At 36.9% G+C, this 144179-nt stretch overlaps 10 protein-coding genes across 10 annotated transcripts; 3 read left to right on the top strand and 7 right to left on the bottom strand.

Annotated features, from left to right (window-relative positions):
- Nucleotides 1-8190: 8190 nt before the first annotated feature.
- LOC113078293 (uncharacterized) lies at nt 8191-10091 on the bottom strand. The gene is made up of 6 exons (XM_026250618.1): nt 10002-10091; nt 9325-9648; nt 8912-9220; nt 8553-8588; nt 8363-8443; nt 8191-8274 (listed from the first exon to the last, which is right to left on the bottom strand). Exons 1-6 carry the CDS (start codon nt 10060-10062, stop codon nt 8219-8221), a joined length of 867 nt encoding a protein of 288 aa, XP_026106403.1. The 5' UTR covers nt 10063-10091; the 3' UTR covers nt 8191-8218.
- A 12974-nt stretch (nt 10092-23065) lies between these two features.
- Nucleotides 23066-24397, bottom strand: LOC113078294 (uncharacterized). The gene is made up of 3 exons (XM_026250619.1): nt 24169-24397; nt 23508-23831; nt 23066-23404 (listed from the first exon to the last, which is right to left on the bottom strand). The coding sequence occupies exons 1-3, from the start codon at nt 24227-24229 to the stop codon at nt 23088-23090; spliced, it is 702 nt and encodes a 233-aa protein (XP_026106404.1). The 5' UTR covers nt 24230-24397; the 3' UTR covers nt 23066-23087.
- Nucleotides 24398-27531: 3134 nt separating this feature from the next.
- LOC113078290 (uncharacterized) lies at nt 27532-41809 on the top strand. Its single transcript, XM_026250615.1, has 3 exons — nt 27532-27584; nt 37996-38111; nt 39075-41809. Exons 2-3 carry the CDS (start codon nt 38004-38006, stop codon nt 41010-41012), a joined length of 2046 nt encoding a protein of 681 aa, XP_026106400.1. The 5' UTR covers nt 27532-27584; nt 37996-38003; the 3' UTR covers nt 41013-41809.
- Nucleotides 41810-42282: 473 nt separating this feature from the next.
- Nucleotides 42283-44572, bottom strand: LOC113078292 (uncharacterized). Its single transcript, XM_026250617.1, has 2 exons — nt 43677-44572; nt 42283-42981 (listed from the first exon to the last, which is right to left on the bottom strand). Exons 1-2 carry the CDS (start codon nt 44514-44516, stop codon nt 42655-42657), a joined length of 1167 nt encoding a protein of 388 aa, XP_026106402.1. The 5' UTR covers nt 44517-44572; the 3' UTR covers nt 42283-42654.
- Nucleotides 44573-44965: 393 nt separating this feature from the next.
- Nucleotides 44966-50950, top strand: LOC113078288 (gastrula zinc finger protein XlCGF8.2DB-like). Its single transcript, XM_026250613.1, has 3 exons — nt 44966-44972; nt 45340-46399; nt 50908-50950. Exons 1-3 carry the CDS (start codon nt 44966-44968, stop codon nt 50948-50950), a joined length of 1110 nt encoding a protein of 369 aa, XP_026106398.1.
- A 7524-nt stretch (nt 50951-58474) lies between these two features.
- LOC113078301 (gastrula zinc finger protein XlCGF8.2DB-like) lies at nt 58475-62271 on the top strand. The gene is made up of 2 exons (XM_026250624.1): nt 58475-59152; nt 60658-62271. Exons 1-2 carry the CDS (start codon nt 58984-58986, stop codon nt 61638-61640), a joined length of 1152 nt encoding a protein of 383 aa, XP_026106409.1. The 5' UTR covers nt 58475-58983; the 3' UTR covers nt 61641-62271.
- A 2583-nt stretch (nt 62272-64854) lies between these two features.
- On the bottom strand, nt 64855-73541 carry LOC113078300 (gastrula zinc finger protein XlCGF57.1-like). The gene is made up of 2 exons (XM_026250622.1): nt 73205-73541; nt 64855-67407 (listed from the first exon to the last, which is right to left on the bottom strand). Exons 1-2 carry the CDS (start codon nt 73332-73334, stop codon nt 66311-66313), a joined length of 1227 nt encoding a protein of 408 aa, XP_026106407.1. The 5' UTR covers nt 73335-73541; the 3' UTR covers nt 64855-66310.
- A 3090-nt stretch (nt 73542-76631) lies between these two features.
- On the bottom strand, nt 76632-86298 carry LOC113078302 (gastrula zinc finger protein XlCGF17.1-like). Its single transcript, XM_026250625.1, has 2 exons — nt 85923-86298; nt 76632-79357 (listed from the first exon to the last, which is right to left on the bottom strand). Exons 1-2 carry the CDS (start codon nt 86137-86139, stop codon nt 78468-78470), a joined length of 1107 nt encoding a protein of 368 aa, XP_026106410.1. The 5' UTR covers nt 86140-86298; the 3' UTR covers nt 76632-78467.
- Nucleotides 86299-89453: 3155 nt separating this feature from the next.
- Nucleotides 89454-112271, bottom strand: LOC113078287 (gastrula zinc finger protein XlCGF57.1-like). Its single transcript, XM_026250612.1, has 3 exons — nt 112229-112271; nt 105883-105930; nt 89454-91436 (listed from the first exon to the last, which is right to left on the bottom strand). The coding sequence occupies exons 1-3, from the start codon at nt 112269-112271 to the stop codon at nt 90154-90156; spliced, it is 1374 nt and encodes a 457-aa protein (XP_026106397.1). The 3' UTR covers nt 89454-90153.
- Nucleotides 112272-124267: 11996 nt separating this feature from the next.
- LOC113078299 (gastrula zinc finger protein XlCGF57.1-like) lies at nt 124268-138822 on the bottom strand. Its single transcript, XM_026250621.1, has 2 exons — nt 138447-138822; nt 124268-127314 (listed from the first exon to the last, which is right to left on the bottom strand). Exons 1-2 carry the CDS (start codon nt 138643-138645, stop codon nt 126080-126082), a joined length of 1434 nt encoding a protein of 477 aa, XP_026106406.1. The 5' UTR covers nt 138646-138822; the 3' UTR covers nt 124268-126079.
- Between the last annotated feature and the right edge of the window lie 5357 nt (nt 138823-144179).

The following is a 144179-nucleotide window of genomic DNA, read 5'->3' as shown; positions in this document are numbered from 1 at the left end:
ACACTTCCATTCTCCTCATGTCAGTTTTGATAACTGGCCAGCTCTCTGAACCGTACAGCAGAACAGACTTTACAGTTATATAGGATCATCTTCGTTTTAAGGCTGTATTGTTTTGATCTCCATATAGAATGGAGTTGGGAGAAGGCACCCTGAGCCTTTCCCAGCCTTGCTTTAATATCTTTAGATGCCCCACTGTCCTTACTGATGAGACTGCCCAGATAGGTGACATTTTCCACAAACTCAAGTGGTTCCTCATAATATGTAAATGTTTAAACTTAAAAAAAAAAACTTAAACATACAGTAGGTTAGTCTTAATTTGTTATGAGAAACTAAAAAAATAAACATACTTAAGTGCCAAATAGACTAAACCTTGCATGAGAGATACATTTTTTTTAATTAAAAACAGAGCACAAAAAACACCCCAGATGAGCTGAACACTGATATACTGGGAAATGGGGCCCTGTCTTTATACTCCCATTCCTCTTAAAGATTTGCACCTACTAACTCTTGTAGTTTAATGTGCTGGTGTACCTAAACAACAAAACAGAATGGACAAGTTTCTTATTGTTTTTAGCCACTAATGGGGGTGGTATTGGACACTGTTTTTAGGATAGAAAACAAATTCCAAATATAACAAAGTAAATAAAGAATCAGTAAATTTGCTCAACTTTGAGAACTAGAACTTCTGAATTTTCCCTCAAGTTAGAATGGTGTAGTTTTTGCTATGGCGATGTTTCATAACGGGAAAGCAGTGTTTTGAGAACTTGTCCTTTGTTGGATAGTTTGTTTCCATCCAATTCCATAATGATCTTCTGAAAAACCTCGAAAGTGTACTTGAGTTCCTGGGGGTAGCTCAGGTTTAGTGCATAGACAAGACCCAGCAACATCACCAAAAGCTACATTGCCCAACTCACTCATCACTTCCACCCCCTCCAGGACAATCCCAACATCCGCAGGGTCATCACCAGGGTCTGCACCTTTTTGTCAAATGACAAAGATTCCAAAGATTCTCCGCAATGGCCATTTGACTGCTTTCATCAACATCCTGAGGAAAAAACAAAAACAAAAAAAAAGGACAAAGATTTTTTTTACTGATGTGCATTACATGCAGCATTTTTATAGCACACAATCTTTACAGTATTGCTGTAAAACAGCTATCTCTTAATCCAACCCTTAATAACTTAATCCAGATTCATAATAAATGCAATTGTAATCAAATAACCAATTGACATTAATATTGTTGGCTGAGTCTGTGAAATACTTCAACAACTAAGCCATACCAAGGGCCTTTCTGTTGTAATCATGAGTTCAGTGTTAGTTATTCCAATCGAATAAGGTATATTGTCTTATTAAAGGAAAAATAAGGAGTTAAAGTATGGCGAGTGTGTGTATGTATTATTGTCTGAGAGAAAGATTAGGAGAGAGGCTCCCAAACCACCCCGGTTATTGCCAAAAAGAATCAGTGACGAGTTACTTTTCCTCAAACAGACATTTGATATGCTGTTTTTGTTCGTGTATAGAAGAACTATATGATAAAAAAAAGTTGGGAAACTTTTTATGTGGAAGTGAGTTTTTCAGTCACCTTATCATTCTCATTTCACAAACTCTGACTTCAATAGTGTCAGTCTTAATATAAAGATCAGAGGGGAAAAAACACCCTTATGAACACCATTTCAAAAAAACAGCAGTGTAGTTTACATACTTAAGAACTTTAAATTCACAGGAAGTCACAACATATACGTGTTTGTTAGTATTGTATACAGCTTGGATGCATGTTAATCCCTTTGGGATAGTCTGTTTAAAAGTTAAGACAAATCTTTTTTATTTTAGTATCATTTACTATTTTATGTTTTCCTTTAATCATATCAAGCTTCAAATTAATGCATCTTTTAACCCAGGTAACCTACCTGAAGATAGACATAATTTTGCCTGAAATGTGTGAAAAACAGACCATTCCACTTTATATCCGTTAAAGAGATACTCCAATTTTTTTGAAAAAATAAACTCCCCCAGAGTTAAACAGTTTCACAGATTCCGAATACATTCAGCCTAACTCCGGGTCTTTAAGTACCACTTTTAGCATAGCTGAGCATAGATCATTGATTCTTATGAGCTCATTAGCATTTCTTTCAAAATGACCAAAGAGTTTCGATATTTTTCCTATTTAAAACTCAACTCTTCTGTATTTACATCGTGTACTAAGACCAATGGAAAATGAAAAGTTGCTATTTTTTTGTCAGATATGGCTAGGAACTATACTCTCATTCCTGCGTAATAATCAAGGAACTGTGTGGCCATACCATGAGTGTAGCAGGCACAATTGATATTACGCAGCGCCCAAAAATAGTCCCCAGCTAGATGGGTAGACTTACAAAGTCACTGGCACTACGATTGTGTTTTTTCACTGCATAATATCAATTGCACCTGCTGCACCCATGTACAGCAGCACAGATCCTTGATTATTACACAGGAATGTTAGATCTTGTGATTCAAAATGATACATTTGTGTCTCAGTTGTCAGTATTTGATTTTGGGCTATCTGATCACTTAGCTATACTATTCAATTTGGAGCTACCTAACATACCTACTTCTACTTCCCGTACTACCGCATGTGGAGATCTATCGCGCCCACTGACTTCTTAGAATTTATTGATTCTTGTACTAGCTGTATTTTACCATCTAATGAATTTGATGACAAAGTAAATAGACTGTACAAAATTCTTTCATCCGGCTGAAGTCACGTGCTGTCTCTTTTAAACGATCTGCCCCGTGGTATAACGATGATCTGCATGCAATGAAAACTCAGTGTTGCAAAATGGAGCGCAGATGGCTCTCTACTAGTTTAACTGTGTATCATCAGGCCTGGAAAGACAGCTAAGGAAATATAGGACTGAAATTATATCGGCAAGGTCTACTCACTTTTCCCAGATTATTTCAAGTAATCAAGATAACCCTAAAAAATTGTTTAATTCAATCAACAATCTTTTAAACAGAAATAATATTTCCAATTTTTCTGCTTCTGATCAATTATGTAACAGGTTTCTTGTGTTTTTTGGTAGTAAGATTTAGGGGATAAGAGATCAGATTAATACTACAAATACATGTGTTACTCCAAAATTAAATAATATAGAATTCTCTGTTTATCTTTCAGAATTCTTCACATTAGATGCTCAATCCCTGTGTAGTGTGGTTTTAAAAATGAAAGCTACCACCTCAAATGTTGATCCCATACCATCTAGGTTGTTTCAGTCATGCTTTTCTTCATTGTGTCCGACTTTTTTGAGTATTATAAATGACTCTCTGTCTTCTGGTGTTGTGCCATCAGCACTTAAAATTGCCACTGTAACCTCTATTCCAAAAACAAATAGCCGTGACTTTGAGAATCTAACAAATTTTCGTCCCATCTCTAATCTCCCTTTTATGGCTAAAATCTTAGAACGTATTGTTACATCACAATCGCTCTCTCATCTTTCTGTAAATAACCTCTATGAACCTCTACAATCTGGCTTCAGTAAAATGCATAGCACTAAGAAAGCATTAGTTAAAGTCAGAAATGACTTATTGATGGCTTCAGGATGCTTATCAATACTGATTTTACGTGATCTCAGTGCCGCTTTTGAAACTATTGACCATTGTACCTTACTTTCTTGCCTAAAGTCTGTCTTTGGTGTATCGGACTCTGCTCTGAGTTGGTTTAAGTCTTATCTCTCAGATCGAAAACAATTAGTTGTGCTGGGTGGCGTGGGAGGTTGGCGCGGTAAAATATGGTGTACCTCAGGGTTCAATTTTAGGTCCTTTACTTTTTAGTCTTTATATTTTTCCTCTTGGCCAACTTTGGAGGTCTCTTAGTCTTGATTTTCATTTTTATGCTGATGACACCCAGATATATATTCACTCAAAATCTGATGTAAATGTGGCTACTTCACATCTTTCTAACTGTATCACAGTTATCAAAAATTGGATGTCTGTTAATTTTCTATGTCTAAATAGTGATAAGACAGAAGTGTTGCTTATCGTTTCGCCTCAGCAGTTACGCAGAGTAAATCCGTAGCCTTGCATGTGGATGGCTCTGTTACACAGTTTCAATCTAAATAAAAAAAAAACCTGGGTGTAATTTTCAATTCTAATGTAACATTTGATCTTCATGAACGTAATACTGTTAACAGTTCTTTTTTTCATCTCAGAAATATATCCAGATTACGGTCCATGCTGCCTTTTTCTGTTGCTGAAAAATTAATTATTTGATTGTTTGAATTGATTATTGCAATGCCTTGTTAGCAGGAGCATCAAATTTTATTTTGAACAAACTTCAGTGGGTACAAAACTCTGCTGCACGTATTCTGACTAGAACAAGACATGGAGATCATATAAAACCTATTTTAGAGACCTTAGATTGGCTACCTGTCAAATTTTGTGTTGATTTTAAGATTATTATGTTGACCTACAAGGCATTAAATGGACTTGCTCCTCAATATCTTTCTGAGCTTTTAATACCCTACATTCCGACACGTAATCTTCGCTCGGCCGATGCTGGTTTTTTAGTTGGTCCGGCAACTCACAAAAAAACAATGAGTGATAGGGCGTTCTCTTCAGTTGCCCCAGAGTTATAGAATTCTCTGCCTTCCGAAATTAGAAATGCACCATCCTTGAAATTTTTTTAATCTTTACTTAAAACGTATTATTTTAAGGAAGCATTTGGGCGAAAGATGATTTTTGTGATTGCTTACTTGATGCACTCAAAAAAAATTTACTTTCACCTTTGCTAATTTTACTTAATCCTTTCATGTTAGGATTACTTAAAAAAAAATATTTAACAATGTGAACTTGATTTAATCTAGTTCATTCAACAAAAAAGTGTGTATTGTCAGCTTTACTTAACAATTATTTGTTCAGCCAACATAACATTTTTGCGTAAAGGTAACATATTAGTGAAACCAACACAGACTTGCATCTCATTGGCTGAGGATTTCTGCAGTGTATTATGGGTAATTGTTATTCTGTCACCCTCTTGGAGAAGTGTAGCACCATTAGATAGGTAGATGAGTAATACAATTTATAGCAATTAAGATGTTCTAATAAGTTTTAGAACAAAACAAAGAAACAAACAGTTTGAAATGTTGCTTTGTAATTTAAGTATGTTTGTGATATGCTTGATAAGCTGTAATTATAGAAAGGTTTGAATGAAAAGTAACATTAATCAACTGCTCCTGAGCTGGTGGCATTCCTAAAATGGCATTATTCAAATTTAATGTCATCATTATTTAACATTTTCAGTTACAATTAACTCATTTGTTGTTCGTTGACTCTATTAAGGTTTGTTAAGTTTACTTAACCCTTTCGAGTCGATTAACGCATATATGCGTTTTGAGTCATTTTCACCTGATAACCCTGAAAAAAACTTAAATTACACTCTCAGTTTTAATCGTACAGATAAGAGCAATACATCTATCGAATCTGTAAAGGGTCTAGTTTTTTTTGGATACAGACATAATAAACAAAAAACCTTTGTGCACTTATAAAATAAAGATAACAAACAAGGTGCGCTGTCTACAGTCTTTATCTCCGCTGATCGTCATGTACAAACATTTCATTAAAATGAAGTGTAACTCCGTGAATACTCAACGAAGAAACATGAGAGAGATATCTATAGAAAGCCTGGAATGTCTACTTTTAAACTAAACAAGTGCTGCCGAAAACAAATATTCTGAGATAAAGTAATCCATATGAAAACAACGCAATGTCTGTTTTTCATATCTCCGCTCATTATATCTAATGTGACCACGCCCCCGCGCTTAACGCGCTATTCAGATTCAAACTGAAGCGCGCTGCTTGAATACGCCCACACAGAAGAAAAAGCAGCGAGACTATTCTTCAAGTTTTTTATTTTATTTTACTGTTTGCTTCGCGATGAGAGGAATAAGACATAATTCACCCCAAAAAGATGTGATGTGGTTGAGGATTTGAGAAATGGATTTCCTCAGAAAAAAGAATGAAGCGCTTTATTCAGCAATCATAAACATGAGTAAGTCTCTTTTTATTTATTTGTACTAGTTTTCACATAACGTGTAAACATTTTACTAGTTAGACTTTTTCCAAATACTTTTTCCAAACTATAATTCCTGACTAAATGTATAATCAAGTGAAACATTATGAAGTTTCAATAACAATATACAATACTATACCATTCAAAAGCTTGATGTAAATAATATGAATGTGACAAAGAGAGATAACTCTAACAAATGTAAAAACAATGCAGTTCTTTCGATTTATTCCCCCTAAAAAAACCTGAAAAATATTATCAGCTCTTTTCAACATTAATAATAATAATAATAATGATAATAAATGGGGTTTATTTGGTAGAAAATAAGATTGTTAAAAGGATTTCTGAAGGATTGTGTGACTAGAGAAAGGATGCCAAAAAATTTGCCCTCAGAGTGGCACAGTTGAATGAGAGGCTCATTATGCAGCTCATTATGCAGGCCTTTGTCTTCTCAGGTGTAAATCACAATGATATTCATGATAGTTGACGCCTACTCGCATATGACTTTTACCAACAAAAAGTGTTTTAGAAAATTTAAATCAATATATTGTTTTCTGTGAGTGAGTAAACAAGATGATTTTCACATCATTCAGAAAGAAAAATTCTAGGCTACAAGCTCCAGTTCTCAACTTTTCCGGCAACCAATTTTATGTATGTGTTTTATTGCCTTATTCAAGTGATTTAACATTTTTAGTTTTTCACTAACCATGCATAACATTTTTTTTCTCAAAAATACAATCATGTACATGCATGCATTTCACATATTATTATAGCCCAGTTTGTGCTGATTACAGTGATATTAGACTTTACCCATTTAGATATTTATAAGAAACTGAAAAAAGCACAAATGTCAGGGCATGACAAAACTTCTCAAGGCCCCAAAAATACCCTTAGACTCCAGAGGGTTAAACTTATTTTGTAAAATGAACTTAATTATTAAAAACATTGTCCAAAACATTGCAGATTAGTTGGGCTGACACTATTAAATTAAGCTTTGCCCAACCATAGTAAATAAGTTGAATCAACCTTAATAAATTAAGTTGACCCAATGTAAGTACATTAAATTGGAGTAACAGAGTTGCATAATGCTGAAATAAAGCAAATTAATCATGTGGAAATCCTTTCCATGATTTTTTTATGTTCGTTCAAAGAGTTATTTTTTTGAGTGTGTATGGTATGGGTTTAATATATGTCTTGGATAATTTTTTAATTGTTTTTTGGTTTGTAAAATTGTTTCTAATACTTTCTGTATTGTGTTTATCATGCCAGTTTTATCTGTCTTAATTTTGCTTATGAGAGTGCTCTGAGAATTGAATTTTAAAAGCGCTATACAACAAAATAAAATAATAATAATAATTTATACACATTGTTTTGTTTGCATTTAGATGTATGAAAACAGATTTTATCTTACCTTTTTCCAAATGAACTCCAGGCATGACAGCCAAGTTCTTCACGTGCAATCTCGTTATTTTCCCGGGTTTGTCATCTTATGTGATCTCCTGTGATCTCGGTAGTCCATTTTCTGTGCAAGATCAGTCTGACTACATTGAATCACGTTATCTCAACATGACTGAATTTAACAAATTTTAATTTGATAAATTTCATGCTTATACTACATGATTTTATCACGTTCATCTTTGAAATATGAAATTATTTTGTTAAAATTACACGTTACCCTTTTTTTAATGTAACAACCAGCTAAGCTCCTTTTTTTTTGAGTGTATATGAATGTATATATGTATATATTAAAATGTTCCATCTCTTCCAGCTCTGACACTTTATTGAAGGTTTTAGATTGTAATGATTTGTAAATTAACAGTGCTCTCTGTAAAACATTACTGCTTTCATTGTAATAATCTATGAAAAATCTGTAAAACTGTAAAAAAAAAAAAAAGTATATATATATATATATATATATATATATATATATATATATATATATATACTGCTATAGTAAAATTAATTACAGTAAACTAAATTATCTTAAACCTTTAAAGATTTAAAAAAAAACTCAAGTATACAATTCAAGTATATTATCTTATTTTTTTTTAAAAAAACGAGAAATCCGTAAAATAGCATTGTTTAACTTTTAATGAAAATTTCTGTAAAATTATTGTTTTTGCACATTATTTGAATTTTAAGGTTTTTGTTTTGGTTCTGTTGTTTGTAGAGAGTATTTTATTGTAATACTGTATTCATCACTATTTCCTCTCGGTGCTGTGAGTTCTTCCTCCCTGCAAAATAATTTAATACAAAAGCATTTTCTGAGCTCCCATGATTGCAGATTGTTACAGCTCAAAGTGAATCACTTCAAAAACTCACCAGCTCTTCTTGCACAGATGATCTGAAGAAGAATCACAGTAGGAGCAGCAAACACTGCAAACTCAACGATAATCACAATCACTGCAGGAAAGATGAGAGACACAGTCAAGATAATAAAACAGACTCAATCTGTGAAACAGGAATCAAACCAAAGGTATAAAACAATGAACAATGTAAAGATGTGTGGTACCTCTGAATATTGAACCAGCAGAACTGACTTCAGTTTCTGTTGGATATATGATCATGTCTGTTAGTTCAGCTCAAACATAATAAACATAGAAACCAAACATCAATATCATGAAATACTTGAGCTTCATATCACAGAAATGATGAATGAACCTCCACTGCTTAGTGAGTTAATCATCTATTATTTAGGACCCTTTTATGCTCAAAAATGCACTGGTTACCAAATGACTACATGAAACAATTTATTCCTCATTTATCTGCAACCCTTCAGTTTGTCCTGAACGAATGACATTATTAATCCTCAAGTCATGTTTCTGTATCAGATAGTCTTCTGAAAGTAAGTTATGAAAGTTTGTTGCTCACCTGATATCTTGACAGTGTATGAGACTGAGGTCTTGAGTTGATCTCTGTGAGTAATATTACATCTCCACTCTCTGTTGTGATCTTCATTCAGGATTGTTGTATTCAGAGAGATGATACAGTGATCTGGAGCTGATATCTGATATCTGGAGTCTGAGTTTGTCAGTTTTACACCAGCCTGATTCACCCAGAACAGATCAATTCCCTCAGAACGGATCCAATCATCACAAGAGACTCGAGCATATGATGAATATGAATACAACTGACAGAAGAGAGTCACAGAGCGGCCTGCACTGATCTCAGATGAAGAGACTGAAACACAGAATAACACACACATCACACACTTTACAATCATCCTAGATAGATTAAATGAAGAGTTTGCCCTTTTTAAAATGACCACATAATCATTAAATTACCATGAAGAACATGCAGATAAACACGAGCATCAGTTCCCTGGTGTTGATCATTCACATATTGTTGGCAGATGTAAGATCCCCAATCTTCTTCTGTGACGCTCTTGATGTTCAGAGAGCAGTCAGACCCCAGACTCAGTCTCTCATGTCTCTCTGTGTCTGTCTTCTTTCTCCCTCCAGCGAACAGTTCAACTACTGGTGAATCTCTGAATCTGTTATTATAGTTCCATGTAGTTGATTTACAGTCAGGAAGAGCATTATTACAGGGCAGACGGACATCTTCACCAGAACTGATGAACATATGAACCTCATCCACTCCACTGAGACCTGAAACACCAGAACATCTGAGTGATTATTATACTATTAATTAATAAATGATGATATAAAACAAAGAATGAAAAGCAGAAGATTCAAATCTTTTTCCTCACTTAATGCAAACAACACTCTCTCCAGAATAAACAGTTTGTCTTTATCAGAGAGCTGTTCGAATCACAAACACACTCTTAACATGAAGATAATTCAGCATCAGATGTTTGAGTGTGAAAGCATCTAGTTTCAGTGCGTTCAGGAATAATCCAGTATGTTCTGTTTGTAACACAATAATAAACTCATCATGTTCAGATGAACACTTTCTCAGATTAATTCACTAACTGTCTTGAAGAGAAAACACAGATGTCTACCTGTGAGAAGTGAAGAGAGAAAGATCAGTCCCAGCAGACACAAGTGACACTTATCAGCCATCTTCTCTTTCTGTCAGTCTTCCTCTTCATTATATTCTCTCAACTCTTTCTATAAATACTCTCAGCTCTTCCTGTGGTTTTTAACTTCCTCTGATCTACAGACTGAGTGTTGAAATGTACAAGAGTTGTTAAATAGTGACACAATCCCAGTCATGATGGAGAAGTGTTGCTTCACATTTCTCTTGAAAAAAAATCCATTCACATTCATACTTTCCTACTACACAGCACTAATTCTTCTAGACTCTTTTAGAAACTGATTTGTCATCTTCATTAGAGACAGTTTGATCATAACTGTTCTCATGTCATTATTTTTCAGATGTCAGAAGAGAGACTGATGACTCTGTGGTGAGTTTTGTTGATCTATGAGTTATTAATAACCATAAACTCTGCAGAAGACTGACTCTGAAATATCACACTCTTATTACTCACATTAGATCAGCACAAGTTAGTGTATTTCTACTGTTTCTGCTCTTAAGCACACAGTCAACTCTCTGCCTCTGTGAACAAGAACCATCACAAATCAGACAAATAATTATACAGAAACCACATAAGCAGAGGAGTATGAACCGTGACTCCTGATGGTTTGATTCACTGCCATTATAATAATAGCAGTGTCTTTCACACGTTAAGAAACAAGCTCTGATTTATTTGTAGTTATTGCTGATTCTGGTCAGTTTGGTGTGTTTTGTACAGTAGCAGTCTCCGTGTGCTTATTATAAATTCACGATCTGCAGGTTTGCACAAAGTAATAAAAATAAAAAGGTAGAGATTTTTACTCGCTTAGATAATTCTCATTAAATCATCTATGGTCGGTTGTTCAAAAGTGATCTGGTCAGGTTTCAGGGTATAGCTTTAGATTACAACCAGCCACGCACTGCGTAACTAAACAAAAATTACAACATACATTTTTTATAATTATAGTGTAGCTACCTATTCAGTACTGTCTTGTAGGTATAGGAGAATAATATGATAAGTTTGGGGAATAAAAGCGTAACAATATGTAAATTTACTAATTATTTCTACTGTAAATATTTTGAAACTAAGGGGTTCCTATTGTAATATTACTTTGTATGTATGACCTTGTATTGTTTTTTGTTGTTGAATAAAAGACATCAATACCTCATGTTCACATGCCAGTGTAGCCTTTTATATTATTGCCCCACGACTTTTATTAAATACAGTTTGAATACTGAATTGCTACATTATATTTTCCAGGGACGAGAGGATACAATCATTGTTTTTAAGTAAACTCACTTCTAAAAAGCACAGACGCGAATACACACAACTTCCATTTCTCTCTCTCTCTCTCTCTCTCTCTCTCTCTCTCTCTCTCTCTCGAATAGGCAATATTTGAGAAAACGGTTTAGTAAACTAGTGGAAAAACGACCTGTCCAGTCTGGGCAGTATGGGGAAAGTCACATCTTTGAGTTTTACACTCGGCAAGAGGTCAAACCAGATGGCTTCTCTTTTGAAAAGGTGTCAGAGGCAGCTGTTATTGAGAAACTTAAAATCCTGTATAGCACATTCACCACTGACACCTGTTTATTGTATCTAACTGACCACATCAGGTCATTTTTGTTGTATGGTCATTTTAGACCTACAGAGGGCCTTTGATACCATTGACTATGGTATTTTGGTTTGTAAATTACAAGCCATTGGTTTTAGTGACTTGTAAAATGAGTGAGATATTATCTGAAGGATAGGAAACAGGTGGTGGATATTGGAGGAACAATGTCTCAACCACAGTGTATAGAATGTGGGGTTCCTCAAGTGAGTGTTTTGGGCCCGCTTTTTTTCCTTATATATAATAATGACCTTAAGTCTGCAGGGTCATGTGAACTTTTTTTATATGCAGATGACTCTGCGTTATTGTTTTCACATGAAGATACGAACATAGTTGAAAGAATTCTAATTGTAGAACTATCTCATGTCAGTAGGTGGATGTCAGATAATAAGCTATCACTTCACTTAGGGAAAACAGAAGCCATACTGTTTGGGTCAAAAATAAAATTGAAAAGATCCCCTGGTTTTAAGGTTTTAGTTGGTGATAATGAGATTAATGTAAAGGACTCGGTTAGTTACCTTGGCTGTGTGCTGGACTGCCACTTGTCTGAAGTGGGCCAAGCGCAAAAGGTACTTACGAAGGGAAATCAAAGAGTCCTGAATCTCAAAGTTTTGGGGCAAAAAAAGCTATGCTAATTCTGGCGAATGCTGTAATTCAGCCATATTTTGATTATGCATGTTGCTCTTGGTATAATGGTGACTTAAAGCACCTGAAACCTAGGCTTCAGATGGCTCAAAATAGGGCTATAAGGCTTGTTTTGAACCTCCCCATGAGAACTCATCTTGATATTTCTCATTTTGAGACTATTGGGTGATTAAAAGTAGAGGATCGAGTCTCTCAGATTCACCTGTGCATGGTACATAGGACTGTGGATGAGGCTGTCCCAAAATATTTGAATAATTATTTTAATTGAGTGAGAGATGTACACAGCTACTCTACCAGAGGCAGTTCTACTGATTTTGTACCTCCAACAGTTAAGAGTAATTTAGGTAAAGATTTCTTCTTGTTTGTCACAACAAGCGTTTGGAACAGGTTTCCAGGGAATTTACAGACGACCAGAAGTTTAGGAGCTTGACGGTTTTTATTGTGTGATATATGGGTTTGATGGTTGATGCTTGATTTATTGCCACTTGCTTTGTCTACCTTTACTCAGGACCCCAATGGAAATGTATGATGCAAAGATGTATCGTATTTTAAACAAAATAGTCAAATAAATCAAATCAAAATCACACACACACACACACACACACACACACACAATGACCCTAACTGCCATGATTTTGCCAAATAAGACCTTTTAACCAAATCAGCATATTTTATTGATTCTGTCTCAAAAGATAGTCCTTAACCATTTTCTATGTTGTTAACACTTTGATTTGAATGAAAACAGCATGGATCAGTGGATAGCCTACAAAATAGCACCATACCAGGGTGATGTGGAGGAGACAAATTGTTGAATAAAGTATTTATTTTAATTTTCTTTGCATACAAAAAGTATTCTTGTAGCTTTACAAAATTACAGTTGAACCCCCAATGTCACATGTATTATTTTACTGTTTTACTATTATTTATGTTTTTAGACCTTGATTGTGGTACTATAATCACATAGCCATCTATGGAGGGTCATACAACTCCCAGATTTCATCAAAAATATCTTATTGGTTATGTTTTTCTTCAGTTTTATAGGAATAGTTAAATTCAGAAGGAATATTTCCTGATAATTTAAACCAACAGGTTGGAGTTCCAAATTTCAGTTCCAATGCTGCTTTCAAAGGGCTTAACAAGTTCCTTGTTACCCTTATTGGGATTGTGCAAAGCCCTTTGAAGCTGCATTGATTCTAAAATGTGGGCTTTTATTGAAGACCACTATATGTAGAAAAATCCTCAAAAATGTTCCTCAAATCTGTAATTTATTTTTGAGTGTGTAAAGAAAGACATGAGTATCTTGGATTACATGTGGTGAGTACACTATCTGGAAATATTCATTCTGGAAGTGAATTTGTCCTTTAAGTTGAATATATCTAATTCAACATTTTGATGAAACTGTTCCATGTTCTTCATCAGAACAGTTGTAAAACAGTTCGTTAGATAATGGACAAGGAAGACAGGGGTGGCGAAAAATGCTCTTTATTAAATCAAAATAAAACAGGATAAACAAAAGTAAACTGCGGCTCGGCTCTCTGCCTTTAAACATATATTTTCCGCGCACACACACACTGCTCAGCTCTGCTCTCTCATAGATCCAGCCTCTCCTCGCCGGTCTGCTCGGCGCTTATAAATTCTCTCTCACCAATCACTGGAATTACAAACAGGTGTTAATCATTAATCATTTGACCTCCTTATTACCGCTCGTCCCCACATTCTTTCTTCCGCTGCAGTATTTTCGGCTTCCCACGCCCACCTCGCCACACAGTATTTTACAAACCCGATTTCAAAAACGTTGGGACATTGTACAAATTTTAAATAAAAACAGAATGCAATGATGTGAAAGTTTGTGGATGTGGAAGCAGAATACAACATAGATGAAGTATCAAATGTTTAAAATAAGTTGATTTAAAATTTCATGGCATCAGCACATCTCAAAAAAGTTGGTACAAGGCCATGTTTACCATTGTGTGGCATCCCCTCTTCTTTTTATAACAGTCTGCAAACGTCTGGGGACTGAGGACACAAGTTGTTCAAGTTTAGGAATAGGAATGTTGTCCCATTCTTGTCTAATACAGGCTTCAAGTTGCTCAACTGTCTTAGGTCTAATTTGTCGCACCTTCCTCACACAGGGCAGCGTGATGCTTTCTTTTGGGGGATGTCGTGGCCTAGTGTTTAGTGAGTTTCACTCCTAACCCTAGGATTGTGGGTTCGAGTCTCATGCCAGCAATACCACGACTGAGGTGTCCTTGAGCAAGGCACCGAACCCCCAACTGCTCCCCAGGTGCCGCAATATAAATGGCTGCCCACTGCTCCGGGTGTGTGTGTTCACTACTGTGTGTGTGCACTTTGGATGGGTTAAATGCAGATTACGAGTTCTGAGTATGGGTCACCATACTTGGCTGTATGTCACGCCACTTTCACTTTAATTTTGTCTTTATGATGAGCCAAATGTTTTCTTCAGGTGAAAGATCTGGACTGCAGGCTGGTCATTTCAGTATCCGGATCCTTCTTCTACACAGCCATGATGATGTAATTGATGCAGTATGTGGTATGGCATTGTCATGTTGGAAAATGCAAGTTCTTCCCTGAAAGAGACGATGTCTGGATGGGAGCATATGTTGTTCTAGAACTTGGATATACCTTCCAGCATTGATGGTGTCTTTCCAGATGTGTAAGCTGCCCATGCCACACACACTCATGCAACCCCATACCATCAGAGATGCAGGCTTCTGAACTGAGCGCTGATAACAACTTGGGTTGTCCTTGTTCTCTTTAGTCCGGATGACATGGCATCCCGTTTTCCAAAAAGAACTTCAAATTTTGAATCATCTGACCACAGAACAGTTTTCCACTTTGCCACAGTCCATTTTAAATGAGCTTTGGCCCAGAGAAAACATCTGCGCTTTGGAATAATGTTTATATAGGGCTTCTTTTTTGACCTATAGAGTTTTAGCCGGCAACAGCGAATGACATGGTGGATTGTGTTCACTGACAATGTTTTTTGGAAGTATTCCTGAGCCCATGTTGTGATTTCCATTAAAGTATCAGTCCTGTATGTGATGCAGTGGTGTCTAAGGGCCCGAAGATCACAAGCATCCAGCTGTTCCCTATATGTAAATGTAACTTTTCTGGCCTCTTATTGCGACCTATCCCAACTTTTTTGTAATGTGTAGATCTCATGAAATCCAAAATGAGCCAATATTTGGCATGACATTTCAAAATGTCTCACTTTTAAAATTTGATATGTTATTGTGACGAGTGGGGCGGGGCCGAGAGACATGGGACGAGGCCGGTGGAGTGATTGGAGATGAGCGACACCTGTTCAACCCACCGGTCTCGAGTCCCACAGAGGAGATGGAAGGATATAAAACTGGAGCGACCACAGTGAAGGAAGAGAGAGGACCGCTGTGGTGAATCCTCGGTACCATCGAGCTGGCGAGGAAGTGTGCCGCCATGGACGCTCGAGGCGGTGGGCTGGAGTGAGTTGCCGGGGACGGGCGAGCTCCCTGCCGGCCACCCGTGATGTGGAGGGGCGGTTGCCGTCCGTGAGGGAGCGGAGGAGTCAGCGCCGTTCGCCAGAGAGCCGGAGCCTGCTGCCATCTGCCTGAACGGGGAGGAGAAGGGAACGGGGGACTCCTGCCGGCTGCCCAAAACCGGAGAAGCCGTTGCCGTCCACCGGGCGGCGGAGGAGTTTCGTGCCGTCCGCCGAGGGCCGTCCAGTGCCACCGCCAGGCACCGCGGAGGAGATCACCCAGCTGGTGCACACGCATCAGGACTAGCGAAAATTTACATCTGATATAGGTTTCAGAAGTGGGTGTGGCAAAATGGCTCGATAGCGCCACCTGTTAAATTTCAACGGAGTGCGCCTCGAGCTGTGTTCCACGTACATTCATGAAAATCGGTACACACATGTAACACACCATTACCTACAAAAAAGTCTCTTGGTACAATATCCAAAACCCAACAGGAAGTAAGTTATTTTGAATTTCCTGTATGATTTTTGTGCAGTTTTTTCCATTTCCATGCCTCGTACTTTGACGAACTCCTCCTACAGTTTTAATCGGATTATCTTAAAATTTGGTGAGGGTCATCATAAGACCTTTGTGATGTTAAATTGCGAAGGTTTTGAGTTTTCGTCAAGGGGTGTGTCCCTGGCGGCCTGACAAAGTTTGATGTTTCGCCGTGAAACAGGAAGTTGCTGTAACTCAGGCATGCAATGTCCGATCTTCCCCAAACTTCACACATGTGATAGGTGTTCTGTCCTGAACAAACACCCATGACCAAATTCAGTTATAGTCATAGCGCCACCTGCTGGTAACAGGAAGTGACATGGTTAACACTGTTATGGACTCCTAGGAACATATTAAAAAGCATCAACAAGTGTTAAATAGGCTGGCAACATACTAGATACATACTAATACATGCTAGCAACACTTAGCTAAGTGCTAAAGCATGCTACTAATGTAGTGAAAAAGAAAGTTGCTGTAACTCAGGCAAGCAATGTCCGATCTTCCCCAAACTTCACACGTGTGATAGGTGTTCTGTTCTGAACAAACACCCATGACCAAATTCAGTTATAGTCATAGCGCCACCTGCTGGTAACAGGAAGTGACAAGGTTAACACTGTTATGGACTCATAGGAACATATTAAAAAGCATCAACAAGTGTTTAATAGGCTGGCAACATACTAGATACATGCTAGCAACACTTAGCTAAGTGCTAAAGCATGCTACTAATGTAGTGAAAAAGGAAGTTGCTGTAACTCAGGCAAGCAATGTCCGATCTTCCCTAAACTGCACAGATGTGATAGGTGTTCTGCTCTGAACAAACACCCATGACCAAATTCAGTAATAAGTCATAGCGCCACCTGCTGGTAACAGGAAGTGACAAGGTTAAAAATGTTATGGACTCCTAGGAACAAATTAAAAAGTGTCAAAAAGTGTTAAATAGGCTGGCAACATGCTAGAAACATAATAAATCATGCTAGCAACACTTAGCTAAGTGTTGAAGCATTCTACTAAGGCAGTGAAAAAGGAATTTGCTGTAACTAAGGCAAGCAATGTCCGATCTTCCCCAAACTTCATACGTGTGATAGGTGTTCTGTCCTGAACAAAAACCCATGAAAAAATTCAGTTATAGTCATAGCGCCACCTGCTGGTAACAGGAAGTGACATGGTTAAGACTGTTACAGACTCCTAGGAACATATTAAAATGTGTAAACAAGTGTTAAATAGGCTGGCAACATACTAGATACATACTAATACATGCTAGCAACACTTAGCTTAGTGCTAAAGCATGCTAATAATGTAGTGAAAAAGAAAGTTTCTGTAAAAAAGGCAAGCAATGTCCGATCTTCCCCAAACTTCACACGTGTGATAGGTGTTCTGTCCTGAACAAACAACCATGACCAAATTCAGTCATAGTCATAGCGCCACCTGCTGGTAACAGGAAGTGATAAGGTTAACACTGTTAAAGACTCTTAGGAACATATTAAAAAGTGTAAACAAGTGTTAAATAGGCTGGCACCATACTAGATACATAATAATACATGCTAGCAACACTTAGCTTAGTGCTAAAGCATGCTACTAATGTAGTGAAAAAGGAAGTTGCTGTAACTCAGGCAAGCAATGTCTGATATTCCCCAAACTTCACACGTGTGATAGGTGTTCTGTTCTAAACAAACACTCATGACCAAATTCAGTTATAGTCATAGTGCCACCTGCTGGTAACAGGAAGTGACAAGGTTAACACTGTTATGGACTTCTAAGAACAAATTAAAAAGTGTCAAGTGTTAAATAGGCTGGCAACATGCTAGAAACATAACGAAAGATGCTAGCAACACTTAGCTAAGTGTTAAAGCATTCTACTAAGTCAGTGAAAAAGGAAGTTGCTGTAAAAAAGGCAAGCAATGTCCGATCTTCCCCAAACTTCACACGTGTGATAGGTGTTCTGTCCTGAACAAACAACCATGACCAAATTCAGTTATAGTTATAGCGCCACCTGCTGGTAACAGGAAGTGACATGGTTAACACTATTACTGACTCCTAGGAACATATTAAAAAGTGTAAACAAGTGTTAAATAGGCTGGCAACATACTAGATACATACTAATACATGCTAGCATCATTAGCTAAGTGTTAAAGCATGCTAATAATGTAGTGATAAAGAAAGTTGCTGTAACTAAGGCAAGCAATGTCCGATCTTCCCCAAACTGCACACGTGTGATAGGTGTTCGGCTCTGAACAAACACCCATGACCAAATTCAGTAATAAGGAAGTTGCTGTAACTCAGGCAACCAATGTCCAATCTTCCCCACACTTCACATGTGTGATAGGTGTTCTGTTCCGAACAAACACCCATGACCAAATTCAGTTATAGTCATAGCGCCACCTGCTGGTAACAGGAAGTGACAAGGTTAACACTGTTATGGACTTCTAAGAACAAATTAAAAAGTGTCAATAAGTGTTAAATAGGCTGGTAACATGCTAGAAACATAACGAAAGATGTTAGCAACACTTAGCTAAGTGTTAAAGCATTCTACTAAGGCAGTGAAAAAGGAAGTTGCTGTAAAAAAGGCAAGCAATGTCTGATCTTCCCCAAACTTCACACGTGTGATAGGTGTTCTGTCCTGAACAAACAACCATGACCAAATTCAGTTATAGCGCCACCTGCTGGTAACAGGAAGTGACATGGTTAACACTATTACGGACTCCTAGGAACATATTAAAAAGTGTAAACAAGTGTTAAATAGGCTGGCAACATACTAGATACATACTAATACATGCTAGCATCATTAGCTAAGTGTTAAAGCATGCTAATAATGTAGTGAAAAACAAATGTTGCTGTAACTAAGGCAAGCAATGTCCGATCTTCCCCAAACTGCACACGTGTGATAGGTGTTCGGCTCTGAACAAACACCCATGACCAAATTCAGTAATAGCCATAGCGCCACCTGCTGGTAACAGGAAGTGACAAGGTTAACAATGTTATGGACTCCTAGGAACAAATTAAAAAGTGTCAAAAAGTGTTAAATAGGCTGGCAACATGCTAGAAACATAATAAATCATGCTAGCAACACTTAGCTAAGTGCTGAAGCATTCTACTAAGGCAGTGAAAAAGGAATTTGCTGTAACTAAGGCAAGCAATGTCCGATCTTCCCCAAACTTCATACGTGTGATAGGTGTTCTGTCCTGAACAAAAACCCATGAAGAAATTCAGTTATAGTCATAGCGCCACCTGCTGGTAACAGGAAGTGACATGGTTAACACTGTTACAGACTCCTAGGAACATATTAAAAAGTGTAAACAAGTGTTAAATAGGCTGGAAACATACTAAATACATACTAATACATGCTAGCAACACTTAGCTTAGTGCTAAAGCATGCTAATAATGTAGTGAAAAAGGAAGTTGCTGTAACTCAGGCAAGCAATGTCCAATCTTCCCCAAACTTCACACGTGTGATAGGTGTCCTGTTCCGGACAAACACCCATGAACAAATTCAGTAATAGTCATAGCGCTACCTGCTGGTAACAGGAAGTGACAAGGTTAACACTGTTATGAACTCCTAAGAATAAATTAAAAAAAGTGTCAAAAAGGGTTAAATAGGCTGGCAACATGCTAGAAGCATAATAAAACATGCTAGCAACACTTAGCTAAGTGTTAAAGCATGTAACTATGGCATTGAATAAGGAAGTTGTTGTAACTCAAGCTAGCAACGTCCGATCTGCCCCAAACTTCACACGTTTGACAAGAGTCCCGTACTGAACACATCAGCATGCACGTATTCAGTTATAGTCATAGCGCCACCTGCTGGTAACAGGAAGTGTCATGTTTAACAATTTTATGCACTATTTGCAACAAAATAAAATTTGCCATTGTGTGCTAATCATGCTAGAAATATTTTAAAACATTCTAACAACACTTACTCTGTGCTAAAGGATGCTATTAATACTATGAAATAGGAAGTTGTTGTAACTCATGCATACAATTCCCAATCTGACCCAAACTTCACATGTTTTATAAGAGTCCTGGCCTGAACACAATTTAAGTCCAATATTCAAATATAAGTATAGCGGCGCCTGCTGGCAACAGGAATGACTTATTTCATACTAACTTAAACATGAGATGTCTGATCTGCCTGAAACTTTGCATGTTTGTTAAGAGTCCTGGCCTAAAGACATTTACATGGCGATATTCAGTTATAATCATAACGCCACCTGTTGGCAGCAGGAAATGTGGCAAAAATATTTACTATTTTATAAGCATATGTCCCAACGTTCAGGGTTCCTCCTATGGGCACTGGGTGGTGGTGAGCCCGGGTGCGAGGGCCCGTTCATCGCTGCTTGCAGCTTTAATTTGGAATTGGGTTTGTAAATGTAATTGTGCTGTATTTCTTAAAAAAACATAAAATATTTTTTTTATATTTCAGTGGCATTTGTACAGACTTTGTATTTTGTCTCCCAAATAAAACTGACAAAGATGGAAGATGCAAAATTAACACTTTATTGAAGGATTTAGATTGTAATGATTTGTAAATTAACAGTGTTTCTCTGTAGAACACTTTGTTCTTTCATTGTCATAATCTAGGAAAAATCTGTTAAATAAGGGTTTTACACTGTAGAAAAAAGTCCTGTAAGAAAAGTAAAAAAAAAAAAAAAAATGACTGCCAGCAATCAAAAACAGTAAAATTAAATTATCTATACCTATTTAAAAAATAAAAAAAAGATAAATCCGTAAAATAAAATACCTGTAAAATAATTGTTTTTCACTATATTTTAATTAAGATATTTTCCTTTATTTTTATTTATTTATTTATTTTACAATGTACTCTGGCCTGTTGTTTGTAGAGAGTATTTTATTGTAATACTGTATTCATCACTATTTCCTCTTGGTGCTGTGAGTTCTTCCTCCCTGCAAAATAATTCAACAAAACATTTTTTTGTTGAGCTCTCATGATTGCAGATTTTTCCAGATCATTTCTAAAACTCACCTGCTCTTCTTGCACAGATGATCTGAAGAAGAATCACAGTAGGAGCAGCAAACACTGCAAACTCAACGATAATCACAATCACTGCAGGAAAGATGAGAGACACAATCAAGATTAAACACACACTCAATCTGTGAAACGTGGAATCAAATCAAAGATGTAAAACAATGAACAATATAAAGACGTGTGGTACCTCTGAATATTGAACCAGCAGATCTGACTTCAGTTTCTGTTGGATATATGATCACGTTTGTTAGTTCAGCTCAAACATAATGAACATCGAAGCCAAACATCAACATCACAACATACTTGAGCTTCACATCACAGAAATGAATGAACTTTCACTGCTTCATGAGTTTATCATCTATTATTATTTAGGATTACGCTTAGGACACTTTTATGCTCAGAAAGGCAGGTGGTGTAATGAAATGAAGTAAAAATACTTTGTTACAGTAATTAAATTGAGTTTTTATATTTCAGCCAACTTTTACTCCGATACATTTCCCACAAGTATATTCATTGCTTACTACCAAATAGTCAGAAGAACACAGAGAGTGTAGTTTTTCTTTTCTGTAGATGCATAATCACATTTAATAATTTTGCATCTCTAAGCAATGGACAATGTTTACTTATTGAATGAATCAGCTTTTTGAATGAATCGGTTGAATAAATGATTCAGTGATACACTCATTAACACAGTCAAATGATTTGTTTCTGAATGAATCAGCCGTTTTAATGAATCATTTAAATCTCAAAGACTCATTAACATACACTTATTTGCGGTTTTAATTTCACAATTCGACTATTTTTTTTTCAAGTTTTAAATTATTTCAAATATATTCAACGTTTTATGTTAAAAACAAATCATTAATCCTATTTATGCATCTGTTTCTGCAGTTTAATTGAATCCATGTCCCCTATGAGACAAATAAACTGTGTAAATACATACTATTTCAGATGCAGATTCCAGACATGTTTTCTTATGTTGGAATGAAAGACATGACATGTGCATGCACAACAATGAAGGATTCTTATTCTTTCCCAATAACACAAAATGGAAGAAATACCTACAACTGAACACAATCTTGCTTCTGAAGCTGTGTATTAACATATATATAAATATATATATATATATATATATATATATATATATTTATATATTTATATATATATATATATATATATATGTGTGTGTATATATAAATATATATATATATATATATATATATATGTGTGTGTGTGTGTGAGTATATATATATATATATATATATATATATATATATATATATATATATATATACTTATATGTGTGTGTGTGTGTGTGTGTGTGTGTGTGTGTATATATATATATATATATATATATATATGTGTGTGTGTGTGGGTGTATATATATATATATATATATATATATATATATGTATATATATATATATATATACATATACACATATACATATATATATACATATATATATATATATATATATATATCTTTGCTTCTTTTCCCTTTTGCATTTACTTGTACTTTTACTGTCAATACTTAAGTACGTTTAAGATTTAAAAAATTATTTTCGTACTTTAGTACAATAAATATCACATACTTTTATTCAAGTAATATTCAAAACGGTGACTTCAACTTCTACCAAAGTCATTTACTTTAACTTGAATATGACTTTGAGGTACTTTATACACCACTGAGAAAGGCACTGGTTACCATGTGACTACATGAAGCAATTAATGCCTCATTTATATGCAACCCTTCAGTTTTTCCTGAATGAATGACATTATTAATCCTCAGTCATGTCTCTGTATCAGATGGTTTTCTGAAATTAAGTTAAGAAAGTTTGTTTCTCACCTGAATACCTGACAGTAAATGTAACTGAAGTCTTGACTTGAGTAACTTCACATCTCCACTCTCTGTTTTCATCTTCATTCAGGATTGTTGTATTCAGAGAGGTGATACAGTGATCTGGAGCTGATATCTGATATCTGGAGTCTGAGTTTGTCAGTTTAACACCAGCCTGATTCACCCAGAACAGATCAATTCCCTCAGAACGGATCAAATCATCACAAGAGACTCGAGGATATGAATACAACTGACAGAAGAGAGTCACAGAGCGGCCTGCACTGATCTCAGATGAAGAGACTGAAACACAGAATAACACACAAATCACACACTTTACAATCTTCATGGGAGTTTAAATGTAGAAGTTACCCTTTTTAAAATGAACACATAATCATTAAATTACCACGAAGAACATGCAGATAAACACGAGCATTAGTTCCTTGTTGTTGTCCATTCACTGTCCATTGTTGGCAGATGTAAAGTCCATAATCTTCTTTTGTGACGCTTTTGACGTTCAGAGAGCAGTCAGACCCCAGACTCAGTCTCTCATGTCTCTCTGTGTCTGTCTTCTTTCTCCCTCCAGTGATCAGTTCAACTGCTGGTGAATGACTGAATCTGTTATAGAGCCATGTAGTTGATTTACAGTCATGAAGAGCATTATTACAGGGCAGACGGACATCTTCACCAGAACTGATGAACACATGAGCATCATCCACTCCACTGAGACCTGAAACACAAGAACATATGAGTGATTATTATACTATTTATTAATAAATGAAACATTAAATAGCATACATCATTTTTCTTCACTTAATGCAAACAACACTCTCTCCAGAATAAACAGTTTGTCTTTATCAGAGAGCTGTTCGAATCACAAACACACTCTTAACATGAAGATAATTCAGCATCAGATGTTTGAGTGTGAAAGCGTCTAGTTTCAGTGCGTTCAGGAATAATCCAGTATGTTCTGTTTGTAACACAATAATAAACTGATCATGTTCAGATGAACTCTTTCTCAGATTAATTCACTAACTGTCTTGAAGAGAAAACACAGATGTCTTTACCTGTGAGAAGTGAAGAGAGAAAGATCAGTCCCAGCAGACACAAGTGACACTTATCAGCCATCTTCTCTTTCTGTCAGTCTTCCTCTTCATTATATTCTCTCAACTCTTTCTCTAAATACTCTCAGCTCTTCATGTGTTTGTTCACTTCCTCTGATCTACAGAGTGTTTGAAATGTACAAGAGTTGTTATATAGTGACACAATCCCAGTCATGATGGAGAAGTGTTGCTTCACATTTCTAGATTCATACTTTCCTACTCCACAGCACTAGAAACTGATTGTCATCTGCATTAGAGACGGTTTGATCATAACTGTTCTCATGTCATTATTTTTCAGATGTCAGAAGAGTGACTGATGACTCTGTGGTGAGTTTTGTTGATCTATGAGTTATTAATAACCATAACTCCGCAGAGGACTGACTGACTGAAATTTCAGTTATTATTCAAATTAGATGAGGACAAGTTAGTGTATTTCTGCTATATCTTCTCTAAAGAAACCAATGACACAATCAACATTTCCATTCGTCCTGCTTACAGTGAACAATCTTCCGTAATTCATGTATATTTTCATATCTGTGTATATTTGACAGTTACTGTGCTAATTTTCCATAACTTCATGTTTGTGTGATAGATTTTCACAAAATCTGTAATTTTTGAGCTAAACATTTGCAGTCCAATAATGAGTCTTCTTCACACAGTAGTGATGGATGTGTCTTTAACAGCTTGATCTGATGTATATATAAACAGAGGTACTCAAGAAGAACAAGCAGAACCTGATTTTACCAAGTGAGACATGTTCCTGGGACAACATTGTGATTAACCAATCAGATTTGAAGAACCAGTTTATAGATTTTGTGAAGTTTATGCTTAAAATCACTGTTTGGTGCTTGTACATCAGTGTCATTCATCTATCATTTCCTCTGATTTTAGGGATTACTCATGGTTAAGGTTAAGGTTTAGGTGTAGGGATATGGTCAAGAATACATTTTTGGAGTAAAATGTTGTTCCAGGGTCAACAAAATATGTTGACCTAGGAACACATCTAACTCAGCAAAATCAGGACTTGCGTAGTGCAAAATATGGGTAATTTCCCAGTCTTTACAGTTTGCACAGTTACTTTCTCAGTTGTCTCTTGGGTTGTTATTCTTATTCTCATTACAGAGCATGCATTTGAACACTGTATCTTCAATTTGTGTCGACATATTTGGCCATAATGTCATAATTGTGCTTATTGGCCTTGCAAAACAAACTGCCAGCAAAGCTGATTTCCTTTTTCAATGTCCAGTAGGGTTGAATTGATCTTGGTAGTACAGATCTCTCTTAAGACCAGCCACTTCTGACAGCATTTCTTAATGCTTGCATCTCATCATCCTCTGCTGTGGCTTTGTTGAAAAAAAATGGGAAGTTGTGATGTCACCCAATTAACCTCCAATTCTTCTGCCAACAGATCCTCTTTCTCATCTGTAATTCTTTGCCAGGTTTGTCCATCACATTGTACAAATTCTTTGTCAGGTTTGTACATCACATTGAGATTGTAACCCTACATACATAGAAGTATTCTTTGAAGTCTCAGCGGAGCTTTCTAAAAAAAAAGCTTTCTAATGGTCTGTGGTCGCTTTTAATTGTTTTCATTTCCATAAACATATTGGTGGAATTTCTCACAGCCAAATACCATCACCAGCAGCTCTTTCTCAATTTGTGCATATCTACACTGACAGTCACTCAGGGCTCTAGACCCATAAGCCACTGGCCTTCAATCACTTCAATCAGCTTGCATCCTCCAACAGTGTTACAGGCTTGCTGACATCATAGAACTTCTATGCTCTTCGGTCCTGAGCATCTTCCCAGTGCCATGCTGTGTCCTTCTCCAGCAGTTTTCTCAAAGAAGCACTGATTTACGATAGGTTGGGGATAAATTTATCCAAATATTGAACCATCCCCAGAAACAGATTTTTGTTTATTCTCTGTTGTTGGTCGCTAAGTTACTGCTCTGATCTTTTCCTCATCTGGCTTTTTATTTATTTTTAATTATTTATGCATTTAGCGGACACTTTTATCTAAAATGACTTACAGTGCATTCAGGCTAACATTTTTTAGCTAACATGTTCCCTGTCAGTAAAACCCAAAAACTTTTTTTCTGTGTGTATGTGTGTGTGTAGAAATGTTTCTGTCAATCTGATCAAATAACCTAGTCTTTTAATCTGTGTCTTTCGTTAGATTGAAAATGGAAAGTCAAGCATATTGAATTCTGGGATAAATTATTAAAATAAGATGTTGATTCTTCATCTCTGTGAAACTGATGAAGCTTCTCAAACTGCTGTTTAATGATGCTCTGTGTGCTCAGCTTGAGACTGAAATCAAACCACATTCATTTCACTCCTCTCAATTAACACAATCACATCATTCATATCTGAGATAAACTCAGAGACTGAAATATAATAGATCCAGAATCACATTACTGATTGGATTTACAGAAATAATCATGTGTAATCCATTATACTAAATATATGAGATTATAACTGTATACTGATCTGCAGCTGTAATGGAAATGACTCTGGATTCGGGTTCCTCACCTTGATGTGCTGAACTGTTTTCTAAAACCCTCCTTTCATTTTTTTCATTGTATTGATGTTTCTCTTGTGAGAACTTCAGTGCTGTATTGAGCTCCTCTTTGAAATTAACAAAGTAAAAATACATTAATAAAACAACACCAGATTGCAGTGAGAAGAAAAGAAGAAAATACACTGACATTTTCAGACATATTAGTTCTTGACGGGGATAAAACATGTATTCTATGTTGACTTGGGTTTGCTTTGTTTTATATTTTGTTGGAAGAGTAAAAATATTTGGTATGAGAGACAAAAAACGGGTTACACTCGCTTCACTCTCCAGTCCAGCGGGTGGCGCTAATATCACACACGTCTTTTTGCCAAACAACATTAAATCTCAGAAGAAGAAGATTCGTTTCACCGCGCTCTCTGTTGTTTTGTCGTGATGCTGGTTTAATACAAACGGTTAGAAATATTGTTTCTGTAAATAGAAAAATACAGTTTTAGAAATCAACAAATACCTGTGATATTTTCATCCTCACAGTCTTTAAGATTTGAAGCTGGCAGGAATATTTTGAGGAGTATCATCTGAACTGAGATCTGCTGCTGTGAAGATGGAGTTTAAAGAGGAGAGTGAAGAGAACACGAGTGAACCAGAAACCTGCAGAATAAAACACGAGGAACCAGAAACCTGGAGAATAAAACACGAGGAACCAGAAACCTGGAGAATAAAACAAGAGGAACCAGAAACCTGGAAAATAAAACACGAGGAACCAGAAACCTGGAGAATAAAACACGAGGAACCAGAAACCTGGAGAATAAAACACGAGGAACCAGAAACCTGGAGAATAAAACACGAGGAACAAGGAGGTTGGTCTATAAGCTCATTGTGCTCTCTTTAAGCTCTTCCACACTGAATGTCTATGTAAATACTTCATAAACAGACTTTAAATATTAGCTGATGGTTGTCATTTTAAGTTAAGTTAACTGATTTTCTATAGATTTTGTCAACTCAAATCTGCAGACTGGCCCTGACCTTTGGCAATAGTGTGAACTTTTTCAGCTTGTAAATCATTGGGAAATCAAGGGTAACATTCTTGTTGTTTATTCAGCATTAAGAGACCATAGACAAGCTGACATGAGTCTTATTTTGGCCTCAACTTTCTCTCTGTGTTTCAGCAAATGGAATGATTTTTGGTTACAAATCTTATTTTGACACATATTTTGGGAAAATGCTTTAAAAAAAATTCTGAAACTTAACAATACACTATGGGCAAATTCACTACCCTTTCGTTATGTTCGTGGAATGAAAACATCCACTAAATTAAACTGCTTTAAAAATGTATCAGATAAATATTTTTTTCTATTTTTTTTTTTTTGCATAAATCTATTAATCAACCTCAGTCCTGATCAAAACTACCAAATGTTTTTTTTTAATCCAATATTTTAACTCTTTAATTACCAAGTTCATAAATTGTCACTGATTTGGGGGGAAAAAAACACAAAATGATTTTCAATATAAAAAGTGATTGTGGCCTGGATATTTTTTTTTATCTTGTCTTGGGCATGTCAAAGATTAGTAACAACATTGGCTTTGATGCATTGTTAGTTTTTGTGCAGCATTAGATTTAATTTTTTTCTCCCTCATTTATTGTTCGTGGCTGTTTTTGCCCCATTGACTTACATTATAACAACATTTTTATTATTGCAAAGCCATGACACACTAAAATCATGCATTCTTTATTGCTTTATGTTTGTGGTTTTCCCTTTTGGCAAGTAGTATTTTTACAGTTGATCACTAGGTGGGACCATTAACCCTTTAGATAGGCCTGTGCAAAAAAAAAAAAAGCTTAGTTTCTGGCTTGTATATGGAGTTATATGGAGTATAACAGCAAATTATAGTGTGTGTGAGAGAGAAAGAGAGAGTGTGAGAGAGACCTTTGTGCACTTACCTTGATGTATCTGAAAAAATCCAAATATGCTCCTCATCTCTCAGAACTACATACGATAAACAATAAAAAAAAGTGTTTATGCACCTGCTGTCTTTTGATGGTGAAAAGTATGGATGGCCTATATGTGAAATGCTTGTCTTTTCTTGATGGTAGAGCCAGTTTAAAACCTTAAAATCCTTCAATGATACACTTTTTACTTTGATCACTTATAATGCACACTATGTGGTGATGATGTAGGACTACGTGAGAACAACTATGGATGATAAGTTCACTCCCGGTCCACAGCGATGTATGACTGATACAGCAGTTCAATTCAACTTTACTCCAAATATATCAACTTACCTGTTTTGAATACTTTCTATTTAACATGTTTTTTTGCCCAATATTAGTGTTAAACTGTAAGTGAAATCTACTATTGATTTTCACTGTTGACATTTAGACTGATGACTTGTGTGTGCAGATGCGTCAAATTTTTCAAAGGGTGCGTGATATTAGAGTTGCGTCCATCTTTACTAGCCATTTTAAATACAGTATTTTTATATTTAAGGTTAGTTAGTCAGTATGTTTGAAAGTACATCTTTTTTTCTCACAGGCTGACAATATGATGATCTGAAAAATGACCATATCGCCCAACACTAACACAATTGTCTACTTTTTACTGCAGGGCTCCAGACTGTAACTAAATCCTGCAGCCATTTTTTTTTTTTTTATGCCGGTGTAACCACCCCATTACCCAACTAATAAGAGCTGATGTTTCTGTTGCATATGAGAAACATCAAATGAAACAAAAGCATAAAAATGTGCTAATCGTTTGAGTTGCACTATTTAGCAACTTGGACAAAAAAATTGTGAATTGTATAGAAAAAATTTAGATATGTCGCATTTTAATATAACCCATGATGAGACTGATTTTCCTTTGCTAAAGTAAGGAAACTTTGTTTCCGTTGCTCCTATATACAAACTCACAAAACTAGCATATCTCAGAGGTGTGATCGCTGCATCATCTGCCGGTTAAATCAGTGGTTCCCAGTTCCAGTCCATGTTCTGATGTGAAGTAAACCCCTGCGAACAGGGTGCACAGAGTTATGCAAATACATACGTTGACAGGCAGGTAGGAAAGCTATTTAAAACGCTCGGACGTTTTGATTGGACTTAGATTTCTTGGTCCTACGCCTTCCACATAATATATAAATACATTTAAACCACTTAACTTAATGATTGGCATCGGCATGTGAAGAGAATTTCAACAAGTATTAAAAAACCTTTAATTAGAAACTTATTGGGCTAATACGGTCAAAAACACAAGCTATTTACATAGAAACACAGTTAATATCTAAAGCGAAAGTAAACAGTTGAAAGAAAAACAGATGCGTCCAGTTCTTGAAGGGACCGTACTAAACATTCTGCCGCTTGTCATTAAAGGGGCAGACCGTTCACCCAACAATTTTAATAAATTATAGTCATTTAGGTTCTATAAAGTCATTATTGACCCTTGCTTTGGACAAAAGAATATATTTTGTAGAATGTGGGTAACCAAACAGTTGCAGGAGCCCATTGACTTTTGATAGTAGAAAAAAAAAGAATATGAAAATCACTGGGGACCAGTGTTGGGGTAGTTACTCAAAAAATTTAATTAGTTACTAGTTATGTAAATTGTAATGAGATTACTTTACTAGTTACTGCATTTGAAAAGTAACTTCACTACTTATTACTTTACATTTTTAATTTTTTAGATAATATTTTTTTCCAAATTCCGTTTTCCATTTTAATTTTTCTGGATTCCATTTTTTTCTGTTTAATTTTTTTCTCAGCTCCATTCTTATGGTTAAATGTAACTGTATTAATCAAAAAGCATGTCTAATTAATTTAAATCATAACCACTTATACATTTTCACAGCAATTTATTAAAAGTTTAAAATAAATTACGTTTAGGGCGCTATGGATTTTCTTTTCTTTTTTACCATATTTTTTTTTTTTTTTTTTTTTTTGCATGTGTAATTATTTAAATGCATAAAAACAACATTTATAATTTTTCTTAAAATAACCTTATTAAATGTTTTTTCCCCTCAGAATCCTGCTGTGTATTTACATTTTTCTGGTTATCAAATGAAGGCATAAAACATTCATTTATATTTTCTTTTAAATATTGAAAATTAAGCAAACTTTATTTTTTGGTAAACAAAGGGGATTTACTATTAAAAATAAAACATGGAAGAAATGTTAAGCAGGAGATGCTTTAAAGCGCGAGAAATAGAGGTTTCCCCAATAACAGCTGGAAACAAAGCAGCGCTGAGCTCACACACGCTGCTTTATCAGTCTTCCTTCAGTCATCCTTCAGAAATACAGCAATATAAAAACACCTGTCTCGTTTTGATATTTAAACATATAAATGTTAGGAATTAATATTATTATTAAATGTGCAGTACGTGTTCATGTTTATTCAACAAAGCCTTTTGCAAAATCATTTATTTTTAAAATAGTGTAGATTCTCCAAAAATAAGTATATGTATGGGAAACACATCCCACATCACAACCACCTGAGGCCAACTTCAGTCTACTCATCACCTTAACTTTAAAACAATTTTGGAGTTCCTGCCTAAAGAACAATATCAAAAAGTTTTATTCTTGTATGCCATTTTGCTTCATGATATAAATTATATCATTGTGTTTTCTTATGAGTTTCAAAATATAATTTCAATTGTCTTATAATGCATATTAGATTAGATTCAACTTTATTGTCACTGCACATGTAAGGTACAAGGCAAAGAAATATAGTTAGCATCTAACCAGAAGTGCAATAAGCAGTAAGTACAGAATATACAAGGTCTACAATGTTACAAATGTACAATGACTACAGATAAGTATTATGGACATAGTTTTAGGGCTGCAACTAACGATTATTTTGATAATCGATTAATCTGTCGATTATTTTTACGATTAATCGATTAATCGGTTTATTTACTTATATTTTAGTTTTTTCCATTTTTTCCCCAAGTAAATTATTAATAAAGGGTCTTTATCATTCAGCATAGATTTTTAAGAGATTTTAACCATTTTGCATTGTCATATCCTCATCAAAAATATACCTGGAGTTGTTTTATTATGTTAGTAATCCTTTGTCGAACTCTTCTGCAATCAAAACACTGACCCATACTCTAGCAAAATTCACAAGGAGATTTCAAATATTGTTTTCACCATGGCAGTCCTTAGAGCTCCTAAAGTAGTTTAACATCCCAAACAAAGCTTAAGGAATCTTTGAGAACATATTTTCACGAAGTATAAGGATAAAACAGAATAAAATTGCAGTGCATTGTATTTTATTATTTACTGGGAAAAAGCTTTATAGCTTATGCTGTGAAATTGTAAACAATCCTTCGAAAAAAAAGTGCCAATGGCATGAAACCTGAATGGAACTCACAATTTAAAGTAAAATCCATCAGAAGGTTGTCCAGAAAAAAAAAAATTGGGACACACACAAAAAACCTGCTGTGTGAAAAAGAGCAGTGAATACTTAGAAAAGAAGTGCATTTTAAATATACTCAAACATTTACCTCTCCCATTCAGTCATAATTAGGCTGCAAGTCTGAATTATGAACTGGTAAACGACAAACTGATCACATAACATGTTTGTAAAGCTTTAAATGTTAACTGTTAAAAAGCAATGTTATCAGCTTTTACGACTAAACATTTGCAAACAACCTTGTACTGGAGAATCTGCACAAATAAAATTCTTAGGGGCCGTTCACATATCGCACCTAAAAACGCGTGGAAAACGCTAGTCGCGCCGCTTTCTCCTTCTTTCCAAAGCGCTCGGGCACAAGCGCCCCTGAGGCGTCTGCCTTTGCTAAGCAACCATGACGTGCTTTCTCCATGACGTGCCCTCTCCATGAAGACCCGGAAATTTCAGCAAAGGATAAATGGATGCGGTGTGGACGCGCCTGGAAAAACGGGCGCATCGCACAGCGTGCGTGTCGCGACCGCGTCGCTTCCATTATGAGAGTGCATACTGCGCGCCTACATAGGAAATAACGAACTTGAGCACGCAAAAGACACGATATGTGAACGGCCCATTAAACAGTTCAGTAGTGCAGAGTTTACAGGTTACTCTTCATTTTGAAGGCTCAAAGTAAAGTACTCCCACTTCCCGCTGAATGCTGCAGAGACGCTGTTCGGGAAGCACGTGACATAAAACGAGGCCAGCTATTGGCTATTCGCTACTTCACCTGCTGTACTGGCTGAGTAAAACCTCCGGTGGCTCATTACTGCCACACTTTGGTCACCGCAGATTTGAAATATGCACGAAATGAGCCGCTTATGGCAAATAAAATTTATTTAGCGACGAATCGATTACTAAATTAGTTGACAACTATTTTAATAATCGATTTTAATCGATTAAATCGATTCGTTGTTTCAGCTCTACATAGTTTACAGATTTTAAATACTATCAGCATGATATACAGATAGGTGATCTATGAACATACTATAAAGATGGATTATATAAAAGTGTATGTACACTATAGGCAGAACTATGAACATATGAACATAATTTACACTATTGCAATGGACAGTAAAGTGCAAAGAAAATAATACGGTGTGCAAATGGATTACTCAGTGTTTCTGGATGAACAAACAGTAGTGCAAGTGATAAGTTTTTGTAAATAAATCCATCAGATGTAGTGATGAGGAGGGGTGAGGAGGCGTTTCTCAATGACAAGGAAGGATCCTTGGAAGCCAGTATTTCACATCCATCGGAGGAGTCCTTCGTTCGAAAAATATCCCATACACAGGAAAGGATGCATACGTGTAGCCATCGCGCTCTTCGCAATCTCAAATAACCCACAATCCTCTATGCGCACAGCTTTGCTATCTTGTTCAAAAATTTCAAACGTTAGCGGAGTCTGACCGTTAACGGTTTTTATTTACGTTACAAAACATTTGTTATAACTGTAGGAAATATAAGTAAAGTTTAATGTTAAAATGCCAGTACAAATTACTACCATATTGATATTGTAAATTATACAAATACAAATTACGTTATTGATGGCTAATTTAACCAGACCTGTCATTTAACTATTGTTAGCTTGGATGTGTCACCGGCATTTCTTTTATAAATAACTAGTTAAGTTGTCCAAAGTAATTTAACGTTAATATTATACCATTCACAGCGTTATTCAAAAGGACCTTTTCACTGACGTAATGACGCAATTACGTGCACTTGATAGCCTGTTCCATTAACATGTAGATTTATTTCACTAATTTCATTCAAAAAGTGAAACTATATTATATGCATTCAGTGCCCCTGAGGCGTCTGCCTTTGCTAAGCAACCATGACGTGCTTTCTCCATGACGTGCCCTCTCCATGAAGACCCGGAAATTTCAGCAAAGGATAAATGGATGCGGTGTGGACGCGCCTGGAAAAACGGGCGCATCGCACAGCGTGCGTGTCGCGACCGCGTCGCTTCCATTATGAGAGTGCATACTGCGCGCCTACATAGGAAATAACGAACTTGAGCACGCAAAAGACACGATATGTGAACGGCCCATTAAACAGTTCAGTAGTGCAGAGTTTACAGGTTACTCTTCATTTTGAAGGCTCAAAGTAAAGTACTCCCACTTCCCGCTGAATGCTGCAGAGACGCTGTTCGGGAAGCACGTGACATAAAACGAGGCCAGCTATTGGCTATTCGCTACTTCACCTGCTGTACTGGCTGAGTAAAACCTCCGGTGGCTCATTACTGCCACACTTTGGTCACCGCAGATTTGAAATATGCACGAAATGAGCCGCTTATGGCAAATAAAATTTATTTAGCGACGAATCGATTACTAAATTAGTTGACAACTATTTTAATAATCGATTTTAATCGATTAAATCGATTCGTTGTTTCAGCTCTACATAGTTTACAGATTTTAAATACTATCAGCATGATATACAGATAGGTGATCTATGAACATACTATAAAGATGGATTATATAAAAGTGTATGTACACTATAGGCAGAACTATGAACATATGAACATAATTTACACTATTGCAATGGACAGTAAAGTGCAAAGAAAATAATACGGTGTGCAAATGGATTACTCAGTGTTTCTGGATGAACAAACAGTAGTGCAAGTGATAAGTTTTTGTAAATAAATCCATCAGATGTAGTGATGAGGAGGGGTGAGGAGGCGTTTCTCAATGACAAGGAAGGATCCTTGGAAGCCAGTATTTCACATCCATCGGAGGAGTCCTTCGTTCGAAAAATATCCCATACACAGGAAAGGATGCATACGTGTAGCCATCGCGCTCTTCGCAATCTCAAATAACCCACAATCCTCTATGCGCACAGCTTTGCTATCTTGTTCAAAAATTTCAAACGTTAGCGGAGTCTGACCGTTAACGGTTTTTATTTACGTTACAAAACATTTGTTATAACTGTAGGAAATATAAGTAAAGTTTAATGTTAAAATGCCAGTACAAATTACTACCATATTGATATTGTAAATTATACAAATACAAATTACGTTATTGATGGCTAATTTAACCAGACCTGTCATTTAACTATTGTTAGCTTGGATGTGTCACCGGCATTTCTTTTATAAATAACTAGTTAAGTTGTCCAAAGTAATTTAACGTTAATATTATACCATTCACAGCGTTATTCAAAAGGACCTTTTCACTGACGTAATGACGCAATTACGTGCACTTGATAGCCTGTTCCATTAACATGTAGATTTATTTCACTAATTTCATTCAAAAAGTGAAACTATATTATATGCATTCAGTGCACACAGACTGATACATTTCGAATTTATTTTAATTTGGTTGATTATAACTGACAATTAAGGAAAATCAGAATATTACTTAAGACCAATTCAAAGGAAGGATTTTTAGAAATCTTGGCCAACTGAAAGTATTTAACATGAAAAGTATGAGCATGTACAGCACTCAATACTTAGTTGGGGTTCCTTTTGCCTGAATTACTACAGCAATGCGGTGTGGCATGGAGTGGATCAGTCTGTGGCACTGCTCAGGTGTTATGAGAGACCAGGTTGCTCTGATAGTGGCCTTGTGCTCTTCTGCATTCTTGGGTCTGGCATAATTTCATTTTCCTCTTCCCAATACCCCATAGATTTTCTATGGGGTTAAGGTCAGGCGAGTTTGCTGGCCAATTATGAACAGGGATAAAATTTACTTTCATCAGGGAACGTAACTTTGGGCCACTCAGTAGCAGTCCAGTCCTGTTTGAGGCGAGACGCTTCTGACACTGTCTGTTGTTCAAAAGTGGCTTGACACAAAGGAATGCGAAGCTGAAACCCATGTCTTGCATGCGTCTGTGCCTAGTGGTTCTTGAAGCACTGACTCCAGCTGCAGTCCACTCTTTGTGAATCTCCCCCACATTTTTGAATGTGTTTTGTTTCACAATCTTCTCCAGGGTGTGGTTATCCCTATTGCTTGTACACTTTTTTTCTACCACATCTTTTCCTTTCCTTTGCTTCTCTATTAATGAGCTCTGTGAACAGCCAGCCTCTTTTGGAATGACCTTTTGTGTCTTGCCCTCCTTCTGCAATGTGTCAGTGGTCGTCTTTTGGACAACTGTCAAGTCAGCAGTCTTCCCCATGACTGTGTAGCCTACAGAACTAGACTGAGAGACCATTTAAAGTCATTTGCAGGTGTTTTGAGTTAATTAGCTGATTAGAGTGTGGCACCAGGTGTCTGAAAATATTGAACCTTTTCACAATATTCTAATTTTCTGAGATACAGAATTTGGGATTTTCCTTAGTTGTCAGTTATAATCATCAAAATTAAAAGAAATAAACATTAAAAAATATATACGGAAGCGTATTGCATTCACTTGAGAAAAAAAAATCTACTCTATTTTTCATGAAAATAAAGTTTTTGCTCTGTTTTTCTGAATTAATGAGTTAATTATCCCAGAATTATTTTCTTTAAAAAAATTTTTTTAACTCTGTTTTTATGAATTAATGAGTTAATTATCTCAGAATTATGAGAATAATCTTCATGAATTTTTTTTTTCTGAATTAACGAGATCCCCCAAAATCCTACCAGAAGCTTTCACCTGCACGGAGTAACGTCAGGCCAAAGTTGCTGTTGCAAATCAGCCTGACCCTCCGATAACAACAACAGTGCCAGGCCTACATGTACATGGGTTCAGTGCAGGTAAGATAGCTAAGTTATTATAGTTACATGTTAATGTCAAATTATGTCTGCTAACTGTTCGCTTGACGACATGTACAACGAGGTTAGAATAGCTGTTTATAAACATGTAACGTTAAAGTTACGGGCATATTTTTTTACTAACTACGTTAACTTAAGTTCCACCATCAACTGCAGCTGGTAGGCTAAATTATGTAATGATAAGCTAATATTTGTACCGTTAGTAAGCAAAAGGAACCTTAACTTTTAAGGTCGAGGGGATAATTACGTGTGGTTTCTTTTTATTTTTTTAGAGATATTACGTTAACCACCTTCCTTTCAGGATAAGTAAACCACGCTATTTGCTGTAACTTTAGTGCTTAAGTTGTAAATCGAGAGGTCCTCGAACACAGAGAGGCTGCTGTCAGGGGGAGGGAAAAAGTCACATCAGAAATCCCCAGTACATGCAGCATGTTGAACATCGCGACATTACATAACAGTAAACACATTCAGAACTTTGCCAGTTTCAGAGCCAGCAGGGATACTATTTCGATTAAGTTTTGCATGGACGTTTAGTATAGTGTTCAGTGTGCTACACCAATAATAATGTTGAATATATTCTGACATTGCTTCGGTTTCTTTAGTTGTGCCTTCTCTTTTGGTTTGGTTTTTGTGTGTCCTGTTATTGTTTTATTTGTTGATATTTTGCAAAACTGTTTACTTGATGCATTTAATAATTGGGAAACAAAGCCAGCTTTTTGAAGCTTTCCAAAGCAAGTTATATATTTTTCAGGAACTAGATTCCGGTTGTGCAGTGAATCACATATAAATGAGTACATATAGCCTTTGTCTTAACACTATTGACCTTGAGTTCTTGAGTCTAGCCTTCTCTATGATTTGAGTAATGTTACTGTTAAAGGTGAGCGCATTCAAATGCTAAAGACAGTTTGACTTCCAAGTGATAAGAAAGGCCTATAGTTGCCTATCTATACAGTTGATACATGAAACATACATTTTTAGCAACGTTTTCACACTCTTGGCCTTTATTAATGTTCTCGTAAAAAATGCAGAAATACATTTTTGAGATATTTAAAGATATTACAATTTTGAGGGTACAGTCCTATATCTGTTTATATTTGTGGTGCAACACATATTTACATAAATGCTGACTTTTTCCGACATTTGTTCAGGGCCAGCTATGGCTACATCTTCAAATACCCCCCTCCCACAAGATGATGGTCTGTGGATGTTTCTTCAGAGCCGAGGGATTCCTGAGGAAAATATACAGAAAATGCAGCAAGATCATGTAGGTGACAGCACATTCATTCCTGCAAAAAAATTATTTTAATTGTTTTACATTTTACTGAATCTCAGCAGATTATACAAGTAATCATCATAAATTGTAACCCTATCACATTTAGTGCCAGTGCTTTCTATTTTTTTTTTATGACAAGCACACCTGCCTCTCCCAACAATGCATTCATGTCTTCCCTATTCTAGCCCTGTAAAATAAGGTTTATAGGTATCTTTAGGAGTCAATTCACTCTATATTTTTGTCTCTACCCTACATAAACAAGTAACAGTAGTTAGACTGTAACGTGCAGTAGCATCACCATTATATATTCGGGCAAAGTTCTGATTTGAAATAATAAATGACAAACAAATTGCTGTTTGAAATAAATAAATACACAATATAAAAAATTGTGCCGTAACAATTACTGCTTTCCATTTTGTTTTGATTTGATATCGTTTTAAAAGGATGGAGTAATGTTTAGATGCCAGCACAGGCCTTCGTTGGGAGCTGAAGTATGGAATCAATATGGAATAGCAATATTATGGAGTAAATAATAGCAGTAATATATGAGAGAAGTGCTCTTCTTGTAATTGAGGTAAATGGTTAAATAATTAAAGAGGAATACATAAAAGTAATCAGTCCCCTGCCTAACTTTGATGTCAAGGGTTTTCACTGTTAATACACTGTATTTTCAGCATCATTATGTCACTCAAACTTCATTGTTATGGTTACAAAATTTTTTTAGACAGCTTTTAAAAACTGTTTTTAGACAGTTTTTGTTTTAAATTACTTAATATTTTAGCTCCTTTTTATTCCCATGTGAAAAAAGAAACAAGCAAGTGAAGAAAAATATAAATAAATTACTGATTTGCAGCTACCGCTAAGAAATTAATTTTCACTCATATGGAAATATAGCCATCTCTTAGATTTAAGATAACCAATATGTCTTACTGTATTGTTTTGTTTTCATTACAGATTGACAGCTCGGTAGTTGGAGAAATAGATGATGCCACTATGACTGCTTACATTCCAGCATATGGTGATAGGATTGCTACAAGGCGTTTCTGTATGGAAAAACAGAGAAAAGGTGGAGATGATCTAAAAAGACTGTCCTTATTTGAAAAACTTAGAAGAAAGATGGGCACATTGACAAGCAATAAAGACACAGATCAAGATTTTGAGGAGGAGCATTCTATGCAGCCAACAAAGATGCATCTGAGAAATAACAAAAGGGCCATGAAGATGACAAGGAAAATAGAACTAGGATGGATACACAACAAGAAACAAGTGAGAAAACGCAATGGTGGAGGAACCAGAGTTCTTGATATTTCCAAGAAAGCCACAAAAACAGAGATTCTATCACAAGCTAAAAAGCTATTTTTCCCCAATGAGAAATCGAGAAAGGGAAAGTGGGAAGAGTTCAGTCACAGCATTGTTGACTTTCAGGAAGCATACCTTGATGAGGGTGTTAGTGTGGGAGAGCTCTATGAAACACAAAAATTGGGGATTTTAAGATTTTACTTGTTCACAGAGCACCTGACAAATGGAGATGAAGTATTCACAGAGACGACAGAAGGAACTGATGAACAGACAGATGCAGCGAGTGTAAATGAGCGACAGAAAAACACAACAGAAGATAATAAGCAGATGACACAAAAACCACATGACAGTGAACAGCAGACACACACTGTGGAAGCTTTTGTCTCTACTGCTGTAGAGATTGTTGATCTTACATCTTTGTGTGATACATCGGAGGTCATTTTTGGCCCTTTGCAAGGTGGACCATTTTTAGAAGATCTTGATGACACAATCTTACATGAGCCTATAGAAGAGGCCCAGATAAACATCGACGCCAATAGCTCAACTACTGTCCATTCTGACACCGTGTCTGCTGGCCCATTAAGTCCTCCTTATGAACTGTTGCATGTGACAGTGAAACTCCACAGAGTCAATCTCTTGGAGGAACTGATTATCCAATTCAAGGATGAAGCGATGATGTCCTACACTGTGAAATACAGCTTCATTCATGAAATGGGGGCAGATGCTGATGGCGTGTCCAGGGATGTATATGCTGCCTTCTGGACAGAGTTTTTAGACTGTGCAGCAGAGGGTGCAGATGTGAGGGTGCCATCACTATCCCCAAAATGGCAAGAGGAAGAATGGAAATCTGTTGGTAGGATAATGGTCAAGGGATTAAAGGACCATGGATATTTTCCTTCTCGGCTGGCTCAAGCTTTTACAGCAGCAATCACATTTGGTGAACACACTGTCTCACCTGATTTATTGTTTGACTCACTAATGTTGTATCTTAGTCAGTCTGAGCGCGATCTCTTGTCCACTGCTTTGCAAGACGCCCTTGATGGTGATGATAAAGATGAACTTCTTGATCTTATGGATCGCATGGGAGTAAGAACAGTACCAACACAAGAGAACTTGAAAGCTGTACTTCTCCAAGTTGCCCACAAGCAAATAATCCAGCAACCAAAATATGCACTGGATAACATTGCAGCAGTCGCAGGACCAACTCTCAGGGAATTCTTCCCCAGTGTGCTGGATATGCAGAAGATGTATGAGGATCTTAAACCATCAACCCGAAAGGTATTAAGGTTGATCACGGCCTCTCCAGCTACTCCAGCTGAGAACCAAAGTTTGCGATTTTTACATCAATACATCAGGGGACTGGATGAGATAGGCCTCCGGAAGATGTTGAGATTCGTGACAGGGTCTGATGTCATCTGCGTTAAAGACATTCAAGTCATATTCACCCCTTTGGAAGGGTTATCAAGGCGGCCTATTGCACATACTTGTGGCCCAACTTTAGAGCTGCCATCAACTTACAACAGCTATCCTGACCTCCGAGCTGAAATGGAGGCTATACTGTCCAGCAACTTCTATGCAATGGACATTGCATAGTGTCTCACTCACTCACATGTACAGTACACACTTTTCCCTCTTGCCCAGTTATAGCCTTATCAGTGCCATCTGTTGACCTTTAAATAGTGTGTAAATGTGAGACAGAGCGCATAGGGGAAGTATTTAACTTAGGTGGTGCATTATGAGCGCAGGGTGATTTATTTTTTATTTTATGTTTTTCTTCAGTTTTATCCAGAATGTCATTACCAAACTTACTGTGGAAACATGTTTACTGGCTGAAGAACATTTTGTTGATGGACTCCGAATATATCCAGCCCATAGAAACATTTACACATGGTAACAAGAAACAATAATCAGTTTGATTTAATGATAATGATACAGGACCATTTAGGTTGCCCTGTTTGCAGTGGGCCCAAAGTGTGTCAAATCACATTTGGTCATGCTGAATAGTTCCACCATAAGAAAAAAATTGCCATTTTGACAATGGCAACATGTTTTGCAACGTTTCATATGCAGTTGCTGTTATTACCAGACTTAAACTGTCTGTAGAAACATCGACTGGCTGAACATTTTGTTAATATACTTTTAAGGTCCACTTAACCAAAAAACAATTATAAGCATTTTACACAATGTATGTTATAAATGCATGTGGATACATTTTCATTTTTAAGTGATTTAGATACATGTTCCAATATTTTAAATGTACTTTTATGTAAGCCATCATTTCTGTTAGCAGTTTAGGAGCATACTTTTTGGGACAATTTAAAAGAAATTTTCTTGTAAAGTTGCATTTTCATTGAGAAATTATAATTAACTTGGACCCTGAGGTAATGTCAGCTTATGTTAAATCTTATTATTGGCAGTGTTTGGTAATCTGTTCTAACATACAGCACTGTACATTAGAAGGTGTTCTGCTTTTTACAAATAAAAAGCACAGGTTTCTATCTTGTTTTGTACGGATGTTTTCAAACAAATCAAGTCTTTACTGCAGATAACACACATGGATCTTGTCACACACAGTAGAATTACTGAGTTTTGACAACTGCACTGCAGTTCCTGCATTCACCAGCACTCTTTAGACAACATATTTAAACAGTCATCTCTACATTACCAAATTTACCAAATAGGCCTATTTCCTACATGCACAGTAAATCACACAGGGGGGAAAATGTTGCACTGCACTGGTTTATTTATATGATGCCAAATAATTGTGTAAAAAAAAAAGTGCTTTATGTGCAGCCCAGAGACACATGATTACAAGATACAATCATATGTTTGATTTAAAGGCGATCCAAACATCATGTAGGTTGCCCTGTTTACTATGAGCCCAAAGTGTGTCAGACCACCGAAATAGTTCCACCATAAGGACAAATGTGCCATTTTTGACAATGGCAACATGTGATACTTTTCATTTGCAGGTACAGGATTGTTCCCAGTTCTGTGGTTGAGATGTACTTTTTACATAATGATGAATAAAAAAAGAGATGGTATGGAGCTCAGTTGGGAGATGTCAATTATAAAAGAGTTTATTATTGATTGCTTAAACATAGTACTTCTGTCAAACATTTACAGTGAATGTCATGGTATATAACCTTTTCCGTCCAAACTGCAAATCTGTTTTTTTTCTTTTGGCTATGAGAAGGTGCTCACATTCAGTCATTTGATCCAGTAGAACAACTTTTTAAATTTGGGTACGTATGTAAGCACGTAAGAACATGTAAAGATCAATGGCTTCCTCTGGAGAGGTTGGTGGATGAAGACTGTTTTCTGCCATGGCAAGGCAACAAATGTCAAACACTATATTATCACAAGGATATGGTCCTCTCTCCCGACATTCCTCCCTACAAGCCTGTATCTTCTGTTGGGAAGCCTCTTTAAGGTACTCCCTACCACCAAAAAGTTGGGGTAGGGTGTACATCATCACTGGACGTCCACCTGGAGACACAGCATTTCTGGATGGGCGAATTCTGTGAGTGTTCCAGAGGTGAACAACATCCTGCAGTTCTCTCTAAATATAAAGGAAAAGAGTGGGAAAGTAAGAAAATTAGTCCACAATACCACCTGCAGGCAAAATAAATGCATATGGTCCAGTATGATACAGTAGAGCCATTTCTCAGTTTCATGCATATTAAATTCTATATTTGAAAACAATAAATCTCTGTATGTTAAGATCTGTGTTATATGATCAGGGTTATATGTGTCCCATTAATGCAGAGAAACAATTTTCTTTCACCAAAATGAACATACAAGTACCAGAATGATATAAACAAAAATGGGCTACTCGTATAACGGTAAATATTCCTTGTCAGTGTTTTACTATTATGATGTTTTTAAGTTGATTTTAGATAGCAGTTTGTGCAACATCCATATAACAGGATTAATATTATAGCTGAATTAATGTTTGTGTTGCACTTTATTGTTGTAGATGTAGGCTGCTGCTAATTCTAACTACTTACACTGAGATCCACTTATCTCTTTAAAATTCAACTATATGTAGGAAAAATCTACATATAATTTGTAATCTACAAATTAATTTAATAATATAATTAAATAACTAATGGTTATCGCCCATTTGCTTCTGTTATGAAACAGTTGTTAGACCTATGAAATTAGATAATTATGCTCCAAAACATTTTGGTGTATTGACAAAATCTATAGCTGACTAGCATATCACAATTTACATGTCTAAAGCACATTTCTTACCTCTATTATTTCAAGACATGTGAACTGTATTAGACTTTTGTCTAGGAAGTCACCGGAGAAGTCGTCTGAATCTTTTAGATCTTGAAATAGGTTGATCCAGAACTGTGCATGCTGCTTCCTCAAAAATCCCCACCAATGCTCTATCCGTTGGTTATGATTGCTTGAGCCATACAAATAGCAATTTCTTGAATAGTCCGTATGATCATGTCTCAAGAACATCTGCATCTGTTCCATGTAACAATTCTCTGTCCCTAAGTCTGAGCGAATTCGAGTGGCTGTCCCATTCCTTGATGACACCGCATCAATAAAGTATCCAGCGATGACCTTGGGATCACTACTTGTAGAGTATGCATGTAGCCATATCATCATTCTTGAAAACCCGTCGATTGCACCATTGATGCAGATCCCATATGGTTTGAGTTTATCATATGAATCAACATGCCATAAAAAGTTCGGGCCTGGATTATGATATAAACGTCGCCGAAGACGTTTCCGGCGCCTCAGTTGCACTCCATGGGGATCCAGTATTTTCAACAATTGCCTGATTGTCTCTTGTGTCACCACGTAGCCAGCCTGAATGCATTTCAGATGCATCATCTTATATCCGTGAAGCATACCATATCGGTTCAACTGGTCCTGGAGAAACACAGCAATGTCAAGCAGATCAGAATGTTCTTTTCGTCTGAACAGGCGCAAAGTCTTGAGGTGCCTGCGCAAAGTTGATGCACTAATAACAATACCATTTATATTGCTTAAAGACAGCAGTATCTCCCAATGTCTCAAACCCAAAGTAAAATAAAACCGTATTAAACTTGAAAGGCGGGACATGTTTACTTCCATGCAATCCAGCTAAAATAGAGCCCCTGGCAGGTTTTTAAGGGATCTCATTAATTCAGAAAAACAGATCAAAATATATATTTTTAATGAAAAATGTATCTCATAATTCTGAGATAATTAACTCATTAATTCAGAAAAACAGAGCAAAAACTTTTTTTTCCATGAAAAATTATTTTGTAATTCTGAGATAATTAACTCGTTAATTCAGAAAAACAGAGCAAAAACTTTTTTTTTCATGAAAAATTATCTCGTAATTCTGAGATAATTAACTCGTTAATTCAGAAAAACAGAGTAGATTTTTTTTTCTCAAGTGAATGCAATACGCTTCCGTAAATATATGAGTCTGTGTCTAATGAATGAATATGATATACAAGTTTCACTTTTTGAATGGAATTATTGAAATCAACGTTTTGATGATATTCTAATTATATGACCAGCACCTGTATATAAAGATGAATTGTAATTGTAAATGTGCAAGATTAACAATAAAGAATTAAAGAATATTGTTTGTTCTGGGTCGTTATTATGAACTGAATGCGAATGACAAACAGGGACATTTAAATGAAGATTAACCTTAAAGAAATGTTCTTGGTTTAGATGTATGCGTGTGCAAGAGCATGTGGCTACATATAGATGTGTGTGGCAAGCGAATGATGCATTCAGATTACCACTCTTGTGTGTCAAAACCACTTGGGCCGTCACAGTCATAAATAGAATGCAACAGCAGTTTACTGTCGGGAATTTGTCGTGGTGCGGTTCACTTTTTTCACATTTCTCCTTTTTTTTTTTTTTACTTACAAATAAACTGTTGTTGCTTTTATTTCAGATTTTATTGAAGAAATTGAAGCGAACAAAGAATTGAGTGAAGTTGAAAAGAAAAATCATGTCAAAACTGGAGGAGAATCTTTCAGTTGTTCTAAATCCAAACAGAATGCTTTAAAGTCAAGAGGAGCCAAGAAATCTTTCACCTGCCATCAGTGTGGAAAGAGTTTCACAAGCAAATATAATCTTGATGTTCATATGAGAATTCACACGGGAGAGAAACCATTCGCTTGTGATAAATGTGGGAAGAGTTTCACACAATTGCTAAGCCTTAAGGTACACATAAACATCCACACTGGAGAGAAACCACACACATGTGGTCAGTGCGGGAGGAGTTTCACACGAAAAGAAAGCCTTATAACCCATATGAGAATTCATACAGGAGAGAAACCGTTCTCATGTAATCAGTGTGGAAAAAGTTTTGCATATTTAGCGAACCTTAAGGTACACATGAAAATCCACACTGGAGATAAACCTTTTAAGTGTTCACACTGTGACAAGAGATTCAGTCAGTCAACAACTCTGAAAATACACGAGAGGATCCACACTGGAGAGAAACCGTACACATGTGATCAGTGCGGGAAGAGTTTTGCAGGTAAAGGAAGACTTATGGCACATATGAGAGTTCATACAGGAGAGAAACTGTACACATGTAATCAATGTGGAAAGAGTTTGAAAAGCATATATAGTCTTGATGTTCACATGAGAGTTCATACTGGAGAGAAACCATACACTTGTGAACAGTGCGGGAAGTGTTTCACACAATTAGCAAGCCTTAGGAAACATATGAACATCCACACTGGAGAGAAACTGTACTCATGTGATCAGTGCGATAAAACATTTTTAAGGGATTCAGTCCTGAAGAAACACCTGACGGTTCATACAAAAGGGAAGATGTATTCATGTAATTTGTGTGGAAAGAGGTTTTCATATTTTTCCATTTTAAAAGAACATCAGAAAACACATACTGGTGTGAGAGAGCACATGTGCTTTGAGTGTGAAAAGACTTTTACTACAGCAAAGTGTTTAAAACTGCACCAGAGGATCCATACTGGAGAGAATCTGTATGACTGCACTGCATGTGGGAAATGTTTCAATCGTTCATCTTCTCTACACAGACATACAAAAAACAATCACAGTAAGTATTCAAGATTCAGCTGAAATTATAATTAAATCAAAGATGGAGTTCCTCCCCCAATTACTGTCAAAACATTTTATTATTGTGCTTTCTTTTTTTTTTTTTTCAATGTTGTTTTCAAAATCACTAATTATTGTTCCACTTAAGATGTATTTAGAAAATGCTGATTCAAGATATACTGTCATGTAGCTTTGCAACTGATCCTTATTTGTTTCTCTTGTAAGACAAGTTGGGTAACAGAACACAGTATTTAATGGGCTATTTTGTTCATGGAAAAAAAAAACAGTACCTTTAAAGAACTGAACTTATCATAAGAATAGTAATACTGAGATACCTTAACGAGAGATCTATCATAAGTTTTGACTTTTAATTTAAGTAATGATCACTTTTGCTTTGAGTACTTGAATGTTCGCAAAGACCCACCTTCCATAGTTACTGTTGCTAACTCTGACAAATAATTCTGCTCTCACACTACACATCATGTTCTCACGCAGTGAAAAATTCATCGCAGACCAAAGAGGAAACTGACAGCGTGCCAACAGACAACACACAGCAGGTTACTTCTGGTATGTAAAAATATCTCAGGACACTCAGCTTTTAAATTTTGCAATTTTAAAAGAAAATAAAATCATTTTGTGTCCTGACAGATCGCTGTAGCGCCAAAGTTCACAGTATTTTGTCCGCAGAATAAGAGCACACTTTTTTTTTTTTTTTTACATATAATTTTTTTATTTCACATTATTATTTTAACTTGAGCAGTGCAAGCCATGCATATAGCGGACAGCTTAAATCATGGACAGATTTTCTGGTATGCAAAGCAAGTACTTTAAAGGATTTCCTTTAGCTTATTGCCATTACTGTGACAGCCTTAAACAGCAGAGCTTAGCCCTGCATGCTTTTTTATATATATAAAGTTTCAATTTAATGTATCTTTTTTGACACTGTTTTAACATTGATGTGTATGAAGAGCGGACATAGCTGTCGAGTAATATGGTGGATAGCAACAGTGGCACATAATCTCTAACTTCTGAATGGTCTGATCACCTGTCAATCAAGCTCCTGGTTAATTTTGTTGTTGATCAAACATATTTGTTGTTTTCCCTAAAAAAAAAAACATGTGGTTTGTGTCTATAATATCTAAAAACAAATAATAATAATAAATAGTTGAATTGTAAAGAAAAATGTTGATAAATATGGTTTTGATATAAGCCACGAGGAGTATGGACATTTTTTTCCTTTGCTCCTATAAACAAACTCGTGAGACTAGCATATCCTACGCCTTACACAGCAAATACATTTAAACCACTTAACTTGATTGCTATCAGCACGTGAAGAGAATTTCTACAAGTATAAAAAGAAAATGTTTCTGAAGACAAACACCTATTCCATCTTTAATCAGAAACTTATTGAGCTAATAGTCAAAAAAACACAATATTTACATAGAAACACAGTTAATATCAAAAGTGAAAGTTAACAGTTGAGCGAAAAACAGATGTGTCCAGCTCTTAAAGGGACCATACTAAACATTCTGCTGCTTGTCATTAAAGGGACAGTTCACCCAACAATTTTAATAAATTTTAATAGTTATTAGGTTCTATAAAGTCATTACTTACCCTTGTGTTGGACAAAAGAAGATATTTTGTAGAATGTGAGTAACCAAACAGTTGCAGGAGCCCATTGACTTTGATAGTAGGAAAAAAAAATGAAAGTCACTGGGGACCAGCAACTTTTTAGTTTTCCACATTCTTCAAAATAACTTTTTATGTTAAACAGGAGAAAAAAACTCATTCAGGTTTATAACAAATTGAGTTTGAAAAAAAGCGCTACCAAATCTGCTTCTGGTGCCACCATCTGTAGAACTTAGTGGCACTGCTCTCAAATGCTAGTCTGGAGTCCTGCACTTTTACATTAGGGTTCACTTTTATGTTCAAGTAATTTGTTAATAATTTAATAGCCATTTTTACAAATATTTCAGAGTTGATTGAAGAACCAAGTGATGTTGAAGAGAAAAATGTCAAAACTGAGGAAAAACCTTTGAGTTGCCCTCAAACCAAACTGAAAAATTTAAAGAAAAGAAGAGCAAATAAATCTTTCACCTGTTTAAAAGGCAAAACAAGTCTTGAGTGTCTCATGAGAGTTCATACTGGGGAGAAATCATTAACTTGTGTTCGGTGTGGGAAGATTTTCTCACAATCAGCACATCTTAATGATCATATGAACATTCACTCTGGAGAAAAGCTGCACACATGTAATCGGTTTGGTAAAAAGATTTTATTGGCTTCAGTTCTGAAGAAACACTTGAAAGTGCACTCAGAGAAGACACATTCATGTAATTTGAATTTTTCTAATTTAAAGGTGTATCAAAAACATACTACTGTAGGAGAGTACATGTGCTTTGAGTGTGAAAAGACTTTCACATCAGCGACCTGTACAAAACTGCATGAAAGCATCCACACTGGAGAAAAACGTCACAAGTGTTCACACTGTGACAAAAGATTTAATCATTCAGCACATTTGAAAAGACATGAGAGGATCCACACTGGAGAGAAACCTTACAAGTGTTCACACTGCAACAAGAGATTCAGGGATTCATCAAGTCTGAAAAAACATGAGAAAATTCACACTGGGGAGAAACCTTACAAGTGTTCACACTGCAACAAGAGATTCAATAGGTTCGGAGACCTGAAAACACATGAGAGGATCCACACTGGAGAGAAACCTTACAAGTGTTCACACTGCAACAAGAGATTCAATAGGTTCGGAGACCTGAAAACACATGAGAGGATCCACACTGGAGAGAAACCTTATAAGTGTTCACACTGTGAGGATATTCAATAAGTCAGGAGACCTAGAAACACATGAGGGGATCCAAACTTCAGAGAGACTATCATTGCAACATGACGAAACATTATCTAAAGTTATCACAATGAATAAATGTCATCTTCATCTTCAAAACCAGGGAATTCAACTGTGAGATTCAGATAAACACAATTTTGGAGTTCCTGACTAAAGAACAATGTCAAAAAGTTTTATTCTTGTATGCCATTTTGCTTCATGATAAAAAATATATCATTGTGTTTTCTTATTTGTCTTCTAATGCATATTAGATTAGATTCAACTGTATTGTCACTGGACATGTAAGGTACAAGTAAACAAAATGCAGTAAGCATCTAAACAGAAGTGCAATAAGCAGTAAGTACACAATATACAAGGTCTACAATGTTACAAATGTAAAATAACTACAGATATAATTTACATAATTTACAGATTTGAAATACTATCAGCATGATATACAGATAGGTGTACTATGAACATACTATACAGATGGATTATATAGAATGTAGTGGTGAAGAGGGGGAGGAGTCTGTGTGTATGGTGTGGGGAGGTGTCAGAGGCCAGAGTTCAGCAAGGAGACAGCTTTAGGGAAAAAGCTGTTCCTGAATCTTGAGCACCTTGTCCGGAGGCTCTTGAAGCGCCTCTCGGAGGGCAAGAGGTTAAACAGTCCGTGGCCAGGGTGAGAGGAGTCCTTGAGAATGCTGCGAGCTCGTCGTAGACAGCGTTTCCTCTGGATGTCCTCAATAGCAGGAAGGGGTGTCACTGTGATGCGTTGGGTAGTTTTCACCACCCTCTGCAGTGAATTGCAGTCAGCAGCTGAGCAGTTACCATACCAGACTGTGATGCAACTGGTCAGGATACTCTCTATCGCACACCGGTAAAGGTTCACCAGGATGGCTGAAGACTGCTGGTTCTTCTTCAGTGTCTTGAGGAAGAGGAGGCGCTGGGGAGCCTTCTTGACCAGGCTGGAGGTGTTTGTGGTCCAGGACAATTCCTCCGAGATGGTGGTTCCCAGAAACTTGAAGCTGGAGACACGTTCAACAACTATCCCGTCAATGTGGATGGGCTAATGCGTGCTGCTTCTTCCTGAAGTCCACAATGAGCTCCTTTGTCTTACTGGTGTTAAGGAGCAGGTTATTGTCAGTGCACCATGTGGCCAGGTGCTGTACCTCTTCCTTGTAGGCAGTCTCATTGTTTTTACTGATGAGGTCAATCACTGTGGTGTCGCCTGCAAACTTAATGATGAAGTTCGATCCATACACAGGCTTGCAGTCGTGGGTGTAAAGGGAGTAAAGGAATGGGCTCAGCATACAGCCCTGTGGTACGCCGCTATTGAGTGTGATGTTGGTGGAGCAGGTGTAGCCTGACCTAACATGCTGAGGTCTGTTGGTCAGAAAGTCCATAATTCAGTTGCAGAGAGAGTTGTTAATGTCCAGGTCTCCAAGTTTTGTGGTCAGCTTGGAGGGAATGACGGTGTGAAATGTTGAACTAGAGTCAAAAAACAACATCCGTACGTATGTGTTGTTATGGTCAAGGTGTGTGAGTGCAGAGTGCAGCACTGTGCATACTGCATTCTCTGTGCTCCTATTTTTACTGTAGGCAAATTGGTGTGGCTCCAGTGTGGATGGGAGGCAATCTTTGAGGTGTGCTAGGACCAATCGCTCAAAGCAATTCATAATAGCCTTGTTTCCACTGTCGGGCCAGTGTGAGCTAGGGCTTAAAATGGGCCAGGCAGGGCTAATAGCCTCGAGCCAGTAGCACCGAGGCCAGAACAGCGCAGCGTTTCCACAGTGGGTCCTGAAGCTCTGATGCGCTTCACTAAAACCCGCCCTTTACACGCCTCTCAGGAACAATGTCACACAACCTTATAATTTCTCCAACAAAGAGAAGTTATCAGAAAACTAAGAATTAAGTCACTGGAACTAGCATGATCACAAAATGAGCATGATAAAAGTAACGTTTTTAGCATGCTTTGTTAAATTTTTTAATTCAAAAGCTATACGTTTTATGTTTTACTATAGAATAAGTTATCCATTGATCATAATTCATTAATTTATCAGGACTCAAAATTAGTCACACAAGAATAAATGTATTTCTATGTTATTTATTTTTAATGCTTAAGCGTTATGAAAATAGCCTGCTTATTCAGTCAAAACTGTTTCGGTTTATTTGTAGCCACAGTAGCCTATAAATCAAATTTAGAAAGAATTATAACATCTCTATTTTTATAAAAGCGCCCGAACAAAAAACATTATTATATTTTTATGATAGGCTAAGTGTAACTAAACTCTCGAGACGAGACTTATGACAGTCAATATAAGTTACTAAATAAATACATGATTGTGATAGAGAATAAGAAGCTGATGTCTGATTTCTTCAAGTGGTCATATTTACTGTGGTAATGTTAAGGTTTAGCATGCACTGTCTTTTGCATCGTTTATAAATATTTCTGCCTTGTTTAGTGATTATAATCCACATCGAATCAAGTTATTTTCAAACACTCGCTGCAGACTGAAAGTGAGTTTTGAGCTCAACTTATTTAAAAAAGTTTTTAATTTAAATTTTTAATGCTGGTGTTATAGCTGTTAGCTTTCTGAAATGATCTGCGGCTCTGACGCTGATTTTTATTAAAAGCTCCCCAACAAAAACCATTATTATATTTTTATGACAGGCTATGCGGTGCTAAATTCTCGAGATGAGACTTATGACAGATAAAATATGTTACTGAATAAGATAGAGAATAAGAAGCTGACGTCTTGATTTCTCCAAGTGGTTGCATTTTCCATGTCTACTATGGTAACGTTAATGTTTATCGTGGATAGTCTTGGATCAATATTTCTGCCTAGTTTAGTGATTATTATCCACATCGGATCAAGTTATTTCAAACATTCTCTGATGACTTAAAGTGAGTTTTGAGATCGACTTATTTTAAAAAGTCTTTAATACTGGTGTTAAAGCTGTTATCTTTCTGAAATGATCTGCAGCACTGAGCTCTCCAGACGCGGAGAAACTCCGCTTTTCTTCACAACCCTTCCTCTAGCCCCATCTGGCCCATTTTGGCCCCAATTTTTAGTCTGGCCAATAACCCTGGCCGTTGACCTCAAGGAACCCCTGACGAGCCATGATCAAGCCCCGGAAGTGACAGTGCAAATGCGACTGGCCCTGGCACGCACTAGCATGCCCCCTATTAGCCCGACAGTGGAAATGTGGCTAATGATGGGTGTGAGTGCTATGGGGCGATAGTCATTAAGGCACATTGGAGAGGAGTGTTTTGGTACTGGCACAATAGACGTGGACCTAAAACATGTTGGCATAGTTGCTTGGGTGAGGGAAAGGTTGAAAATTTCTGTGAAGACCCCTGCAAGTTGTTCTGCACATGCCCTAAGCACACCTCCAGGAATGCCGTCCGGGCCAGCAGCCTTGCGTGTGTTGATCTGGCTCAGTGCAGTGTGGACATCTGTGGAGGTGAGTTTTAGGGGTTGGTGGTCTGCTCAGGGTGTGATTTTCGTGGCCGTCTTCTTGCTGTCGCTGTTGAAGCAAGCATAAAGTTATTTAGCTCATTAATTAATTAAATCATAGTCATCATTGATGGCATGGTGAGAGACAAAGAAAGGTGATCAGACTGTCCGATGTGGGGGAGGTTGTCGCGGTGTAAGCTCCATCAATGTTTGTGTAAACATGATCCAAAGTCTCCTCTGGTGTGGCAGGAAAAATGCTGGTGGAATTTGGGGAGGACTGACTTTAATTTGTAGTGATTAAAATCACCCGCGACAATAAAAGCAGCCTCTGGGTGAGCAGTCTGTTGTTTACTAATGGCTGCATGAAGATCGTTAAAAGCAAGCTTGGCATTAGCATCCAGTGGAATATAGACTGCGGTTATTATGGTGGAAGTGAACTCCCGCGGCAGATAAAAAGGTCTACATTTAACCAACTCTAGGTTGGCTGAGCAGTGTCTCCCAACAATGACAGTGTTGTACCCCAAGCTTTGTTGACATAAATGCACAATCCACCGCCTCTTGTCTTGCCGGAGTCCAAAAGTCTCTTACTTTGGGTGTTGCGAAGAGGAACTTGTCCATTTTGTTCGCCAGTGACCTCTCATTGGCGAGGAAAATGCTGGGTAAAGAGAGCCTTATCACTTGTTCTTTGCTTTGTGATTCACATTTTAAATTTTGTTCTTCACTGTTGTTGGAAAAATGAGTTCTTCCATTGAAGATGTATTTAGGACATGTATATGAAAGATAAACAGTCATGTAGCTACTGTCATGTAACTGATTCTTCTGTGCTTCTTTTTAAATAGTAATGAATACCTGAACTCGGTATTAAACAAGCTCTGGGGGCCAATTACAAAAGACTGTAGTATCCAAAAGTGAACTGCACTTCTACTTGTATCTTGCATAGCCGGAGCTTGTGTAAGGCTTGTGTAAGGTTTTATGGCAAAAATGACCCTGCACAAACAATTAAATCTATACCTTCTGTTGCTAACAATGTGCAAATGATTAGAAAGTGTCGATTGAGCCATTATTTTAAGATCTGCTCGTGTTGCACCAAATTTTAATTTATTAAGCATTTTTACAGTTTTGCACATTATAACAAATCCCACGTTTTTGTTGAGCTTAGGAATACAATGGCCAATCAGAGGTTATCAGATGAATCATTGGTTAAACTCATCAGCTTTGTTGAGTGCATGCATGTTGCTGACTGAAATCTGGATTCTTGTGAACTCTCTTATCCAAACAGCAAAACGCAGATGTACATTAATACATTAATTTTGCAGTGTAGACAGCTTCAGTGATTGAACAATAGTTTATTTTTTTTTTATTTTTTGAGAGTGCTTAAACTTGCAATAGATAAAACTTAGTGATAATGTCACTTTATGTAGGCTATGTAATTCTGAATAACCGTACAAATGAAACATTAGATAATTGTCAGTTTCTAATGTATTAATTAAATTGTTATGTTAAATACAAATTCAGTCCCATGAAACAGAATGTCCTCTGAAGGTTCCCAGAATGTTCTCCTAACCTTTTTACTCCAATACTACAGCTGTACATTAGTAGCTTAATCATCCAGCATCCGGTAGAGTAAGCAACATGGTAGACGGGTGAATGTATAGCTCAATAATCAGTACTAAACCATGTCAAGTCGAGTCACCTTTATTTATATAACATTTTAAACTAAATAGTTTTAGCAACTGAACAACATTAATTAAGAAAACAGTGTGTCAATAATGCAAAATGATAGTTAAAGGCAGTTCATCATTGAATTCAGTGATGTCATCATTCAGCTCAGTTCAGTTTAAATAGTGTCTGTGCAATCATTTGCAATCAAGTCAACGATATCTCTGTAGATGAAGTGACCCCAACTAAGCAAGCCAGAGGCGACAGCGGCAAGGAACCGAAACTCCATCGGTGAAAGAATGGAGAAAAAAACCTTGGGAGAAACCAGGCTCAGTTGGGGGTCAGTTCTCCTCTGACCAGACGAAACCAGAAGTTCAATTCCAGGCTGCAGCAAAGTCAGATTGAGCAGAAGAATCATCTGTTTCCTGTGGTCTTGTCCTGGTGCTCCTCTGAGACAAGGTCTTTACAGGGGATCTGTATCTGGGGCTCTAGTTGTCCTGGTCTCCGCTGTCTTTCAGGGCAGTAGAGGTCCTTTCTAGGTGCTGATCCACCATCTGGTCTGGATACGTACTGGATCCGGGCGACTGCAGTGACCCTCTGATCTGGACACAGACTGGATCTGGTGGATACGGTGACCTCGGAATAAGAGAGAAACAGACAAATATTAGCATAGATGCCATTCTTCTAATAATGTAGCAAGTACATCGGGTGTCATGGGAGGTGTTCCCAGGTTCTGGTTTACCTAATTAATGCAGCCTAAAAATACTTTAACGGATTTGGATATTAGAAGCATATTTGTGTGTTATGTATAAACCAGGTTATAGAGATGGATCTTTAATCTAGATTTAAACTGCAAGAGTGTCTGCCTCTGTAACTCTGTAATAACTGGGTCATGATTTCTGGAAAAACATTGCTGTAGAGTCATGATTTTTCTGACTATGATACTAATGATGTACTCATTTCATTTAAAGGATCTAAATTTAGACAGAAATGTTGCCCCACTGCCTGAAGTCAACATAAACGATTCAGACCTGCTATTTTTAATCATTTAATCTATATATATTTTTATCTTTAAGCAGCATGTTTTATTTCTTGAACTTGCAAATTTGGTGTTTTCTTACTGTAACGGAGGCCAGCTAGTAGTGCTGCGCAGGTAAACCTCACTCCCTAATCTCAAGAGACGCACTAGCGACAGACCCTAGTGGCTGCAGTGATTTAGCCTCCTTTTTAGTGCGTCCGCCTCCCATGCATTGGAAAAATAAGGTGGATTCCAATTATTTTCTTTTAAAAGTAGTCATCTAAAACTCAGTAGTTAGAGTATGCCACCACTCTACTCTTTTCACTCCAATTTCTTAAATAAGTAAATAAATCTTGATTTATTTTCCTGAACAGTAGGTAACAGTATATTTGTTTTAGGTGACACAAAGAAGTCGAGGGGCATGGATGCTGACATTGGAGGGACAAGCTGATTTCATCACTGGTCTGGCTGCCATTTTTGCCATTTCAATTTGAATTTTATCAAAGGTAATTTCTACATAATATTGTACTTGAGGGTTTTTTTATATTTGGTGGGTTAAACAAAGAATGTTTGGATGTTTTGGATTTTGAGAGCCGTGCTGGATCACAGCAGCCAAGCGATGATGACCCCCGTTTCTTCCCCTCAAACAAGTATGTGTGTTGCAGCTTTAACATTTGTGTCTTTGCTGGAGACCAGAGAGGAAGCTTTTTTAAAAGGATTGCGATCCTTCTTCCTCTGCAAACAGTACATATAAAATTATGAACACTGTTGAGTGCAAATGCTGCCTGGATAAATCACACACCTTTACTTTGTTGCAGTCTGTTCTTGACTGTGTGTTTGTGATGGAAATATTTTTTAAGCTGCTGTTATTTAAATGGTTAGGGTTAATATTACCTTGTTCTGTCACTTTTTTTAGTATGTACTGCAACAGCAGTGACCCACTGAAGGTGGTTACTGGGACCAGGATGTCAATCTAGTGTGTAAACAATGTTCCAACACCAGAATGGACAAACCAAACTCTGGCTTTGTGATAAGTAATTTGGAAGTAGTAATGTAGTAAGAAGATCCCTGAATATGTTCTAAAGTGTGTCCTGATTCAATGGAGAGACGCACGATCATCCGAACCTCTTTGCTGGAAAGTTTAGACTGGATTTATTTAACTGAAAAATAAATGTGTAAAATTGATTGTTTTGTGTCTATCTGAATTGAACATATCTTTCCAATGTTATAGGTTATTGATGGGTTAAAAAATTACAGTATTTTATAATAAATTAACAATACATTTTAAATTATTTTTTTAAATTAACAATACTATTTGTTGTTAATTAAAAGCACATTGTGAAAGTAAAAATACTTTCTTTGGCCTTCAAAAAGAGCACAATATCCACTTTAGCTGGTCCATGCTGGTTGCTGAGGAAATACATCAACTTTGCGCTGTGGATCGTCGGATTGGCTTTCACTGTGGATGAAGTGGACTCCAGCCTGAGGTCATCATTGTGTTTGCCGCAACCCCCCAGTATCTTCTTCCTCGAATCTGCCGGCTGTTCCCCGTTAGAGCCACTAGCTGCCTCTCATTCAAGCTATGGGCCATTCCTAACTCTTTGCAAGGTTTTTCCCCCTGGATAATCGCAAAAATAGTTCATGAAGCTTGCTATGTTTTGTCCATACAGATAATATTCAAAAAATAATATGATTATAATATGTTTCTGTAAATTTCAAATGAAGGTGAATGAAAGTAAATAGATCCTCGATAAATATGAATGTTTTAATAAAATGTGTGTCACCACATATTATTCAATAAAATTATTGCATAAAATCTATTAAATTAGAGCTGAGCGAGTTGTGGACATGGTAAGATTAAACTTATTTTAGTGAATAAAGTACCAACTTTTCGGCCTTGTTAGTGTGGGTAAGTTACACAAAAAAATATTATTTTATCCTTGCTTCTAGAAAATCCTCTATATGCTTCATAACAGCTTATCGTAGTCATAGACATCTAAATTTAACGTGGCTTTAAGCACTATACATAATTAAAGTTTCACTTTCACCACTAAGCCATTAAAAGTGGTGTTTACATGGAATAATTGTAATTTGAGTTTATCTTGTGGTACGAATGTTGAGTCTCCGCATCAGTAGGAAAGCAATAAAACGAGCATCTTCCATCTGAAGACTTGTGTTGCATTTAAGGGCAAAGGGAAAAAAAATTGTTCACCAACAATATAAAATGTTTGAACCATTAATTGGTTATTCTAGAAATAATTGTATTACATATTTTACTACGACTGGAAAATTCTGTAAATTGATAAACTGTTTGGTGTGATGAAGTTTAATGCCTCAAACAGCACCATGTAGTTGCATTTAGTAACTTGTTAGCAACCATATTTTTTAACAGGGTCATATAATGTTGCCAAAAAGAACGTTATTTTGTGTATTTCGGTTTAATGTAATGCAATGTTTATGCGGTTTAAGCTTCAAAAAAAACATTTTTTCCAGATAATGTTCATTATTGTTGATTCTCTATGCCTCGCCTTTTTGAAACGTGTCTATTTTTACAAAGCCGTGTAAACATAAAACCATATCTGCATTTGTGATCAGAGAAATGACAAACAACAAGTGCTAGTCTACACTGATCAAAACTTGTGTTTGAATCATCAGTGGCAAATTATTTAAATATATGAAAAACATACAGATAATTACTCAGAAGTGCCAAATTGTCCTTGCAATGTTGGGACTGCCCCACTTTATAGAGTAGCCTTTGAGCACAGACCCATTGTCTTTTCTCCCAGGATCAGGCAACAGTCTTCCATAAAATGAGCTGCACACATCTGAATATTTGGGTTGATCTGTTCTATAACAGTGCTGTAAATACAACTTAACCACTGATTTCTAGTTGTGTCCTCTTTCGGAAGACCATACATAGTAGTTTTGCTTTCACAATGAAACACACAGCATCACACAGCGGCCTAGAGTGAGGAATGGGGGCTTGCGGCAACCACATGTGATGTGGCACATCTATTTATTTATTTTCTGGAACAGTTTTGACAGAAAATAGCAAGCATTAAGTAGAATGGCCGTTTTATATAAGGGAACCTTGTGTGATTTTCACTGAAATATACTTCTCTCATTTTGTCTTCTAATCCTCAATCACGAAGTTGTTGGTGTTTACTGAGTGCCATGCGAGTCTATAATCTTAAATTAATTTATTTGTGCAGAACGGCTTTTTTAACAACACCTTATACGCACGTAACTTATTTTTCCTCCTTTTCACTGCTTCTCTCTCCAGTCCAGCGGGTAGCGCCAAAACACACACTTTGTTTTGCTAAACACCATTAAACCTCGGAAGAAGAAGATTTGTTTCACCGTGCTCTCTGTTGTTTTGTCGGGAAACAGTTCTAGATAGTTGTTTCTGTAAATAGAAAAATAAAGTTTTTGAATCAGATCAGTAAATACCTGTAATATCCACATCCTCACAGTTCTAATTCATTTTTAAAGCAAGCAAGAATATCTTGAGTATCTGAACCCAGATCTGCTGCTGTGAAGATGTTGTTTATTAAAGAAGAGAGTGAAGAGAACACGAGTGAACCAGAAACCTGGAGAATAAAACATGAAGAACCAGAAACCTGCAGAATAAAACATGAAGAACCAGAAACCTGGAGAATAAAACACGAGGAACCAGAAGCTTGGAGAATAAAGCAAGAGGAACAAGGAGGTTGGTGTTCATTCTTCTCTTTGTGTGTTACAGAGTAGTAATACGTGTAATCTGGATTATGTAGTGCAATTCCATTTTAAATGTAATTTTTAAATACTCGTAATTGCAACTACAGTTACTGTTTTATTGATTACACATTATTCACACAATAGCAATGCATTATTCATAGTTTATGTATACATTCAGGAAATCTTCCAGTTTTCTGGACATTCACACAAAGAGCCCCTGGATTTACACAGATCGTTCATGCTTTATGTTTTAACACTGCATCAACTACTGATGGACATGCTAATTTTGAATTGAATTATCACACTATATTATTTAGCCATGTAGCCTACTATGTCTTTGGAAGGCTTTTGTCTTTAGTTTCAACCACATTAAATTCAGAAATTAATGTTATTTACATGAAGTGCAGGTGTTATGGATCAACTGGGGATCGTGTTAACTGGGGACATGGTAGTATCAGCCACTGATGTCACGCCCATGAACCGTTACCTGAACGTCTGATGCATGCAGCACAGAGTGTCAAAGTCGTCATTGGATTGGTTGAATTATACAGGATTTCCAGGAGATATATATATCCCTAATGTATATAACGCACTGGTGTCTTAGGCTCTCCACAATAAAAGGCCACTCTAAAATGTGAAAATGTTTTATCACACAGCACGATGCCACAGATGAATACTGTGCAATAATCATGCTGTCTAATCAGCATCTTGATATGCCACACCTGTGAGGTGGATGGATTATCTCGGCAAAGGAGAAGTGCTCACGAACACAGATTTAGACAGATTTGTGAACAATATTTGAGAGAAATTGGCCTTATGTGTACATAGAAAACTCATGTTCAACTCATGGGGCAAAAACAAAGTGTTTATAATTTTGTTTAGTATATATATATATATATATATATATATATATATATATATATATATATATATATATATATAGATCTATTTTGTTTTAAAGTTATTAATAATAAGTGAAGTGTGGTGTACTGACAAGTGCACTGGTGTAACAAAGTTTCAGATAACAAAGTTTATTGTTAAATACCCTGCTCCATAAAATATTTTGTCACCACATTTGAGTTATCATTACTAAAATGATAATTTTGTTTGTATATGTATTTTTTTATGTATATATTGTACCAGTCAAAAGTTTGGACACACAAATGGTAAATTTGTCCAAACTTTCGACTGGTATTCTACTATAATACAGCTACACGTAAAGCATATTGGCCTATATATATATATATATATATATATATATATATATATATATATATATATATATGAGATATTGTGTCACTCTGAAATTGTCTCTAAAATCAACAAGTGTGTGGTCTCTTGGTCTAGTCGGATATTAGAATGTTTTTAGTAATTTTCGTGGATCTGTATGAATAGGGACCATTTTAAAAATAAGTTTCCATCTTTATACAAATATTTCCCTTGTATTTTCCAAATATCCCAATAGGTTTTCATATTTTGTATTTTTTTTTATTTTAGGCCTGATGAAAGTGAAAGTGGAAAATCAAGATCTGAATGAAGTGGAGGAGAAACATCAGGATCAGAAAGATCATGGTGTCACTGGAGAAAAATCTGTGAGTTGTAGCGTTCAAATAACAGACGTCAAAAGGCCTTTCAGCTGCTCTCGGTGTGGAAACACTTACATACATAAAAGAAGCCTTATGAAACACATGAGAAGTCATAGTGAGGAAGAGCCTTCCAGCTGCTCTCAGTGTGGAAAGAGTTTCACATGTAACAGAAGCCTTGAGGATCACATGTTAATTCATACTGGAATAAAGCCTTTCTCCTGCTCTCAGTCTGCAAACACTTTCAAACAGAAAGAAAGCCTTATGAAACAGATGAAAATCCATAGTCGGGAAAAGCCTTTCAGTTGCTCTCAGTGTGGGAAAACGTTCACGTGTAACAAAAATCTTAAGGATCACATGTTAATTCATGCTGGAATAAAGCCTTTCTCCTGCTCTCAGTGTGGAAAGAGTTTTACACAGAAAATACACCTTCAGAATCATCTGGTAACTCACACTTTAGAAAAGCCTTTCATCTGCTCTCAGTGTGGAAACACTTTCACACGTAAAGCAAACCTTAAGAAACACATGTTAATTCATACTGGGATAAAGCCTTTCTCCTGCTCTCAGTGTGGAAAGAGTTTTACACAGAAAGGACACCTTTATCATCATTTGGTAACTCACTCTTCAGAAAAGCCTTTTACCTGCTCTGAGTGTGGAAAGTCTTTCACACGTAAAGGATACCTTGAGACTCACATGTCATTTCACACTGGAAGTAAACCTTTCACCTGCTCTGAGTGTGGAAAGAGTTTCATATGTAAAGGAATCCTGAGGAATCACATGATAATTCATGCTGGAATAAAGCCTTTCAGCTGCTCTCAGTGCGGAAAGAGTTTTACACAGAAAGGACACCTTAAGGTTCACACTGCCAATACACATTTATCTGCAAAGAACACGTAAAATGAAATTTTGCATCTGATAACATAAACTTGTGCGCTGTGTAGTGATGGATATTGTTACGTTTTTAAAGGTATTACAGCTCTAACTGATACTTCTGATTCTTATTGGTTCTTTTGACATTTGAAAAGAAAAACAAATCAGACATTTTAAAGAAATTAAGAACACATTCAGAACATTGCTGACATTTTATAGTTTCTCAGTCCCTTTGGCCCAAATACAAAAATGCATTTATTGTTCACACCAGATTTGAAATTCTTAATCATTTAAACAAACTGCAGATGTTTTGGCATGTGTGCCAAAGGATAAGTATTGTCTACAATTTGTGCAATAACTAAATGAACTAAATAACTTCTGAGACAAATTATTTATACATTTTTCATCATGTGTGGCTTCACATACAAAATGATCCCAAATCTGTAAAATGTACTTATATACACAAATATCTACCAATGTCCAACAAGATGTAAACTTGTAGCATTAGTATTTTTTTTTTTTTTTTTGCCTCTATCTCTCTGAGGGATGGCATTTTGAGGCAGGTTTATTTTTCCCACTGTTTCTTTATGAAAGAAATGTGTAAAAAATATACATGCGAATGTTAATTTTCTGTTTACATGCAACACACTACTACACGAATAAATGTACTTTACAATTTCAAATGTGCATATTCTTTCTCAGTGTATTATAATATTGACTTTTCCATGTAAACTTTTACCTACCATTGAAATCTGCTTGCGAATAAACACATCCATGTGTGGCCCAAATGGGTTCTACCTAGGGCCTGATCAATATTGTCCCATACAAGAACACGTCTTCTGTTGAGAACCTGATAGATTTAATCTCTTCAATTAAATTGTACAAAAACATGCTGAAAAAATGAATCAAACACATCTGGTTTATGTTTATTAATGTCAAGGTAATGTCTCGTTCACACTACAAGTGACATGCAACAACAAAGCAGAACAATCCCATTCATTTAGATGAAGAGTAAGAGCATTTTCTGGAAGACATGAGCGACAGTTACAATTGGCGAACAGATGTGGGCCTCGTATGGATCAATTGATGCAGTTATTGGTGGATGTCCCTTCCCTGCGCGCCTGCTATTGGGGAATATGCCACCTGTACCTTTGTGATTGATTTAAAACGCTAGGTATGTAATGGTCTACAAATATAAGAGATTAACAGATAGCAAGATTTACTATTTAATCTATTTTTTTAAATACATTTTTATGAGAATTTCTCATTTGACCCATAATTGAAATGGGTGCTTTTAACCAAGTTTCCCAAAAGGGTCAGTCAGGAAGATAAGTTGCAGACCATTCCCAAATAAAATGTCTCCATATGAATTCAGTACAGTTGATAGCGTTCCGAATATCATCTTTGTAATGATGCTATGTGACCATAGAAAGTATCCCCCTTAAGTCATATTGGGAACATTAATATATGACCAACAGAGGACCATGTTAAGAACATTATGTTAACATCCCATTTTAATGTTTTTCATGAGACCATAGAATAACCAATACATAATGTAAATTAATTAATTATATTCGGACTCTGGCAAAATATCAATGCCGGTATTACTAGATCTCAGTGTGGCGTTTGACACTGTTGATTATAACATACTTCTACAGAGACTGGAAAACTGGGTCTGGCTTTCTGGGATGTTACTCAAATGGTTCAGGTCATACTTAGAAGGGAGAGGCTATTATGTGAGTCTAGGAGAGCATAAGTCTAAGTGGATGTCCATGACATGGGGAGTCCCACAAGGCTCAATTCCAGCACCGCTCTTGTTTAGCCTGTATATGCTCCTGCTAAGTCAAATAATGTGAAAAAGAACCAAATTGCCATCTATGCCATCTATGCTGATGATACCCAGATTTACCTAGCCTTATCGTCAAATGACTACAGCCCCATTGACTCACTGTAAATGCATACCTTGACTCTAGGGGTCAAACAATAAAAAATCAAGTCAGGAATCTTGGTTTGATTCTGGAGACACACCTTAGTTTCAGTAGTCACGTCAAAGCATTATCTAAATCAGCATACTATCATTTTTAAAAAATTGCAAGAATTAGATGTTTAGTTTAGAAACTTGTTCATGCCTTTATCACCAGAAGGGTGGACTATTGTAATGGTCTTCTCACTGGCCTTCCCAAAAAGACCATTAGACAGCTGCAGCTCATCCAGAACGCTGCTGCCAGGATTCTGACTAGAACCAGAAATTCTGAGCATATCACACCAGACCTCAGGTCTTTACACTGGCTTCCAGTTAAATTTAGTATTGATTTTAAAGTACTTTTACTCAATGACCTAGGAATTAAATACATTGCAGCTATGCTCACTGAATATAAACCTAACAGAGCACTCAGATAATTAGGATTGAGCGAGTTTGAAATAGCAAGGGTTCACATAAAACGGGGAATCTGCTTTTAGTTATTATACTGCATGACATACAGCCAAGTATGGTGACCCATACTCAGAATTCGTGCTCTGCATTTAACCCATCCAAACAGCACACACACAGCAGTGAACACACACCCAGAGCAGTGGGCAGCCATTTATGCCGCAAATCTCGGGGAGCAGTTTGGGGTTCGGTGCCTTGCTCAAGGGCACTTTAGACTTGGTATTGCCAGCCCGATACTCGAACTGACAACCATAGGAGTCATACTCTAACGACTAGGCCACGACTTCCCCACAATTAATTAGTAAACTCAAAAATTATACCATAAGTTTACTTTTAGAATAATTGCAGTACAAACTACAAACATAAGAGTTAAACTAGTTGTGTACTCAAAGTTTGCTACTGTTATACTAAAACTATCCTTAAAAGTGTTCTTTTATGTACTAGTAAGTGGACCAATTTAGTCCCAAGGAGTCCTGAAACAGTACACTTACAAGTATACTACTAAAACACTGATATATACTTGGTACATAAAGTATACTTAAAAATATACTCAAACTTTACTCAAGTATACGTAGTAAAATAAACTTGAGGTATACTACTTTTTCATAAGGGTATAACTATCATTATTACAAAATCCATTGTTGTGAGGAAAAATAAAGGTGTTGCATAAATGTTCTAATCAAAGCTGTCAAAGAAATACAGTGGCTGCATCCAAAATGGCATAATGAGATGAGTACTTGATTTCAATAAGTACTTACTTAAAAAGAGGTAACCTTTAGGGATGTCCAGATCCGATCACGTGATCGGAAATTGGGCCCGATAGCATGGTTTCCGGCTCGATCGGAATCGGACGTTACCTCCCAATCAGGACTTTTTGGTGAAGCAGTAGTTTGGAGATTAAGTAATGGTGCAATATGTAATAATAATAAACTCTCTAAGTAATGGTGAAATATGTAAGAATAATAAACTCTCTAAATGAACACTAAAAACCTTAAATTACAAATTTACTTCAGTCAGAAATTTACTTTTGAACTGGTTAAATAAATGTTCGGCAATATCTTAAACAACATTTTATGGCAAGACCATTTAATGGCAGACGGTTTCCTTTTTGCAGAGCATACATTTAATCCAACAGTAAGGGGGGGAGGGGATAAACATAACATTTCTAAAGATACATTTTTGAAGGGGGCACAAATAATACAACTACAAATTTTACTTATATGGATTAAGTATTCACAGAGGAAAGCCTTACTACTATTAGTGACACAAGCTGTCCCTTGTAGACGTTGCAAGCAGGTGACATTATTATTGTTCACATTGCGGACTAATCAAAAAATACATTGGCATCATCTGTAGAAAATAATTTCATCCAGTGTTTAAAGGGTTAGTTCACCCAAAAAAGAAAATCACCTCATGTTTTACTCACCCCTGAAGCATCCTGGAAAATAATATGAACATTTGTATGTATACAGTACATTTATTTGTGTAGAAATGTATTACATGCAAAAAGAAAATGAACATTTGCATATCATCTTATATACATTTTTCCTCCAAGTAAACTCATATATAGCAATATAGTTTGCTTAAACTAATAAGACATTCAAATTTTGTGTGAGAAAACTGATGAAAAGGAGCTGAATTGTAAAGATAATTCTAAAATTAAGCCAAAGTGAGCGTGAAAAACTGAAAGTGATCTATAAATGAATTGCAAAATGCAATTTATGTTTTAGGTATTTCATTGAAAATGGTATCATGTAAATACCAAAAAAAAAAAAAGAATGCCTAAAAGTGGAAAAAAAAATCTCATGAAAAACACAATTATGATGGAATAACTAAATAACAATAATAGTTAATAACGAAAGACATAGATCAATGTTTTTTCACTTCCTCCACCTTGCAGCTAAGTTCTAAGAATAAGTCTTAATCAGCATAATGTCTATTTACCTCTTTTAATGTAACGATTCTGAGAGAAAATGCACCTTTAAATATGGATGTAAATACTGGTTCGACTTTATTTCAGTCAAACTTTCTGCTTTATTTTCTGTATCCAATACTTTTCTGTGTTAAAGCTCTTCCCACACTCACAGCACAGTTTAACTCTTTCAAGCATTAGTTTCTTGTGCTATTTTAAGAGTCAACCCTTGGAAATCTCCATCCAGCAAAGTGAGACCAGCTTTCCATTTAAAACTCTTCACACACCGACGACTTCGCTTAAGTATGAATTCTCATGCAACTATTAAATCCTTGTTTAAAGTTGAAACACTTTTCACACAGAGCAAGTAAAAAGCTTTTTCCCAGTGTGAATTAACATGTGACTTCTAAGGCATTCTTTACGCTTGAAAGTGTTTCCACACTGAGAGCAGGTGAAAGGCTTTTCTGTAGAGTGAGTTATCAAATGAACATTAAGGTGTCCTTTCTGTGTAAAAGTCTTTCCACACTGAGCGCAGGTAAAACGCTTTATTCCAGCATGAATTAACATGTGATTCTTAAGGCACCCTTTACGTTTGAAAGTGTTTCCACACTCAGAGCAGCTGAAAGGCTTTTTCCCAGTATGAATTATCAGGTGATTGTTAAGGCTTGCTTTACGTGTAAAAGAGTTTCCACACTGAAGGCAGATGAAAGGCTTTTGTGAAGCGTGAATACGCACATGCTCATTGAGTTTTTTTTCCAATGAGAAACACTTTCCACACTGAGAGCAGCTGAATGGCTTTGTGGTAGAGTGACTATAAACATGATCATTAAGTTGATTTCTCTGTGTAAAACTCCTTCCACACTCAGAGCAGGTGAAAGGCTTTTTTGAAGAGTGAGTTACCAAATGAATCTTAAGGTGTCCTTTCTGCACAAAACTCTTTCCACACTGAGCGCAGACGAAAGGCTTTATTCCAGCATGAATTAACATGTGATTCTTCAGGCTTCCTTTACATGTAAAAGTGTTTCCACACTGAGAGCAGCTGAAAGGCTTTTCCCCACTATGAATTATAATGTGACTTTTAAGGTTTGCTTTACGTGTGAAAGTGTTTCCACACTGAGAGCAGCTGAAAGGTTTTTCTGGAGAATGAACAAGCACATGATCATTAAGCTGTTTTTTCTGTGTAAAACTCTTTCCACATTGAGAACAGCTGAAAGGCTTTATTCCAGCATGAACTAACGTGTGGTATACGAGGCTTCTTTTATGTTTGAAAGTGTTTCCACACTGAGAGCAGCTGAAAGGCCTTTTAACATCAGTTATCTGAATGCTGCTTTGTGAGCAACTCCTTTCAGTTTCGGAGTAATTCACTGATTGTTCTTCAGCATCTTTCTGATCCTGATGCTTCTCCTCCACTTCATTCAGATCTTGTCTTTCTTCTTTCACTTTCATCAAGCCTAAAAATTAACACATTAAAATGATGAGAATCAATTTGGAACAATTTGAAAATATGAACTTAAGATATGTTTACAAGTCAATTACATTATTTAATCCTCCTCTTAAATTTTTATTATTAGTCAAACAACCAGTAATGATATAAAAATTGTATGGCCTATGTAAATATGACGTTAATGCATCCAACATGAAATCAAATAGAGTGCAATATGTGTTTTGAAACCAGCAAAAATAGGCGAAGGGAGGGATGTTCATTTAGTGTTTTTTTATTTTTCTTTCTGCAGAATAATCAATGCCACTGAACCTATATATTAGTATTATGGACAATTGTCATTAAAATATATATTTAGAAATTTAATTACATGTAAATAATAGCAGCATAAAACAACAGAACATCAGGATTCACAAATGTTCACATAAAGCATCTTCAGCAGTGGCCCTTTCTCCATTAGTGTCAATGGGCAACGCACCGCCATAGCGCGAAAGGAAGGGATTTTTTATTTTACATTCAACCACAGTGTTATGCTAGTTTTCACTATTCCAGACTTTTTGTTCGGCCTCTAAATAGTCCAATCAGCGTCAAGTCCCATTTTGATTAATACTGCCGCATTTGGGGCGATTTCTGTCAAAACTGAGAATCACCCCGAGTGCTCTCATAGACTTCCATTCAAAGATTTTTTTTTTTTTTTTTTTTCGAACTGCAGGCACTGGTATGCAATCTCAATGAGTTCCGGGAGGGCTAGCCCTAACGTGCTTTCGTCATCGTGCATAACCTTCACTTGTGCAATGACTGGTGGGAACAGTGACATCCCATAATATTTAAAAACTATTTGAATTTTAACAACAAAAAAAAAAATTTAAAACTACTTTGTTTTTTCACATTTGAAAAAGATAGAGAGATTGGGACAGCTATGCCTTTGCCAGCTGAACATCGAACATCGACATCAATGCGAACGTTACTTCAGCGCAGATTAATTATATCGAGTCACTGAAAGAAATGCCATTCATGCGTCATAGCAATAAGGATAAATTGACAGTTAAAGAATTGGGACCACCAAGACCAAATTTAAACATCAAACAAGTATCTACAAAGGGCGGGAAGTCCTATAAATGAGGATTTTTGAGGACTTGGTATGATCGGAGAAAAGGGCTAGTAGGCTGCGAAGTAGCTGATGCTTTTTTACCGCTGCATTTTGATCCATCGCAAGAGCGTGATGGACATCGCATGGACAACTACAGGTATCAACAAAAATCTCTTGGAGAAGGTGAAAAAACACGACAGAGCAAAGATGAATATGGATAGTAGGGAGCAGTGTAATATAAGTGAGCAATGTTATATAAGTGAGTTTTGTAAACAGTTATTTATGTGACTTCAATTATTTCATATTAAACTGAAATTGAAGTAAAGAGCTTTTTTGGAAAAACTACATCCTGGCATTTGCTGCTGAATTGTGTTAAGACATATAGAAACATCAGGGGAGCAAGAGATTGATTCCTAATGTCAGGAGACCGTTTTATCCAATGTGACTTACAAATGAGAACAATGGAAGCAATTAAAATCAAGAAAAAAAATGTATATGCTTAACGCACTGCACATAGCAAGATTTCTTTCTCAATTATATCCTAAAAAGAAAACAGAATAGAAAAAGAATATAGCAAGCTAGTGTTAAGAGACCTTTTTGCTTTTAATTAATTGTATAATAAGTGTCTAAATAATTTAGTATAATAAACAAAGACAACAGACACAGTTACATTGTAGAATTAGAATAAAGAGTGCTAGAGTTGGAAGGTTAAATAAATATTAAGCAGCTATCAGTAGCCAAAATAATAAACAGTGGTGTGACATGCATTCTATGGAGCTCTTTAAAATTTGATCTTGCTGCAATGTTCTGGATTAATTGTAAAGGTCAAATAGAACTGACTGGAAAACCTGCAAAGAGAGTATTGCAATAGTCCAGCCTGGACAGAACAAGAGCTTGAACAAGGGGTTGTAAAGCATGTTCTGAAAAAAAAGGGCCCGATCTTCTTGATGTTGAATAAAGCAAATCTGCAGGACTGGGCAGTTTTAATATGGTCTGGTTAAGTCTGAGGTTTCTAACTCCAAGGTTCCTGGCTGTATTTTGAAGAAGTTATTATTAATGTGCTTAACTAGATGATGAAATTCTGATGAAATAATAGCTTTGATGGAACCACAAGAAGTTCTGTCTCAACAAGGTTGAGTTGAAGGTGATAGTCCTTGACCCAGCAAGAAATGTTTGTTAGACAAGCTGAGATGCAAGCAGCTAACGTCGGATCATAAGGATGGAATTAGAGGTAGAATTGTGCGTCATCAGCATAGCAGTGATATGAAAAACAATGTTTCTAAATGACAGAACCTAATGATGGCATGTAAACAGAAGAGAAGTGATCCAAGAACTGAGCCCTGAGGCACCCCAGTAGTTAGATGTTGGGAATTTGGACACCTAACCTCTCCAAGAAGGTCCTTGAAGGACCAATCTGAGAGATAAGACTCAAACCACTAGAGTGTGGTTCATGAGATGCCCTATGCCAGTAGGGTTGACAGGAGGATCTGGTGGTTAACCATGTGAAAATAGAGGACAGATCCAACAAGTATTGATGATTTGGAATCCACTCTTGCCAGTCATATTTTCCACTAGTTGTTGTGATTCTTTAGGGTCTTAATCATAGACTCTAACATACTAGGGTTGTCGAAAAAATAATTTAATAAAAATCAGTGTGATGTGCATCAGGCAGTCATGATTCAGTTAATCTGAAAGAGAAGACAAAAATGCAGAAGACCTGAGCTTTGAGGGAGCACTTTAAATTGAGTAAGAGACAAGACAAAGGCAGTGTGCCAGATATGCGATATGAAACTGGCCTACCACTGAGGGTGTGCCATATCATACTGTCCGTGATAATACTGGTATAAATTTTTACATGTTAAAAAAAAAAGTGTCATATCACGATATTAGTGTTATATTGATCCAATGACATATGGTGGATATACATTCCCTAGCGCGCACAACAACACCACCACAAACCCAATAGGTGTGTTCGACTTGTAGCAGCACTGAGCAGAATGATTGGTGTTTGACAACAAAGTATCTTGAGAGGGGTTTATAGAGCATATTTGGGCGCACACTCTCACCTTCAAAAATAGACAAGGAGCATATCTTAAGTAAAGCGGCATGGAGAGAGGGGAGGGGGCCTGTGATTTCAACCGACTGCCTGAGGCCAGCATTAAAACACGGCCTGTGGGTTGTCACAAAAACTTGTCAATTTCACGCTTTAAGCCTTGCCAAATTAAACAAAACAGTTCAATGCGTTCCAACAGAAAATGCAGAATATTTTGAGTTTGTGCGCACACAGAGAGCTCTCTTATTTGTTTACTTCTGTGCCTGAACGAACAAATACACATCGCTAGTTTAAACATACATGCACAAAAATACATGAAAAGCTTAATTCTTTTTTTTTAATAGATTTTTTAGAATAGAGATTGTGGTTCTCACACGATTCTAAAAACAAAACATTAGAACCAAACAAAATAATATGTGTAGGCTATCTTACTTGTGGTTGTGACAAAAAAAATAATAAGAAGAAGAAATACAATTTATTGTTATAAATGAGCCCATTTATAAATGTCAAAGATGTTTTGAGTCTTTTTAAAATTACAAAAGGCAAAATATGTACTTTTTATTTATTAAAATATCCAAAAAACACTAGAACAATGTTATGTATTTTGCTGACTTCGTAACTTACATTATCCCAAATGTTTCGAAGAATGTTTAAATCCAGAGAAAATATGACATGGACCATGTCCAAAGTGTCATTGAGTCGCCTGCCAATGATGTCATTCACCCTCAATTTCCTGATTTGTTCTGTAGAAAACATGGAAACCCTAGTCTTGTGTAGCCAGACCTTGAAACTGAAGGTCTGTAATCTATAGTAGCTTTCATTGGCCAAGACCCGCCCATGACGCCGTGTGACCAACATGTCAAACAACCAATCACAGTTTGTTTTGTTCAGTCACGTTTCCAGGCGTGTAATGTTGCTACAATAACAGACCGGTGTATAAAACTCTTGAACATATTTTTAAAAAGTTCTATGCCGCTAACTTTAAATATTTCACATACTTTTGATAATCCAGCGCTTAGTTGATCCTGATAAGCACTCGTTGTCACAGTTGTAAACACTAGGCTTTCTTCTTTCGTGAGGGGATTTGGCACCATGGTATCTTTGTTTCCAGGCGGAACGTTAAAGAACGCGACACACACGTTCTGTAGAATTCAACCAATCTGATGAGGACTTCGACACTCCTGAAAGCGTTTCAACTTTTGTGTCCCATATGCATAAGATATTCAGCCAATGGTCCATGGGCGTGACGTCTGAGGCTGAGACTATGGAAACCCCAAAGACACTTTAAACGGTTAGTTCAACCAAAAAGAAAATTATGTCATTAATGACTCATCCTCTCATGTCGTTCCAAACCTATGAGACCTCCGTTCATCTTCAGAACACAGTTTAAGATATTTAAAAAGATATTTAAGTCATTTGTGGATTAATGCTTATTGGAGACGCGAACAGTTTCAAACAATTCAGTTCGATTCGGTGAACTGGTTCAAGAAGAGCAGGTTAAATCAAATGATTTGTTCGCGAACCTGATATCACTAAACTGCAGTGTTTTGAACGCGCTGACAACAGACCCGGAAGAGAAGACAATGCTGAATAAAGTCGTCATTTTTGCTATTTTTGGACCAAATGTATTTACGATGCTTCAAAAAATTCTGCCGGACCCTATGATGAAACATGGACTACTATGAAGATGTTTTTATTACCTTTTTAGCCATGGACAGTATACCGTACACACAGCTTCAATGGAGGGACTGAGAGCTCTCGGACAAAATCTAAAATATCTTAAACTGTGTTCCGAAGATGATCATAGGTCTCACAGGTTTGAAACGACTTGAAAGTCATTAACGACATCATTTTCCTTTTTGGGTGAACTAACCCTTTAATATGTTGTGCGTTTTATTAGACAGGTGATGACCACACAAAGTAGCATTATAACAGAACTTTTTTTTGATAAACAAGCACTGCTTTACCCCACATACTCAAGACCTGAAGGAACAGAAGCGACTGTGGCATACTAAAAGCTCTGCTGCATTCGATCTGTACATGTGTCGCACTCGTTCAGCTGCCTTGTTTCACTTCAACAGCTTTCAGCCTCACCCTGCTTCATTCTACTAGGTTAATAAAACATTGACTCATCAATGAATATTACTTCTGCCCCGGCCCCGTCGGATTGCATCTACTGTGGTGGGGATGTTAACGACAACTCCCATGATTACACTGTCAGGGCTTCATCAAACTACGACTTTGTTTCTTTTGAATATGGCCCCTCTAGCGGTGAAAACTTACTTTTTGTGCCTTTAAATTAAATCATTACGTTTAGAGTCACATGAATGAATGAAAACCAATCTCTTTAGTTTATGATTCATTCATCAAATACAGTTTTAACAGTTACCGGTCCCCACTGGTATAATATAACAAAATCTTTATTTTTAGCGTAACATCAGTTATCATTTTATTACATAACACATATACATAATTAATAAATTTGATCGCGGCTATATACTGACTAAACTACTTAATATTGTTATTTGTTATATGTTTTCAACACATAAATGTAGCCTACGGAGTAAACTGTTTGTGAAGCGGTTTCAAACATAAAGCTCACGTGATGAGCTGCTCTCTCTCTGGAACAGCGGCTGGTTTAAAATATCATGGATAAACACCAACCGTCTTGTTTCTCGTGTTTTGTTCTCCCGGTTTCTGGTTCCTCGTGTTTTATAACGCAGGTTTCTGGTTCCTCGTGTTTTATTATGCAGGTTTCTGGTTCAATCGCGTTCTCCTCTTTAACAAACACCATCTTCACAGCAGCAGATCTCAGTTCAGATTATACTCTAGATATCGGTGCTTGCTTCAAAACTTAGTCACGACTACGAGGATGATAATATAGGTATATTCTGACCCGATTCAAAAACTGTATTTTTCTATTAACCGAATTTCTAACAGTTTGTATTAAAACAGCCTCACGGCAAAACAACAGAGATCACGGTTAGACTAATCTTCTTCCTCTGTGGTGAAATGGTGTTTAGCAAACCAACGCATGTATCTTAGCGCCACCCTCTGGACTGGAGAGTGAAGCGACGAGGAAAATAATATTGGGCGACTCAAACCTCAAGCTTATCAATTCTATATGATGCAACTTATTAGAAAATGTAATTAATGATTGATTAAACATGCAAAATCCACTTTTACATGGTATCTCAAATATTCTACAACTACTGCATCTACTTCCAATAAAAAGTTTTTTTTTCCTCCGTCTGAACTGCAGGCACTGCACTCTTGTATAGCTGTTTTCCAAATGAAGTGCACACACTTCGAAGTATGTATTTGAAGTGCAATTGTATCACAGTGTCAGGACATAAACTGTCCCAATTCAGGATGCAACTTCAAATGGGACTGGTTTCTATGATCAGATGAAACAAAAAAAAAAAATGAGCCTTTTTAACAGCAAACACTCAAGATGGGTTTGGTGAACACAGACAAAAAAAAAAAAAAAAAAAAAAAAAAAAAAAAAGTACCCCATGTGTACAATGAAATATACTGCTGTATTTTTGATGTTGTGGGCCTATATTTCTGCTGAAGGTCCTGGACATCTTGTTTAGACACATGGCATCATGGATTCTATCAAATACCAACAGATACAAAAATCATTAAGTGACTGACTCCGTTAGAAATCTTATAATGGGCCATGTTTGGATCTTCCAACCGTACAATAACCCAAACACAGACCTCAAAAACAACGCAACAATGGGTCACTTCCGCTTCTGCTATAGGCCTTCCAGTCCTCTGACCTGAACCCCAAAGGAAATGAGAGGAGTGAACTGAAGAGGAGAAGCACCAACATGGAGCTGTGAATCTAAAGGGTCTGGAGTGATTCTGGATTAGGGATGGGCATTCGATTAAATTTTCTTAGTCGATCGTCGGGAGAATTAACGATCGACTATCGATTAATCATTAATATTTTTATAATATAATTAATTATTTAATTTTTATAATAAAAAAATGCAATGAATACAAAAATACAGCGTGTTTTTCCTCGGTGAGACCTTTATTACAAGATCAACTTGTGGCAGACAGTTAAACTACGTTCAGGCAAACCGAACATATATTCGCGTGCATATGCAGTGCTCTAAAGCAGCGAAACCTGCAGCTGCTAGCAGGCGTTCTTAACCCTTTCGAGTCGATTAACGCATATATGCGTTTTGAGTCTGAATAAAGTGCTTCATTCTTTTTTCTGAGGAAATCCATTTCTCAAATCATCAACCACATCACATCTTTTTGGGGTGAATTATGTCTTAGTCCTCTCATCGCGAAGCAAACAGTAAAATAAAATAAAAACTTGAAGAACAGTCTCGCTGCCTTTTCTTCTGTGTGGGCGTATTCAAGCCGCGCGCTTCAGTTTGAATCTGAATAGCGCGTTCAGCGCGGGGGCGTGGTCACATTAAATATAATGACGGAAGATATGAAAAACAGACACTGCGAGAATATTTGTTTTTCGGAAGCACTTGTTTAGTTTAAAAGTAGACATTCCAGGCTTTCTATAGATATCTCTCTCATGTCTCTTCGTTGAGTATTCACGGAGTTACGGTTCATTTTAATGAAATGTTTGTACATGACGATCAGCGCAGACGAAGACTGTAGACAGCGCACCTTGTTTGTTATCTTTATTTTATAAGTGCACAAAGGTTTTTTGTTATTACGTCTGTATCCAAAAAAAAACTAGACCCTTTACAGATTCGATTGATGTATTGCTCTTATCTGTACGATTAAAACTGAGAGTGTAATTTATCAGGGGTTATCAGGAGAAAATGACTCAAAACGCATATATGCGTTAATCGACTCGAAAGGGTTAAAGCCTCATGAAAATTTGCCGGGATGCATAGGTACATCATTTGAGTCGTGGCCGTGTTGTACTTTAACACGGCATCGCAATGTTTGCAGTTAACTAGTTCGCTTTTTAAATCAAAATGGTCCCACGCCACACTTCGCCGTGACATCTTCATGATTATTCTTTGAAATCAAAACGGAAGATCACAGATAACCGAGTAGGGTGTCAAATATTGCCCCATGGTGGTAAAATATTTAATTGCTGCCACACAGTGAAATTCATTTAATTGCTTGAAGACTCGCACTACGCAACGCAACCTGCATTAGATTAAAAAAATGCTTTAGATTAATCGATAACAAATTAACATGATCGAGGAAAATCTTAACGATCAATTATCGATCGTCGATTAATCATGCCCATCCCTATTCTGGATGAAGGAATGGTCTCGGATCTCTTGGCAGGTGTTCTCTCTAACCTCATCATGCACGATAAGACAACATTTAGAGCTGTTAAACTGAAAAATGGAGGTTTCAAAAAATATTGAATAAAAGGGTGCCATTAACTGTGGCCAATGTGCATTTCAGAAAAAAAGAAAAAAATTCAATGACCCACCCATTTTAAATTCTTATTATCCAATGAAAGGATACACTTTTGTGAACTTTTAAAATAAGACCAATAGGATTAACAATGCACAATGATTGTTTGACCTACTGTTGCTGTAGTAATGAACTCAACTTTGACACGTGATGGACAGAGAGGCTACAGTAAGAGCGCATGGTTTATGTTGTGGATATTTCAGCAAATTTTGCTTCGGCGAACAAAGGATCGATCACTGTTGTGATTTCAGAGACAGTACACTAAACTGTTTTTGTAATTAACGTTTAAATTATCAAAGCAACAAAGCAAACACAGGTGGAGCACCTTCAGAAGGATGCAGAACTACTCGAAGATCTTTTAGAGCTGCTTGGATTAAACGCACTTAATTTTCCCCTCATTTGAAATAAAACTATGTAGAATTTGTCATTTTTAGTAGTCATTATATGCTGTGACAGATATCAAGTAATCATATTCAAGTAAATAGCATATTTTCTTTTTCTAAACACTTCTTCCCTTCCATACACACTGCTGAATATTATATAGATGCTCCATTTGTTATCCCAGTTCCATGCTTTTTGTCATTTATTATCTTTACCTTTCCTTTAACATCCTCCTTGCTAAAAGAGTCACTTGTACGTCTATTCCTGGATGTTTAAGAGCTTGCTTACCAATAGTTTATCAGTAATTTCGTTAGCCTCCACTCCGAAATGAGCAGGAACCCACAGGAACATTATTAAACTTCCACTACTTATTCTTAACAAATATGCAAGAATCTCATAAATAATGTCTTGCCTTGAATATTTGAACCCACTTGCTGTCACGATCTGTGCTGGGAGGAATGAGAAAGAAACGTTGAGTACAAACAGTAGTCTTTAACCTAGGAAACACAGGGAATAAATCCATAATAAAAACAATGAATAGACCTGACAAACACGAATTGAATGGACTGGGGCTTTTAAACACAGGATAACCAAGGACTAAGGAGACACACCCGGAATCAAATTAACAATCAACATAAGGGTGAAATTGTGTCACAGAGAGCAAATCACACAGACAGGTCCCTAATCCTGACAGATCTCCAATATTTATGGTCTTTTTTTGCATCATCTTGGAAATGAAGATTTGTCTTTAAATCCATTCATCTGGTGTTTGCTACTCTAATGAATGATACTTAAGATGCAAGGGGAATACACAACATTAATCAAATAACCTTTTACATGCAGCACTTTTCGCATTGTAAGAATGTACAGAAATGACAGTTAACATTAGAGCTTATTGATACTGCAAACTTTCATAATTTAGCCCCAGGGCTCGATTAATTCTGGATTCAGGTATTCATTCCTACTAACAAGAGAAGCAAAGAAGGATCAATTACAAAGCTACATGACACTTTATATTGCATCTGCATTTCCCAAATACATCTTAAGTGGAAGAATAACTCTAGTCATCAATAAAGAAAAAATTAATTAAATTAAATCTCAGGCCTTGAGAAGCGTTAGCCTCTTCTTCAACTTCCTGAACAAGAACAGTCTATAAAAACTTCCATTTTCCTTCATGACAGAGCAAGCAAATTACAAGTGAAACATATGCATTATAAGACAACTGAACATGATATGAAACTCAAAATAATAATATTAATAATAATAAAACTTTCTGACATTGTACTCCATCTCGGAGTTGATCTGAATCACAGTTGAATCTGCTGGTTTTGAAGATGAACTTCATTCACTGCGAAAACTTCAGATAATGTTTCTTTGTCACGTCACTTGCAACTGCTGGTTAGGAAGATTTATCCAGATTATATTTTATTGCTTGATGCATTATTGTGTCTCATTTGGTGATAATGCAGAATCAGACCTGAAAGTAGGGGTGAACTGGGGCTAAAAAGTGGCCCTGGACTTTATGGCACAGAGCGGCCCACTTACTCAGATCAAAATTATTTTAAATGTTGAAAATAGTTGTGCAACACAAAGCCGTAGTTCACTGACAAGTTAATAATGAGAAATTGTAATAATAAGAACTGGGATAAATCATATTGTCATAGTACCGTGTTTATTATTCCCATTGATTCAATAAAAGCAGTTAAATCTTCCATTTATCCAGGTACCGCTGGCATTTCATGGGTTTCTTCTGCGGGGCATATTTGGAGTTCTCTAGCCTTTGGACGGAGATTTACTTCTGATTACAAAACCATGCTTCACAGAAAGATTCGCATGAAAATCACAGCTCATGTCTAACTGCGATTTCGATTTCATTTTCGATTTATCATGCAGCCCTATTTAATAGCATTAAGAAATTAGAAAAATGAAAAATTTCAGTTTGTATACCTAAAAATTAATGTCTGTCATTTAAAAATGTTATGTTATCGTAAACAGTAATACAATACAAACAGCAAGTCTTGTTGTATTGTCTCCATAATTCGCTCTATATATTCACGCAAAGGGCCGGGCTGACCCAACTCAGATGACCTGTCCACCACTGCCTGAAAGAGCTGGATCTGAAGATGATCTACTTGCTGTGAATGGTTTTTGTATGACTGTTTAGATTAGATACATTTTTGAAACACTTCCCACATGCAGTGCACGGATATGGTCTCTCTCCAGTGTGGATCCTTTTATGTGTCTTCAGGACTCCTGAATTGCAGAATCTCTTGTCACAGTGTAAACACTTGTAAGGTTTTTCTCCAGTGTGAATCCTCTGGTGTGTTTTCAGATTTGCTGACTGACAGAATCTCTTGTCACAGTGTGAACACTTGTAAGGTTTCTCTCCAGTGTGGATCCTCTCATGTGTTTTCAGGTATGAAGACTGATTGAATCTCTTGTCACAGTGTGAACATTTGTAAGGTTTTTCTGCAGTGTGAATCCTCTGGTGCCGTTTTAAACAGCTTACTGTAGTAAAAGTCTTCCCACACTCACAGCATATGTAATCTCTTTCAACAACATGTACTTTCTGATGTACTTTCAAATGTTGTAGACATGAAAAACTCTTTCCACACAAATTACATGAATATGGCTTCTCCTTTGTATGAACTCTCAGGTGCTGCTTTAGGACTGAAGCCCTCAAAAACGTTTGCCCGCACTGATCACATGAGTACAGTTTCTCTTTAGTGTGGATGTTCATGTGTACATAAAGGTGTGATATTTGTGTGAATGTCTTTCCACAATATTCACATGGGAATGGTCTCTCTCCAGTGTGAACTCTAATGTGAACATCAAGACCATATTTGCGTATAAAAATCTTTCCACACTGAGTGCAGGGGAAATATTTATTGACTCCAGTTTTCTGTAGATCATTCTGTTTGGTTTGAGAGCAACTCATAGGTTTTTCTCCAGGTTTGACATGATTGGTCTCCTCAACTTCACTTGATTCTTCATTCTCCTTGTATTTTTTAATCAACTCTGAAATACAAATAAAAATAAGTTAAAAAGCAAATCTGTAACTTGTAAAAATCTGAGAAATGTGAAGATAAAAGTGAACCATGTAGGAACTCATAATGTAATAACTGCACTTACTGTAATATTACAGTATTATTGTAATACAATTAGAGCCCAACTGATATTTAATTTGGGTGACGATGATATACCAATATTAGGGATTATAAAAAAATTAAATAATAAAAACAGACTGTTGTGTAAGCTAATTATTATAATACAGTATAGTCAACAGTTCGAACACACGAATGGGAAGGTATTATCAGGGTATATACAGCAATCCTTAAGTGTAATTTACTACTTTTTAATACCTTTTTTTACTACCTTCAGAATATTTTTTAAAACCATCACGACACTGAATTCCAAGTGTTAATCAGCGACCTTTCTATTATTTACACAGATTTTGACATATATAACATACAAAAAAGAATAGATTTAGAGTAAATAACTTCGTAAATAAAACTTAGTAAATAAAATAAAACAAACTACATAAAATTTGCAATGGAGAGAATGTATAGTTCCAGCACACTGGCTGGCATTCATTGCAAGTTGATGCATTACAAACGGGCATCTTCTATGAACTGTTGCGGATTCTATGAACTGTTGCGGATTCAAAAACTGCACCACGAATTTGCGGCAGTGGTGGTGGAGGTGCAGCCGCGCAGACAGCTGAGATTGGTAGAATTAACTGCTCTCTCCGAGCACGCATTCCATTTTTATGTTTAGTGGATTTTATATGCGACCGAAGTGCGTTAGCTCCCATCCAGTTGACATTGATGTTTTTTTTACACACCGAACAATAAGCCTTCCTGTTAGTGTTGTCACGGTACCAAAATTTCAATATTCGGTACCGATAGCCGTGAAAATCCACGGTTCTCTGTACCAATTTCGGTACCAAAGCAAAACACAAAAATATGCTAATTAAAAAAAAATACTTTTTACTTTTTACACTAAAAATAAAACCAATGCCATTCTTTATACTTATTGTGTTTAAAGTTTTTCTACAAGTTATATAATTATGAAAAACAGTAAACAAGTTTCACCCAAATTTAATTTGTCTTTTAATTTATGAAATTTAAACATTTTATTTTTGGTAAATAAAGGGGATTTGCTATTAAAATTAAAACATGGAAGAAATATTGTGATTTATTTCTTCAAAAAATAAAGTTTTTACATTTTTTTCAACAGTAGTAGCAGTATCACATACATTTTACTAAATAATAGTAATATTTCTAGCACAATGCCCATACGCAAAAATTAACTTTTAGGCCTAATGAATGCATATTTGTCATTTTAACTGAACTTAAGACTGGTGGTGATGCTTAAGATATTTTTGGTCATTGAGGGTTTCTGTAACAAAATAGTAATAGATCAAATTAATTATTATTAAAAGATAATACTACTACTAATTCTACTATCATACTAATGTATATACAATGCACTATGAATTGATGAGCTGCTGGGTTCATGAATATTAATCACGTTGTCAGCGTTCGGTCAAACTGATTTGCTGAAATCAAAACAGGGACGGTACTAAATCAGCGCCAGCCAATGAAATTGCCATTTGCGCATTAGCTCCACCCACTACCAGAGAAACCGGTATGTCTTCTGCTTGTTCGAAAATGAATGTGAATAATTCTAAATGAACTCCGTTATTTTGACAGGAGAAGACAACAAAGAATAGTTTACATATAGCGTGTCGATTCAGCGTGGTAAGACTCTCGCTCTCTCTCTCTTTGCATGTGTGAGAAACAGCGCTATCAGTAAATCTATTAAATAGATTTTTTACATTTGCCCATGAAGACGACGATGGTTGTCCAGTCTTTGAAGATATGCCTTGAAGCAAGTCTAAAATAAAACTGAAGCCAGCCACTTCTGTTGAGCGCGCAGTGTTCTGAGATGATGCCGAACGACCACTGAATATGACGTCAGCATCAAACATACGTTGAGACGGAGACGAAAGATCTTTGATTATCTGCCCAGATATGCTAAAGCCCATATTTAAACGAACTGACGCGAACGCAGATAGAATTTCAATCAGAATAGGACACCTGATAGTCTGAAAAAATAATACCTAATTTGGAAAAAAATAATACCTCTGAGACCACATTTAACACTTTTAATGGTCTTAAATTTGACTATTTTGATTTATCACTTTTTAATACTTTTTAAAACCCCGCGGACACCCTGATTATAGACTGGTACTTTAATTTAGACTGCTAGTGTAATTTACTTGGCAGTCAATGGGACAGTCACTAGGGCTATGTATTGCCAAGAATCTGGTGATACTATATATATATATATACACACAATACAATATATCACGATACAAGGGTTGCGATACGATAGGTTGCAATACATTGTGATACTGTAAGCAAGGCGATATATTGGGATATTTCTTATTTTAGCTATAATTGACAGCATATACAAACAAAAATCTACTTTTCTTCAATGAAAAGGTTTATTTTCATAAAAACACAAGTCAGTAATAAAATAAGCAATAAAATGAAAATGTCAAACAACAGCACAAATAAATGCAATAGAAAAAAAGAGCTATGAAACTAAGTTTTTAGGTTAAGCAAGTTTTTATTCAGTTAAGAATTACTACAGTTTATCAGAGTTATTTTTATAATTTTATAATTAGAATTAGGGGTGATCCGATTGATCGGCAACTGATCACAATCGGCCGATAATCGCTTTGGGATGATTAATTGGTGGTCTCTAAAAAGGCCGATCTCATATCAAGCTGATGACATGCCTGCCGTCAGTATCTGTCTGGTGCAGGTGAAATAATTATAATCCTTTAGGTGAGGTACAATTCATATTTCTTCATTAAATAACTGATAACGTAAGTTGAACAAGTTTCTGTGAGACATAATTTCACAAACAGCGTGAATGAATCACCGTGCGCTCTCTCTTTCTCTCTCAAAAAGCAAGTAGCTTCAAATCACACCGCTTGAACTATAAGGGAGCTGCATGCTGCACAGTTGACACGGGAAGTGTCACTTGCACTATCAAAGCAGTGTCGCGTCATCACTAAAGTTTATAAAATGCATTTTTTCTTTTTAAATCTAGGGAGTGTTTAAACCATTCAACACTCGCGCGCTTTCTTGGAGACCATGCATTCATGCACACTTGCAGCGCACACACATAATAATAACAGCTTCACATTACTTTGTTTGCAGTTCGTGTGTGGTGTGTATTTTTTCTGCGCTCTTGTTAATGGGTTAAAGTGTTCACACTGCACACAGGGCTGCGGTCTGGCAGTGCGTCAGCATCAGTTCCATCTACACAGAGTCTATTTTTTGATGGGCTGAACACACTTAATTAAAGTAACATCACATTGTTTGTGGTAGATATAAACATGCATTGACAAAAATGTAGTAATTACACCATAAATGCATATATAATTATAGTGCTATAATACTGTGTTTTACAGCCTGTACATAAGCTATTGCTTTTGGCTAGCTTTAAAGGAAAAGGGCATGAATAACCTTTTTAAATAAACAAGGAAATCATTTTAAAGTTTTTAGTTCTTTATGAACCACAGGATTACTTGTAATAATTAAATGCAAAAGAAAAGGCAGTAGAGCCGACTGTTTCTGTCAATGGTAAGTTTTAATTTAGATTGTTTGTGATAACATAAGGAAAGTAGTTTTAATGTTTTGCTTTAGCAATTTAATAAACAAATAAATGTTGTGTTTGTAGTAAACGGCCGTGGATCAGGAGCAGACTCCAGTGTGAAAGCACAGCTTGTACTGCTTCTGTACCACACAAGGAATACATACACACTGCAAACAGAGTATGTGTGAAACTCACACACACAGCTCACAAAATCAGACTTGTGCGGTGTAACAAAAATACAGTGCATGATCAAATGTTTAGATGAGGTAAATATATATTTTTGAATAATGTCTAAAAAATGCCCACCTCCACTCCTCAAATGAAAAAAAAAATCCTCTCACAAGTCACCTAAGAGAGGAATTTTCAAAAATGAAATTCAGGCCCTGAATAAATGTCTAAAAATCTTGATTGGATCATCACTACAAATAATTCTAAATGATAAAAATGAGTGATCGGATCAGCAGATACTGCTTCCTATGATCGGCCTAAAAAATCCTGATCTGAGCACCCCTAATAAATGCTAGAATACTTCAGCATGTTGTGTGCCTTTTTCTGTGTAAGAACTTCGAAGCCACATCATCTCGCAGAAAGATTTATTTCAAACACTTGACTGACGTTATGAAGTGAGTTTGGAGTAAAAATGTGTTATTAAATGTATGTATATATTATATTTGTATAGTAGAAGTTATGAATGGCTGGTAACTTAAATGGCACATATTATGCAAAAACCACTTTAGCATGGTGTTTGGATATTTGTATTGCCACTCTACAATGATACAAATCCAACCAACTTTTGTCTACATCAATGTGTGGAAAGATTTGCATATCACTGCCCAAATGTTCAAAGAAAGGCAGCGTAACTTTTATTTCCACATTTGCCGCCATCTTGTTGAGATACTTGTGCATCTCGTCAAAGCGAGAAAACGAAATTACTTTCTTTGGCCTTCCAAAAGAGGACTGCACCATTTTGAGCAGTGTAGTAGCGTTTGTTGTTTGGCGTTTCTCCGGGTTTATGTTTACGCTGCGCAGTACAAGTCATTATTATCCGTAATTGTCCCAACCGGATGCAACAAATGCCTCCTTTGTAATGGATTTTATTGGTTTTGTCTGATGGTGCCGGGACATGGCATCACACTTATGTTAAGGGGGGTAACATTTCCATCATAGGATTGAGGTATTCAGCCAATCAGCATACTCCTCACTTTTCAGAAAGATAAGCTTTGTAAATATCAATGCATTTTAGAAAAGCACGGCATAGAGGAGCAACAATAATGTACATTGTGTGGAAATGTAATTTTTTTTTACCTTAAATCTCAAACACATTACACCAAATGCACAACAATGTTATTTTAAGCTAGGGCTGTCTAATTACTAGCATGCGATTGTCACGCGCATCTTGTCAGTAAAGCTGGTCCCCGATTAGTAGTAAATCTCTATCACATGTTTTCAGATTGAGCAGCATCAAAACTTTATGAGTATTTCTCACTGATCTAGACATGTTCTCTATTATAGATCAGTGGAATGGCTACAAGGGTAAAAAAGTATAGAGCTTGGGAAACTACATCACTGCGCATTGCGTTCTGGGTAGTCGCGGCCATTTTTGAGGACACGCTTATCAGTAAAAGTGAAAGTGAAAGTGACATGACATACAGATCAAGTGTAAGATTACATATAAAGAAAAACTCAACAAGGAAGCAAAGATGCGGTATTTAGAAAAAAAATCAAGACAATCAACGAACTCAATCTGCACGAACACAAAGAGTGGTCGGATGATCTTAAAGAGCTGCCGCTCATAACCTTCCCCAATATGTTTTCTAACCTTGTTTGTAGTGTCAGAGCGTACACCTCTGATCAGTTTAAAAATGATAAATCTCTCGAGTCTCACCTGCAATTTACAAATGGATGGGTGCAGAACCTACAAATTTTCTGCGTCAACGAGCGAGTTACACGACCCCTTTACTTTTAATATGCGTTATTGTAAACTGTACAAATTAACCTCAGTGTGTTATTTTGCACAAATAAAGAGATACAGAATTGATCAATTTTGCCGTTTATTACTGTAACAGGTGCAATATGCATAACACTGATAATGCAGGAGATGTGGTTCATGCATAGGTAACATTTAATGTAAGTCTGTCAAATCAATTAATCACATCCACAAAAAAGTTGTTTATATAACGTACATTTCTGTATATTTTTATATATATAAATGCACATACATACGCGTGTATATATCAGACCAAAGGGACAATCCTTCTTTTCCTTCGTACTGCTGCTAACCAAGCTATGTGACACCGCTTTGTTTACTCGGAGACCTGAGATCAAGGTGCGGTTTTCCAGCGGGAAAGCTGAAAAATCGCACTCCATTCAAATTATTTTTCCATGCCGGTCATGAGTATGAGTATGGCAGTTAATTACACAACAAAGTTTTACCATTGTAACTTATTTTTTAGCTGTAGAGAGCAAACAAAACAGTCTATTATCAATCCAATACATACAGCAGCGTCCGTGTCCTAAAGTCCCAGAATGCATTGCGTTGCTGACGTCATGTTCCATTGCATGAGCTAAATTACTTTATTGCATTCGAGGATTATATTTGACATTATACCGTGTTACCTATTGAAATGCATCTAAATGTTAAATAAACACCATAAAATGCAGATTTACACTTGTATATAAAGTGAAAACAGACGACATACAGTTTTCGGCACGACATCGGCTTTACTGACTATGCGCATCACAATCGCATGCGATTAACTGCACAGCCCTATTTTGAGCAACGTCTCATGACCCGTTAAAACCAGTACTAGTCCTGCCGTTTTGGTTTTCCAAGCAATGTTACCCATTAGGCATCAGACTTTAGAAAATAAGGTTTTTTTAAGAGACTGAAACCTAATTTACCACAAACCTCCTTGATGCTCGTGTTTTATTCTCCATCTTTCTGGTTCTTCTTGTTTTCCTCTGTAGATTTCAGGTTCCTCGTGTTTTATTCTCCAGGTTTCTGGCTCATTGTGTTTAATTCTCCAGGTTTCGGTTTCCTCGTGTTTTATTGTACAGGTTTCTGGTTCTCTCGAGTTCTCTTCACTCTCTTCTTTAACAAACATCTTCACAGCAGCAGATCTCATTTCAGATGATATCCCTGCTTGCTTAAAACCCTAGTCACGACTTTGAGGATGAGAATATCATTGACCCGATTCAAAAACTGTATTTGTCGATTTACAGAAACAACTTTTCTAACAGCTTGCATCAAGACAAAACAACAGAGAGGAGCACGCTGAATCTAATCTTCTTCCTCTCCGGTTTAAGGAGTTTGGCAAACAAACGTTTTAGCGCCACCCGCTGGACTGGAGTCTGAAGCTTCGAAAGGGAAAATAATACGAGTTTATTTTAAATAATGTCATGCACGATGATTTTGATTTTGGGTAGTTTGATGCCATAAGCCAGTTTTGATGAATTAGCAATAATCATAGTTAATGAATTAGCTATCAGTTATAGTTACAGAGGTTACAGCACTTGTAAACCACTTTGGATAAAAGTGTCTGTTAAATGCAAAAGTATAAAATGAAAAAAATTTAATAATTAAAAATGGGTTTACATTCAAATGTATGTAGGTAAGATACAAAAGCTCAGACATGGAGTGGATAAAAAGATGAAACATAGAAAAAGAGAAAAGTACCCATAAAAATGGCAGTAGAATTACAAGCATTAGTAACTTTCTACCGAGCCCAAAATGCTTAGCTAACAATTTTTGGTTCCCAGAATTGGTATCCATCCTCATCCCTAATATTGCAATACCAAAAACTATTAGAGATCTCAACTGCTCTAAAATAACAGTGATTATCAAGACTCCACAAAGATTACGTTAACTTGAATGTGTAGTTTACATTGATTTGTTTGAATGAAAATTGGTTTTCTTTTTAACATCTGCCGATGCTCAATGGGCTCAACCCTCCCCCTGAACGTTTACCATAGAGATTTAAGATTTCGGAAAAGTATTCAGACCCCCTTAAATTTTTCACTCTGTTATATTGCAGCTATTTGCTAAAATCATTTGTTAATTTTTTTTTCCTCATTAATTTACACACAGTACCCCATATTGACAGAAAAACACAATTGTTGACATTTTTTCACATTTATTAAAAATAAAAAACTGAAAAATCACATGGTCCTAAGTATTCAGACCCTTTTCTCAGTATTTAGTAGAAGCACCATTTTGATCTAATACAGCCATGAGTCTTTTTGGGAACGATGCAACACATTTTTCACACCTGGATTTGGGGATCCTCTCCAGTTCTGCAGGTTGGCTGGTAAACGTTGGTGGACAGCCATTTTCAGGTATCTCCAGAGATGCTCAATTGGGTTTAAGTCAGGGCTCTGTGCCATGTTGTTAAAATAGCATTTGTGCTCATTTGTCATGCTGGTCTAAAAACAGATGCATTGTTTGTGCATAGCGGTTTCGAGCCAACTGAAATAGACTGCGCCAATAAGCAAATAAAACCTGGTCTTAAATTGCATATTTCAGGTTAGAGATCACCGTGACTGCCAAAACTGGAAGTGACGCAACAAGAGGGAGTGCGGTCCATAGGAAAACAATGGATCATAATGACCGTTCAGACACTGAGTAAATTTTAAATGTTTAATTTACACTCATGGCAAACTACAGATACAATTATGAGCCTGCTATGTGGCCAAGAGAGAAGGTACAGGCCAGGATTAGACAGAACAATGGTCAAACGAGACAAATGGGCAGGTGTCTTGGTGAGAGGCATGTTAGCTTACAGATATACACATGTTAGCTAACAATATGTAATCAGGCATTATTTATGGGAAATGTGAGTTCATGGTCACAGCTAAGGAAAGTCAGTGCTGCAGGCTTAGTGAAAAATATGACCCCCCACACAATTTTTTGATGCCACTGGTCTAAGACAATTTTGACAGCATACAGGCAAGTTGTCCCCTGGGCCTATGACATTCTGAACAGGCACATCAGGAAGGCCTTAACAGCATGTGTTGTGTTAGCCTTTAGAAGACCATTTCCAGAGGGAGGACTTTATAAAGGATTTCAATGGCCCCCTTTTGGTGATCATCAATAAAAAATAATCACAAACTTGTTTATGAAGTTTACATCAGATATATATCAAGCAGATCTGCATTTATAGTTAATTCAATTCAGTTTTATTCATACAGCACTGAACCAACAAATATTATTTCCTAGCACCGTTAATACCAACTTCAAAACACAACATCGCAACTGTTAATATATATATTAAAGGATTATCTTGGCAAAGAATAAGTGCTCACTAACACAGATTTAGACAGAGTTGTGAACAATATTTGAGAGAAATGGGCCTTTTGTGTTCATAGAAAAAGTCTTGAAAAATAGGGGCAAAAACAAAAGTGTTGTGTTTATAATTTTGTTCAGAAAACCAGCGGCTGTCGTTAGAATGACGCCAGTGAACCATGGACGGGGTGCGCTGGTCTTATGTTAGCTTGGATACTGTACAGTAGCATCTCGAATAGGCCTACTGTCTGTATGAACAATAATATTCAAACGCTTATATGAATTGGAGTAATGCACAGAACACAAAACTGACTTAAACAGCTTCAGTTGAGAACTGAATTGAGACAATTGAGAATTGAGACGAACAATTGAGAACAGTGACGGTTCTAAAACCTTCATATGATGCACAGCTCATTTCTCCGTCGCTGTAACTTACCCAGAGTGAAACCACACGAGAAACTCTTCCCGCACTAGTTGTCCAGTTCATATAGCGTGTTTTCTGAGAAACCTGTTGTGAGTCTTGAAAACAGACTGGTTTGAGTTAGGTTATAGGATAATCACACAAACAATTACAGAACTTTCAGAACCTTATTGTGTTACTATCACTTATTGTGTTACTAAAAGTTGCGCTCAGTTTGGTGCTGAATTGCTCTTAAACTCAGACGCCAACAAAGAAATGTTTAAGCTAAATTAGGAGCTCTCTGATAGGATTCTTAAAATCTTGAAGGGCCTTAATGTCATAAAAAGCGCAACAGCAGCCACGCCCACCAGAGCAGAGACGGCCAATCGGATAACGGGTACAGTTTTTTTGCTACTATTATGAATAAATATATGGGAAATTTCCAATATTAAACAAATAACCAAATTTACATGCATAGGAAATCTGCGTTCTAAGAATGTCCAAGAATACGTCAGATGTAAAAACGCTGACCCATTATGTGATGTTTTCTCATTAAAATGGTACAATTTACTCTTAATGCAATAGAACATGGGAGCACTAGGAAACAGGAATATGGTGGTGCAGTGGTTTCACTTCTACAACATCATGAGTAATCCAGTTCTGTATTATAGATTAGTGGTGTAAACTAATAATAATGGATTATGGTCACATGGATTTAATGGACACACACACACACGAGGCAACCTTAAATTCCTCAAGAAACATTAGATTTTATTTAAAATATCACTTTACCTCAAACATCTAATTTTTATAATTCTTGGAAGTCAAACTCAATCGAAAATAATATTAGATTAAGCAGACCTACAGTACAAAAGAGATTTCACTTCTGAATTGCAAAATAACAAACACATCAGTGACGAATGTCGCTGGACTTGCTTAATACGAAAGGTTTAGGTTTCCATTCCTACTTACAAGAGAAGCAAAGAAGGAGCAATCACAAGGCTACATGACCGTTTTTCTTGCATCTGCATTTCCAAAATACATTTGAAGCAGAATTCAGTCATTTTAAAAACAACAGAGAACAATTTTTTAAATAAATCTCAGTCTCTCTTAAAGTATTACAGTCTCTTCTTCAGCTTCCCGAACAAGAACAATTTGTAAAAAGCTTCTACTTCACGAAAGAGTAAGCAAACTACAAGTGACACATGCATTATAAGATAATTGAAAATAACATGAAACTCATAAAAAAACACAGTGATATCATTAATATCATGCAGCAATATGATATAATAAAACATTTTGACATTGTTCTTTGGGAAGGATCTCCATCTTTGAGTTGAACTGAATCTCAGAGTTCATCTGCTGGTTTTGATTAACTTTATTCACTGTGAAAACTTTAGATGTTTCTTTCTCATAAAACAGATTAATCCAGATGATACTGCTTAATGCATTACTGTTTCAAGTTTGATGAAAAGGCAGCATCAGATCTGAAAGTGCTGGATCTGAAGATGATCTACTTACTGTGTGAATGTTTTTTGTATGACTGTGTAGAGAAGATGACTGACTGAAACACTTCCCACATTCAGTGCAGTGATACGGTTTCTCTCCAGTGTGGATCCTCTCATGTCTTTTCAGGTCTCCTGACCGACTGAATCTCTTGTCACATTGTGAACACTTATAAGGTTTTTCTCCAGTGTGGATGCTCATGTGTTCTTTAAAATGTACTGATTGTGAGAAACTCTTCCCGCACTGATCACAAGTATATGGTTTCTCTCCAGTATGAACTCTCATGTGACCATCAAGGCTAGATTTGCATTTCAAACTCTTTCCACAAATATCACATGTGTACAGTTTCTCTCCTGTATGAACTCTCATATGTGCCATAAGACTTCCTTTTCCTGCAAAACTCTTCCCGCACTGACCACATGTGTACGGTTTCTCTCCAGTGTGGATCCTCTCGTGTATTTTCAGGTGTCCTGACCGATTGAATCTCTTGTCACAGTGTGAACACTTAAAAGGTTTCTCTCCAGTGTGGATCTTCATGTGTACATTAAGGTTTGCTAAGAGTGAAAAACTCTTTTCACATTGATTACAGAAGAAACGTTTCCCTCCTGTATGAACTCTCATATGTGCTGTAAGGATTCCTTTTAGTCTGAAACTCTTCCCACACTGATCACATGTGTGTGGTTTTTCTCCGGTGTGGATTAACATGTGTTTCTTCAGGTTTCCTGACCGACTTAATCTCTTGTCACAGTGTGAACACTTGAAAGGTTTCTCTCCAGTGTGAATGTTCATGTGTACCTTAAGATGTGTTGAGTGTGAAAAACCCTTTCCACATTGAATACAGAAGAAACGTTTCTCTCCTGTATGAACTCTGATATGTGCCTTAAGGCTTCCATTTTGTGTAAAACTCTTCCCACACTGATCACATGTGTGTGGTTTTTCTCCAGTGTGTATTAACTTGTGTTTCTTCAGGTCTCCTGACCGACTGAATCTCTTGTTGCACTGATCACAAGTGAATGGTTTCTCTCCAGTATGAACTCTCAAGTGAACATCAAGATTATATTTGCATGTCAAACTCTTTCCACACTGAGTGCAGGTGAAAGATGTTTTGGCTCCTCTTTTCTTTAAATCTTTCTGTTTGGTTTGAGAGCAACTCAAATGTTTTGCTCCAGTTTTGACATGATTTTCCTCTTGAACTTCATTTAATTCTTCATTCTCCTCACTTTTTTTAATAAACTCTAAAATAAAAGCAAAAACAGTTCATTTGTCAGTAACTTGGGAGAAAAAGAGATACGTGAAAGTAGATAAAAGTGAACCCAGTTGTAAGAGAGTAAAGACGATTTCTATATAAAATTTGGTTCCTTTTGATGCAATTTTACCAATCATACTTCAAGTGTGATGAGTTACACTGATATTCAAAATAGTAAAACATTATAGACACAAATATATATATATATATATATATATACTAGGGCTGGGCGATATGGAGCAAAAATATATCTCGATATATTTTGCTATATCTCGATATACGATATATATCTCGATATCTTTACAGGAAAAATAACCCCCAAAAAACTACTGCAAAAACAAATATGGCAAATATTACATGTTAAGGGGCCTATGAAACATTTTATTTTTTCTTCACCATATGTTTTATTGTTACCTAATTCTGTGTTTTAGCATGTGCAATTATTTAAATGCATAAAAACAACTTAATTAGTTAAAAACAATTCTTAAAATAGCCTTATGTGAAATGCTTTTTTCCCTTCAGAAATTCTGTGTATTTACATTTTTCTGATTATCAAATGAAGGCATAAAACATTCATTTAATTTATCTTTTAATTATTTAAAATTAAGCAAACTTTATTTTTTGGTAAACAAAGGGGATTTACTATTAAAAATAAAACGTGGGAGAAATGTTGTGTGATTATTCCTTATAAAATTATGTTAGTTTTCATTTTAATAGTAGTAGTAGTGGGCTATCTACATTCTGCTGTACAATAGTAATAGATTTCTGTCAAATACTTTTATTTTGACGGGTTTTAACTTTACAGTTCTGTGTATGTGATACCACAGTCTGTGATCATGTGATATGAGCTAGTCTTACTCAAATCAAACGGTCAGATGCTCATGAAGTGACTCTCAGTGCAGTTCTGGAGATGTTCCTCATGTGTTCACGTCTTTATTTAGAGAGAGGAAAGACAATGAAATCAGCGCGAGCGTTATGCGAGCTTCCGTGTTTAATGAATGAAGACGCGCTTCTGCTCCATTCGTTGACACAGACACGCAAAACATGCAGGATTCATATTTAAATAGACTTTTCCGGGTTAATATTTGCAGATATTAGTCCATTTCGCGATTTGATGTAAGTGCATGACCGACTTTTGATTAATTCATTTAAAATTTGACCAATTCCGTGACATTCCGCGTTAAACTGTAAATTCCAGTTTTATGACTGGATTGCGCGATTCCCTCCGCGTTTCATTGGGCCCTACAGTAGACATCTGCCTGCCGTTCGCCCTACGCATTAAAACTGAAGTATCTCCATATAATGGAGCCAGTTGTCTTTTTTTTTTTACTAGTTCTCTACACGCGAGGTGAGAGGGGACAAAAGCAAGGAGGCGGGGGGGCGAGCGAGCGGGGGCGAGCACAGCACAGGGAAGGCAAACAAACAAAGTGGCGGAATCAGAATATAAACAATATATCGATATATACGATATGTCAAAATCCATATCGTGTAGGGATGTCAACGATTAATCGATGATCGATTAATTGTCGATAAGAGATGCAATCGATTAAGGCTATCGATGGTCGGTTAACCGATTCAATGTTGGGCTGCGTGCGGCTCATGCGCACTCAACACGTGTGAGCGGCTGTGAGTGACGGTGACGATATATAAAAGCATCATCATTCATTCACAATGTACAAATTAAGCTTTTAATGTGATTTAAACTTTAAAGTACATTAAAATAGAAACAACATAAAAGTTCTTCAACATTAAATGCAATAGAAATGTAGTTACTAATCATTTCATCAGATAACTGTTTTATATCTTGCGCTTTGCAGGGCTGCGGGACACAGTGACAGGACAGGTAGTCTATTCATTCCTACAACTTGTTAATTCATTCCTACGAATTATTAATGTGGCAATTATCCATGTTTCATTAATTGTGTTCCCTAAATACCCATGATTTAAGTGAAATAAGGGAACAAATTAATAAATCGAACGAATTCTTAATTCATGAAATCTTTAATTTCCCTTCCCATGTTTACCACAGTAAGAGATGCGAAAACAGTTATTAAAAGCGAAAGATAATAAAATAAACCTGGGAAATTAGAGGGTTAGACTATGAAGATTTAGGAAAAGAAACGATGCCTAAATATAGCTACTGAATTTGTGGAAATTCGTGACCAACCGGCAAACCAGAAGAAAGCCGTGTAAATGAAGACTATGGGGTCCAAAAGCATGGTCGCGATCTAGCATTTTCCAGTTACTATTATTCCTCTAATAAACAAAGCTTTTATACCACACTTGTCATAATCAGATCTTATCATTTCTAAATAAATAATTGCTGGATTCAAAACAGCGATTAATAGGCGCTGTGACCGACACATTCCTGGAGCATTCACTGCTGTCACTAAACGGTGACGCCGAGCATCGTTCACAAGTTTCTGCATGGACCTGACTAGGGCACAGGTTCTAAGCCCTGGGACAAAATGGGATGCTTTAAGGAAAATTTATAGCCTACTAAGTAATAGGCCCAACATAAAAATAACAATTTGTTTTCATGTTTTTTTTTTTTTTTTTTTTTAAATAGGCTATGCGAAATATATCCGACTTAAATAGGCTAATTAAGATTAACGGATTTAAAACAGAAGTGTGGGCGCTCCATAAGTTCACAAAAAAAAAAAAAAAAAAAGGATGACAACGCATTCTGTTTGTTTGCTTTATTTTACAAGAGCACAAATCTTCTGTTTTTATTGTGAGAGTGCACAAATGAAAGTAAACACTTTTGCGGAAAATATATATTTTTTTTTAATGTCTCAGCTGTTTCGATCGCCCCGGAGCCTGCTGCACACGTATATTCTAGCGATTCAAACTTACATCGCAGTCTGTTCATTATCAAAATAAAATGTCAACTAAACATTAAAAGGTTACACTGGTCAGTTTAAATAGACCGTAGTATACCGGTCCACTCTGCTGTTATGCCAAGGACGTTTTTGCTCATATGAAGAGGATCATCTTTTCCGTCTATATGCGAATGCGTGTTAAGTACAAGCCTCCCAGCCGGCACATGACCGACCTTCAACGTTGAAATATGGTTGAAATAAGGTCAGTTGTGGTTTCAACGTTGAAACAACGTTGATTCAACGTTTAAAGCTGAATGGTTGAAAAACATCCAGCACATGACCAACTTTCAAAGTTGAAATATGGTTGAAATAAGGTCAGTTGTGGTTTCAACGTTGAAACAACGTTGATTCAACGTTTAAAGATGAACTGTTGAAAAACTTCCAGCACATGACCAACTTTCAACATTGAAATATGGTTGAAATAAGGTCAGTTGTTTTAATGAAACAACGTTAAAAATGTTTAATGCTAAATGGTAGAAAAAGGTTAACAAGCTTTTAAATTATTTATATTAAATTATTTAAATTAATTATTATTTTAATAGCATTTAAAAATATTTTAGTCATGATACCTATTCTAAAATCTAAAGGTATATGTTAAATATTATCATCATTAACAACAATAAAACTATACATTTCGCTGCTTTATCACACTGAAACAACTCCCATTGGTAGTTTTATTTTATTACTTCTATCATGATTGGTTAATCTGGCTGTCATTCAGGAAACTGGACAATGAATCGGTTCGCGCTTTTCTACATTTAAAAATATGACCGTTATTGTCGTCTTTCTGTGAGTGAGGCGGCTAACTGTGAGCTGCTGCTCGTTATAATTTACTGCTCGGTCGGTCCCGAATTATTTCATATTTGCCTGTACATTTTTTATTTATTTTGAGCGAATTTGAGTCGTGACATGTCAATGGAGAACAAAAACTGTGAACACAAGAAGGGTCAGGTGTTCTGCGAGGTCCTGAAAACATCCTGGCAAAATGAGGTAAGAAAATCGCTAACGTTATCTTTATTATCTTTTGAAAATAGTAAAGTATTACCAGAGTTTACAAATGGGTAGTTTAAAGGACATGTAACCTGCAGATAAATAAATACCCGTGTGTCTATTTTTACATTGCTTTATCACAGATGATCAAGTTAGATGCTCACCTAATGTGTTGCTGGTGAGTTATGTGTTAATGTCTGTCTTTTAGAGATTTTCCCATATTTTCCTGATATGAATCCCATGCATTAGGTGTGTTATATATGTTTGTATTCTTATAATAGTTTCAAAGTGTTTTCTGCAACATATAAGTGCAAATGTCGGTATTTAAGTAATATAATTTTAATGAATTAATGAAAATGAAAAAAAAAGAAAGGATTGTTTAAAGCCATGGTTCTCAAAGTGTCAGGCCCCCTCTAGTTGTTATGCAGGTGAATCACTAAATTAAACTAATTAATGTTAATATATTTTAACTTAATCTTTGAGTAAGTTTTTTTTTTGCACATTTAAGTATGTTACAGTTAAAGTACAGTACAGTTTTGTAACTTTTGTTACATAATTACATTTAAAATTACATTTTAATTTAAACTTTTTTTTTTCATTTACCTGTGTATGTAAGCACAGTTGTAGTGTTAATGTTCAAACATGGTAAAGTGTCTGACAACAATTAATATTCTTATTAGAATAAAACTGCCTCATTTTTTAACTGTAGACCTGTAGCTGAATAGTTTGGCCTACTACGCTGCTGAAATGTAATGTTGGTCATTATGGTGCAACTTAATATTTAATAACAAATATTTTCTGAAGTGGTACTTGGTATAAAAGTTTGAGAACCAGTGGTTTAAAGAAATGGTATAATATGAAATCCTGCTTTTTAAGAACTTTTCAGTAAACCATTTCTTCTTTCCCCTTGTAGAGTCATCAAGGATCCAGCTTGTTCTTGAAACATTGGTAAGAAATTGTTCATCTGCTACATTGCACTGTCACTTCTGCTAGAGATGCTTTGACCTTTTGTGATAGGTTTTGATTGTGCTTAGTTTAATAAAAATTTACTGAATTAGATTTGACTTGTTTTTCTACACTGTAATGTTAGTGTTCTGATTAAAACAGTGTAACTGGGGGCTCTGAAAACACTGCTTGTGAATAATTTGTTAATATTGTACATTTTCATCTGAATACATTAAATAAGTGTTTAATGAATAGTGTTGTCCACTTTATTTCCAACATCACTGTTACTGAACTGTAAAGTGAAAATATTGTGTGATTTATTTTGCATTCAGTTTTCAGTTAAATATATTTCACAATATCAAAGTTATTGTGAAACATTGTGAACATGCCTAAACTCACTGGTTAAATCTTATGTGCCCTCCAGAAGTTTGCCCTCTGCAAGTGAACGACGCCTTGTGGTGCCATCCCAAAGAGGTTCATAATCACTCTCAAGGACCTTTTCCTGGACTGTACCCAGCTGGTGGAATCACCTCCCAATCTCTTTACTCATCTTCAAGAAACATCTTAAGACTCATCTTTTTCACCAGAACTTAACCAACTAATGCTAGCACTTTTCCTTCTTTTCTTGTCTTTCATATATATATATAAAAAAAAAAAACCTGGCTATGCGTTCTGTACTAGCCTAACTGAGACTTGTCATAGCACTTGTATCCTGTTGTTGTTCGCTTGTACACCTGACTGCTTCTGTTCTTCTCATTCGTAAGTCGCTTTGGATAAATTCATCTGTTAAATGATTAAATGTAAATGTTTATACAGGACGGTACAGAAAGTGCACAAGTGGGAGAGAGTGGAGGGGACGGCGTCAGAAAGGACCTAGCGCTGGGACACTTTCAAGGATCACCCGAAGCACAACCACACTGTATACACTAAGGCTGCTGGTTCTAACATTTTAGAGTGCCCTGCGGTAGAAATCTCATTCTGCATTCCCCACGGTAAAGAAGACACAGTCCGGGGGGGTTCCCATTAGAAATCAACTGGTTGAAGGTTCCCTGCTCGTACTGTGCAACACATTTTCACTGCACAAATGTGCACAACTTGAAATGAGACACATTACTAAAACATGTTTTTGACAGAAACTGTAGTTTTCCACCAAAATAAAAGATCCACTGGTTTCAGTCATAAAGGTACAAGGGTTTGTCTTGTAAGTGCTGCAAAAAATATGCATTTATGTGCCAAATTATTTTACAAAAACCTTTAAATATTATTGTATTTGGATTGTTCTACTACATGTTTTTAGCATTACCTCCATGCATACTCTGCATAATAAAGTGTGGGATTATTTTCATCTGTTTTATACAGTATGTTTCCAAAATTAAACTGCTGTTTGACAATTTTGAGCATGTGGTAGTTTATTGAAGTTGTTTGTAAAGCCATTGCTGCCAGTCATTAGATTTTTAGCCTTGCATGTACATTGTTGATCTAAATGCCAACTAGGATCTAGGTGTATTTACCCACGGTGCAAGGTACGACGGGGAAACAACGTCGTGTTATCAACGCTGATTAACTTTTCAAAATCAACACCTCGTTCAGCTTTCCTCCCAGGTCTGCAGCACGACCCTAATTCACCCATAATGCAGGTAAGACGGTGAAACAGCGTCGCGATTTCAACGGTGAATCCACGTCGTGATTTCAACGTTGATCCAATTTGCAAAATCGAAAGGTTATTCAACGTTGATTCAACGTCGGGATTTCAACGGTGAATCAGCGTCGTGATTTCAACCGTACATCAACGTCACGATTTCAACGGTGAATCAACGTCGTGATTTCAACGTTGATCCAATTTGCAAAATCGAAAGGTTTTTCAACGTTGATTCAACCATGGTACCTGACGTTGTTTCAACGTTGAATCAACGTTGAAATGCCGGCTGGGCTAGTTTACATTATAAATAATAGTTTAACATTCAAATACATTGCGAATATGGAAACATTTCGATTTGTGCCGAATGAGACATGAGCAATAACCTCCAAATAAATCTAGCCAAAGCCGCGCTCGCTCATCCTCGTGTGCACGCATGCACTGTCACGATCTAATGCGCTGTATGCCGGATTTTAAAAAATCTGACATTTTCTAGGACAGAATCCAGCAGGATCAAATTAATGTGAGCAACTGTGTTTTGGTGCAGCAGCGCCGATGTAGTTCACTTAATGTGCAGCGCAGTCACACGCGCTCCACATTTCGGATAATTTTGTACAATAATGTCAGTTGAAAACATTGCAATTGTGCTTTAAAATACAACAACGAGCACCACAAAACCATTTAAAGAGGCGCGTTCAGCGTTCTCCGTGCGGGATTGGAAACTGTCAACAAAGTAAAATGACCTCAAAAGTATGGCGCGCTCTCTTCATTTTATCAAATGATCATAATCGCATCTATTCATTTTATAATCCTGCTACTAGCATATTATTCAGACTAAAACCTCTTTAATTCAAGTGAGAAAGCGTTTTGTGTGTGTGTGTGTGGCTTTTGCACATCCTGTCATACCGCTGACTGCTTGCCTGCAATAGACGCATTTTGCAGTATTATGGTTAACGATTAATCGATTAATTGATCGTTAATTTAAACGACGATCGATCATGGAAATAATCGAAATTTGACATCCCTAATATCGTGTTTAAAAAATATCTCGATATATTTTAAATATCGAGATATCGCCCACCCCTAATATACACACACACACACACACACACACACACACACACACAAATAAGCCACTCATCAATCACATGGCAGCAACTGAATGCATATAGCAATCTAGATGTGGTGATGAAGATTTTCTGAAGTTCAAACTGAGCATCAGAATGGGGAAGAAAATGGAGACTTTGAACATGGAATGGATGTTGGTGAAATACTGGTCTGATTATTCAAAAACTGCTGATCTACTGGGATTTTCACATACAACCATCTCTAGGGTTTACAGAGAATGGCTTGAAAAAACAAAATATCCAGTGAAATGAATGGCAGTTCGGTTTACAAAAATGCTTTATGTCAGAGGTTTGAGGAGAATGGGCAGACTGGTTAGAGATGACAGAAAGGCAACAGTAACTGAAATAACCACTCATTACCACCAAGGTATGCAGAATACCATCTCTGAATGCACAACACATCGAACCCTGAAGCAGATAGGCTACTGCAGCAGAAGACTACTGCATGGATTAACATTTCTGCATTTGACATTGAGAGCAAAGGCCGTAATTTAGATATATTTTTGAGATCGAAAAATGCAGTTTTACAAATGCTAGAAACGTGGCTTTCTAAGGAAAGATTGCGATCAAATAGCAGACCTAGGTTCCTAACGGATGACGAAGAATTGACAGAGCAACCATCAAGTCTTAGACAGTGTTCTAGGTTATTACAAGCTGAGTTTTTAGGTCCTATAATTAACACCTCGGTTTTTTTCAGAATTTAGCAGTAAGAAATTATCATCCAGTTTTTTATATCGACTATGCATTCCATTAGTTTTTCAAATTTGTGTGTTTCACCGGGCTGCGAGGAAATATAGAGCTGAGTATCATCAGCATAACAGTGAAAGCTAACACCATGTTTCCTGATGAGACCTCCCAAGGGTAACATATAAAGCGTGAAGAGTAGCGGCCCTAGTTTTGAGCCTTGAGGTACTCCATACTGCACTTGTGATCGATATGATACATCTTCATTCACTGCTACGAACTGATGGCGGTCATATAAGTATGATTTAAACCATGCTAATGCACTTCCACTGATTCCACTGAAGTGTTCAAGTCTATGCAAAAGAATGTTGTGGTCAATTGTGTCAAACGCAGCACTAAGATCCAATAAAACTAATAGAGAGATACGCCCACGATCAGATGATAAGAGCAGATCATTTGTAACTCTAAGGAGAGCAGTCTCAGTACTATGATACGGTCTAAATCCTGACTGGAAATCCTCACATATACCATTTTTGTCTGAGAAGGAATATAATTTTGAGGATACCACCTTTTATAGTATCTTGGACAGAAAAGGGAGATTCGAGATTGGTCTATAATTAACTAGTTCTTTGGGGTCAAGTTGGGTTTTTTTGATGAGAGGCTTAAAGGGGGGGTGAAATGCTATTTCATTCATACTGAGTTTTTTACACTGTTAAAGAGTTGGATTCCCATGCTAAACATGGACAAAGTTTCAAAAATTAAGTTGTACGCTTGAAGGAGTATTTCTGTTCCAAAAATACTCCTTCCTGTTTGTCACAAGTTTCGGAAAGTTTTTTTCGAGTATGGCTGGAGTGGAATTTCCTTATATGGGTCCTAAGGGCATGTCTGCCGGAAGAGCGCGCGCTCCCGTATAGCAGAGCACTGAGAGCACAACAGACGTTCACTGATCAGAGCGAGAGCGTCGGGAAATGTCACAAAAGGAGTGTGTTTTTGGTTGCCAGGGCAAGACAACCCTGCACAGATTACCAAAAGAGAAACAGCATTAAGGGACCAGTGGATGGAGTTTATTTTTACAGAGCATCAACGGAGTTGTGCAAGTGTTTGTGTTCGTTCCCTGCATTTCGAAGATGCTTGTTTTACAAACAAGGCCCAGTTTGACGACGGATTTGCGTATCGTTTATTTCTTAAGGATGATGCAATCCCAACGAAAAAGGGTCACGATCGTGTGTTGGAACCGCAGGCGGTTAGTAAAACTGCTTCAAATATCTCTGCCTCCTTGTTAGTGCGTCCGCCTCCCATGCCTGAGACCCGGGTTCGAGCCCCGCTCGGAGCGAGTAGTTGCTCTCATTCAGTTTCAGCCTCGGGATCTGATTCTGGATCATAAATAAACGGCTGAATCTGACTGTTAGCCATGGTTTGTTTTGGATATTTTTTTTCCTCACGGTAATGTCACAGCTTCCAAACGCTCTAAACGCAAAAGCCTACTGGCGCTCGTGATTCTTTAGCTCCGCCCACACGTCACACCTCCAGCCGGTCGTGTTTTTCCGGGAAAAATCGGTACAGACTATCTTTCTCTTATGAATATAATAAAACTAAAGACTTTTTGGAGTTATGAAGGATGCAGTACTACTCTATAGGTACTCAAGATTAACAGGATATTGAGTGAAAACGAGCATTTCATCCCCCCTTTAATAACAGCCAGTTCACAGAGACTCACCAAAATTGGACAATAGAAGATTGGAAAAAACGTTGCCTGGTCTTATGATTTCTGCTGTGACATTCAGGTGGTAGGATCAGAATTTGGCATAAAGAACATGAAAGCATGGATCCATCCTGCCTTGTCTCAACGGTTCAGGCTGGTGGTGGTGGGTGTAATGGTGTGGGCGATATTTTCTTGGCACACTTTGGGCCCCTTAGTACCAACTGAGCATCATTTAAATTCCATATCCTACCTCAATGTTGCAGACCCTGTCCATCCCTTTATGACTACAGTGTACCCATCTTCTGATGGCTACTTCCAGCAGGATAATGCACCATGTCACAAAGCTCAAATCACCTCAGAATGGTTTCTTGTACATGACAATAAGTTCAACTTTTCTCAAATCGCCTCCACAGTCACCAGATCTCAAGCCAATAGAGCACCTTGGTTTGGGATGTGATGGAACAGGAGATTCCCATCATGGATAGATGCAAATAAATGATGAAAAAACACTACCGCAAGCCACTGACAACTAGGGGTGGCGCGGTTCAGTTTGGTTTCAGGTTTCAGTACAGTTCGGTATGTGCTATTTTTATGGACAAATTAATCTTTCTGATAAAAATAAAATAAAAATAGAATATCCTATCCAACTTCAAGCAACAACACAAATAAATACAATAGAGAAAAGATACAAAAATTAAACCGTGATTTTCAGTTTTTTGTTTAGGGAGGTCTAGCATTAGTTTTTAGGTACAGAAATTGAATAAAGTAATCAAATGTAAAACAGCATTGCATATTGGACTGTATAAATTAAAGATTATTCTTAAAGTTACAAAAGCTTTTTAATCAAAAGCAGTGAGTGATTTCTTTGTTGTTGCTGTTCGAATAAGACTCTAAGAGAATACACTGATCAAGTAGGCCTACGTTCAGCCGGCTATGTCAGCTGTAGGATACTTACCAAGACGGGCATTTTGACATAATTTTTGTCTAACTTTTTGTCCATTTAAACACAATACTTCAGACAGATCTTATATTTGGGCGCCTTCTGAGGCGCGGGTTTATGCGATTCGGATGAGTGCACGCAGAAATCTACTCACTGCGCGCACGAGCTTGTGTCCCCTGGTTAATAAATGTTTAACCTGACAAAGCTTAAACGAGTTAAGTTTAAACACAGATATCAACGTGTGCTGTTCAGGTCTCACCTGTGTGCACGCGCTATCAGCACCCAGGTGATGATGGAATAAATGACTGCTCATATTCCAGCATACGACATTCACATTTGAACAAGAGTGCATGATTTGTCCAAGGTTTTTTTTTCCCTCTCATCGCTGTTGTTGTAATGTCTGGGAAGCCAGAATGTGTGATTTATAGCAAACCATATTACAGGTGGTTTGTCAGATTTAAGTGGTGAACCAAACGGTTCGTGTTTTTTTTTTTTCAGCGATCAGCAAACCGTGCCATCCCTACTGAGAAGAGTGTAGTTTTTTAACTGACAAAACCTCAGAAATGGCGAGAAAGACTGCTGCATGTGGTATGAACTCTGGCAGCTGCCAGAAATAACCAGTCATGTGACAGCTGCCACAAACTAGGCCCAAACTAGCCCCAGCTAGGGCTGGGCAAAAAAATTGATTTTTCGATTAATCGTTTTTTTTTTAAATGTGGTCGATTCAAAATCGATTCTCAAAGGCCATGAATCGATTTTTTTCCATATTTATTTCTAAAGACATTGAACCCAAGATTAGCGGTAATCTAATTACAAATCTTCTCCACTAGATGTCACCCTCTTATGTGCCTTGTGCGATGTTACCAACGAACCTGTCATTCATTCATTCAGTGCTTAAAGCAGTGGTTCCCAACCCGCGTCCCATCACGAATTCAAATGCGGGCCACCATATGCTGAACACACAGACACACACACACAAAACTTATGCAACTCACTTAAAGAAGTTCAAGCAAATGGAATCACCATATACTACGCAGCAATCATGCTTAATTGAAGAAATGTGGCAAAACTTCTCATATTATTAAATTCGAAAGTGCTTTCCATTTTTGGATCAACATTTGTGAACGCACATTTTCTGCAATGTGGCGCTTCAAGTCATGCTCCCGTGCCCGTCTTACAGACTGCATCTTAAAGCCTCTTATACTTTCTGCGTCCGCGAGTCCACTATGGACTGCTAGGTAGGCATGACGTAAAAATCGTTATCGGAGTGTGTGTGCCGAGGCTCTGAGCAGACGACAGCGTGGACAGTAGGCTTCAAAAGCACAATTGCACATGTGCGGGCAGTGTGAAGAAGCTCTTTGCTACGCGAACCTGTGCAATCCGTCAATAAATGAATATAAAGACAGCGATGTGCAATGACAGAATCAGGTGTAGTAAAATTATTTATTTCAATGAATCTAATCGATTAGATATCATAATATCTAGACTATAATATTATAAATCAGGTTGGTTTGTTTTGGTGACATAATATGTGTGTGGCCCACGAGACTTGTACTTGTACTTCAATCATTTTCCTCCACAAAACACGTAGGCCTTACCTAATCTTGGTGAGTTAATGTTTTTCAAATAATAACTAAATATTAATTTAGTCTTAAATGCATAATGTAGACAGAGTAGGCTATATAAGCTAATTTTGGCATTATTCTTTTATTATGTCAGCTGCTATGGCAAAGCAAATCCGGCAGAGCCTTTATCTTAATTAATTTCGTTATTGCCAAATACCTATCTTAATTTAGTCTTTATTAAAAAAAAATTAAGAAAGACTGGTTTTTATTGGTGCGTTGGCCTATTTATATGCTAAATGAGCCTATACCTAGGGCTATTTATAGAGTGCTGAGATATTACAATGTTACAGAGGACTTATTTTATTTCTTTGTTCAAACTTCCAAGTGGCCTATTATGTTAGTCATGTATAAATGACTCATTCCTGGCAAAAGAGCTGGGTGCGTGCGTACATTTGAATAATGTCAGGTTGTAAATGGGTTTGGGCTTTTAAATAGCTGTCAATCAAAATGTACTTGCCAGGCTCGGGTCCTGTTGGGCTTAACTTTTAAGGCCCGATTACAGCTCTAATAGAAAATCGAATCGAGAATCGAAATTGAATCGAGAATCGAAATCGAATCGATTTGAGAGCTTGTGAATCGAAATCGAATCGATCTGAAACATGTGAATCGATACCCAGCCCTAGAAACTGCAATATTTTTTCAGGATTCTATGATGAATAAAGTTTAAAAGATCGGCATTTATTAAAAATCTAAATCTTTCTAAAAATATATAAGGATGCACAATAACCTATAATTCCTTAAATATGAAAGCCAATAACCGATATGTTGGCAGATAAATCTAAATCCACATTTTTAAATAATTTTTGAGAGCCTGATAACCAAAACGTCTCCCCACTAAAAGGTTTAATCACTTCAACATAAATCAAACATAAAGCAACCTTACAAATAAATGAAATAATGCTTAAATAAAAGTTACTGGACAACATTACTTACATATAAAAAAAATTTACAAGGATAGTGGCGTAGCAGATTGGGGGGCCCGGGGCGTGTTGCGGCGTAAACATGGCACATAAACCCAAACAATTCACAACATTTTTTATGCTAATATTCGGTATATTGGCTCTTCCCCCCAATACATTATTAATTATTTAAGAATATATTAAACTGAAAACATTTACATGTGTGGAGATATAATTTTACATAAAGTTTGAGTAGACAGGAATATTTTCTGTAAAACATGTTAAAGTTTACTTAATAAAATATTGACAAATATTTCTAATTAATATATAGACATATTGCAAATAATAGATTTAAAGATCTGATATCTAGATGTATTTACATTTAAAGGAAATAAATATTTAAATATTTCCAATATATATTTTCATATATTTATTATGTTTAAAATATTAAAAAGTGTCTAAAATCTATTTCAAAATATATTTTATTCCATTTTAATTTAAGATATTTAAATATACATAAATCTACTTATTATTAATATATTTCAATCTATGTGACTTCTTTATGGGTTATATGCTGGATTTATCATTTTCAATAAAAATGGTCTAAAGGCTGAAATGCTGTAGAATAAGTTTTTTTTTTTCCTATATCTGAACTGTAAGTCATGTCATTTTATGGTTCAATGCTGTATGTTAACATAAACATTGTCCAACACTACTTCTAATTAATTCTGCAGTTAGCGTAAATAGTGAAATAAACTTAATTGTTAATCATGATATATGTTAAAAATATTTTTGATTGACATTTAAACTCCTATCTTATTATCTTTATATAATTGTATTTTTAATTTTTTATCACTATCTTTAAATAAATTACTAATAAAAAAAGTCTGGGGTATGTTAAAATATGCAAGATTACAAAATTAACCAACATAATCGCGATTATGATTTTTGCCATAATCAAACAGCCCTAGGAAAAACTCTAGTACAGATTAAGTAAACACCAACCTCCTTGTTCCTCGTGTTTTATTCCCCAGGTTTCTGGTTCCTCCTGTTTAATTATCCAGGTTTCTGGTTCCTCTTGTTTTATTCTCCAGGTTTCTGGTTCCTCCTGTTTTATTATCCAGGTTTCTGGTTCCTCTTGTTTTATTCTCCAGGTTTCTGGTTCCTCCTGTTTAATTATCCAGGTTTCTGGTTCCTCTTGTTTTATTCTCCAGGTTTCTGGTTCCTCTTGTTTTATTCTCCAGGTTTCTGGTTCCTCTTGTTTTATTCTCCAGGTTTCTGGTTCCTCTTGTTTTATTCTCCAGGTTTCTGGTTCACTCGTCTTCTCCTCTTTAACGCACACCATCTTCACAGCAGCAGATCGCAGTTCAGTTATTCACGTTACTCCTCCAGATATTCCTGCTTGCTTCAAAACGTAAAGACTATGTGGATAAAATTATAGGTATTCGTTTACCTGTTTCAAAAGCGGTATTTTTGTACTTGGTATTTTTGTACTAAAGAAACAATTCTAACCAATTAACATCCCTAGAAAACAACAGAGAGCGCGGTGAAACTTATCTTCTTCTTCTGTGGTTTAAAGGTGTTTGGCAAACAGAGTCTGTGTTTAGCGCCAAACGCTGGACTGGAGAGAGAATCGACGAAAGGAGGAAATGTATTACTCGGTGCGTGTGTTTATAAAGCCGATCTGCACAAATAAATAAATCTTCCTGAGTGAAAATTAGAGGAGAAAAACGAGCGAATTATAAGTGAAATTCACACAATGTTGCAGCATGTAAATATGTAAATAAAGAGCAATGAAAAAACGCGGCAATGCTAAAATGCCTAATAATTAAAAATTAAAACACTCATAATTTAAACAGGTTTAGCATGAAAAACAACATCCTTCGATTATGTGTCCATCTGGGACTTAACACATAACCGAATGTGTTTACAAGGATACCCTGATATAGTTTTGAATTCAAGAAGAATTCCAATCACCACAAAACTTCTGGTCCACAGCCAGGTAGGGAAAGTGCTTTATTTGGATATTTTATGAGGTATTCATAACTATCAAATATATGATGTAAATGACATAAAAAGCCAAATAAATATTATAAAGTACACATAATGAAAATAGTGGTCCCTTGGAGTTGTATCACTGGTTTAACAGTAAGTGGTTTATAAAGAACCTGAAGAATAAGTTTTAATTAAGAAATATAGTGGAGTAAAATTAAAAGTAGGTTGAAACACAAAAATTAAAGTAAAGTACAGATACACCCAAACGTGAAGTGACATACAGCCAAGTATTGTGACCCACACTCAGAATTTGTGCTCTGCATTTAATCCTTCCAAAGTGCACACACACAGCAGTGAACACACACAAACCGTGAACACACACCCAGAGCAGTGGGCAGCCATTTATGCTAAAGGGCAAAGTCGTGGTCCTGCCGGCCCGAGACTCAAACCCACAACCCTAGGGTTAGGATCCAAATTCTCTAACCACTAGGCAATAAGTCATGGATTTGCTCAGGGAGTAGCAAGCAGGGAGCAATGAACATGGTGCAGGGATCATTTCAATCAGAACACAGTTCATTCTCTTAGACATGATGGAAAAAATGGATGCTGAAATATGCTAAATATTGTAATTTTCCACGCTCAGCCTAGTGGGTGTTCTTTTTTTTTTTTTTTACCTCCAAGATCGAGTTCTGTGACTTGGGAGCTTAAGGGGTTATTGGACAGTATCTTATATATAAGTTATTTGCTTTATACACTTAATACTATTTATTCTATTAGAATTTCCTGTAAAAAGTTTTTCATTTTTTTGATAGGACAAACATTCTCCATAATATAGCCTAACAGAGTGGAACTTTAAGGATGGGGCAAGCAGGATAACATAAAAAAAAAAAAAGTTAGGCATGAAAGTTAAAGCTTACCTCAGTTTCCAGTGGGAAAAATAAATGGTCACTTCTATAAAATTGTCTCAATGAAAATGCAGTTGGTTTTGGAAGGTGAGAAAGTATGTACTAACAGGGTGGAAATGACTTCAGGGACACAGTAATTGAAGAAAATTGTAAAAAAAAAAAAAAACACACATTTTTAGTTTTTTTTCCCTAATCATTTCTTGTGGAAGTTGATTACTTTGCACTGAGGACATAATAAAATTGAATGCATACATCAATGAAAAAGGTGTAAATAGTAATTTCTATTATCCCTGTTTAAGTGATAAAGAAGACCTAAATATACAATTTAAGCCATATCTTATTAATATATGTGACTCATTTTAGAGAACACATGATTAAAATACATCATTGGAACATAAAAGTCACTGTATAACAGGAACAGAGCGCTGAAAATTGTTTAATGCAGCATTTCTTAAAATACAGAAAATAGATCAATCAAAACACGATTTAAATTATAATATGAACCCAGGGTTAAGTGTAGAGTGATAACAGAAATCATAAATTAGTGGGTTTGTTTGCACGCTTTTCTCCAGCACGCTTTCACTTGTCTACCACAGAGAGTTACACGCTCACAGAATCAGTTTTCATGTGACTCGCTCGTTTATGGATCTGTTTACTGAATGATTACTTAAAATTAATATATTTACAGCAGGGGTTCAGATAAAAAATCGGCAGCTGGCAGCAGGAAGTGGCTGCCATTGACAGCCAGAAGGTAAGCGGGACCTGCCAATCGGTGGCAGCCAATCAGTATCGACCAACGTGGGCGCAACCAATCAGATATAACTGCACCCAAATGCTTCAGTAATGGTTGCGACTGATCAAACGGTAAGTTCGGAAATAGGGCTTGGGCGCCGCGTTGCATTCTGGGACGTGGCGGTCCTGCTGGTAGCTTCGCGAATGTAAACATTCAGCAAGTCGAACGAGAAGATGCAGAGTTGGGAGAAAGAGAAAGGATGGTAAAATTGCGAAAAGGTTGTGGGATTTAAAGGGATACACAAAATAGGGATGTCAGGGACTGGTATGTGCACAAAATCGGCACTATTAACGGTTTGGATCCATATGAAATTCCCAACAAAGAGTGGAGCACCGACGATTACTTGCTGCCACCCTTTTGCATTACAGATATCCTCGGCTACATTGTTTGTTTTGTGAGCGCCTACACTTCAGAACAGTTCCGAAGCTTCAAGTCATTGGAGTCTCATGTGCAGTTTACAAATGGATATATATGTTCAGGAGTTGCAGATCATAAAACCGGCAAACAGTATACGTTACAGTAATCTGGACAAAGGTAAGCTGCGCTACACCTTGCTTTTTGGTAAACGTTAGTGCTAACAACCATTCACACACGTAATTACTTTTAACAAAAGTGTAGTTAGAAGCTGTCCACCCTCCCATTTTTATCCGGGGTTCTCACGTATTTGAGCTCTTTTCCCACTGTCTTCCCGTTTTACTATTTTCCTATAAAATATCCCGCTAGCCCTTCGATCGGACCTGTCAGTCTCTGTACTGTTGTGCTGTTGCTACCCCTTGCCCTTCCAGCGAAACATATGTTTTCAAAGCATCGTTTTGCTCACTTGAAAGCAACCTTTAGCGTGATGTTGGGCTTTTTAAGATAGCGTGGTTGTTGTGAGAGCACAATTTCAAGCAAATCTGCAACTAAAGTCACGTTAGACCTAGCTTCACAAATCGCTTAACATTAGTTAATGCAGCAGTTTTGTTTTTGCTGTCAGCAGAGGGATAGCAACAAAAAGATGAATGTTGAAATTTCTCGTATTTTGGATAAGTAACCCGAGAAATTTCCCTTATTTTCAATGTTGACTTAAGCTATATAAATTAGTATTCAGATGTTATGGTCTCCGTGATCGCGTCTCCAAGCAGGAAAGCAGTGTTAAGTTAATCCATTCTCATTTTATTTTCCCCATGGCGATTATGTGTTGCGCTATTACACCCCACAATACAGCAACGGTTTACCATGGTTGAAATAGATTTTTAATTAATCAAATTAAGACACACGAATGAGAAGGGAGTATGTCTAAACACTGCGCAGTAGTCCGGTGAGGTAAAATACACATTTTTGATGAGGGTTTTTAAGAGCATTTTAGAGTTAAGTATCACGTTATTGGTGTCGCTTAAACCCGCTGACATGAAAAACAACCCGCGGAGCAGTGTTAAAGTAGCCCAATTCTTGGCAACACTGGTTTGTTCGCGAGATCGATTCTCTTGCGGTACTTTAGATGCAGTTGCCTAATTGTTACTGGTTAGGTAGCCGACCGGTGTTCCAATCCTGACTCTATGCTGCTCCTGTTCCACTCTCTCCACCCAACACTTTTCTGTCCTGTCCACTTCAGCGCAAAAAATAAAATAAAATAAAATAAAGCCTGTGTTGTACAAAACCTGAAGATCCATTCACAATGTAGACCTTGTTCAGGAAAAGTTTGTAATAAAATATGTGAAAAATGCAGTGGTAAATGACATAACCTTTGCAGTATAGCCTATGCCTATTTAATTTAAAATAAGATATTCTGTTCTAAAAAAATACATTTTGTTCATCAAAGACATGATGATTTATTGCAAAGGTATATTATAATATAAACCAATTGTAACCACATTTGTCATTAGGACAATATAGGGAACAAATAAGAAAAATAGAAACAAAGATCAGAAATGTGGTATATATCCTAGTCTACTATACTTGTCACACTTGTTATTTCTGTTGCCATCACTTCGAAAATGAAGCCATTCCAATAATGGTGTTTTAAGAATGTGTTTGTTTAACATTATGAAATAACACCATAAACACGTTACAAGAACGTTGTTATGAGAACATCAGTCAAGTACAAAAAAACACCATAAAGACGTAACAAGAACGTTGTTATGGGAACGTTTTCCCTCAAAATTATGAGAACATCAGTCAAGTAAAAATAACATCATAAAGACGTTACAAGAAAGTTGTTATGGGAACGTTTTCCCCCAACATTATGAGAACATCAGTCAAGTAAAAATAACATCATAAAGACATTACAAGAACGTTGTTATGACAACTTTTTCCCTCAACATTATGAGAACATCAGTCATGTAAAAATTACACCATAAAGATGTTACAAGAACGTTGTTATGAGAACGTTTTCCCTCAACATTCTGAGAACATCAGTCAATTAAAAATAACATCATAAAGACGTTACAAGAACGTTGTTATGAAAACGTTTTCCCTCAACGTTACGACAATGTATTTTAACTATGAAAACATTATAAGACTGTTCCAGAAACATTATGTCAGGAACGTTTTTTTCTAACATTTACATAACTTTTATATAATGTTAGTGAAAGTTATGGGAATGTTCCCTGTTAGCTGGGTTGTTAGGAGGCCATGATGGTCAGAGGCCAATGGGCGAATTGAGCCAGGATGCCGAGGTCACACCTCTACTCTTTTCGAAAGAGTAGAGAGTCAAGACCTCGGTTTAACGTCTCATCCGAAGGACGGTGCTTGTTGACAGTATAGTGTCCCCATCACTGCACTGGGGCGCTAGGACCCACACAGACCACAGGGTGAGCACCCCCTGCTGGCCTCACTAGCACCTCTTCCAGCAGCAACCTAGTTTTCTCAGGAGGTCTCCCATCCAGGTACTGACCAGGCTCAGCCCTGCTTAGCTTCAGTGGGCAACCGGTCTTGGGCTCCAGGGTGATATGGCTGCCAACATCTATGAACTTCCGTTGTTTACATTAAGAGCACACTGGCGGGTTTATGGTTGTTGAATAAACTCAAGTGTATGCAACTATATTGGCGTTAACCGTCCATTCTATTTATAGATAAAGAATAGAATGAAACATGGTGGCAGCAGTGCTTTGTAAAGATTAAAAGCACGGAGATTTAGAATAACGAGAGATGCCGGTTTAAAAAAAAAAAAAATTACGGTCGAGAGAGCAGAAAGCTGAGACCACCACCACCACTGTGCCTGGACTCAGCTAATCTAGCGAAATCATGGAAAATGTGGAAAGAAGAGTTATCACGCTGTATATGGATCTCACATTGGCGGACGCCGGAGAAGCAGTGATAAAAGTGTTCAGCTATCTCATTGGGGAGACGGGAAGAGAACTATGCGAGACCCTGGTTCCCGCATCGTCTCCGGATCGGACAGTAAGCAGCTTAATACGTGCCTTGGATGATCATTGCAATCCAAAAGTGTACGAGACAGTTGAAAGGTACTGTTTTTTTGTCAGGAATCAGACCTCTGATGAGAACCTTGACAGATATGTAACGGATTTAAGAATAATTGCTAGTACGTGTAATTTCGGCCAGATCAAAGACTCTCTAATCCACAATAGAATTGTTTGCGGCATATACAGTTCAGTTTTGAGAGAGAGGCTTCTGCGGGAACAAGATTTGACTTTGGAAACATTGGACATTTACTTACCGCTGACGGGCTCAGAGTCGACCCTGAAAAGGTTCCTGGGCATGGTAAACTATCTCTCGAAATTCTGTGATCACCTGTCAGATGGTTGTGAGGTACTGAGGCAGTTAACTCATGAAGACAGTATCTGGGAATGCTCAGATGTACAAGAGCAAGCATTCACAACGCTCAAGGATGCCATCACCAAAGCTCCGATTCTCAAATATTATAACCCAGATGAAACACTGACACTTCAGCGTGATGCATCAGAGACTGGGTTAGGGACCGCTTTACTTCAGAAGGGGGCGCCAGTTGCTTATGGAAGCCAGGCATTAACTTGGGGTTATGCCCAAATAGAGAAGGAATGTTTGGCCATTGTCTTCGGTATGGAAAAATTCCATCAGTATACATACGGGCGAAAAGTCAATGTACATTCCAATCATAAGCCACTGGAAAATAAAGTAAGAAAACCCCTGCTGACACCCCAAAACGCCTTTAAAGAATATTACTTAGGCTACAGAGATATGATATTGAAGTCAAGTACATTCCAAGGAAGAGCATGTTGCTAGCTGACACGCTATACTTACCTGAACATGCATGCCAGGGTTCAGTATAAATGAAGAGAGAGAGTATAACATGGTCCAGCACATACATATTGCAGAACAAAGACTCCAGACCATCAGAGAGGAAACAAGCAGGACAGAAATTGCAGTCACTAATTAAATTAATAAAAGAAGGTTGGCCAATGAACAAGAAAAACATACCGAGCGACATTGCACACTATCACTCCTTTCAAGAGGAACTGAGTGCCCAGGGTGGAATTGTCTTCAGGGGGAGAGCGTTATAATCCCCGATGCACTCAGGGGTGACAGTGTTCAGTGCATTCACTCCTCACATTTGGGCATAGATGCATGTCTAAGAAGGACAAGAGAATGTGTTTATTGGCCGGGGATGAATGAACAGATAAAGACATTCATAGAGAAATGTTACGTCTGCAGGTCTATGGATGTGAAACAGCAGAAGGAGACTCTACAGTCTCACAAACTACCCAGTAGCCCGTGGTCTAAGGTGGGGACAGATATATTCACTTTAGACAGCAGAAACTACCTAATCACTGTTGACTACCTCTCTAATTTCTGGGAGCTTGACTACTTACCTGACACACAATCCATCACTGTCATCCGTAAGCTGAAAGCCCATTTCGCAAGACACGGTATACCGGATGTCGTTATCTCTGATAATGGCCCACAATACACATCAGAAGATTTCAAAAGGTTCAGTAGACTGTGGGAATTCAAACACAAAACATCTTCACCTGCATACCCACAGAGCAATGGGATGGCAGAATCAGCTGTAAAGTCTGCAGAACGACTGTTGAAAAAGGCAAAAGCTGACGGGAAAGATCCATACCTCGCCATCCTTGATCAGGGAAATACACCATCACAATGGATCAAAGCAAGTCCAGCGCAGCGGCTGTTCAGTAGGAGAACTAGAACTCTGATGCCCATGCATGACAACCTGCTACAACCAAAGGTAATTCATTCACGACAAGAGCAGATTGAAAACAGAAACTGTCAGGCTGTATACTATAACAGACATGCAAAGGACCTAAATCTTCTAAAAGAAGGAGACAGAGTTCATGTCCAGCCAGGAGAGCTGAACAAAACATGGAGAAAAGCGACTGTTGTGAAACCTGTGGACTACAGATCTTATGATGTCCAGCTTGACTCAGGAAACATTCTGAGGAGAAACCGCCGACACCTCAGGAAGGACAAAGTGATAGTAAAGGAACAAACCGAGACCAGACAGCATGCAGAAGTACCCAGATACAGTGTGACAGACTTAAACGCAAGCAAGGACACTCCCAGCATTTCTATCACGAAGTCTGGAAGAAAAGTGATCATACCTTCCTACCTTAAAGACTATGTTCAGTAACTTAGTAATAATTACCTCCAATTCTCCAGTGAGAAGAAGAGAAAAAGAAAAGATGACACTAGACACTTTATTTTGTATGAGTTTAACACGTAACACTTTATTGTGTTATTAAGGACACATTACAAATTCAGTTAAATACAAAGTATAGTGAACATATACATACATGTTTTCTGAATTACAGTTCATGAAGTTCTTAAGTGATCAAATTATCTATCCTTTATGTTGGAAAATAAAGAGAAAGGATGTTGGGATGGTTGTGGTTGCAGCACAGTGTCAGGACAGATGAGGATCCAAGAGCGGAATGAGGCTGAAAATGTACTTTATTAAATGGAACGTCTTAACATCAAAAAACAAAACAAAAACCAACTGGGGAAAAAAACTCAGTCTTTGCTTCCAACTGCTCAGCAGGCAGGTCGTGCGCTCAGTCTCCGAGAGCACCACGGGGAAGTCGTGGCCTAATGGTTAGAGGGTTGGACTCCCAATCGAAGGGTTGTGAGTTCTAGTCTCGGGCCGGACGGAATTGTGGGTGGGGGTAGTGCATGAACAGTTCTCTCTCCACCTTCAATACCACGACTTAGGTGCCCTTGAGCAAGGCATCGAACCCCCAACTGCTCCCCGGGCGCCGCAGCATAAATGGCTGCCCACTGCTCCGGGTGTGTGCTCACAGTGTGTGTTTGTGTTCACTGCTCTGTGTGTGTGCATTTCGGATGGGTTAAATGCAGAGCACAAATTCTGAGTATGGGTCACCATACTTGGCTGAATGTCACTTCACTAAAATTCACTAAAAAATGAGAGAAGGAGCAACAAATCCAAAACGGTAGGCAGGAGAATGGTCGGACATACAAGGGGTCAAGCGAGGTGCAGACAGGGCTGAGAACGGCGGGCAGTACCAGGGTCAAAAACAGTCCAGGTCGAGAACCAGAAGAGCAGTCTACTAGTTATCTTTTTATGCTCAGGATGAGAACGTTTTGATTATTAGCTGTTTTAGCAGATAATGCTTTTAAGTCAGTCTCTCCAGAAAAACGCGATTATGCGATCGCATGATTTAATGCATAATCAGCCAAAGGCCGCATATTTATGCGGGGCCGCATTTTTCAAATATGTCGCTCTTTTGCCGCATAAATTGCCGATTTCAGAAAGCCAAATATGTGGGGCTAGCATGATTTCATAATCATGATTTTCATAATTTCATTGCAAAAACTCACATATATATTAGCAGAAAGTTGAAAAATTTTGCGTTTACTTCACACAAGTAAAGCGCCATTTCTCCCTATTGCCATGGGAACCTTATGAAGTGACGTAATTATGTGACGTGAACATCATCTGCAAATCCCGCGGTGAAACCAGGGTGAAACTTGAAGCGCGCAAATCATTCTTATTTGCCAACAAAAATAAGCACAAAAGAACGCGCAAAGCAGTTTCCCGGTTTGTTACATGACAGTGGAGCCAAATTATATTGCGAGAACTTGCGAAAACTGAGGTTTGATGAAATAGAGAAAAAAAGGTGATTCCCCCAACACCCCCTTCTCACTAGGCTACTAAGCACTGTTGTAGTTTCATTCAGAAGTTGATGCAACTTTACAGTTGTAAGATTGCACTTTTTTGTTACAGAACAGTACCAAAAACTTACAGTTGTAATTATATTAGTAGTATGTAAAATAATTTACGTTGCCGTAAGAGATTGCAACTTAAATATTCTGTGATTTAGTATGCTCGCTTATCATAGGAAGTAATAAGAAATTACTCTTTACATTAAAGGGGGGGTGAAATGCTATTTCATGCATACTGAGTTTTTTACACTGTTAAAGAGTTGGATTCCCATGCTAAACATGGACGAAGTTTCAAAAATTAAGTTGTACGTTTGAAGGAGTATTTTTGTTCCCAAAATACTCCTTCCGGTTTGTCACAAGTTTCGGAAAGTTTTTTTCGAGTATGGCTCTTTGTGAGGTTAGATGGAGCGGAATTTCCTTATATGGGTCTTAAGGGCACGTCTGCCGGAAGAGCGCGCGCTCCCGTATAGCAGAGCAGAGAGAGGCTGTGCACAGACAATCACTGATCAGAGCGAGAGCATTGCGAAAAGTCACAAAAGAAGTGTTTTTTTGGTTGCCAGGGCAAGACAACCCTGCACAGATTACCAAAGGAGAAACAGCATTAAGGGAACAGTGGATGGAGTTTATTTTTACAGAGCATCAACGGAGTTGTGCAAGTGTTTGTGTTTGTTCCCTGCATTTCGAAGATGCTTGTTTTACAAACAAGGCCCAGTTTGACGATGGATTTGCGTATCGTTTATTTCTTAAGGATGATGCAATCCCAACAAAAAAGGGTGACGATTGTGTGTTGGAACCGCAGGCGGGGAGTAAAACTGCTTAAAATATCTCTGCCTCCTTGTTAGTGCGTCCCCTCCCATGCCGGAGACGCTGGTTCGAGCCCCGCTCGGAGCGAGTCGTTGCTGCTGCTGCTCTCGTTCAGTTTCAGCCTCGGGATCTGATTCTGGATCATAAATAAACGGCTGAATCTGACTGTTAGCCATGGTTTGTTTTGGATGATGTTTTTTTTTTCCTCAAGGTAATGTCACAACTTCCAAACGCTATCAACGCAAAAGCCTACTGGCGCTCGTGATTCTTTAGCTCCAGCCGGTCGTGTTTTTTCCGGAAAAATCGGTACAGACTATGGAGTTATGAAGGATGCAGTACTACTCTATAGGTACTCAAGATTAACAGGATATTGAGTGAAAACGAGCATTTCACCCCCCCTTTAAGGTAGTAGCCTAGTGAGAAAAAGGTGTTGGGGGAATCACCTTTTTTTTCTCTTTTCATCAAACCGCAGTTTTTGCAAGTTCACGCAATTTCATCGCATAAAATTGCAAAAGATATCCCGCATATTCCATCACATTTTTTAAGAAAACGTGCCGTGAAATCAAGGATTTTTGCTCGCAACAATCACAAAAAAAGTCTGTGTTTTTCTGGAGGGACTGTTAAGTAAAATATTAAAACAGTATAGATTTCATGAGGAAAACACTGGAAAAATAATCATTTTCTGTCACGTGGCACAGCTCTAAAGGTAAAATTACAATACATATAAAAACAATTTATTTTAATTTATTTATTTTGTCTGGCAGGCACGTGCACAGGTAGGGCTCAACCTGTGCAGAGCACATGCCCTTACACTGCGAAATGCCCTTTTTTTAGTGGTGTTTTTTTATTATTATTTTTTTTAATCAATGCTATTGGTTACCCTTTACGCCTGTGTGTCTGTTTTACAAATATTTAGCAAATGAAAGTTATTAAAATGAGCTTCTGTAAATCTTATTCGATCCTCAAGCTGTCAGTAAGCTGATAACTCCGCCCCCTCTATATTCATGGACCATTTACGCAAAAACCGGAAACACATCAACGAAGTGTAAACCCAGTTCCGGTGTGAGCTTTGTTGGCGGAGAAATCGAAATGTCAGCTAGAGTGTTTTCGACGAGCCTGAGTTTTCTTCCGAAGTTCACCAGCGCCGATGTGGTGAAGAGTGTGGAGGTGCATTCGTCCACTAAAGGGAACAAATTGGACAAAGGATACAAGTTCTTCCAAGAAGAGTTTATCCACAATTACCAAGGTAAGCTTTAGCTAGCTTTAGCCATAGCACCGGTTATAACTCTGTTAACGTTAACTGTATATCTTAGGTGTTGCGAATTTGTAATATAAGGTATAACACATCGCAGTGAATATGTTGTGTGTATGTTTAACTGAGAAGGCAAGAGATTAACGTAACAACCAGTAATTTGGTGAAGCTGTAACGTTACTAGGTAACGTTGAATGTGAAATGTTACTGAAATTGTCTTGTAAAGTTGTGTATTTCTATGTGAGATAACACGTAATGTTTTATTGTTGTATGCGGTTATAGTATCAAATATACTCCAGGGACAGGTAGTAGTGAGAGGTAAATGCTTCAGGTCAATGAGAAAGAGCGAGGAGCCTCACAAACTGGAGGTTTGACTATAGACAGACAGAATGCCGGTTGGCAAAAGTTGCCCGTTCTTGCGTGTTCACTCTTCTTGCTGCGGTTGCGGCATTTTCTTCACTTACTATTATTTTACTGAAAGTAGGGTGACCAGACGTCCTCTTTTTCCCGGACATGTCCTCTTTTTTGATACCTATATAATAAAATAACATTGAACATACATGAAATGTAATCATATTTGCATTATGTACGCAGCTCTGCACACCCATTACTCTCAATGAAATATCTCTCAAACTCACTTCACTCTTCCTTTTTTTTACCAACTCACGACTTTTCTTTTGTGTGACCAATAATCTTGTGTTTCTCTTGTCTAGGACCACTGCCAGATCCATATATGATGGCATCTGGAAGCAAATTAAGCCAGGTGCAGCCCCAACCTCTCATGGCTGTTGTATTGGATGGGCTTTCTGAGATGGAGTGGACGCCATCTAAATTTGGGTCTGTCCCTCGTGGATCCCCCATGTCCTATCACTGTCCACCCAAGAAGTCCAGTGACCTCCTCCTACACCACATGGCTCCAGAATTTCCATCCCTTCCTGTGATGCAGCACATTTTTCCCAGGTTGCATTTTGTCCCGACCTTGCATCAGTTAATGCATCTCCAGTCTCTTGAAGTGTCACCGCAGCTGTCCTGCGAGATAGCAAAAGAAACTCAGCAGCAATCCAAATGTCCTGCGTGGACACAGCTACGGCGAACAAGGCTGACTGCTAGTCGTTTTTTGGGATGCTTGTTGTAGTAGGGCGTGTCGTGCAGAGCTGGAGTCTGCAGCTATTCAGATGATCAGAGGCTCCACAAAGCAAACAGCTGCAATGAAGCGTGGGCTACTAGTGGAGCCTGAAATACTGGCAAACTATGCTGAACTGTTGCGAGTTAATGTGTTACCAGCAGGGTTCGTCATTCACCCTGACGCACCACATCTCGGGGCCAGTCCAGACGGTCGGGTGTATGACCCTTCAGAGTCACCTCCTTTTGGCCTGGTTGAAGTGAAAAGCAGCACAAAAACTGATCCATCTCAGGTTGCTCACCTCAAGGTGCAAGAAGGCCACGCCAGTCTGAGGCGTTCACATAAGTACTACTGGCAGGTTCAGGGCCAACTGGCAATCACAGGACTGACATGGTGTGACTTTGTTACCGATACCCTATCAACTTTAACCGTGGAAAGAATTTGGCGTGATGACTCATTCATTGCGGAAATGGAAGAGCAATTAGATATATATTATTATGGCACATACATGAATGCATACCTTAAATTACACTAATCTTGTCTTACCAATCAGTTTGTCTTAATGTTGATGATCTGTAATGTTATTTGTTTATTGTAAATATTTGATGTTATGAGTTTTTATTAATCAGTTGATGTTACGCATACCAAAAAAATTAAATGATGCACAATTTTGATCAAAATTGTTTTATTTGTTCATCTATTTTTTGTGTGAAATCAAAGTCACATTTCAACAGAAAAATATTAAGAATATAACAATTATATTTAATTAGATTTTTAAGAATATGTGGGAACATTAAATTATTTACATACTATTAACACTTTATTTACATACCAAACATTAATTCACTCTTCAAAACAAAAAGGTCCTTGATAATTTGCCAAAACACATCGTCTCCTGGCTCCAGCAAGGGAAGGACTCCACTGATCCTGGTGATCTCCTTATCTGAGATGCACCCAGTGTACAGGGGTGAGATGAATGTCACCAAAGCATTGGGAGCAACTCCAATTAGCCCTTTCAATGTCGTCCTGTTTTTGTAATTTGAAAATGTTTCTGATTGTAAGGTCAGGGATGAGGCTGTTTCCAGGGCAATTTCTGTGCAGTCCAGTATCACTCTGACATTCTGACAGTACCGCTGGAATTTAAGGGGCATAGTGGACTTAACCTTTTCCCTGCTTATCCAGATGGGAAGTGAGCTCAGCATCATAAAAAGATAATTGGCCCAGGTGATGGTAACCCTGCTAACCCTGGCAATGCTCACATTAAACATGTCAGCAATGAGCTGCTCCTTCATGCCAACAGCAACCCGCATGGAGTACATCAAGAACTCATCTATTAATGGCATGATACGTGGTGGGCTGGGATCTTCGCAGCCTTCCTCACCTGCCCTCTGTGCTTTGGTCCAGTACACCAGTCTAAGTGCAGATGGTGCAATTGACTCCCAAAAAATAGTAAAAACACTCTCAGATGGAAATTTGGTGTAGAAACGTATTTGGTCGTCTGACGCACAGTATTGGCTGAAGAGAGTAGGGGGTGGTAAACCAGTGTTTTGCAATTTGGCTTCTAGGTCATGGATGTAATCCAAAGCCTCATCCAGAGCACCTGTAAAGATAAAGAAATTAAAAACCAGTCTTAACATATTTATGCTACATTTCAACACAACACAGTATTTTTAAGAATAAAAAGTATTTTAAGTATTTAATTACAAATTACACTTCATTTATTTTTTGTTAAGGAAAATACAAATGACAACATACTCAAAAGTAATTAAATACATGTAATTAAAATAGGGGAGAACAGGGCACAACCTAACACAAGGCCATTTGTAACACTTGTTTTAAATACTTTCACACTTGCTAGTATGATGAAACAGTGTATTTACTAGCTGCTACATCAATACATTTTTCATTATTGTTTAAAAAAAAATACATTATTTTATATGAACACTTAATAATTGTATTTTATTGAGAAAATATTTTAAGATTTCTTGTATTATTTTTTTTTAATTAGATCGGATTACATTTTAAACTGTTATATGGTCGTGTTATAAAATTTTTTGGGAAAAAAAACCTCTAAACCCAAAGTAGGTTTACAAAAATGGAGTCAAAAAGTCAAAAAGCGTTAGGTTGTGCCCGCTCTCTCCTACTGCCCATCTCTGGCCCCTTACAGCTAGACAGCATGAGACTATGTTACAGATGTAGGCTAACGTTAGTTGAATTTCGTGAACAGCTTATAATATAAACATCAGTTTGTTCAGGTATAAATGCATTTATCCAATAACGGTACACATAGTTGACTAGCGTTAACTAAACACATTATGAACAATCTTACCTGCAGGTGGGTGTGTCACATAGTCGTGATCCATCCTTGCTGCCTTAGCCACCATGTCGCTATCTTCACAGCATAGCTGTATAGACTGACGTTTTAAGGTTCTGTCATATACTGACTCCCTTCTCAAAGGAGCAGTAAAGTTGTTCCAAGGGAATAGGCTTGGGACGACACCACTCTTCAGGCGAAGAACGACGCAGCCACCACTGTAATCATCCGGAGCGAAGTGCCGGCTGCAAACATAGGTGCTACCTGTTTTAACATTAAAACTATGCCCTTCCTCTCTTCGGATCGCCTGTATCCATTTGGGTTTCAGGTTTGGATCCACAGGAAAAGAATGAAAAGAAAGGTAGGGCTGTTTTTGGTTGGAAGACGAACAGCCTGGAACACAACAGAAACTGCGACTCTTTGACTCTGCCATTTTTCGTATATGCCGCGGACCGCTATGATAACAGGAAGTTCTAATACACTTCATTGACGTATTTCCGTTCGAAAAATGCGGAAGTGCGAAAAAGGTCTATTGAACCAACTGAAGTTCCACAGCAGCCGCACAGTAGACAACAGCTGAGCTGAACAAAGTTTTGCGAAGGGTAAATAAATATCTTGTTGTTTGAATAAGTACTACTAAACATTGTCTATAAAGGCTCATATTTTATTTATTTGATGTCTGACTGACTCAGACATGTGGGATGTCGCCTGAGAGAGAGGGCTAGCATTTGCCATCTAGTCATAGCCAATACATAGCCAACACTTAAATAGCCCGTGCATACAGTAGCATTTCATCTTTTATAAAATGCGATTTTGGCCAAATGCATTTAACACAGGAAAAACTGAGCGATCCATCTATATAGCTACAAAAACTAGTTTGTAACCTGTAGATGAAAATGTAATGTGATGCCGGCAGCGGCAGGCGCTGTCGCCGTTTTAATGACGGACAAAAAAAAAACTATATATTGATTAGTAATACAACAACATATAATTTGTTTTTACCATCGGAAAATCATAACAGGTGCGCCCCCGCGCTGTTTTGTACTGGAACTAACACATAGCGACGAGTGATCCTCGTCACCTAGATAACTATATTTCTAAGAAATTTCTTTTTTGATTTATGATTGCTGATACACTTAATTTATTAACATTTAGGCTAATCATGTTATGGTATACTCTCCGTTCGTCCTCACATGTATAAAATGTTGTAAAACATGGTTTTACCACAGTAATGTAGTAGTAACTAAAAAAAAAAAATAGAAGATCACTGTGAAATCTTTATTTTTTATCATGCAGAATGTAATTCATGATTCATTCCAAGGCTTCATTTATTTGATCCAAAATACAGCAAAAATAGTTATATTGTGTAATATTTTTACAATTTTAAATAACTGTTTTCTATTTGAATATATTTTAAAATGTAATTTATTTTTGTGATCAAAGCTGAATTTTCAGCATCATTACTCCAGTTCAGTACTCTTCAGTGTCATGTGATCCTTCAGAAACGCTTTTCATTGCAACTGTACTTTTCACACTATTTTTATTTATTTTTTCATTGCTGGCTTATTTTAGGGAAAGTGTAGTGAATAAGAGACCTTTAAGAGACCAACATCCCTGGTCCACCACAGTATCAAATTTTTGCCAGGTAGGCGAATACATGTTGGATATGTTGGGTATGTTTATGTATGAGTCAAGTATTTTTTTCTCTATAAATGCAATTTAAGTACACAAGAGCAATTCACAAACAAAGGACCCTACAAATAATACTGACAAAAAAACTTACTAAATAATCTGGATATAAAAAAAGGGAGGGGGGGTGCCCTTTTTCAGTTTCAGCACATGCCCCTCAAGAGGTCTGTGCACGGCCCTGTCTGGACCTCTGCTTGGAAAACATAGAGGCCATGCCTCTCAGAACATTAATGAATACCCCTAACTTTTATCATAAAGAAATGCTTTATTGGTATGGTTTTGTAATATCTGCGTCACATGTTTACTTGTGTCAAGGTAGATTTTTGTCTTATTATAGGATAAGTTTTAAACAGGGCAATGGATCAAAACAAACAAATAACAGGATGTACATTAATTAACCTTACATTTTAACACCTTTTTTTCTTTTTTTTACAAAGATTATAGAATAGATCAGTGGTTTTCAACCTGTGGTCCGCGGTGGTATTGCAGGTGGGCCACCAATTATTTTCTGTTCATTTCCAGTCCATTCTAGGGCTGTGCGATTAAAAGAAAACGTCCTAAAATCACGATTTGATCGTGCGCATATGCCTAACTCCAGGTTCACACACTGTCTGTGATGCGCCTTTTTTCTGAGCCAATGTTGACGGATCAGAGCGTTCTCACTGCGGTAAAAGGCTAGAAATAAAAACGTTCGAAAATAATTCATGTCTAACACATGAGCATAGAGTGAATTTGTTAGTGAACAGGATGCAGTTTAAGTGAGAGGAGACACGTTTTAAGTGTGCACACTCTCTCCTCGCAAAGCAGCGTGTATCTGAGCAAGCACGACCGGTTTTGTGACAGAGCAAAGGAAATCTGCTGCGAACAGAGAGATTCGCACTCGTGCATTATTTTAATGTGCTTTCGCGTTATATTTATGCGCTCTCACTGCTGACCGCATACACATACTGTATACACACTGCAAACACCTGAGGCACCGCTACAATTAATGAGCTCTATGAACAATGCATGGCAAAAAAGAAAAAAAGTCCCTGTATACAGGATTTTTTATTTATTTATTTATTTTGCCACAAGTCTATACATTTTTTTACATCTTCACTATAGTGATAATTTTGACTTATGTCGGTTCTAGAGATGTTACAACTTTTTGATAAAGCTCTGATTGGTTTTCTTTTGGAAATATGTTTCAAATTAATCCTGAATGCATTTATGACTGTAAAAGCACAATTGCAAAATTGATCAAAAAAATCGCGATAGTTTTTTTTTTTTTTTGTCCATATCGCACAGCCCTAGTTTATTCAATAAATATAGTTTAAAATCTAGCTTCTGAGTACTAAGTTATTAACCCAACAATAGCAGGGTCAGTTAATTTTTTTGAAGTGGGCCGCGCAAACATATGTGTTTGGTTGTGTGGGCCGCGAGTTGAAAAAGGTTGGGAACCACTGGAATAGATTTTGTCTATAGCCAAGATTTCAATACCTGATGATCGTGAATGGGATTTTTTTTTAGCGAGTCATTAAATGACGTGAGACTTCAGACTTGACTAAGACTCCAGCGATAAAGACTTCAGACTTTACTCAGACTCTAGGTTAAAGACTTCAGACTTGACTAGGACTCCAGCGAAAAAAGACTTCAGACTTTACTCAGACTCTAGGTTAAAGACTTCAGACTTGACTAGGACTCCAGCGATAAAAGACTTCATACTTGACTAGGACTCCAGCGATAAAGACTTCAGACTTGATTAGGACTCCAGCGATAAAGACTTCAGACTTGACTAGGACTCCAGCGAAAAAAGACTTCAGACTTTACTCAGACTCTAGGTTAAAGACTTCAGACTTGACTAGGACTCCAGCGAAAAAAGACTTCAGACTTTACTCAGACTCTAGGTTAAAGACTTCAGACTTGACTAGGACTCCAGCGATAAAAGACTTCATACTTGACTAGGACTCCAGCGATAAAGACTTCAGACTTGATTAGGACTCCAGCGATAAAGACTTCAGACTTGACTAGGACTCCAGCGATAAAGATTTCAGACTTCACTCAGACTCTAGGTTAAAGACTTCAGACTTGACTAGGACTCCAGCGATAAAGACTTCAGACTTGACTAGGACTCCAGCGATAAAAGACTTCAGACTTTACTCAGACTCTAGGTTAAAGACTTCAGACTTGACTAGGACTCCAGCGATAAAGACTTCAGACTTGACTAGGACTCCAGCGATAAAGATTTCAGACTTGACTAGGATTCGAGCGATAAAGACTTCAGACTTTACTCAGACTCCAAGTTAAAGACATGTGAACATCTCTCGTCACACTCAATCGAAAATAAAATTAGATTAAGCAGACCTAAATTACAAGAGCGATTTCACTTCTAGATTGCAAAATAACAAAAAACACATCAGTGATGAATTTCTCAATTTTATCTCATGTAGAAACATTTAACAATAAACAATTAGCTTGATAATGTTTATGTAAGAATAATAAATTGTGTGTTTTTTTTAATATACCCAGCATCAAAAGTAGAGCAGTTAGCATTAGAGCTTATCATTACTACAGTCTTTTGTAATTTAGTCCCAGGACTCCTTTAAAACCGGGTTTAGGTTTCCATTCCTACTTACAAGAGAAGCAAAGAAGGAGCAATCACAAGTCTACATGACAGTTTTTCTTGCATTTGCGTTTCCAAAATACATATTAAGCAGAATAACTCAGTCATTTTAAAAATAACAAAGAACAATTTAAAAAAATAATCTCAGTCTCTCTTAAAGTGTTATAGTCTCTTTTTCAGCTTCCTGATCAAGAACAATTTGTGAAAATCTCCATTAATTCATGAAAGAGTAAGCAAACCACAAGTGACACACATGCATTATAAAATAATTGACCATAACATGAAACTCATAAAAAAACAGTGATATCATTAATATCATGCAGCAAAATGATACGCAATAATAAAATATTTTGACATTGTTCTTTGGGAAGGATCTCCATCTTTGAGTTGAACTGAATCTCAGAGTTCATCTGCCTTTTTTGAAGATTAACTTGATTTACTGTGATAACTTGATTCACTGTGATAACTTCAGATGTTTCTTTGTCATATCACTCGGAACGACTGGTTAGAAACAGATTAATCCAGATGATCCTGCTTAATGAATTACCGTTTCAAGTTTGATGACAAGGCAGCATCAGATCTGAAAGTGCTGGATCTGAAGATGATCTACTTACTGTGTTTTTTGTGAATGTTTTTTGTATGACTGTGTAGAGAAGATAATTGATTGAAACACTTCCCACATTCAGTGCAGTAATACGGTTTCTCTCCAGTGTGGATCCTCTCATGTTTCTTCAGGTTTGCTGACTGACTGAATCTCTTGTCACAGTGTGAACACTTAAAAGGTTTCTCCCCAGTGTGGATCCTCTCATGTTTCTTCAGGTCTCCTGGATGACTGAATCTCTTGTCACAGTGTGAACACTTAAAAGGTTTCTCTCCAGTGTGGATGTACATGTGTACCTTAAGGTTTGCTAAGAATGAAAAACTCTTTCCACATTGATAACATATAAACAGCTTCTCTCCTGTATGAACTTTCATATGTGTCATAAGGTTTCCTTTGTGTGTAAAACTCTTCCCGCACTGACCACATGTGTACGGTTTCACTCCAGTGTGGATTAACTTGTGTTTCTTCAGGTTTCCTGACTGACTGAATCTCTTGTCACAGTGTGAACACTTGAAAGGTTTCTCTCCAGTGTGGGTGTTCATGTGCTGCTTAAGGTGAGTTAAAAGTGAAAAACTCCTTCCACATAGATTACAGAAGAAAAGTTTCTCTCCTGTATGAACTCTCATATGTGTCAAAAGGTTAGATTTTTTTGTAAAACTATTCCCACACTGACCACATGTGTGTGGTTTCTCTCCAGTGTGGATTAACTTGTGTTTATTCAGGTTTCCTGACCGACTGAATCTCTTGTCACGCTGATCACAAGTGAAAGATTTCTCTCCAGTGTGGATCATCTCATGTGTTTTCAGACTTCCTGACAGACTGAATCTCTTGTCACAGTGTGAACACTTGAAAGGTTTCTCTCCAGTGTGGACTAACATGTGTTTCTTCAGGTCTCCTGACCGACTGAATCTCTCGTCACATTGTGAACACTTGTACTCTTTCTCTCCAGTGTGGATTTTCATATGTACCTTAAGGCTTAAAGATTGTGTGAAACACTTTCCGCACTGATCACAAGTGAATGGTTTCTCTCCTGTATGAACTCTCAAGTGAACATCAAGATTATATTTGCATGTCAAACTCTTTCCACACTGAGTGCAGGTGAAAGATTTCTTGGCTCCTCTTGTCTTTAAATCTTTCTGTTTGGTTTGAGAGCAACTCAAATGTTTTTCTGAAGTTTTGGCATGATTCTTCTCCTGAACTTCATTTAATTCTTCGTTCTCCTCACTTTCTTCAATAAACTCTAAAATAAATGCATAAACAGTTAATTTTTAAGTAACTTTGGGGGGAAAAAAAGAGACACGTAAAAGTACATAAAAGTGAACCCTGTTGTAACAGAGTAAAGACTATTTATGTATAAAATGTAGTTCCTTTTGATGCAATTTTACAATTTATACTTCCCTGAAACTTTTGAGTTACACTGTATTCAAAATATGATTTTTTAAACATTATAGACAAAAACAGGGCTGGACGATTCATCGAAAAGTAATCGAAACTGAAATTCAGAACCTCTAACCGACGTAATTTTCCCATGACGGTTATTTCGGTTTTTTAATCCTGTTTATACTTCCCCCTTAAAAGCACATGTAGCCACATGACTCTGCCCCGTCCAGTCAGTGGCATAAAAGCGAAACACGGAGGTGAACGCCGGTTCAACACATAGTGATGGCGCAAGAGCGGTGAGCGTTGCCTCTTCACTAAACTTTGTCAGTTGTAATTGTTTTATGGTTTGGACATTCAAGGGATTAGATGATTGGATGTGTATTATTATATTCGAGCTACCATGTTCGCGCAGCTGCATTGTGGCACAAACACTCATATAAACTGTTGCTGTGAAGATTGCACGCACAGAGGAACGCAGAAACTAGTTGCCTGCGCTGTCCTGTGATTTATCACTAAAGTAGCTTAGAATCTCAAACCTTATTATAGAATATTTTTCTACTTTTGAAGGAACTAGGCTATTTACAAAAATATAGAGACGGTATGACTAATTTACACACGCAATCACTCGTGTCTCGTACTGGTGCTGTGCAACCCTTTACATTGCGAGTAATCACTGGCTTTTAGCCATTGGCTAATAAGTTCTTAGATTTTACTCACCAAGTGTGTGTGTTCAAGGCTATTATAAGATTAGCACATTTTTACTCGCTGAACACAGACTAAGAGCTTCAGAGTTCTCTCTCCATCAAGCGAGCTGTACTTTTCAGTTCATCTCAATGGATGCACAGCGCACCTGTATTTGATGCTCTGTAAACTCGGTGTGAAGGCGCTCGACTCTCCGTCGCTTTACTGATAGCGCTGTTTCTCACACATTCAAAGAGAGAGAGAGCGAGGGTCTTCCCACGCTGAATCGACACGCTACATCTAAACTATATTCTTTGTTATCTTCTCCTGTCAAAATAATGGAGGTCATTTAGAATTATTCAACTTTTTCGAACAAGCAGAAGATATGCCGGTTTCTCCGGTAGTGGGCGGAGCTAACGCGCAAATTTCATTGGCTGGCGTTGATCTAGTACCCGTCCCTGTTTTGATTTCAGCAAATCAGTTCGACCGAACCCAGACAACGTGATTAATATTCATGAACCCAGCAGCTCATCAATTCATAGTGCATTGTATATTGTTAGTATGGTAGTAGAATTAGTAGTAGTATTATCTTTTAATAATAATTAATATGATCGATTTTTTTTTACAGAAACCCTCAATGACCAAATACAGTATTGTTCAAAATAATAGCAGTACAATGTGACTAACCAGAATAATCAAGGTTTTTCGTATATTTTTTTATTGCTACGTGGCAAACAAGTTACCAGTAGGTTCAGTAGATTCTCAGAAAACAAATGAGACCCAGCATTCATGATATGCACGCTCTTAAGGCTGTGCAATTGGGCAATTAGTTGAATAAGTTGAAAGGGGTGTGTTCAAAAAAATAGCAGTGTGGCATTCAATCAATGAGGTCATCAATTTTGTGAAGAAACTGGTGTAAATCAGGTGGCCCCTATTTAAGGATGAAGCCAACACTTGTTGAACATGCATTTGAAAGCTGAGGAAAATGGGTCGTTCAAGACATTGTTCAGAAGAACAGCGTACTTTGATTAAAAAGTTGATTAGAGAGGGGAAAACCTATAAAGAGGTGCAAAAAATGATAGGCTATTCAGCTAAAATGATCTCCAATGCCTTAAAATTGAGAGCAAAACCAGAGAGACGTGGAAGAAAACGGAAGACAACCATCAAAATGGATAGAAGAATAACCAGAATGGCAAAGGCTCAGCCAATGATCACCTCCAGGATGATCAAAGACAGTCTGGAGTTACCTGTAAGTACTGTGACAGTTAGAAGACGTCTGTGTGAAGCTAATCTATTTTCAAGAATCCCCCCCAAAGTCCCTCTGTTAAAAAAAAGGCATGTGCAGAAGAGGTTACAATTTGCCAAATAACACATCAACTGGCCTAAAGAGAAATGGAGGAACATTTTGTGGACTGATGAGAGTAAAATTGTTCTTTTTGGGTCCAAGGGCCACAGGCAGTTTGTGAGACGACCCCCAAACTCTGAATTCAAGCCACAGTACACAGTGAAGACAGTGAAGCATGGAGGTGCAAGCATCATGATATGGGCATGTTTCTCCTACTATGGTGTTGGGCCTATTTATCGCATACCAGGGATCATGGATCAGTTTGCATATGTTAAAATACTTGAAGAGGTCATGTTGCCCTATGCTGAAGAGGACATGCCCTTGAAATGGTTGTTTCAACAAGACAATGACCCAAAACACACTAGTAAACGGGCAAAGTCTTGGTTCCAAACCAACAAAATTAATGTTATGGAGTGACCAGCCCAATCTCCAGACCTTAATCCAATTGAGAACTTGTGGGGTGATATCAAAAATGCTGTTTCTGAAGCAAAACCAAGAAATGTGAATGAATTGTGGAATGTTGTTAAAGAATCATGGAGTGGAATAACAGCTGAGAGGTGCCACATGTTGGTTGACTCCATGCCACACAGATGTCAAGCAGTTTTAAAAAACTGTGGTCATACAACTAAATATTAGTTTAGTGATTCACAGGATTGCTAAAAAATTTTTTTGTACAAAATAGTTTTGAGTTTGTACAGTCAAAGGTAGACACTGCTATTTTTTTGAACACACCCCTTTCAACTAATTGCCCAATTGCACAGCCTTAAGAGCGTGCATATCATGAATGCTGGGTCTTGATTGTTTTCTGACAATCTACTGAACCTACTGGTAACTTGTTTGCCACGTAGCAATAAAAAATATACTAAAAACCTTGATTATTCTGGTTAGTCACATTGTACTGCTATTATTTTGAACAATACTGTATATCTTAAGCATCACCACCAGTCTTAAGTACAGTTAACATGACAAATATACATTCATTTATGGTTACCAAGTTTTAGTTCTAATCAGTAAAGTTCTATCATTAAATAAATGCCATACACAGCCTTTCCTTTAGATCGGCATGTTTGAATGCAGGAAAATACACAGTTTATGCATTCAGCAAATACATTTTCTGTTGGGCGTTGGACCTTGTTGCGAAACAAAGTACTACATCGTAGATCTGGAGCCATTTCCATTCATGTCACCAATCCACATTTGTACAAGTTCCCGTGTAAGGTCCAGACACTAAGGCCCAAGGAAGGTATCCGGTGCTGGATGAAGGTTTCCTGCGTGTTCGGTCTTTCAGCGCGTAGAGTTATTCAGTTTAGGTTAAACTCAAATCTGACTCCATTATTTATTTAATCTGACTCCATTTTAGTATGACCTTGAATTTAGGATGAAATGCAAATTGGTTGTATGCCTTTTTAATGAGTATTCTTCTGACATTTGATTATTCTAGTTAACTCTTTACTTTTATATTAAATCATTCATTCGGGTGCTCATGTTGCTAACAAGGATTCAACGTAATCTACTAGAGTCAATAATTACAGAGTAAAACATAATAAAATCAAATCTAACAATTTATTATCACACAGGTAAATATGTATTCTTCCAATTACATATCCAATTGAAACACATCAAATCATATCAATACAAAACATCAAATTCTCAAAGATGAATCTAAAATTGAAATATGCATACCTGACCTTAGGAAATACATAGTATGAAGTGAAGAGACACACAACACACTACGGGCTTTCTGGCTACAGAAATCGCCCTGATCCTCTTGCTGCAATCGTTTAAATACCTCGGACCAAGACAAACATCCCCCGATATGGAGACAGAAACTAACAATAGGAATTTGCATTAAGTCAGGTCCCAGACCAGGGTAGTTTACACCTCAAAGGGAACATAAGGTAATTTACATGGAAGACCCTGGGAAGGGGCACTCCCTCCCATTACAGTAGGCAAAATATCTCTTAATTCTTAGGAAATGAATTATTTTTGAATCTACTTTTGTAAGACTGAGACAATTTAAATGATACCAGACATGAGTGTTAGTTCACTTGCGTTGACATTTTCATGTGATAATTTTGAGCTGATTGAGTAGAAGGAAGAATGGGTGAAGGGATTTAAAATGAAACAAATGGCCATAAGGGTAGGAGGTCTCCTGCTCCTCCACTTTGTGGGGTGTCTCGAAGATGCCCGTGTGTGTTTGTATTGTCTGTTTCTCAGGAGATCAAAATATCTCAGGTTCTTTCATCCTTTCAGACACCTCTAAGGTTCACCAAATTCCTTGACACGTCTGTGTATAGTTGCTCTTGATGCCTTGACCCCAGCCTCAGTCCATTCCTTGTGAAGTTCACTCAAATTCTTGAATTGATTTTGCTTGACAATCCTCATAAGGCTGCGGTTCTCTCGGTTTGTCTTTTCCTTCTACTCAACTTTCTGTTAACATGCTTGGATACAGCACTCTGTGAACAGCCAGTTTTGGCAATGAATGTTTGTGGCTTACCCTCCTTGTGAAGGGTGTCAATAGCCGCATTTCCACTGTCGGGCCAGTGCGAGCCAGGGCTTAAACCGGGCCAGGCGGGGCTCATAGCCTCGAGCCAGTAGCACGGAGGCCAGAATAGCGCAGGGTTTCCACAGTGGAGCCTGAAGCTCCGCTGCGCGTCACTTTCTATTTTATTTATTTATTTTTAACGCTTATGAAAATAGCCTGCTTATTCAGTCGAGTCTGTTTCTGTTTATTTGTAGTCACAGTGGCCTATACTTCACATTAAGAATGAATGATAATTTATTTTTATAAAGGCTCCCGAACAAAAACATTATTATATTTTTATGATAGGCTACGTGAAGCTAAACTCTCGAGACGAGGCTTGTGACAGATAATATACTAAATGAATACACGATTGTGATAGAGAATAAGAAGCTGACGTCTGATTTCTTCAAGCGGTCATATTTTACCATGTTTAATGTTAATGCCCAGCGTGCATAGTCTTTTACATCGCTTATAAATATTTCTGCCTTGTATGGTGATTATAATCCACATTGGATCAAGTTATTTCAAACACTTGCTGCTGACTGAAAGTGAGTTTTGAGCTCAACTTATTTAAAAAAAGTGTTTAATGCTGGTGTTAAAGCTGTAAAGAAATGATCCACAGCACAGACTCTCTATTTTTATAAAAGCTCCCGAACAAAAATCATTATTATATTTTGATGATATGCAATGAAGAGCTAAACTCTTGAAACGAGACGACAGATAAAATGTTACTTAATAAATACACAATTGTGATAGAGAATAAGAAGCTGATGTCTGAATTCTCCAAGTGGTTGCATTTACCATGTTTACCATGTTAATGTTAATGTTTAGCGTGCATAGTCTTTGACATCGCTTATAAATATTTCTGCCTTGTTTAGGGATTATAATCCACATTGGATCAAGTTATTTCAAACACTTGCTGCTGACTGAAAGTGAGTTTTGAGCTCAACTGATTTTAAAAAGTATTTAATGCTGGTGTTACAGCTGTTATCTTTCTGAAATGATCCGAGCTGACGCTCTCCAGACGCTGAGAAACTCCGCCTTTGTTCATAACCCCTCCTCTAGCCCCAGCTGGCCCGCTTTGGCCCAAGGATTTCGTCGGGCCGAAAAAACCTGGCCGTTGGCCCCGAGGAAGCCCCGGCGAGGCACGATCAAGCCCCAGAAGTGACAGTGGAAACGCGACGGGCCCTGGCACGCACTAGCACGCCCGGTTTAAGCTTGCCAGTGGGAACGCGGCTAATGATTGTCTTCTGGACAACTGTCAGATCAGCAGTCTTTATATGAACGATATGAACATTGAGCCATGAGATGTTCAGTTTGAAGTCCTTAAAACACTTAATTAGAGCTGAAACAACGAATCGATTTAATCGATTAAAATCGATTATTAAAATAGTTGTCAACTAATTTAGTAATCGATTCGTCGCTAAATAAATTTTATTTGCCATAAGCGGCTCATTTCGTGCATATTTCAAATCTGCGGTGACCAAAGTGTGGCAGTAATGAGCCACCGGAGGATTTACTCAGCCAGTACAGCAGGTGAAGTAGCGAATAGCCAATAGCTGGCCTCGTTTTATGTCACGTGCTTCCCGAACAGCGTCTCTGCAGCATTCAGCGGGAAGTAGGAGTACTTTACTTTGAGCCTTCAAAATGAAGAGTAACCTGTAAACTCTGCACTACTGAACTGTTTAAGGGGTCGTTCACATATCGTGTCTTCTGCGTGCTCAAGTTCGTTATTTCCTATGTAGGTGCGCAGTATGCACTCTCATAATGGAAGCGACGCGGTCGCGACGCGCCCGTTTTTCCAGGCGCGTCCACACCGCATCCATTTATCCTTTGCTGAAATTTCCGGGTCTTCATGGAGAGGGCTCGTCATGGTTGCTTAGCAAAGGCAGACGCCTCAGGGGCGCTTCTGCCCGAGCGCTTTGGAAAGAAGGAGAAAGCGGCGCGACTAGCGTTTTCCACGCGTTTTTAGGTGCGATATGTGAACGGCCCCTAAGAATTTTATTTGTGCAGATTCTCCAGTACAAGGTTGTTTGCAAATGTTTAGTCGTAAAAGCTGATAACATTGCTTTTTAACAGTTAACATTTAAAGCTTTACAAACATGTTATGTGATCAGTTTGTCGTTTACCAGTTCATAATTCAGACTTGCAGCCTAATTATGACTGAATGAGAGAGGTAAATGTTTTAGTATATCTAAAATGCACTTCTTTTCTAAGTATACACTGCTCTTTTTCACACAGCAGGTTTTTTGTGTGTGTCCCAATTTTTTTTTTCTGGACAACCTTCTGATGGATTTTACTTTAAATTGTGAGTTCCATTCAGGTTTCATGCCATTGGCACTTTTTTTTCGAAGGATTGTTTACAATTTCACAGCATAAGCTATAAAGCTTTTTCCCAGTAAATAATAAAATACAATGCAGTGCAATTTTATTCTGTTTTATCCTTATACTTCGTGAAAATATGTTCTCAAAGATTCCTTAAGCTTTGTTTGGGATGTTAAACTACTTTAGGAGCTCTAAGGACTGCCATGGTAAAAACAATATTTGAAATCTCCTTGTGAATTTTGCTAGAGTATGGGTCAGTGTTTTGATTGCAGAAGAGTTCGACAAAGGATTACTAACATAATAAAACAACTCCAGGTATATTTTTGATGAGGATATGACAATGCAAAATGGTTAAAATCTCTTAAAAATCTATGCTGAATGATAAAGACCCTTTATTAATAATTTACTTGGGGAAAAAATGGAAAAAACTAAAATATAAGTACATAAACCGATTAATCGATTAATCGTAAAAATAATCGACAGATTAATCGATTATCAAAATAATCGTTAGTTGCAGCCCTACACTTAATTTAGATTTTCTTTTTAATTTATCTTGAGATGTTTTGAGTTTAAATTTCAGCTCAATTAAGCACTTTAAGCACCAATACTTTTATTTTAGAATTGTCCTTCAAATAATGAACTTTATGTTGACCAGACTGTTAGATAATCATTTAGGCTACAAGTCAATAATGCCTATATGCCAAAATAAAATATAAAAAAATAAATTGTGGTGTTAATAGAGAGTTATTGACATATTTACATATTAATTCATCATCTACTTTTCATGGTTAAACCGGATGTAATTTCCTAAAGGAAATGGCGTTATGCAAAGTCTAGCCTAATTACTTTGAGACTGATGAAGTGTTAATTGTTAAAAGTAAGGTTGAAAGTGAAAGTGAAAGTGAAAGTGAAGTGACATTCAGCCAAGTATGGTAACCCATACTCAGAATTTGTGCTCTGCATTTAACCCATCCGAAATGCACACACACAGAGCAGTGAACACACACACACACACTGTGAGCACACACCCGGAGCAGTGGGCAGCCATTTATGCTGCGGCGCCCGGGGAGCAGTTGGGGGTTCGATGCCTTGCTCAAGGGCACCTAAGTCGTGGTATTGAAGGTGGAGAGAGAGCTGTACATGCACTATCCCCACCCACAATTCCGTCCGGCCCGAGACTAGAACTCACAACCCTTCGATTGGGAGTCCAACCCTCTAACCATTAGGCCACGACTTCCCCCTATGCTTGCAATATATGAGAGTTGTTGAGCAGACTCTCTTCACAGAGTGAGGAGGCAATTTTTTCAGCTTCTTCAAAAGCAAGGGAAAGATGATTAAGGCAAGTTCATAATTCCATCATGTTATCACTTATTTTATTTTATTACTAAGAGTAAAAGAATGTTGTTTTTTGTAGTTGTTGAAACTTAGAGGGATAGGAGAGCATCATTCTATTGAGAATTGATGTGTTTTTTTATGCATATGATTATGTGTTCATATTTTAAGAAAACTATTGATGTCTGTGTATTTCATTGCAGAACTCAACCAACTTTGAAGTTGTCTGATTTAGAGTGTCATCATTCTTGGTAGCTTTCTGAAAGCAATCTATTTATAAAAAAAAAAAAAAAAAATTCACATACTAGTGCTGTCATTATAGCATTCTAGAGCGCTGTGGTAGACAGAGACGTTAAAGGGTTAGTTCACCCAAAATTATCTTTCAAGCTGTTTAATGGCATTCAGCAGGTGTTGCAGTGCTTCAGTCCAAAAGAAGTGGAATAAAAAACAATGAACATGGAAAAACAACTGTGCCCTTGGCAACACTGGTTCAGATGGAGAACACAGAGCCATAGTTCACTGACAATCTACACAAAGTCGCTTTCAAAATCGCAGGCGATTCCTTGCAATTTTGAAAGTGATTTTGTGTAGATTATCAATGAACTGATGTCAAAATAGCCGTCCTGGCAAGTAACTTTGTAGATTTAACAATTATTTATCTATATTGAATTTATACACTGGAGTACAGATGCACCAATCAACCAGACTTTTTTAATTCATATTTTAGACTATCTTGTTCTGTGCTTGCACACAATCAATGGCCATTTGAGTGAAAATGCTATTATGTAAATGGCCATTAACACAGGCCAGAGATGCTGAAGACGGACACAAAGAGGAGAAAATACAGTAACAGACAGAACAAGATCACCATTCACGTTGCGTGAAATATATGAAGGAAATCCAAACATTGAAATTTATATGAATTTTAAATTCATATAAAAGTCAGGTTATTCTGTTTTTGAAATTATACAGTCTAAATGTAAATCAAACATTGCAAATATACTCTCAAAATATTTTAACTTTAATCTTTATTCATGAAACATTTTGACATTGTTCTCGAAACATTTTGACTTTATTTTGTTTAAATATTACAACTTTAATCTCGTAATCCTATATTTAATCTTATATTCTAAAACGCTTTCGTATGGTTCGGCAAGCACTAGGACAGATTTAATATTTAAATCTGACAACGCATCTTGAAAATAAATTACTATAATTAACACGTAAAACAAACAGGGTTCGGATAATGTATGTTTTTGTTGATGGATGCACATTCTGGCTTCCCAATACATTAGGACTACAGCAATGAAAAAAGAAAACAGGTGCTGATAGCGCACAGGCATAGGTGAGACCAGAACATCACACACTGATATTTGTCTTTAAACTAAACTGATGTAAGCTTTGCCAGTGTAAACATTTAAGAGCCAGAAGACATGAGCTTGTGTGCGCAGTGAGAAGATTTGTGCATGTGTTCATCTGAAGCGTGCCAACCTGTGCCTCAAAACACACAATATTAAGCTCTCTCTGAAGTATTGTGTTTACATGGACAAATTCATACAAAATTTTGCCTGTCTTGGTAAGTATACTATAGCAGACATAGCCGGCTGAACGTAATTACAGTGTCTTAAAGTGACAGCACTTTCTTAATATTAATCAAACGGCAACAACACAGAAATCACTAACTGCTTTTTTTATTTTAATTAAGATTAATATTTAATTCATAGAGTCAAATATGCAATGCTGTTTTACATTTCATTACTTTATAAAATTTCTGTATTTAAAAACTGTTAGACCTAAAAAATAAAAAAACTGAAAATCACTGTTCATTTTATTAGAATCTTTATTCCATTATTTGTGCGGTTGCTTGTAGTTAGATTATTTTTATTTAACAGTATAGTTTTCCCCTAAACATAGCACATACCAAATTGTACCAAAACCGTGACTCTAAAACCGAACCTTGAGTGAGTTGAACCATTCCACCCCAAGTGAGTAGTATCTAACTTAAAGCCATAAAAAGTTTTAAATATGTTAAATGGTATAGGAAAAGTCTTAATTATAATTTCAAGAGGTCTTACAGTTGGGGACAGAAGGACAGCTGGATCAGACTTCAAAAGGCAATGATGTCATTGAATAAATATGAGTGCTGCAGTTAAAACGCAGGGCGGATGTCTTTATTTTAATCTAAATGAAGAAAACCGACTGTCCTCAGAAATGTGTAGTTGCCATTTTTATTTATTTAAACCTATAATTCCTGATAATTTATGAGGAGTGCAAAGTTGTTTTTTGTACAGCTGTTATCGTGGAAACTGCAATATTCCAACAACCACCTCATTGCAAAAGAATGAATTTGCATTTCCAACATGCCTTTCTTGCAGTTTATATTCAGATCAATGCAAATATCAACTCATGTTTTCATGCAGCAAACAGTTGTAAATGAGAAAGAAGTTAATGTGCCTTCCAAAAATCTAAACAATTAAGATGCTTAATTTATCCTTTTTCATAAAAATGGTCTAAAGGCTGAGATGCTGTTGTATAAGATTTTGGTTTTTGTGGAAACCTGTATCTTAACTGTAAATCATGTAATTTTATGGCTTAATACTGTGTTACTATAGACATTGTCCAACACCACTCATACGGTGTTAATTTTTACTTGTGCAGCTCTTAAAATGGGTCACAAATTGCCTTAAATTTATTATCTTTTAAATCTGTAGATATCCTGTAAATAATATATATAATCGAGCAGCCACAGCAAAAGCTGTAGTCTAGATGAAGAATAAACACAAACCTTCTTGTTCCTCCTGTTTAACTCTCCAGGTTTCTGGTTCCTCGCGTTTTATTCTCCAGATTTCTGGTTCCTCTTGTTTTATTCTCAAGGTTTCTGGTTCCTCATAATTTATTCTCCAGGTTTCTGGATCCTCGTGTTTTATTCTCCAGGTTTTTGGTTCACTCGTATTTTCTTCACTCTCTTCTTTAACAAACTCCATCTTCACAGCAGCAGATCTCAATTCAGATGATAATCCTCCAGATATTCCTGCTTGCTTCAGAACGTAGTCAAGACTACGGGGATAATAGGCTATTACAGGTATTTACTTACCGATTCAAAAACTTTACGGAAATAATTCTAAAAGCTTAGCATCACGACAGAACAACAGAGAGTGCGATGACGCTAATCTTCTTCCTCTGTGGTTTAAAAGTGTTTGGCAAACAAACAAATGTGTTTTAGCGCCAAACGCTGGACTGGAGAGAGAAGCGACGAGAGGAGAAAAATAATAAGGGGAAATTTCATAGAAATACTCGGTGCGTGCATCTATAACGTGCGCTGTTTTCTTCTTCTTCTTCTTCTTCTTCTTCTTCTTCTTCTTCTTCTTCTTCTTCTTTATAAAAAGCACAAATAGACGAAAGAGAATTAGAATTAACTTTTTATTATTATATTATTTAAAAGCCCATGCTATGAGGGCTTTTAAATAATATCACAATGAGGACGAAAACATTCCTATAAAAAAAAAAATCAAGCTTGTCCAGTGGCTTTTTACAGTGATTTAATATTTAGTGAAGTTTTGACCATATGATAAAATAAAAACACTATTGCTGTGAAGATCACTAAGTTTATTTGTTCACTTTATTCATTAGCCTTGACATAATTGTATTAACAGTTGCTTGTGTGCAGAATGATTCCAGTCAGTTCACCAGTCAGTCAAACTATCTGTTCCCAAAATAAATGTACATAAAAACAACAAGTGCATCATTTCTTTTTTATTTAGTCATTCATATGAATTCTGTAAATGACATTCAACGGCTATTTGAATTATACTTAAATATAAACATTCACTCTGTTATAAAACTACATCATTATGCAAAGTCACACATTTGCTCTGGGAGAGTCAACAGAAACAAGAGCTGAGATCATTCTATGGCATCATTTTTTTAGGGTAAATGTGTTTAAAGCTATGGAATTAACAAACTAATAAACCAAACAAAATCATATTATGTGCATATTAATAAATGCAGTAAAAACAACAACTGTTAACAGATAGCAATGCAAGTACAGGAAATATTAATGCATATTTTTAATGCAAACATATCTGGAATTAATGCTTCTGCTCATTTTATATTGTTGGTCTGATTTCACTTCATGGATCTGACGGTGATATCTAGTCTCTTCCATCCTGTTCAGCTCACGTCTTGTAGATCTGATGTCATAAACAATAAAAGCAACAGCAGCCACGCCCACCAGAGCAGAGATGACCAATCGGATCACAGGTTCAATAAAACCACAACAGTGGAAGTGAGCTGAAAAAAGAGAAACATCAATCCGAATTGTGCATTTAACTCCTTTTCAATAAGGCTTACAGGTTTTGTGGGTTATATTATCAAGCATTCATTGCGAAGGAAAAACATCCACAAGCTTTACTGTCTGGATGTTTGAGTGTGTTTGCACACACTCCCCAAACTTGCCAAAACAGCATTAGCTAGAACTGTATGACATAATTAACATCATTCTAGACTCTTTTAAAAGCCTCTTCTGTAATCTAAATGAAATAATGATCCATGATTCAATTATTATTATTTTTAATTACTTTATGCATAAAAACCCAGCCATGAATAACATTACATTTATCCCATGACGTTATATCTCTCTTTTTTAACATTATAAAGGGCTCACATACTGTCCATTCTTTTTTTAATTGTTTTACATAAATAACTGGTCACCTTGTAACTCTAAACTTAACTGTGTATTTCAGAAGCTGTCACATCCCACCACCTCTTCATCAGTAATTAGAAACATAAAGATGGACATGAAGACATTGAGAAGATATTTCACTTGAACCTTGTCTTCATTAATTCCATGTTCAGTGTCAACTTATATTTATTGATGTTTTCAGCTAATAACAGCTGCCCTGTGATTTTTTCTACACTTTGCCATGTCAATAAAAAAGTACATAATTAACATACGCTGTTTGTTTGTTTATTTTTTTATGTTAAACCTAAATAGAAGCCACAATATATTATAAAATCAGGTAGATAGAGGAATGACAATTAATATTAACAGAAGAAGAAGAATGAGCTTTAATGCTAGGTATGTTTATATGAGGAATTTGTTTTTATGGCAGAAGCTTCTGCAGTGCAACAGAATGACAGCGATAGAACAAAAACACAGATAATAAAATAATAATAATATTATTATTAATAAATTATGTATAAATAATTTATTAATAAATAAAAAATAATATTAATACAATTAATAATAATTACAAAAATATTTAGGCTACTGATATTAATTGAAAATAAACTGTAACAGTTCTTTATGGAACCTTATTTATAAAGGTTTCTTTTTAGAACAACAACAAAAAAAATTGGTTCTGCTATTTTTAAAACTCGAAGAACCCCATTTGGTACTGTTTAGAACATTTTACCAGGGAAACTTTGGAGGATGTTGTTGAATAAAACAGATTATACATTATATATTCTAGGCCATTCATAAAAAAAAAAAAAAATGGGAAAAACCCAACCCCACATTTATAATAAAATGTATATTCAAATAAGTTACGTTTTATGAACTGAATTCACAAATTCTGTAGATGACCGTATGAATATATGTGATGGTGTGACATCGTTACAGATAATGAGTTCAGAAGGGAAACACTGCACCTCTCATTGGTTTCATTTGAATTACATATGCCTAAATATAAAATTATTATTATTTTTCTATTTAAATAGATTATTTTAAAAGTAGACATGTCCAGCTAGACATGGTTCGTCTGATCCATGAGCCTGGTTCTTTTCTGACGTTTCAGAAAGAAGTTAATGTAGACCGAGATGACAGAAAGCACATCCTGTTGAGTTTTGTAAGGTTTTCATGTTATTTTGGGTGTCTTACGACCCAAACTGACAGGGCTGAAGCTCTCATTGTAGATCATATAGGCCTACAGTAAAATTCAAATGTCATTGAATAAATTAATTTCTGTTTGGTCAAATAAATAAATAAATAAATAAATATATAAATAAATATATATATATATATTAAAAAACATCTTCAGTTCTCTCTTCACAGCAGTTCAGTCAGTGTACTGTTTATGTGCATGCATTACTCCGGGATATTGGTTTGTTTGGTTGAATTTCAAAAAATTCTAACTGACCCTCTGATGTCACATGGACTACTTTGATGATGTTTTTCTTACCTTTCTGAACATGGACAGTAGACCGTACACACAGCTTCAATGGAGGGACTGAGAGCTCTCGGACTAAATCTAAAATCTAAACTGTGTTCCAAAGATAATCAGAGTTATTACAGGTTTGAAACAACATGAGGGTAAGTTAATAATTACATAAATTTGCTATCTGGGTGCACTAACCCTTTAATTACTGCCTCAGTTCAGCGTGGCACCGAGGTGATCAGTTTGTGGCACTGCTAAGGTGGTATGGAAGCCCAGGTTTCTTTGACAGTGGCCTTCAGCTCATTTGCATTTTTTGGTCTCTTGTTTCTCATCTTCTTCTTGACAAAAGCCCATAGATTCTCTCTGGGGTTCAGGTCTGGTGATTTGCTGGCCAGTCAAGCACACCAACACAACTTTTGGTGCTTTTGGCAGTGTGGGCAGGTGCCAAATCCTGTTGGAAAATGAAATAGTCATCCTCAAAAAGCTGGTCAGCAGAAGGAAGCATGAAGTGCTCCAAGATTTCTTGGTAAACGGGTGCAGTGACTTTGGTTTTCAAAAAAACACAATGGACCAACACCAGCAGATGACATTTCACCCCAAATCATCACAGACTGTGGAAACTTAACACTGGACTTCAAGCAGCTTGGGCTATGAGCTTCTCCAGCCTTCCTCCAGACTCTGGGACATTGGTTTCTGAAAAAAAAAAAAATTCTCTCATCTGAAAAGAGGACTTTGGACCACTGAGCAACAGTCCAGTTCTTATTATCCTTAGCCCAGGTAAGATGCCTCTGACATTGTCTTTGGTACAGGAGTGGCTTAACAAGAGGAAAACGACAACTGTAGCCAAATTCCTTGACACTTCTATGTATGGTGGCTCTTGATGCCTTGACCCCAGCCTCAGTCCATTCTTTGTGAATTCCACTCAAATTCTTGAATCCAGTTTGCTTGACAGTCCTCATAAGGCCGCGGTTCTCTCGGTTGGTTGTGCATCCTTTTTTCCCCACACTTTTTTGTTCCACTCAACTTCCGGTTAACATGCTTGGATACAGCACTCTGTGAACAGCCTGCTTATTGGCAATTGATTTTTGTGATTTACACTCCTTGTGAAGGGTGTCAATGATTGTCTTCTGGACATCTGTCAGATCAGCAGTCTTCCCCATGATTGTGTAGCCTAGTGAACCAAACTGAGAGACCATTTTGAAGGCTCAGGAAACCTTTGCAGGTGTTTTGAGTTGATTAGCTGATTGGCATGTCACCATATTCTGCTTTGTTGAGAGTGAATTGGTGGGTTTTTGTTAAATGTGAACCAAAATCATCACAATTAAAAGAACCAAAGACTTAGACTACTTCAGTCTGTGTGCATTGAATTGATTTAAAACACGAGTTCCACAATTTTGGAACTTTGGAACTTTTCCAAAAACATTCTAATTTATTGAGATGCATCTGTACAACAATAAAACATTGTTACAATGTTTCAAGATAACAAAGAAAGAACATTCTCTCAGCCACATTAGGAGAACATTATAGGAACATCACTGAGGCCTGAGATAGTGTATTATTTTTATTATTATTATTTTATCAAACTTTTCTTGTAACTTGACATAATAACAAAACTAGAACATTTTACCTGCAAAATTTTAGGGATGTTTAGAGGATGTTGTTGAGGTAACCAACAACATCAACAACAGTTATACAATATTGTCAATAATACATCTTCATCGTCTTCATATTCTAATTGGTTGAGATCGTGAAAATCATCAAAATTAAAAGAACCACAGACTTAAACTACTTCAGTTTGTGTACAACAAATTTATTTTAATACACGAGTTTCACAATTTGTGTTGAATTACTAAAATAAATGAACTTTTCCTCAACATTCTAATTTATTGAGAAGCACCTGTATATTGGTTGTTAATAGGGGTGGGCGATATGGAATATTTTTTTATGGGCGATATGGAATATATATATATATTTTTTAGAAATGTCAAGATTCACGATTTTATCACAATTCTTTGTCATGTTGGTTTTACTATTTTGCAAGTTGTCTGAGAATTACATCCAAACAAATTTCCCTATATAAAGAAAAAACCTTTCAAGGTAACAGAAAAAAAATAATGGCAGATATTTAAGCCAAGGAGGGTGAGGATAAGTTTTTTTGTTATTTTTTAATAACAAGGATAAAAGAATGACAAAGATATAAATTACAACTACACATGACATACAAATAACACAAAGTGCTTTATTTTCAGGTCCAATAGGTGCATTTAGCAGGACCATTCAAGAAATTAAATGAGCAAATATAAAAATAAAATACTTTATGAACTGATTCCTAAAGCAACTGTATTCAATTTCTCCAGTCAAGA

This window comes from Carassius auratus, unplaced genomic scaffold, assembly GCF_003368295.1.
Source record: "Carassius auratus strain Wakin unplaced genomic scaffold, ASM336829v1 scaf_tig00025154, whole genome shotgun sequence".
NCBI lineage: Eukaryota > Metazoa > Chordata > Actinopteri > Cypriniformes > Cyprinidae > Carassius > Carassius auratus.
The sequence above is the reverse complement of the archived record's forward strand: the minus strand, read 5'-3'. Positions and strand labels throughout refer to the sequence as shown.

Coding starts and splice junctions, on each gene's coding strand:
- LOC113078301 (XM_026250624.1), top strand. CDS start 58,984: ATGTTGTTTATTAAAGAAGAGAGTGAAGAGAACACGAGTGAACCAGAA. Junction 59,153..60,657: donor AAAGCAAGAGGAACAAGGAG/GTTGGTGTTCAT, acceptor TTTTTATTTTAG/GCCTGATGAAAGTGAAAGTG.
- LOC113078288 (XM_026250613.1), top strand. Junction 46,400..50,907: donor ATCCATACTGGAGAGAATCT/GTATGACTGCAC, acceptor TTTTTACTGTAG/GCAAATTGGTGTGGCTCCAG.
- LOC113078300 (XM_026250622.1), bottom strand. CDS start 73,334: ATGGTGTTTGTTAAAGAGGAGAACGCGATTGAACCAGAAACCTGCATA. Junction 67,408..73,204: donor AAAACACGAGAAACAAGACG/GTTGGTGTTTAT, acceptor GTTAATTTTTAG/GCTTGATGAAAGTGAAAGAA.
- LOC113078287 (XM_026250612.1), bottom strand. CDS start 112,271: ATGCCCAGGAACCTTTTCAGGGTCGACTCTGAGCCCGTCAGCG. Junction 105,931..112,228: donor CGACTCTGAGCCCGTCAGCG/GTAAGTAAATGT, acceptor CCTGGATAATTA/AACAGGAGGAACCAGAAACC. Junction 91,437..105,882: donor AAAACACGAGGAACAAGGAG/GTTGGTGTTTAC, acceptor CTTTTATTTTAG/AGTTTATTAAAAAAAGTGAG.
- LOC113078290 (XM_026250615.1), top strand. CDS start 38,004: ATGGCTACATCTTCAAATACCCCCCTCCCACAAGATGATGGTCTGTGG. Junction 38,112..39,074: donor AGAAAATGCAGCAAGATCAT/GTAGGTGACAGC, acceptor TTTTCATTACAG/ATTGACAGCTCGGTAGTTGG.
- LOC113078294 (XM_026250619.1), bottom strand. CDS start 24,229: ATGGCTGATAAGTGTCACTTGTGTCTGCTGGGACTGATCTTTCTCTCT. Junction 23,832..24,168: donor TCTCTCTTCACTTCTCACAG/GTAAAGACATCT, acceptor CTTGTGTTTCAG/GTCTCAGTGGAGTGGATGAT. Junction 23,405..23,507: donor TTATCTGCATGTTCTTCGTG/GTAATTTAATGA, acceptor TCTGTGTTTCAG/TCTCTTCATCTGAGATCAGT.
- LOC113078299 (XM_026250621.1), bottom strand. CDS start 138,645: ATGGAGTTTGTTAAAGAAGAGAGTGAAGAAAATACGAGTGAACCAAAA. Junction 127,315..138,446: donor TAAACAGGAGGAACAAGAAG/GTTTGTGTTTAT, acceptor CATTTATTTTAG/AGTTTATTGAAGAAAGTGAG.
- LOC113078292 (XM_026250617.1), bottom strand. CDS start 44,516: ATGGAAGTAAACATGTCCCGCCTTTCAAGTTTAATACGGTTTTATTTT. Junction 42,982..43,676: donor CATGTCTTGAAATAATAGAG/GTAAGAAATGTG, acceptor CTTTATATTTAG/AGAGAACTGCAGGATGTTGT.
- LOC113078302 (XM_026250625.1), bottom strand. CDS start 86,139: ATGAGATCTGCTGCTGTGAAGATGTTTGTTAAAGAAGAGAGTGAAGAG. Junction 79,358..85,922: donor AAAACACGAGCATCAAGGAG/GTTTGTGGTAAA, acceptor TTTGTATTTCAG/AGTTGATTAAAAAATACAAG.
- LOC113078293 (XM_026250618.1), bottom strand. CDS start 10,062: ATGGCTGATAAGTGTCACTTGTGTCTGCTGGGACTGATCTTTCTCTCT. Junction 9,221..9,324: donor TTATCTGCATGTTCTTCATG/GTAATTTAATGA, acceptor TCTGTGTTTCAG/TCTCTTCATCTGAGATCAGT. Junction 8,589..8,911: donor ATACACTGTCAAGATATCAG/GTGAGCAACAAA, acceptor TATATCCAACAG/AAACTGAAGTCAGTTCTGCT.